Genomic DNA, 144179 nt, shown 5'->3' with positions numbered 1-144179 from the left:
ACCTGTTGAGTCTGCACACCTACCTGCTCCATCCCACACCCCAGTGATGGGAGAAGGTATTGGAGGATCCTTGTGTGTAGGAATCCTAGAGGAAGAAGCTTTGCAGCGTCCTGAGCAGAACCCATCAGTGGCTTCCTTCATCTATATAGTGTCACAACTGCCACGCTCCAGGGGCCTCAAGATGCTATTTGTCCAGTGGTCTTGGGGCCCCAGGAATCTGTCCTGCAATGCCCCTTGTAGAGAGCATAGCTTTCCATTCAGACAGCTTGCATTGCTCTCGTGCCCTCTTGAACCTGTGTGGGAAGCACATGACTAGTGGTGATATGAGCTCACACTTGAAAGAACACATGGAATGTGACCAGTGGTACCTGCTTTGAGCTGTCCATGGAGAAGGGGGAGATCGGGAGGGGTGAGCTGGGCTCTCCACTGGCTCGCCTCTGGGATATTCTTTCAAGGCAGGCCCTGTAGTGAGGCGGTGCTATGGGGCAGGGATGGAGTCCTCTAAGGCTGTGAGCAGGCAGGGAAGCATTTATCAGGGGCAGTGAAGAACAGTACAAGGTCCCGAACTCCCTGTGTCCTCCCAGCTGTAGGATTATGCCACCCTGTCAACTCTGCCTGGGGATTTGTGGTGAACTTGAGCAGCAGAGCAGAGAAGGAAAGAGACCTTGTTTGGAATGATGTCAGTGGAAGTCTGTCTTGGGAAGGGATAGATGGATGTGCTGAATTTGAGATGCCTGAACACGCCTGCTTTGTCTTTCGTGGATTGTCTGAGCTCCAAGCAGATGACAAGCAATTCTTTTCTGACTAGTCTGGTTTTGTGATGTCAACCATCTCCAGAGGGTGTCCAGTTCAAATAGAGTGAGAGTCTGATTGCAGGCTAGCTCTCCTCACCTCTTCTTTAGCACCTCCCATTCCCTGGGTGAAGCTTAGCAACAGCCAGGACATTCATGACAACCCAGGGTGCCTGCTTGAATGAACCCTTAGTCTGTTTGGGGGAGGGGTTTGGTGATGCTTAGGGCTTTCTTCTGGCTCTGCACTTGGAGATTGCTCCAGTTGGTGCTCAGAGGATTGATCAATCAATCATTGTGGTGCCAGCGGATCAAACTGGGTAGGCAGCATGCAAGACAAGTGCCTTAATATTTTTTTTTGAGAGTTTTTGTTTTTGTATCTTTTCTTAGAGAGCTCTAAAACTAGGGAGGTGGTACCTACACCTGGTAGTGAAATGTGAAATCCAGGGGTAGAGAATTAACGTTATTCACCTCAAGTTTTAAGGTGAACTCCAGGGCATCTGTCTCAAGAACACAAAAATATGAATCAGAAAGGACATATGCATACCTGTGTTCCTTGCAGTGCTATTTATGACAGCCAGGATCTGGTTGACTATAATACAGTGACAGTACTGTTTGCAGTAGCCGCCTGCCCAACAGTGGATGAGTGAATAAAGAAACTGTGGTGTATGGATGGGTTGGTATGCTGCTCAGCCCTGAGGCAAGATGAAATCTTCAGTTTGCTTTGACTGGATGGAATCGCAGAGTGTCATACTAAGTGAAGTGAGTTAGGAAGTAAAAACTATCAGATTATCTCACTTATATGTCAAAGCAGGAGATTTCTTCCCAGTGGAAGAAACCTGAGACGTGACCAGTAGAAATTGGAACTGAGGAGACTAAGCGGGTGGGAGGGGAAGGGCTTATGGGACAGTGGTGGAAATTCCTGGACACTGGTGGAGGGGTTGGTGCCCAGCTCTACACAGACTTCACTATGATGTAAAAAATGACACCGCAATAAAAAAAATGATTGAAAAGCTTTAAGATTAAAGTGCTTGGAGTAGGCTGGTTGATCCTCTGGAAACCCGGGCTTCCCGCCTGCTCTGAGCTCGATAGAGAGCAGCAGGAGTGACTGGGAGGGGGAATGAGGCTAACTCCAGTGACCAGTGGGCTAAATGCAGTGTCCAAAATGCATTTTTGAGAGCTGCTTGAGTGGCAGGGACTGGGGCTAAGGCTTCTATTCCCAGGTAGGTGGCTGCATAGTCCATTGACCCACCCCAGCAGTGGGAGAAAGCCGCCAGCCAGGCCCAGACAGTGAGAGGGAGAAAGGACAGGTAGTGGGTGGTGGTGGAGAAGGAAAGGGAGGAGTAACCGGTGGGGCCGGCTTTCCCCAAATAGAAAACAACAGAAATAATCTTCCCAGGAAATGCCACTGTTATGTGGGAATGGGGAGGGAACTGACAGGGATTCTGACTGGAGCAAAAGGGTGTTGCAGAAGCCCCGTGTGGGCTTAGCTTAAGAATCGCCTGAGTAGATGTGTTTACACACACACACACACACACACACACGTACAGACATATGCCCGAGCGTCCTTTTTTTTTTATTATTTGTTTTGGATCACGCCTAGCAGTGCTTGGGGCTTACTCCTGCTGCACTCTGGAATCACTCCTAGTTGATTCTGGGGACCATGTGGGATGTGGGGGGGGGGGCGCAGGGGGGAGGGTTGAATCCGGGCCAGCCACGTGCAAGGCAAGCACCTTACCCACTGTACTACCACTTCAGCCCTCTACCTCCTTTGTATTCTTACTTGCCCTTCCTCCCCACCCCCCCCCACACCCCTTTCTTCCTCAATGGGCAGATGTGTGGGAACGACTCAGATCAAGATGCAAGACCTGAGACTGGCACAGCTGCTCTGCAGGGCACACCAATGCCCATGCTCCCCTGGGTGCATGTCTGTGACACCAGTTTCAGTGGTCTGGGAGGAAGCCTGTGTCCCTGGCTGCTTAGCTCCTGATCCCAGGCCCCATGAGCTGCCTTTTCAACTGAGGCATCACAGGGTTTTTTTTTTTGAGCTCCAGACTTTCGGGGTGAATATCTGAGTGTCTGGTGCAGTCCAGCGGCCATGCTGTGGCTCCCGGCTCCTGTGTACAGGAAGAGTCGGGAAGGCAATATTTCTGTTGGCCCTCAGTTTTCAGCCCTAGCTGCCAGGTTTTCCCCCAGCAGTCACTGAGGACCCTTGATTTTACAATTGAAGTACAACAGGCTTTGTTCCCCTGGCAGCAGGGCCACACAGCATGCGTCCCACACTCACCTCTCACAGCGGTGGGAGGCTCCTGGCTGGTGGCACCCTTCAGTCATTGCCCTTCCAGCTTCTCATTTCATGCTACTTTAGCATGTTGACACCAGCATGTTCTGCCAGTGGCTCACTTGAATGTGGTTTGATCAACACAAATTGCAGTGCTGCTCCAAAAAAAACCCCTATGATGCCTTGCGTCAGCATGTTAAACCAGAAGCTGACATGCACTGCAGCTCTGCACCCTCAGTGTTGCTCCAGGAGCGCCAGGATTGCGTCCCTCTCGTGAAGCTGATGGGCTTGACCGCCAAGCAGGCTTACAGAGTCATTCCAATACCCCCTCCCACGTTCTGGTGGTGAGCCTGTGGGGGTGGGGGGTGTCCTGGGCCACCTGTAGCCTGCGTGTGGTCTCCTGAAGTGGGATGGGATTCCTGTTCCCCCATTAGATGGGGCCCACAGATCTGCGCTGTGGTGCCTTTTCTGCACACTCAGCTTTGAGAAGCATTGGTTTCAGGTTTCAGCCTTGGTGGGTGAGAAACCCTCATGGGATTATCAGATCATTTGTTCTTATTGGACTCCCCACAGGTGTTACCTGGGGAATTGTTAGACAGTCACTTCTCCTTTGGGTGTTGGGGGCCCTTTAAGAGCCCAGAGCAGGGCTGGGCCAGAGGCAGCTTTTTGGCTGCTTCCTGGTGCTTCCCCACTGGCTTTCTGTCCTGCGAGCTGGCACTTAGTGAAAGTATTTGGAGTTTTCTGTGGAATTTGTGCTGTCACAGGATTTGACCCGTGAGCCGCCTGAGTAGATGGATGTGTTAGGAGTGCACGTGATGTAGCCCAGGACTGAGAGAGTGACCAGATAGCAGGGCAGCTGGGGAAAGCGGAGACAGAAGAGGTGCTTCCTGGGTCCGGCCAGACAGGTACCAGGAAGTGGCGATTCTAGACTTGATCTAAACTTCGTGTTCTGAGGATTGACTGGCTTGTGGGAAATCTCGGTGTTCCTCATGGCTAGTCCTCTCACCCTTTTTCCTTTGGTTGGGTGCTCCGGAAGCTATATGGGGTGCTGGGGTTGAACCCTGCCTGGTCTTCTGCAAGGCAAATGCTACCCTGCTGTGCTGTTGCCCTGACACCATGGCATTCCTTTGGACGTGGGTGTCTGGTGGCTGAGTCAGCACACGGCCTTGTGCCTTCGGGCTCACAGTCCACACAGCTTTCACAGCCTCTCCCAGGGCTCTGAGTAGCTCATCAAGTGCAGGACCTGAGATGGATGGAACATTAGGCATGTTTACACAGGAGAAAACTTTCAATACTCTTTAGATCAGTGCTACAGAGCGGGCCTGCATTCTTGTCCTGAGCTTGTACCCTGAACAGCCACTCATGGAAATGTGGGACGTCACTCCGGGGCTTCGGTTTCCTCCTCATCAAATGGGGACAGTCACGCCAGTGGAGTTATGGTGAGGCTTGAATGAGATTTCAAAAGCGTAGTGGAAGAGAGAGTGGGATGACTGACATTGATGGATGGATCCATCTGTGCAAACAAAGCCCTTTCACAGCCACTCCCTGTAGGGCTTGCTTAAAGCAGACTCCCAAGTTGAGTAGCGTACATGCACATCCATGTCTCAGCGTTCACGTGGTCGTAGTATGATGATACTGTGCACTCTCGGGATTAGAGGTGCTAGCAAAGGAGCCCAGGGCATTGGATGTCTCCCTGAAGTTTGAACTTCAGGGCACTTGTCTCGGCAGGGATTGGTAAGGTCCCAGTCTAACCACCAGAAACCTGCCTGCAGTTTTCTTACTAAAATTAGCGGGTTAGGGGCCAAAGAGATAGTACAGAGGGTGGGGCGCTTCCCTTGCAAGCAGCCAAGCTGGATTTGATCCCTGAGTGCAGAGTAACCCCGAAGCACCACTGAGTATGGCCCCCAAGAAACAAAATTAAAAGTGCAATAAAAGTAGCAGGGTGATAGGAGATGTGCACATGGAGTGTCTTCTTCTCCACTGTATGCCTGCCTTCAGATCTGATTGTGATTCTTGGCCCTTGGCTAATAGAGATAACGACATCCACTGTGCTCTGAGCAGTTCCACCACTCGCTCGCTCTTCACTCTTCACTGATGCACGCCTTCGTGATCTGTGTTGCGATCATTATCCCCATTTTATGGAGGAGGAAAAGGTTTTATCCAAGGTCACACGTGTAGTCGAAGCAGAACTTAGATTGGCTGTGTGAGAACTGTGGATGAGGAAGGCTAGTAGCTGAGGGTTAGGAAGGGTTAGGGATGGGCAGCCGGCAGCAGCCTGCAGGATAGGAGACCTGCCTGTCCCAGCCTCTAAAGGATCCCTGGGGAGGGACTATTCAGAGCGGAGTAGAACTCACAGTTTCTACTGATGGTTCCTGCCCATGTTGTGACCTCTGAACTTTGCACAGTAACTGACTCTTATAATTTCATGATTTACCCACAGCCATAAGCTTATGTTTGCTCTGCAAGACCACCCAGGAAGTTCATTGGGTGGAAAATAAAACTGCAACTTGCTTTTCTTAGGAGACCTACTGTCTGTCTGTCTCTCCCTCACTTTCTCACCAACCCTCCTCCCACCATTGTCCCTGCTCCTTTGATCCTTTCTGTGGGGGTATTTGAATTTGACTAGAACCTTTGGGACTGACTTTTAAGGTGTGGATTTGTAGGCCTGGGAAGTAAATGATTCTGTGTTCCTGTTTAGAATTTCCTTCCTTTTCTCCTCCAAAAGTATAGGGTGACAGCACATGTCAGATTTTGGGTGAACAGATCAAAGCTGAAATATTTCACGGTGTTATCCCAGTAAAAACACTCTGGGAAGGAAGGTAAAGAAAATTACCACAGATCTGTAATTTTACAGTATAATAATACTATTGACTAGAGAAATTCTAAAATTCAGTTTCAAACTTAGTAAACATGCAATCCCTGTTGATAAAGGAAGAGTGATTCTGTTTTGGGTGTTGGACCATCAGAAAGAATTGAGTAAATACTACGTAGGGAGGAAAGATCAACTTCCTACATGGGGTGGCAGCAGGCTGGAATTTGTGTGTGTGTGTGTGTGTGTGTGTGTGTGTGTGTGTGTGTGTGTGTGTGTGTGACAGAATTTTCCTAAATTCAGAATGAAATGTATATTCTGATGAAAATACAAGCATATGCTACAGTTATGCTAGCTAGTTTTCTTCTTTTTAGGGAAAGAAATCGAGAGAGGCATAAATCACCCCGGAGTAAGGATGGCAGAGGATCAGAAAAGTCTGTCACCATTCAAGCTCCCACAGGAGAGCCCCTGCTCGCAAATGACTCCAGCAGGACTGAGGAAGTCCAGGTAAAGTTCCAGCCATCTGGAAGCACACTGCCATTGAGCAAGATTCTTTTTGCTAAATGTTTTCCTAAGTCTTGTTGCAGTAGGTTCCCTTGGGTTTTTAATCTTTATTTTGCTAGCATGTTAATTAGTTTATCTACTACTCCCGTGGTTTCTTGCTTGTCTAAAAACAATCTGCCTTGCCATTGGCTGACTTGAAAATTCTTTAGAATGGCATTGAATGAAGCCTGCAAGGTTGAGGGCAGAGGGAGGGAAAAGTTTCAGGCTACAATCTCTCTAGAGAGGTACTAAAGATTCATTCGATAGTGGAACTGTGTAAGAAAGGGAAAGAAACTCCTCCACAAATCTGAAGTTGTGCTGGAAAAAAGATCAAAGAGATTAAGTGCCTCCTGCCCGGATATCTCCACTAAATGATTGAAGTAAGTTAGGGTGGCCTCTGGCGTAGGAAAGTATAGATGGATGCAACAGGTTTGAGGTCACACAAAAAGATAGGGTAAGGATATCTCAGACAAGTTTGGGGATGAATGGCAGTCTGTGTGGCCTGGTGAACTGGAGGTGCTAGGCTGGGGATATATGTTTCCTCTGTGAGGGGCACCATGAGTCCTTGTACAGCCACTATTACCCAGGAATGCAGCGACTTGGTGCTCTGGGTCCTGCAGAATTAAAAAAGCCCTTGGGGGGGTAGAGAGGACTCAGGGCCATGCTTTGCATGTCACAGTGCCACATTTGATCCCCAGCATCTCATCTCTGTGCCCCCAGAGCCAAGAGTCATTCTCTTGCACTATCAGGTTCTGGCTCCAAACCAAACTAAAGCCAAACCAAAAAAAATATTAGAAATTAAGATTTTATATGAAATTATTAGATTCTTAGGTATTGATTAAAAAAAGTGTCTTAAGGGGCCGGAGCAATAGCACAGCGGGTAGGGCGTTTGCCTTGCATGTGGCCGACCCGGGTTCAATCCCGGGCATCCCATATGGTCCCCCAAGCACCGCCAGGAGTAATTCCTGAGTGAAAAGCCAGGAGTAACCCCTGTGCATCGCTGGGTGTGACCCAAAAAGAAAAAAAAAAAGTGTCTTAAAAAGATGTTTGGATTTTTCTGAGTTCTGCCTGCTTGGCAGACCACCTGATTTAAGTAAACATCTGAGCTCTACCCAAAACAAGTTTGCACACCCTGCACCACTCCTGGAATACATGTCTGCCATGGTCCCAAGTAAACCAGTATGTGAACACAAAACCAAATAGCTAAGCATTCATGGGTATGAACCTGTAGGTGAAAATGTGTTTATAATCAGGTAGATGGACTGAAAATGGAATTCCTCGGCACATAAAAGGCTGTCTTGGACCCCAAAGGCAGCTGAGAGCAGAATGTGGGATTTATTCAGTGAGAAGTGAATGTCTCTAAGAGTGACTGTTACATTGCTTTTGCTCTAGGAGGGCCCGAGGGAAGGCGGATGGTTGGATAGGGAATGGGCTGGATGACCCTGAAGTGTGACAGCAGCCAGGTCCCTATAGACAGATGCAGAGGACCCACTCTAAAGACTTGCCTTTCTACAACTCAGAGGGAGCAGCCCTAGGAAGCAGTTGGAGCTTATGTTCATGGAATGGGATGATTTAGTGGGGAAAGCTGTGAAATGGACCCTTGTAGGCGTCAGTGTGACCTGGGTCAGCCACACCCTCAGGGGGTCTTGGTTTGTTCACTAGCCAGACATAGCCTGCATCAGAAACTTAGATCCTCTCTCTCTCTCCTGAGAATGTGAAGCTCGAGAGGACCCTTTGGGCATCTGCATTTTGAAAGCACAGACATACACGCATTTTTCAAAGAGTGGGGAGTTTTCTTTCACTAGTCTTCAGGAAGGAGAGAGTGAGTGCTAAGATCAAAGAAGTGTGGCGCCAATAGAATCCCCACACCTGATGAGTAATGACTATCTCAACATTGATTATTAGCTTAATATTAGGCCAACTACAAAAGCATAGAATCAGTATTTGTTTTTCACTGTTAAACTGTAAACTTTATGTGTTCTATAAATTTCTGTTTTTAATCCTTAAATATTTTTGTTTAATAAGAGCAAAATATTTTAAAAATTTTACTGATTCACCGTGAGATATAGTTACAAGCTTTCATGTCTGAGTTACAATCACACAATGATCAAACACCCATCCCTCCACCAGTGCACATTCCCCACCACCAGTATCCCCAGTATACCCCCCCTTTCCCACCCTCCCACTGCCTCCATGGCAGACAATATTCCCCACTCACTCTCTCTCTACTTTTGGGCATTATGGTCTGCAATGCAGATACTGAGAGGTTATCATGTTTGGTCCTTTATCTACTTTCAGCACACATCTTCCATCCTGACCGATTCCTCTAACCATTATTTTCTTAGTGATCCCTTCTCTATTCCAGCTGCCTTCTCCCTGCCCACTCATGAGGCAGGTTTCCATGGAGCAATCTTCCTGACCTATATATCTACTGTTTTTGGGTGTCGGTATCATGTTATGTTATTTAATACTCCACAAATGAGTGCAGTCCTTCTATATCTGTCCCTCTCTTTCTGACTCATTTCACTTAGCATGATAGTCTCGATGTCTATCCATTTATAAACAAATTTCATGACTTAATCTTTCCTAACAGCTGCATAGTATTCCATTGTGTAGATATACCAGAGTTTCTTTAACCATTCATCTGTTTTCGGGCACTAGGGTTGTTTCCAGATTTTGGCTGTTGTGAACAGTGCTGCAGTGAACATGTAGGTACAGATGTCATTTCTACTGTGCTAGTAGAAGCAAATTTACCCAGAGAGATAAACAGACCTTGAGAGTATGGTTGGATAAGTTTTAAACACTACATAAAACTATATCCCACACTTCTGTCATATGTTTTTAACCACTCTAGAAAATTTTCTTATGTTCTAAGTCAGTCCCTCCAAGGACAAGTCCTGGTTTGATTTTTGTCACCATACATGAGATTAGTCTTTTCTAAATTAATCATAATTCTTTGTTTGCTTTGGTGGGCATACCTAGCAGTGCTTGGGGCTGAGTCCTGGCTCTGCACTCAGGGATCACTTTTGACACTTCTTGGGGGACCATAAGGAGTGGCAGGAATCAAACCCTGGTAGGCTGCATACAAATGCCTTACCCTGTGCTCTCTCTCTGGCCCCAAGATTGGTCTGTTTAGGAATATCATGAAATTGGATTCTTGGTCTTTTATTTGGTGTTTTCACTCACTATGATAACTTTGAGAATTATCCATGATTTGGTGTATTTCAGCAATTGTTCCCCTCTACCCCCCAACACACACACCCCGAACACCCTAAATCAAGCAGGACTTGTATGAGTGCACCACTATTTGCTAGCTATTCTCCAGGTACAGGGATTTGGGATACCCTCTTGGCTGTTTTGAGAAAAGCTATTAAAAGTTTGGTACCAGTCATTTTGTCAACATGTGTTTTAAATTGGATAAAAACCTGAGTGTGGAGTTGCCAGGCCAATGTTAAGTATGTGTTTCATCGTAAAGGAAACTGGCAGTTCAGTTTGTACCTTTTTATACTTCCACTGGCAACCTTTGATGCCTTTGACAGTCCTGGCTGCTTCTAACCGCTCTCTTACATAGTTATTCCAATATCACATTCTATGTGCTAACTTGGAACTTTCCACAGAGAACTATTTACTTACATGTGTTGCCTGTACATGTAATAGCTTACATTTTTAATTGTTATTATATGAGAGGTGATTTGGCAATTAAATTTCTAGCTTGCTGATTGCTTTTTTTTTTAACCCACAAGTAGATTTTTTTTTAAAATTGGTATCTTACACATTTACCTAACTTGACCTTCCATTGACTGTTTTCACAAGTTAAATGACCTATACGTATCTCCAGGGCAAAATATCTTTACTCCATGAGGCTTTTCATTCCTTCTGTCTCTGCTCCTGCTTTGGAATGGAGTCACAGTGACCAGTGAAACAGCAGAGTCACTTTAAGCCCTAACAATTGATCTTATTAAGTAAATGAAATGGTCCAGTGAGAACCTGCCTCCAAGTTTAAGAAAAAGAAAAAGAAGGCAGCAGAGTAAAAGACAACATTATAGAGCCCTTGTTGTTTCTGACCGATGGTTTGTTTCTCCTGAGAACATGTTTTCAGGGGGAACTTGAGCTTTCCTGGCTATGGATGATTAAATGACTTTATTTGTTTAGGGGATATGTTTTCAGAAAGCTTTATAAATTGGCTTTAAAGCACCACAGGGGTATTTTTATTTAAAGATAAAGTGTGGATGCCAGAGAGACAGTAATGGAATACTTGCCTTGCAGGTTGCCGCTTTGGTGAAGACCCAGGTTTGATCCTGGCACCTGGGCATCTGGTCCTCTGAGCACCACCAGGAGGGTTCCCTGAGCATAGATTAAACCCTGAGAACAACTTAATGTGGCAACAAAAACAAAAACTTTAAAGAAATTTTTGTTAAAGTGTATGTTCAATGCAGGCAAGCTTTGATTTGTTCATAACGATATAAACTTTGGTTTTGGTCTTTGCTCTTCCCAGTGCTGGAGGATTTTGTAAGCCCTCCCTTCCAGCCCTCCTGGAGCCTGTTGGATTTTGTCAACCTTTTATCACCCAGTCAGGATTTGAGAAGAAAATGCAGAGCCATTTAGAGCTCTCACTCAGGATTGTTTATTGCAGGCAAATAGCCCCTGGCCCTTTGAGGTTCTCAGGGATTCCAACAGGGTATAGTAAAGAGGCACCCAAATAAACAAACAGGTTAAATCATGTTTTCTCTGTTAGGAAAGACACATAGATGATGCGGTCTGAAAATGACAGTGCAAGTTGTTCATTTAAAAACCTCTGTGTTCCAAGAGTTAAACTTTCCATTTTCCAGAGAGCTGGTGTCTACGCAACCTGAAATCAGGATTGTGTAAGCTTTTCCACCTAGAAATTGCTCTCACGTGACCTGTTTTCACTCTGGCGGGGATTTCTTTTGTGGCTGATCTCGAATGAAGTTTTGGGTTGCTGCATGATCTGTCTCTTTTGTTGATGCCAAAATTCACCTGAGATCAGGAGCCCCAGTTTGGGACCTGGCAGGGCGACAGGAAGGTGGTCCCAGGTAGCACACACCTCACTCTCCTTCTCCCCTTAGGATGACAACTGGGGTGAGACCACGACAGCCATCACAGGCACCTCGGAGCACAGCATCTCGCAGGAGGACATCGCCCGCATCAGCAAAGACTTGGAGGACAGTGTGGGGCTGGATTGCAAGCGCTACCTGGGCCTCATGGTGGCTGCATTTCTGGGCCTCCTAGTTTTCTTCACCCCCATCGCCTTCATCTTGCTGCCCCCCATCCTGTGGCGGGATCAGCTGGAGCCTTGCGGCACAATTTGTGAGGGACTCTTTATTTCCGTGGCGTTCAAGCTCCTCATCCTCCTCATTGGCACCTGGGCCCTGTTTTTCCGCAAGCAGAGAGCAGATGTGCCACGGGTGTTTGTGTTCCGTGCCCTTCTGCTGGTTCTCATCTTCCTCTTCGTGGTTTCCTATTGGCTTTTTTACGGGGTCCGGATTTTAGACTCTCGGGACCGCAATTACCAGGGCATCGTGCAGTATGCTGTGTCCCTGGTGGACGCCCTGCTCTTCATCCATTACCTGGCCATCGTCCTGCTAGAGCTCCGCCAGCTGCAGCCCATGTTCACGCTGCAAGTGGTTCGCTCCACAGATGGCGAGTCCCGCTTCTATAGCCTAGGACACCTGAGGTAAGGGGACCTGGAGGGAAAGGGCCTCTGAGAACTTGCTGGAACATGTGGGGTGTGTGTGTGTGTGTGTGTGTGTGTGTGTGTGTGTGTGTGTGTGTGTGTGTGTGTGTGTGTGTGTGTGTGTGTGTGTGTGTGTGTGTGTGTGTGTGTGTGTGTGTGTGTGTGTGTGTGGCAATGCATACTAATGAATGAAGCTTCTGCCCCCTGAAGTGCAGGGAAAGGACCATTTCTACCTTGGCTGGAAGTTGAGGCTCTGTGTGTGTCTGTGTGTGTGTGTGTGTGTGTGTGTGTGTGTGTGTGTGTGTGTGTGTGTGTGTGTGGCAATGCATACTAATGAATGAAGCTTCTGACCCCTGAAGTACAGGGAAAGGACCATTTCTACCTTGGCTGGAAGTTGAGGGTGTGTGTGTATGTGTGTGTGTGTGTGTGTGTTTGTGTGTGTGTGTGTGTGTGTGATATGCATACAAATGGCTGATGCCCTTGTCCTTGAGTTACGGTGAAACATTCTGGAGGGAAAGATCTTGCTAGAAGATGGTGAAGTGGAGGTATAGGGTGCATGTGTGGTGTGGGGAGGGTGTGTGTCTACTAATGTCTGCTGCCCTGTCCCTGATCTCCACCACCGATCATGCACAGAGTCTCAGGTATTCCATTTGCCCACAGTAGAATTGTCATTGTCCCTTTTCCTTCTGCTCTCAAAGGTATCTTGCTTCAGGCAGTCACTCAGAGTCTCCAAACTTGTAGAAGTTAGTTGAGTATTAAAGGCATGCACGAGAAAATGCTCAAAGTCTTCCTTTCAACCTCGGTATCACATTAGTTATTTTGTGGTGAGCTAGGAGAGTAATGAGCATTGTTTAGTTTATTATCATTTCCCCTTGGAGCAGGCATTTTGTTGAGCTTGTCTTGTTTCATTTTCCTCGAGACTGTGGATGTAGCTAGTAATCTCTGTATTACATAATCTGTAAGATTATGGTTTGGGGTTCTAACTAATTTGTACAATATGATATGGCAAGGCCCACCCCAGATTTCAGCAGCTGTCCCGACGCCAGGCCTGTGTGATACTTGCTGATGGCATCTCTCATGCGGTGTTTATTTTTTAGTGCTCCTCATGAGCCAGCTGGCAAATCAAGGGAAGGGGAAACTCGAATATCCAGATAGAGAAAGAGCAAGGCCCCGTGAGGGAGGAAAGCAGCGTGTCTTCCTCAACTCTGCCAGTCACGTGCCCCCACAAGCAAGCCTTCCCCAGAGCACCCCGAGGTGCGGTGCCCTAGTAAGTTCTGATTCTTGTGGTTTTCAAAGATGGCATTATATAATCAACAGAACTATTTTTGTGAATTGTCAAAAGGTTGACTAGTCTCTCATTCTTTTTTCTAAAAGGCAAATTCGCTTCTTGTTAACTCTCCTAAAAAATACCTAGGAGTACAAGTACAAAGGTACAACAAAGTCCTTGCTTATTGGCAAGAATGGGGTTGGAACTTATTTGAAACGCTAAAAAATAGAGGTTCTGGGGACTGGAGAGATGGCAAAGTGGATAGGGCATTTGCCTACATGTGGCTGACCTGGTTTTGGTCCCTGGTACCCCATATGATCCCCCAAGCCCACCAGGAGAGATCTTTGAGGGCAGAGTCAGTAATACACTTTGAGCACAGCTGGTTATGGCCCAAAAAGAAAAAAACAAAAAAAATGTTTTGTTGTACAAAGTAAGGTGCTCCAAGTAGTTGAAGGAACTTTCTAAACTTAGACTAGATTATCACGAATGTCTTGGACCTTTCACATCATCTTCTGTTCCTGGTGGCCTGTTGCAGTACAGACAGTGTGGGATTGCCCCCTGTACAGGTGTGGGATCTGCTTCAGGAGGCAGGGAACCCTGCAGTGAGCTAGCCCTGCACTGGGGTGTAGCTCTCCCCCCAAACATCATCTCTCACTTTTCTTGGTCCCTGTTTTCACAGTGAGCCACAGGATTTTGGTGGAAAGTGAATTTTGCTCTGAGTATCATTTTAGGGAGAAACCCAGGAGAAAAGAGGAGAGACCAAGTGACCTATAATTGTCCCTATTGATAGTTTTTCAGTTTTGAAATCTTTCTCTTATGATGGCAGGCGAGTAGGAGCCTGAGAACTGACTGAGCTGCAGTTCTGCAGCTCCCGCCTGCACTCCCTAGCCTCCCATGCGGCCTCCAGGCCACACAACCATCCTGGAGGCACGGATCAGTATCCTTACTTGCAGGGGAGGAAGCTGAGGCACAGGAAAGTACAGTAGATTGTCCATAGTCACCCAGCTCATCATGGTGGGAGCCAGGATTTGAACCCAGGCTCTCCGATTCCAGTAAGACCCTAATAACCTCACTTTGAGTAGATGTATTGGCTTTGATTTTTATTTTGTGAGGGTCAGACCACACCCAGAAGTGTTCAGGGTTTACTGCTGCCTGTGCTCAGGGGTCTCTCTGTGGTGCTGGGGGTGTATGGGTTACGGGGGCCACACTGGTTGACTGCATGCAGGGCAAGTGCCGTAGCCACTGTACTCTCTCTGGTCCTGAGTTCTTATTCATGGTGCTGCTTCATTAGAGCTTGAGTGAACTTACAAGAAGCATTTTTTTTTTTTTTGGTGCTCTTCATGAGCCAGTTGGCACACTACCTGTATTTTTTTTACTTTCTTCTATTTCATTCCTCTTGAAGTGTCAGGACCAGAGAGGGAGAAATTTGTCAGAGAGGGTGCGTCTCCCCGTTGTGGCTGTTCCTCGCCTCCAATCATGCTTTTATTCAGTCAACAAAGCCTGCTCCTGAGAACCAGTGCAATTGCCTGGATTCTTTGCCTAGTTAAACCTTTTAAGCCTTTGGTTTATTCTGGGGGTGCCACACCAGGCAGTACACAGGGCTCTCTTCAGACTCTACTCAGAATCACTTCATACCCCTTCTGGTGCTGGGAAAGAACCAGGATTGGCAGCATGCAGAGCAAGCATCTTACCCCTGTACTATCTCTCCAGTTCCCCTTTTAACTTTCTATACAGTGCATGTGCCAAAGAAATGGTTTTATATAGCTGTCAAAGCACCCTGAAACTTAGTAGCATAGAAGAGTAGCTTTTTATGTTGCTATTCATTCCTTGGGCTGGACTCTGCAGGGAGCTTTTTTCTTTGCCTGTGAGATTATTGGTCCCTGTGTGATTGTCCTCATGAGTCAGCTGGGGTGGGGCTTTTTCTTCCATGATACCCATGTTCCCTTTCTCCCCAGGCCTCCCTGCTGGGGGAGTAATAACTTAATTAGGTAGCTGGATTTTTTGCTCGGACTTCCAGTGACTGACTCAAAAGCCAGACGCTCCCACGTGCTGAAAGCTTATGCCTAGAAGACTCATCCCTACTTCTCCTGCATATACTTGCTGAAAGACAAGTCAGAGCCCAGCCCAGATTTAAGGCGAGGGCAGGACCAGATGGGGACTGGGGAAGGGCTGGGTCACTGCGGTCCATGACATGGTCGACTCCCACTGCAGTTTGGTCTCTTGTTATGAGCCTGCTTGTTCTTGTTCTTGCTTTGTATGTAGTTCTCACAAATTTAGTCATTGACCAATTTTATATATATATATATATATATATATATATATATATCAATCTAGTGGGGAAGAGCTGCTCTAACGAGGCATGTGAAACATCAGTGAAAAGTGATAGCTGATGATCATCAAGAGAAACCCTAAAAGAACTCTTGTCTCAGCCCTTCAGGAAAGTTGTACATTCACTATGCCCATTCTTGTGAAGCCCCATTGTACTGGATTCAACCAGCAGCTCTTTAACTTTTTGGGTTTCTATGCATGCTTGATTCATGAAGACTAAGAATATCTTAGAAATCGGTAATAGCTACCTGTGGCTCAAAGGTGGTATAACATTTTGATAAGCAGTTTGGTAAGCAGAAACTCATGATTGTAGTGTTGCATTGAAATGGAACTGTGAGAGACTGAATGTTATTTCCCCCACCACCCTGCCCACCCCACAAATTCATAGACGGAAATAAGGAAATGAAGCTCATGCTTTGGACAGAGGAGAAGAGATGATCCTTTGGTTTGGTTTAGGACTGTTTGCCTTACATGCGGCCAGCCCAGGTTTAATCCCCAGGACCACATATGGCTCCCGGAGTCCCTCCAGGAGTGCTGAGCACAGACCTAGGAGTAGCCCCTAAGCAATACCGGGTGTGGCCCCAAAACCAAAATAAATAGACAATAATTTAATTAAAAGAAATTCTCAAGACAGTTGCTCAAAAAGGAGGCCATACTAAAGGGGTACCTAGGGTGTGGTTAGACAACCATCTGATGGGGGGGTTGGCAACCAGAGATTTATGGGCGATCTCTGTAGAAGCCAAAAATAATGATGGGATTATGCCAGTGGAAACATTGTCTGCTGAGGCCAGAGGAAACAGGTGGAGTGAGGGGAGGATGTGAACAAGAACACATCACTCCAGAAGAGGGGAGGAGGCTGAGACTGACAGTGATGGGGGTCTTTGGGGCTGCTTCCCCAGCAGACCCTGTGCAGCCACTTCCTGCTGGCTCCAGAGAATGCCCTGCTCCGCCTGTTTCGACTGGCCAGCTGGCCACTGCAGAGGGCTTTCTGGACCAAGCCTTCAAAGCTGATACTCGCCACCCTATTGGTTCCATAGACAGAGCATGGAAACAAGGGGATTGTTCTTTATGTTTGTTTGGGGGACAGAGCCAGCAGTGCTCAGGGCTGACTTCTGGTTCTGTACTTAGGGGAATCACTTCTGTCCATATTCTGGGGACCAAATGTGGTGCTAGAATCAAACTGGAGTTGGTCACATGCACGGCAAACATCTTAACCCCTGTTTCATCTCGCCAGACCCCCAAAAAGATTCTTCTTAAGGGTTAATTTCTGATGGAGTCAAGGACTGGGGACTTGCTTCACGTCATCCCTTCCTTCTCTCCAGTGCCCCCTTTGCTATGAGTGTCCCTATCCCGTGCTTGTCCCACCAGGGCCTTGTGAAGGCACCTGGCCCACTTGGGGCACCAGGTCATGCTGAGGAGCTTTGCCTGATGTTGATGGAACTCAATTTGGGGGAGTTACCTGAGTTAGAAGCTACTGAAATGAGGTTTTAGACTTTCAGACATTAGAGTAGATACCACTGTGAGTTAGTACTTCAGGAGCTCTTGGATGAATGGAATAGATTCATGCAAGAAAGGCAGGGATTTGGGGGCAGCAGGACTGGGATGTCATGGGCTAGATAGAGTCACCCACCATCACAGGCTACAGCTCTGCATTCCGATGTGGTTGCAGTTGAGGATGTAGTAATTAAGGTTAAAGGAGATGTGGGGTCTGAGAAGAGACAGCAGAGCTGACCAAGGCTGAGGCAGGGCCGGCATGGAGGAAGGGAAAAGGCTTTTAAGCGGCACAGAACTCTCCCCAGAAACAGCCCAGCAGCCCTTGATCTTGAACTTCTAGATGTACCAGAGCTGTGAGAAAATAAATTTCTTTTGTTTCAGCTACTCTGTCATTTTCGTGATGGTGGCCCAGACAGACCGAGGCAGGAACTTTTCTGAATACTTTTGACTTTTGACCCCAAAGCCCTAGGGGGCCCCAGGGTCAGTGAGCAGAGCTGGGGCTGCTGAAACAGAGCTTTCATTGTCCCTCCCACAGCTCTGCCATGTCCTCTCCACAGGCCTGGGGCCTTGCTGCTCCCCATTGTCTTTCGGCTTTTTAGTTGGCAGTGGAAGTTCTGTGGACATCAGGATCACCGAAGTCATTCCAGGACCTGTCCGGCTCCCCTGGGAGTCTTGCCTGCGGTTCCAGGTCAGTGGCATCCACACCTGTGAGCACACGGCTGCACCCACATCTCATGCTCAGCAGCCTTGGGAGGGTCCAGCAGCACTGACCCTAAGTCAGTGTTTCTGAAGGACGCCCCGAGGCTGGGATAGTACTATTTACCTTTATGTTTTCCTGGACAGTCTCCATTTTAGAAATGGATGGTTTGACTCATGTAACAGCTTTTCAGTCACGATGTTTGTCGGCCCTCATCCCCAGTCCCCACGGCCCAGGATGAAAACAAGGAGGTGCTCAAAGGCTGAGTGTGTCCACCTTGGCCCAGCTGGCATGACGCTGCCATTTGTGGCTAAGCCCTGGTGCCTGTTCAGGGTGGCTGTAACCAGAGAGGAAGGAGCTGGGCACTGGCTGCTGTTTGTCCAGCTGCCTGCTGGAACCACAGCTGACCGGTGCCGCTTCTGCACCTACCCTCAGCTCCATTCTGAGCCACAGCAGTGGCCTCGCAGGAAGCTCAGCTGTGGGGGACAGCAGCAGGGAGGCCCGGGGAACTCAGGAACCTCCGGCTTCTGCCCTGGACAGATGGCACCACAGCGGCCTGTGGGCCCCACTCCCTGCACATCAAAATCACTTTGATGTTGTGAATGACATGCCAGCCGCCTTTGCGATGGCAAGGGGGCCCCTTGCGTGTCTGCACTCCCCAGGCCGGCGCGGGGAAAGGAAGAAAGAAAGGAAGGCCTCTGTGCAGGCCAGGAGGTGCTCTTGCTCCATGTCCCCATCTGCTGCTCAGGGAGCAGGGGAGAGGGGGGGACGCTGTCCTGTTTTCACCTGTGGCTTCACCTCTGAAGAAGCCAGATACCCCTAGAAAGAGCATTTTGTGCCCAGGGCAGGGTGTGGCCTGCAGTCAGCCATGAGACTGTGGCCACAGCCTCGCCTTCTCTGGGGGACCCGCCTGGCTCATAGGTGCCCCCAGAGTGGACATGACTCAATTATGGGGGTCTTGTCAGGGATCACCACAGCCCCACACAGGGCAGATGGTGGGTTCACGGCCAGAAGCAAGGACACAGTGACAGCACTTTGTTAGGCAGCTCCTGGGTCCTGGCTGACCTGGCTGATGGAGTCACTAAAATCCCCAAAGGCCTGGACAGTGCTCTGGCCCCCTCCTGGGCAGGCCCACATGCCTGTCTCCTGGGAGACCACTTCTCAGGGCATCATTTTATTAGGAGAGTGACAGCCGTGGAGAGGTGCTGAGTTTTCCCCAGATGACACTCAGGAGATTCCTTGAGTTTCCCCCCAACCCTGTTAACCTTTCTGCTGCTGTCAGCTACGGGACTCAGCGCCTGTCTGGAGCTGACCCCATCTGGGCTGGGGAGCCCACGATGGTCGGTGTTGTGGGCAAATCAGCTGAGGTGCCAGGCTCTGGATCCAGTCACCAGGACTCCAGAGTCCTTTCCAGCAGGTTGGGTCCCAGAGTGTGTCCCCTCCAGCAAACGCCCCCCAGTCTTGGGACATGAGGAGCCACAGTTGTCTCTATCTTTCAGAACTTCTGTCATCCCCCAGCCTGTCATGCTGGAGCTGGCTTCCAGGGGTCACCTTCTTCTCACTCTTACGTTCCGAGGTGCTCATTGCCTGCCGCTGGTGGGATTTGTGTCAGCTCCCTCCCGAATGCAGCTAGAAGGCAAACATTTTAATTAAGAGGCAGGCACACCAGAGCTCCGGATTCGCCTGTGCCAGCCTCCTAGCGGAGGGGAAGGTGGCTGCATTCAGGGCTAATCATATCCGTGTCCCTGGGACTCTCCTGAATATGGCTGCAAATGAGCCTGACTCTGTCAGACCAAAGCTGGCTCATCCGGGGAGCAGGGATACCCACAAACCAAGGAGTTGCAGCTCTTCCTGCCTCTGCCTCATGGCAGAGACCATTGGCCTGCCCTGCCCTGCTCAGGTTTGGGGTAGAATTCTCTTTCCTTGACAATCCCACAGGGCTAGTTTCAGGGTCCAGACTTGGTGTCTGTGTTGTAGCCTCCAGAGGTGGTTGAACACCTTGAAGTGCAGAACATGGATTGAGGTTGTGTAAAGCCAGGAGTTGAACCCAGGTTGACCGGATGCAAGCAGTTACCCTACATACGGCCCCATGTCCTCTTATCATTACACCACAGACCATGACTAATTATAATTAGTTAAAGGCCCTCAAAGGAAGGTCCCACTCTGAGATCCTGGGTACATTTGGATTTGGGGAATACTGCCCAGCTCCCTGTGGCAGCTGCGCAAAGCTGTTCTATGACTCCACCCACATGGGGTCTACCATCCAGCCACGGCAGAAACTGAGTTGTTCTTCCTCTGTGGGTCTTCACTGCAGCCCCCATGTCCCTGGACTCCCTGCTTCCCTGTTTGGGTGCTGGTGGCACTTGCTCCTCTCGGGAGCCAGAGCACTTGGGAGCTAGTGATGCTTATGTCCCAGAGCTTGGTCGCTGGGTGCTCATGATTCACACAGGACTGTGGATGGAGCGCAGGGTGCTGGTGAGGAGTCTTCTTCAGAACTCCCGCGTCCTTGCTCGGCTTTAGGAAATTGAGGTCTGGGCCTGAAAGATGACCTGTGTCCCCTCACTTCTGTGCTGGTTGCCATACTCATCACTTCTCTCACTTTCCTACCAAGCAGTCAGATTTACTTGAGTCGCTCACATGTAAGAGACACTTCCGTGTTTATAGGGAGGGAGCCATTTCTGTTGACAAAGCTAATAGAACACTTTCACATATGGGAAGAAGAAACTCAGACCTGAATGGGGAGCCCCCTTGTCTCCCCGCCCTTCTCCCCCACTCCCACCCCCCATCCTTCTCCCTCTCCTCCTTTTCTGGAGCACATTGATGGCTACCTGTCTGGACAGGCTGGTGCCACAGCCTCAATGTTTCTGAGCTCAAGGATTTATATACTCGTGGTGGAAACCACTGTAGAATGAATCCAAGGCAAAGTGAATAAATAAGAACTGGTAGCTGTGTGTGCATGTCATGTACACATGGCTCTGTGCATGTGATAGTTCAGGTCTCGGTGCTCTTGTTTACAGAACCAGACTTAAAAGATTCCTTCAGGAATTTGCTGGGCTTTCACAGGAAAGAGAAGCTTGTGTGGGTGGGTGGTACAAAAGGTAGAACTTCAGGAATCCTTCTGTGCCGGGTAAGGCTTGATGCCACCTGTACGGTGTCTGAAAACAGTGAGCAAATGGGGAATTGGACTCCAGAGACTTTGGTTTTGAGTCTTGAGTCTCTACTTTGATCAACATTAGTCTCCACATGTCTAAAATTTCACGAAGTAGTGAAAATAGAGGTTGGGAAACACTTTCATCCACAGGTATTATATGAATATTTCCATTTTCAGCCCACCCGACCTACTGCCAAATGCTTAGGCTCATTAATAACAGGATAATATTTTATACTTGCTTGAGGCTTCATGTACTTTGTCATTGGTAAATGGCTTCCCCTGGCATTATTCCATTTGTTCTTCTCAACAGCTTCATACAGTAGTTGATATTATTGCCCTCACACAGGTGGAGAAACAAGCCAAGAAAGGGGAATGACTTACACAGGACCGCATCATTGTGGCATTGGAAATCCAGGCCCTCTGACTTGAAGGCCAGTGTTTTCTCTCCTTTGTGTACATTGGCTGCCTCAGTAGTGAGACTTGATTTTCAAGAGGTTGAGAGTTGGCAGGTAATAATACATACAAAGAATAGAACGACGTTATGTCTTAAGTCCTCAAGGAGAAAGGCATGAAGGGGCCCTATTCTGGAGCACAGCCTGTAGGAGTACCCTTGATGAGGGGGAGGATGTGCATAGGGGCATACACGGGTACCCAACTTGCTCAAACATGCAAACTCCCATGCCCCATTGTCAGCCTCTCAGACCGGACACTTATCAGTTAATCTCTAGAAGAGATAGAAACCATTATGCCCCTTCCTCTTTGGGAAGCAAGCAGTTGGAAAATGGATTCCTAAGTCGCTAATAATTTTCCTATCCTGAATGCCTGCTGATTTTGAAATCTGGGAAAGTCCAGAAATTTGGAATTGTCCCCGTTGATGTTTAACATATTCACACGGGCACATACCAGAGGTGGCTCATGCTTGATTAATTTATTAATTGATTTAATTAACCTCAAGTTCATTGCAGCACTAATGTTGACATGGTAAGCTCAGAGACATCTGCCACGAGTGGGGTCTGACTTCAGCCGGAACCAGCTTTGTTTGGGTCTCATGACCCGTCACTAGACTTTCTGTCCAGCTACTCACCCCAGGCAGGCCTGCCCAAGTTATTTCATTATGACTCTGGCAGTAATTTGACTATTTTAGAAATTTGGAGCCCACTAACCAGATTACTATCTCAGTGTTTCGTGGGGTTTGTTGTTGTTGTTGTTTGTAGTTTATTCTCATCCTAGAAATGGGTTAATTTGTTCAAGAGCAGATCGAAGAATTAGTGAGAGCCAAAATGCTGTATCATGTATACTTCCTGATACTTTCTGTTGTACCTTGCATACTTTCTGTCATAGCAAATGTACAAAGGGCATGGGGTAGGCAGCATTGGGAGAGAGTAAATAGTACATAAATTTGTTCTCATGTTTTAGAATTAATCTTTCACAACTCTGTCATTTAGATTTTCATGAACTGTAGTTGGAACTGTTTGAAGGTGCTTCTTTCCAGGTTAAAGGTGACACAGAGGTGAACCCTGCTTTTCCGTTCCCATGGCAGTTGCAAAACAGATGTCAGTGACACTGGAAGTGCTTTGGTGGTTGGTGAGACACAAAAGGCCACAGCATTTCACATTCCATTTTCTTTGTCATGAAGTGAAAATAGGCCAGTAAGGCAACATAGTGAGCAGCAAGTTTCAGATTCAAAGGTGGCTGTTGAAATCCCTGGGACAATTGACTTGGTCCTTTGCCACCCTGTTCTTTTCAAGAGTTTAGGTTTGGACCAAGCAGAGTCAAGGAGATTGCTTTTCCACTGATAATAGCATTGGCTGCTTCTGATCCTGCAAATTCCATTATCCTTGCTGTTGTTACATATGCATAGCTGGGATTCCTGTGTTTGTATTTTTATGTGGAGTAGTTGGTACCAGATAAGTTTCTCTTAGAGTGATGTTGATGTTCAGTTTTCCACAAAAAAGATGGGTTTGAAGGTCGTGTACTTCCTTGGATAGTGACTTAGGCGGAGGTGTTGGAATGCTTAATTGGCTCAGGGTTCTTTTTTTTCAGGAGAGGACTGGTCTGGAGTTGGTTGGGCCATGTCCATAATCTGTTCATCAGGCTCTGCCTGCCCATCCTACAAGGTTTGCTGCAGGGGGACTGTCCGTGGGCTGCTGCCTGTGTTTCTGAATAACTTGCTGATAAGAGAGGTGGCAAGTTTCTCCCCAGCTCCAGTTTTCTTATCAGTCTCATCTCCCAGAGATGATCTGGTCTAGAGACTAAACTATTTTGCTTCCGAAATCGCCTGCTTTACGAAGTACACGGTCACCACTGATCTGACCATGGGAATTTAAGGGCTTCCTAAGTGAGCAAGTTGAGCCAACAGAGTGTCTGGAGTCAAAGGAGGTGTCCTGGTTTCTGGGTGCTTGAGGGATTTTCATAGACCAGCTGAAGAGTGAGACCAGCATCAGGATTCCTGGGAGACTACAGACATTCAGGGTAGCTGCCCAGACTACTTGTTAAAGAACAGATCTTTGGGATCAGAGTTGGAAAAGGCTTTCTAAAAGAATCAGTTCACTTTGGCCATGTGAGACACCCTCGTTAGAGGATTCAAAGAATAGGATAGGAAGATTCTAAGAAATGAGCTTGGCCAAGAAAAATGATGTTCCTCTGCCCCTGCCCTGGGGAGTCATGACGGAGGCAGTGCCCAGGGCCTGCGGAGTGTTCCCTCAGCAAATTGTGCTTCCTTCAACAGGAAGCTACTAGAATTTACTAGGATGTTACAGTTCTCTGACAAACTCAGTCCACAAGCAGCCATGAAATGACTGTCAACTTCGGATCAGAAGAATCATCATATATGCACCACCGTGGATATCCCTGGCCGGAGCCAGCAACTTGAGTCTCTCAAAGTCCATTTTCTCTCTTTATATCCAAGTTTTGTGACAGTCAGAAGATGATTGCCAATGGCAGGTGGATTGACAGTGACCAGGGCATCTTCGGTAGTTACATGGAGGGGGAAATGTAGAAGAAACGGGAAAACAGCCATGAGTGCTCAGCCTTTGCAGTGCATAGGGCCTGAGGAGAAGGAGCTTCAGTCCTACTGGCCTTGGTGCCCTCTGCCCCACACTCGAGTGATGCAGCTCAGTAGTGAACACATATGGTGACCCTTTGGTGGGACTGATATAGTTCCTCTACTTGGAAAGGTGGAGAGTTCGAGAACTACAGGGCAGGAGGTAAGCAGTATGCCTGGACACAGCCAAGCATGATTTGATCCCTGGCACCATCTGTGGTCCCCTGAGCACAGAGCCAGCAATAACCCCTGAACAGTGCCATGGCAGTGACCCTACAACAAAGATGATAACAGTCACGAAATCACGAAATCCCGTTAATCACCGATTTCTCGGGCGGGCTCAGTAACATCTCATTTCGTCCTTTCCCTGAGATCTTAGAAATCCATCTCAACTCGGCCCTCCCAATGATGTCACACTGGGGGGCTCTTCAGGGTCAGGGGAATGAGATCCAGCCTGTTACTGGATTTTGCATATGAATACACCATGGGAAGCTTGCAAGGCTGTCCCATGTCGGCAGGAAACTCCCAGAAGACTTTTCTTAGAAACTTTAGCCAGTTTCTCCCAGAGGGAGAAGCAGGCTAAAGATATCGCATGGCTGCAAAGTGGCCTCGCACTTCTGAGAGCTTGCTTTTAAGTCTCTCTCTGGATGTTGGCCGTTGGTGGGATTACACACACCTGGGTTCCTCTGCCGGTACCTTCATGCATGAGGCCTGTCCCAACGTGTGGAGAGGGGCCTCCAGCATGGCTGTAGCTAGGTTCCGGTGGTCTTCAGCCGCCGGGATCTCTGCTCGGGGTGGGGAAGGAAACTGGAGCCCATCCCCTCCGAAGGGCCCCAGGGAAGACAACCAGGCGTGCGGGCAAGAGACTCTCTGCCATGATAACAGTAGTCATAACAATAATAACAAAAGGTGGAGAATGGCATTTTGGATTCTAACTCAACTCTCACAGAATTTTTCCTTTTTAATCAGGGCATTTTAATTTTGTGTGTGTGTGTGTGTGTGTGTGTGTGTGTGTGTGTGTTTAAGTATTTCAAAAGATACATTGTGTGTCTTGAAAATAAGAAACTATTTGCTTTTGTAATTGCTTGAATCATTCATCTTTTACCTTGATTAACAATTTCAACCAACTAAGATGGCATTTCTGAGCATTTTCAATTAAAAAGATGCATATTTCTCAATCTGCATATTTCTCAACCAGGGTGCTCTGTTCAATCTTTAATTTTCTAATCACTTTTGATTTGCTAGAATTGGGTGGTATAACCTATAAAATATTTCTTTCTTTAAAACGCAAACCTGCAGAATGTATAAGTAAAAAAGTATGTTTTCTAGTCTTCTGTACTTTTAAAATTATTTTTATTTGTTGTTCTTTGATTTATCAACTTACTTCCCCTTTTCTCTTATGCTTTTCCACATGAAGATTTGAAAATTCTATTTTGACATCATATGTGCTTAGATTTGCTTTTGTTTGTAAGACACACCCAACAGTGCTCAGAGGTTACTCAGGGTCCCCAGTGTGGGAAGGTCACACTGGGGGGCACTGGAACACTAAATGTCTGAAGCCATTGTATTATGACTAACTTTGTAAATCACAGTGTTTCAATAAAAATAATTTTTAAAAAATCTAAGTACCTGGGGCTGGAGTGATAGTACAAGTGATAGAACATCTGCCTTGCATGCAGCCAACCTGAGTTCATCCTGTAAGGTCCCCTGAGCTCTGCCAGGACTGATCCCTGTGTATGTAATTTTGTTATCAGACATTGCAGGTGCCCTCTTAGCACAGCCTTTTTTTATTTCTGGGGATCGGGTGTGTGTGTGTGGGGGGGGCTGCTCTGTGAATGCACAGAAGGCTTTGTCGTGCTCAGAGGTCTGTGTCATGCTCAGGGGTCTTCATCATGCTCATCCCAAGAGCCTCCAGCCGCCATTTCTCTTGTCAGCTTGGGGTGCTGACCTGGTCCAGTACTGGCTCTGGCACATTCCAGTAGTTGAGCGGCTCGAACTGGAGGGAGAGATGTCTTTGTTTAGTGTTTCTGGGCAAGGGTCTCAAGCTCTGGAGGGTAATGAGGCTCACATAGAGAGCATGAGGGCTTTGTCCTGTTACCTGCCCAACCCCTCGGGGCTGCCCAGCTGGATATGGGGCTCCTAGACGTGTCAGGTCTAGAGAGCACTGGAGAGGGTGTGTTGAAAGGGCAGTCTGTGAGCCTCTGGAGGAGAAGCCTCTTGCTGGTGGGCAAGAGCAGCTGCCCCTCCTCCAGGTAGCCCCGTCCATCTGTTTGGGATGACCAGCTCCATCCAGCCGGCCCTTGCCCACAGTGCAGGCCTGTGTTTGCCCAGGCTGAACAGGAAAACCAAAGGTAGCAGAGCCAGCCACAAGAGGGTAAGCTTTGAAGATGGGCCTGGGAATAACTTCAGAGTAGCCCTTTAATCTTTCCATATTGATTGGGTAGGGGGAAAGGGGGAATCCTGCTGAAATCCAGGTGCCTGGAGTTATTTTCATGTCAGCCTTGAACTAGGGTGTGAAGTAGTTGGCACCTCTTCCTGTGCATGTATCTGAGGGGCTCTGTGGCTCTCTGAAGCCCAGAGGCTCTCTGGAAAGGAGCACAGTGGTGGGTGGTTGAGATTGTTTGTGCTGTGTTGGCATGGAGAAGCAGTGAGAATCTCTAGGTGCAATGGGAGGTGAAAAAATGCTTCCCACCCTCCCCCATAGAAGATACCACAGAGAGGGGACAGGAGGTGATGAATTTGTACTAAACTGGACCCACCAGGCAAGGCTTCAGCAGAAACTGAGAAGGTGACACATAGTCACTTCAGTTGGGAGGCTGGAGGCGGGTAGAGCAGGCAGGTGCTTCCCTGTGTGTGGCTGACCTGAGTTCTATCCCTGACACCCATATGGTCCTCTGAGGCCTTCAGAAGTGACTCTGAGTGCAGAGCCAGGCGCGAGCCCTGACCCCAGTGTGACCCAAAACCAAAACAAACCAAAAATCTCAGACTGGAACCCAGTTCCTATTGCAGGGCCACTACTCTTGCACCCTTTGAGGAGTCAGAAGCTTCCCTCTATGCACGTGCGTGTCCTCTCCCAGAGCTGCCATTCTGTGTGCTCCTGGCTAGGGAGAAGCTCTTCTTCTCAACCTCTGCATTCTCAGAGCTGGGCAGACGTAGAGCTTAGTAGAGTGGAGTGAACAAATGAGCAACTGTATGATGAGGGCTTCCAAGAGGCGAGTTTGCTCTGAGCCTTCATGGGCTGCTTTACACTTATGTGTCTTGCCAGTGCTCTGGCTTTGTGAGAGTGGACACAGATAAGATGCACCAGCTGAAGGCATATCCCCAGATCCCTAAGCGAGGAGCAGTGACAGACATGGAAGAAAGCTTGGTTGTGACTGCACGTCAGAAAGTTTGCTGATGGACTCCAGATGATGTTTGGACTCTGATTTACTCTCCAGAGTTCAAGGGAAGCTGCAGGTGGGATGATAAGGTATGAGCAGACTGGATTGGGGTGTGCAGTGGAGATCCCTACATCCCAGAGAGCTTGGAGTACAGCCTGGGCTTCCCAAACGAATGCCCTGTTCTGGTGCTGGGCAGCTGCCAGTTGCCCTTGTAGGTGCCTGCGCAGATAAGCAGGGAGTTAGGGGGCAAATGACCAAGGATGAGCTACACTGATGGTCAGAGTTAGCACACTGCTGGTGGGGGACGACTCTGTCCCCGAAAGCCGCACCTCACTGGAAACACCCTCTGCATTTGGGGGATGGACAGTGTGGGCTGGGGCACCATCTGCACTGTGGAGCAGCTGTGTGTTGTGGTGAGATGGGATGAGGTCTGAAATGCACATTGCCAGTCTGTTAGCAAGTCCCTCTTCAGCATGGGCGCGGCTGTGTCTGAGATCAAGTATGAGCTCTTTGCTGCCAGGAGCGAGTCTGGGCACCCTCTCTCTACTTGCCCCTGCCTGCTGGAGTTCCCTCTTCTCACTCAGGGGCCATGCCAGTAAGGGATTAAAGTTGAAAGGTCACAAGGCACCAAGGACCTAAAACAGTTGTGTATGACAGCAGAAAATGGGATCTGAGGGGCCACACAGGGCTCAGTGCTTCAGGAAGAGGGACTGCAGCCGAGCACCTGCATCCCCCCAAGGCTGGGGAGGGGAAGAATCTGGTCTGTAGCTGCCGCCTCTCTAGTCGCTCTGCACCCAAGGGGCACGTTCTGCTCCTTGGAAAACAGATCCCAATGTGGATTCCGCTGGGGTCATTGAGGTGGAGCATCTGAGATCAGAGCATTCGTCCACCTCTTGATCTTTATGGGATTCTCTGTTTCCTTTCTTGTAAATGGAGCTTCTTTCTTATAAATAGGCTGGAGAGATAGTGCAGTAGGTAGGGCATTTGCCTTACATGTGGCTGACCTGGGTTTGATCCCCAGCATTCTATATCGTACCTCAAGCTGCCCAGGCATGATCCCTGAGCACAGAGCCAGGAGCAAGCCCTAAATCAATCAATCAAGCAAGCAATCGATTCTCATCCTGGAGACTGAGGTGGGCGCCCTCAGCATCTTCCTCTAGGCACTCGTGCTTGGTGTTCTGTTGTTTGACTTGATCCCACAAGGGCGTTTTGTTCCCCAGAGGCCTCCTTAGTCAATGAAAAATCTTTGCATTAATTTTGCCCTTTTTTCCCTTCAGTATTCAGCGAGCAGCATTGGTGGTTCTAGAGAATTACTATAAAGATTTCACCATCTATAACCCCAACCTCCTAACAGCGTCCAAATTCCGAGCGGCCAAGCACATGGCGGGTCTGAAAGTCTACAATGTTGATGGTATGTGTCTGATGCGGGGTCTGTGGCATGGTCCCCAGGCAGTTAGGCGTTCTTCACTGAAACTTGGTGGCCTGTTTGGTTTTGCCTGCCCAGGAGGGTTCTTTATGGCCCATTCTCCTTTCAGAACAATGTCTTTTTCTGTGTCTTATTTTTTGCACACAGGCATTTTCAGGGGTCACTGATTAACAGTTCACATCTGTGGGAGTTTCCTTCATATGTGGGACTTTGTGATTGAAAACTAGAGGGCTCTGCGTTTCCACCTTCTGCTATGAATATTTCCTACTGAAGCAAATTATGTACAAAGGGATATGCTTTTCAGTATGTGGATAAACCACTCAGAGATGAAAACTCTGGCCCTTAGAAGCTCAGGCATCTAACAAGAGACATGATGTCCCAGTCCTGGCGAGAAGCTGTGCTCCTGTGAGTGAGCAGGAGGCCAGAGGCTGGACTGGGGCATCATCCTGTTTGGGGAGGATCAGATGGTCACACTAAGAAACAGGACACAAGGTCACTCCTTGCAGAGTACTCAGGGTCCGGCCAAGAGCTTTGCAGATCCTCAAGGAAGATCATGTTGTTTGCAAGCCAAGTGATTGATTAACAATCTCAGTGGGTGCTGTTCTGCTCCCCAATCTACCCAGTTGGTTTGTTCATTTTGTTTTCTATTTTGGAGCTAAGTTACTCCTGACTCTGTGCTCAGCAGTTACTCCTGGTGGGGCTTGGGGGACCATATGGGATACCGGGGATCAAATTCGGGTTGGCTGCATGTAAGCCAAGTAGTACCCTACCGCACTATTTTCTCTCCAGCCAGCCGCTCTACCCCCCAGTTTGAGAGCTGGAGTTTGGTAGGATGGATAAATTGCACCCATGCACTGAAAACCTTAAGAAAACTCCCACTAGCAAAATCAAGTCATTGAGCAAATAGGTGATGCCTGAGAAAGCCCGAGGTCTGCCATTTCCTCTGGAGCATTTGGGTGGTCAGTGGCCAGGGAGCGAGAGCAGGACCCCTGAGTGAGTGTTCAGAGACAGGCAGTCGGCTACAGGGTGTCTGTGTGGCACCACGTGGCTTGCTTTCCCACTGTAACTTGTGTCTCCGTGCCCCTTGACTTTGTTTTCTTTGTCCTGTTTCTCCCTGTTCTTCTCATTTTTTCTCAATGTTTGGGGGCTGAAATGCAGTTTTCCAGCTGCCCTCACCACCAAACTGAAGCTTTATGTAACAGACAGCAGGTTCCCCTCTTCAGCGCTCGCTGCCTCTGTCACGTCCTGCCCAAGCCTTCCTGGTGGCCTTCCGAGCTCTGTCTTCATTTCTGCTGGTCAGACTGGGGTCTGCAAAGAGTGGGAGTGACTATGGGGATGTGTGCAGAGACTCACAGGGTGCACAGCTTTGCAGGGCCTGCGGCGAGCTGTCTGTAGGGTCCAGCCTCACGGCACTCACACTGTTCTTTGTCCATTGCCCTTCTTCTCAAGGGCCCAGCAACAACGCCACGGGTCAGTCCCGGGCCATGATCGCTGCGGCTGCTCGGCGCAGAGACTCAAGCCACAATGAGCTCTACTATGAAGAGGCAGAGCACGAGCGGCGGGTGAAGAAGCGGAGAGCGAGGTACGCACCCCCAGCTCCCATCCCAGCACCCTCGGGTGCTGCAAGATGTTCCCAGCCCTCTCAGCCCAGGAAGATCACATGACCTCTCCAGACTCTGCTGCATCTGCTGCCCCACCTTCTTCTCCTTTCTTGGGCATAAATAGCGAGGGGGCCTGTGAAAGCACAGGCACTAGGCTCTGGGCCCCCTGGAAAGGGCGACTGACTTTTCAGCCAGTCTTGGAGTTGGGACCAACAATTTGCATTTCTCACCAGTTCTCAGGCCCTCACATTGCATAGTCCCTGCGTCCCCAGCACTAGCTGGCTTCAGTGAGGTAGACACGGCTACTAACCAGCATGCCGGCCTCTTCGTTCCTTTCCCCCACAGGACTGGGCTGCAGGGGCGTGGTGGCTCTGGTTCTTTGTGGGGTGCTTCTATACCAACAGCCACCCCACTGCATGCAGAGCCTGTCTGTCCGATGTTGGGGGCATTTGGCCTCTTACCCATCTAACCTTAGAGATGAAGACCAAGGTGGGTCTCTGTGGTTTGTGGAGTGCTGGGACGGGGATGAGAGCCAGCTGCTGGACCCGGGCTTGCTCTCTCGTCACCTTCCCTGTCCCTGGGCCACATGTTAGCTTTGCCTTTGCCCAGCTTCCCTCTCGCCCGACTGCCCTCCTACCCAGGATAATGTTAGCTGGCCTGAGCAGGTGCTTGGTGGGGTGAGGGGGGGTCCAGGACCTGGCCCTGCAGCAGGCACAGCCTCACTCCTGCTTCCTTGCTCCCAGGCTGGTTGTTGCAGTGGAGGAGGCTTTCATCCACATCCAGCGTCTGCAGGCCGAGGAGCAGCAGAAAGCCCCTGGGGAAGTGATGGACCCCAGAGAGGCTGCACAGGCCATCTTCCCCTCCATGGCCCGGGCCCTGCAAAAGTACCTGCGCACCACGAGGCAGCAGCACTACCACAGCATGGAGAGCATTCTGCAGCACCTGGCCTTCTGCATCACCAACAGCATGACCCCAAAGGTGCGTGCATCACCAGCCTCACTCTGTAGGAGCGATCACACCAAAGGGGACTCTAGTCACCAAGCCCCTAAAACCGTATGGTTCTTGCTTCTATGATTTGGGTGCATTGGTTTCCATATTTCCCCTCTGAAGGCTTTTGGAGCAAGCAGAGGGAGGAAAGGCATTTCCCGGGGGATAGAGTAGAACATAGTTAGGGATATCGTGTAATTCCTGTGGGACTGGGGCTGGCTCTTCTAACAGGGCATGTGGTTGCAACCTTGAGCAGACAGCTTAGTGGCTCTGTGCCTCAGTTTCCTCACCTGTAAATTAGAAATGATGTTTATACCTATCTTACTGTACTGTATGCATTTCTCTGGGAGCTGAAAGAGAATATTTTAAGTGATGCATAAAATAGTGATAAGGACCAAGTGAATGACCTTTATTAGGGCATTGGGGATAAGGTCATTATCTGGGCTGCCTACTCCACAGTAATCTATAATTAATGTGATGTTAGGAAAGGAATTCGTAACTATTCTTTAAGGAATCATACCAGAAAATCATTCAGTAACATCTGAAACATATATAGATCTATGTATTAGTGTTTTTTGGCAGACATCCTGAAATTAATCCAAACTGGAAATGACTTTAAAATAGAACAGTATTTTTTTTTTTTTCTTTTTGGGTCACACCCAGTGATGCTCAGGGGTTACTCCTGGCTTTGCACTCAGGAATTACTCCTGGCGGTGCTTGGGGGACCATATGGGATGCCCGGGATTGAACCCGGGTCGGCCACATGCAAGGCAAACGCCCTACCCGCTGTGCTATCGCTCCGGCCCCTAGAACAGTAATTTTTAAGATATGAGCCATCCCATGTTAAAACATGGAAGGTTACCCTTGTTACCTTGCAGTGCAGTGCTTGAATATCAGGGTTGCGTATGGAGACATTGGGTCTACATATTTTCATATAGGACACAAGAATTTTACTCTTTTCCTGATATTTGAAAGTTTTTAAGTTACTTTTTTTTTCGTTTATTTATTAATTTATTTTACTTATTTATTTGATTTTTGGACCACACTTGGCTATCCTCAGGGCTTACTCCTGGATCTGCACTCTGGGATCACTCCTGGTGGGCTTAGGGACCATATGGGATGCCACAGACTAAACTTGGGTCAGCCGCATGCAAGGCAAGAACCCTGCCGGCTGTCCTATCTTTCATTTTTTAAAAATGTATACTATACCAAGATCTAGAAGGCATAGGAACCAAGCCAACCAAACAAAAACATCCTCACAACTCTGTGGGGAGGTCGGGGTTGAGGTGGGTATAAAGATTTTTCTGAACTAAGGTCTTTTCTGAACTAAGAATAATAGATTTGGTGGGGAGGGTATAAAAATTCAGTAATTAAAGTAGAATGTGCCTGGTGCAATCTTCATTTCCCTGCAGCCAAATAGGTTGCTGTTTCAGGGAGGGGATGTTTTCAATTCAGGTAAAATACCAGGTGTATTTATGTTTTAGACAGAAAGACAAGTACAGAGATAGGATGATGCACGTCTCATAGTGAAGAAGTTTGTTCGCTGCAAGCTGTCTCTCGCTCTCTTTCCATCTCAGCTCTTCTGGATCTCAGCCAGACTGATCAAACTTCCCCTCTTTAAGCTGCCTCTTACTCCAGCCTCCCCAAACAGCATGATTTGTTGAACTAATCACCTATTGATATGCATTCGGGTATCTTGCATTATTCTCAACCAGGGAGTGGCTGGTTCTGTTAATCATGTGCTACCGGAACACAGCTCTGCCCTTTTATTTATATTTCATCTATGGCTGCCTTCTGTCTACACTGGCAGAGTTGAGTCGTTATGACAGAGTGTGGCTTGCAAAGACAAAAATATTTACATTTAGAGAAAACTTTGCCAACCCCTAGTCTAAATATTGTAGAAGCAAACATTCTAACATATGTCTCTGTGCCTTTGAGCAAGTATTTCTGAAGGATGTTTGTAATAGATGAATAGCTAGATCTAAGGTATAGATCTTGCCCCATCTGCCCTTCTCAGGGGTGCTAATATTTGGAGGCTGTAGAGATAATTCAGCAGCTAACCTTGCATGTGGCTGACCCAGGTTCAGTCCCCATATATTTCTCTGAGCCTGCAAGAAGTGATCCCTGAGTGAAGAGCCAGGAGTAAGCCCTGAGCACAGCCGGTGTGACCCACAAACATAATAATAATAATAAGAAGAAGAAGTGTTAGTATTTTGCACTCTTGCCTCAGGCATATGAGACTTTCCCTCCCACATTTGACAGGTGTTATTCTTCTTAATCATAGCCAGCATAAAAAAAAGAAAATACATTTGTGATTTTAATTTGTGTTTCCTTCATTCCTATTAATCATAAGATACAAGAACTAGAGAAATTAAATATATTTTTTAGAATATGTATTCACAGGAAATTATATATGAAAAGTTGTTCTATACATTAACAATGAAGGAAACACTAATTAAATGTATAGAATAACTTTTCATATGTGATTTACAGTGAATACATATTTTTAAAATTATATTTAATTTCTCTAGTTCTTGTGTCTTATGGTTAAAAGGAATGATGTTTATGTTAGAAGTATATCTTGCACTGGAGACTTGGCTCTACATTTTGCTCATAGGTGAAGGACATAGGCTCTGTTCCTGACTGTCCAGAGTGAGAGGTCCTCGAATTGTCCATCTGTGTCACTGTCCATCCTACTTCTTGGAGCTAAACCAATATATATATTGACTTACCACACATACTGTTGAGTTCCTAGTATGTACCAGATACTCTGGACTTTCACCATTAAAGCAGTATTCCCTGCCCTCGGGAGTCAGTTCTGACTGGGGGCAGGTAGTAAGTCAGCAGTGATCACTGAGAAAGTGAAACACCCCATTGAGTCCTGAGGGGGCAGGGCTGGAGAGGAGGCTGAGTCCCTCCATCTGAGCAGAGCAAGGAGCAGCTTGGGAAGAGAGGATGGCTGGGAGGAAGGGGGGCATCTTGCAGGAGAAATGGGCACTCTGGAGGGATGTGGGGAGTGTGTGAGCACCCCCAGGAACTCAGCACTCCCAGAGAAAAGAGCTCCTGAGTGGGGTGGACATGGGCTCCAGCATTTCTGTGCTCCAGCATCGCTGGTGCTGCTGTTCAGAGTTGGCCTCTCCCTCCAGCCAGCCCTATCAGTGGGTTCCGCTATGGTGTCCACCTACAGGGAGCTGCGTGGTGGCCAGTCTCACAGCCAGGGGGTGACAGAGGGGCATTCTGTGTATAGGACTTCCTTCCTTTTTATTCTGGAGTGTTGTTCTGCAGGGTCTGGGCCAGCTTTGAGCAGATGCAGGTACAGCAGTCACCTGTGAAGGGGCTGGTGGCTGAGCTGTGACTCAGGGCCACCATGGGGACTGGCCCCCACTTCTTCCTTCCCTTAATGCAAGCTCGCCTTAGGTTGGGAGTTGAGAGGAAGGTTGAAGTTCAGGAACCTTCTCTCCAGGCCCACAACTTCCGCAGGAGGGCCTGATGAGAATCCTGTGTCAAATAAGCTGTGGTATCTCCGACTCAGCTTCTTAGGGGAGTCTCTTCTATCATCAGAGGCACAGCACAGAAGAGCATGTTCCTCCCTAATGGCCTTTCTCTTCTGCTCTCAGGCCTTCCTCGAGCGTTACCTCAGCGCAGGCCCCACGCTGCAGTATGACAAGGAGCGCTGGCTTTCCACACAGTGGCGGCTCGTGAGTGATGAGGCTGTTACAAATGGGCTGCGGAACGGCAGCGTGTTTGTCCTCAAGTGCTTGGACTTCAGCCTCGTGGTCAATGTGAAGAAAATCCCTTTCATCGTCCTCTCCGAGGAGTTCATAGACCCCAAGTCTCACAAATTCGTTCTTCGCTTACAGTCGGAGACTTCAGTTTAAGGTTTTATATTTGTGGTTTTATTAAAAAGAAAAGAAAAGAATATATAAAGATATATATGTATACCAGAGAGGCATCTTTTTTTTTTAATTCTTCATTGTTGACTACAACTGGTGGATGCTAGACCAGCACCCTTTGCCCATCTGCACTTTATTTGGAAGGAAGCAGGGGCTCCCCGCCCTGACCAAGAAGGCACTAATGCCATCGGCGTGCACAGACAGGCCGTCTCCGGCAGCCGTTCCCTGGCACGTCTGTGACAGCTGTAAACCAAAGCGGGAGTGCTGCTCCTCCAGAACCTCGCCTTCCACCTGCCTTTGTTCTGCCGTGTCCTCTGCGTCTGGCCCGTCCACTCAAGACTTGTAGGGGACACATCTTTCTTGTGTTTCAGGAAACCAGACATGACATGTCTACATACGTTTCTGTGTCTGTCATTGTCCAGCATAGTGTCCCCCACAGAGCCCTGGGCCATTTGGGAGATGCTTGCCTTCCTCTTTGTTCTTTGTTGCCTTATGTTCTTCAGAGAAAAATTACAGCCAGTGCGCACTGGCCATTTAAGGCTTTTAATGATTCTGTTTTATTTTCTTCCCAAAGAGAAAAACCACCTGCCCTGGTTCTGGCCTGCTTCCCCACTGGCTTGCCTGGATGGTCCCCACCTCAGCCTGTGACTGCCCACCAGTGTCACAGTGTCCCCTTGGCTGGCAGCCTAGCCTGGGAAGCCCAGGCCACAGAGCCACCTGGGACGTGTTCTCCAAGCCACAGTTTGGCTGTGACTCTTCAGCAGGGTCGTGCAGGCCAGCTAGGATGGCCCCTCACAGCTTGCACCACCAGGGAAAGCCTGGCCTTCGCCCCTGGGATTGGTGGGCTCAGGGAGATGCCATCTGCTTTCCCAGAGATAAAGCCACACAGTGCTCACGGCCTGCCACATCAGACCAAACTGCCCAGTGCGATGCAGCTGTTGTCGGGTCCCTGGGTTTTCTGACCACCATCACTGTGCCACTCTTCACATCTGCCACTTAGAAGCAGAGATGGAGCTCGCTGAGCCCTTAGGGTTAAAATTTCTTGTAGTTGTTAAAATGAAGAAACAGAAAAAGGCTGAACTGCAGAATTGGGATACTGGAAGGCAAAGCGCCAGGAGGCTTCATCTGGGGTGAGTTTCTTAAAGGCAAGCTGGTTTGGGTAGGCTTACCCCAGCAGAACCAGCGCTGCACCAAGTGGAGTGGGGAGGAACTGATCTGTCATCGCCCTGCCCAAGTGTGGCAGTTACAGACCCACACCCAGGCACCCGTAGGGGACCATCGTGCCTTTATTTGCCTCTCTGTGTCCACAGCCTTTGGAGTCATCACTCTTGCTTCCTATGAGATTTCAGTTCTCTTGTTTGAGTGAAGGAGGAGAGTATCGAAACACTGCATGTGCTTGTAGGCACCCTATGTGTGCAGTGACCCAGGTCAGAAGCATACTGCAGGGGGTATGGGATTCCTCCTTAATGAAATCTTAACTGACTGTGGACATTGGTATCTGAAGAGTAAATGCCATTCTTGAGTAAAAGGCCTTCAGCTCAAAGAGTGTCGGAAGAGGAGAATGAACTAATAAGTTCCTGTAGAGTGGAGCCAGGATGTTCTTCTACACGGTTCCATTACAAGAAGCACACAGGACGTTACCATGGTGCGACCAGTCTTAGTTTTTGCTGTTAGGTCTCTTCAAACTGGACATTCCTTAGTATGATTTTTTTTTTTTTCCTCAGGAAATTTACTTTGGGAGATATGGCAAGGGATGGTGGTTGTGTATGAAGCTTTGTGTGTGAAGGTTGCAGTGTCCCAGACGAGAGGTGTCAGATATGACTATCCAGCAGCTGGAGGTTCAGACCTGGAGAGTTAGCAGTGTTCTCAGCCACTGCCAGCTCCAGTCCAGACAGGATTGGGTGGGACTTATTGCTTGGGCACGTGCTTTCCCAGCAGGGCTGCAAAAGGTTCAAATTAAGGAATTTGTTCTCTTGCTACCCATTTCTTTCCACTCCCAGTTTTTGCACAGGAGAGTGTCTGACTTTCTGAAATTATTGTCTCTGTTTTAAATTGAATACAATTTCCCCCCCGCCCCACTGACTTGAGTGTTTTTTTTTCTTTAAGGAATAACAAAATAAGATGCAGGGTTTTTGTGGAAAGCCTTTGCACTTTCAGACTCTACTGGCTTGAGTTACTGCTGCAGTGGGAACAATGTAAATGACATTAACAACACCAGGATTTCAGAAAGCTGCATTATGCAGTTGAACACAATGCATTTTTATTTCAGTTCTGGGAGCCAATAGGCTATTCTTTTTAAAGGGGGGTAAACTGCCTATGGCTTGTAGATCATACAGTAAGTTCATAGTAGGCTGAATTCCTTTTGCCTTAAAAGTTTATAGATTTTCTATGACTTTCCATGTTACTAAAATGTGAACATTAAAGGGTTGCAGACCTTATTAGGGAGTGTGAGTCCTGAACTTGTTCTGCTTTGTACTGTTTTAACCAGTGAAAAGCGTTTGTTCTCTTTTAATACCAGAACAAGTTTTAATCTCAGAACTGAATGTTAAGTTCTGCATCCACCAGGCTGCAGTTTAGCTGTAGAGTGCTTGCTCTGCGTGTCTGGGGCCCTGGGTTCAGTCCCCAGCACTGTCCCAGCGCTGTCAAGTCTGCATTCATGAAGTTTGAAGACATTCTAGGCTCATAAAGCCTTTGCCTTATCATAAGTCAAAACACATAACACTTTCGCTGAAGTCTCCCACAAGGCCTGCCCGTTCCCCTGCACTCATCCCTTTTCTTTCCTCTCTTTCTGCACTTTCTCAAGTAAAATTCTGGATTACAAATGGCTAGAGAGAGGTGGCATGAGCTTGGGGACGGGAGCAGGCGGAGCTTTTATGTTGTGTGTGCCAGTCTGTGGCTTGTGGCTGGCGCTTGAGACGCTGAGTGGGAAGGCCCTGTGGGGCGGGGACGGGAGCAGGCGCTCACATCCCATCCCTTCCCCTCCTTGCATTTCCCTCTGGAGATGATACGCTTTGCCTTAGTTGTTGGCTGCGGCCCTGTGGCGAGTCCTTGGAGCTGATAGAAATGGATTATCTGTCTCTCCCTACTCTGGGAGCGTGAGAACTCCAGCCGCCTCCTGAAGCAACACAGTTGAACCCTTGCTTTCATCTCTTCCCTCTGAGCTGCTGTCTAAGGCTTCCTAAGTGGGGCCACAGCTTGTGGGCTGCGCGGCTCCACATCTGTTTGGTTGAATGTATATTACGGGGTGGGTTGAGGAGCATAGTGGCTTTGGTTCCTTGGCCATCTCTTCCCTGTAGCAGAGGTGTCTGTTTCTCTGCAGGTAACTTACGTATGTTTAGGTGGTGAGTGAGTGTGTGTGTGTGTGTGTGTTCCTATGCAGGCCAGTGGAGTGAATGATTTCTTAATTGCACCTGTCTCTTGCGCAGTCCCTTTAATTACATCTCCTCCCCTCATTTATTCCTTTTCCCCTACATTGCACTGGCTTCTCCCTGGGACTAATTGACTTTAGCCTGGAAGTAGCTCGTAGAGGATCTGCTGTCCCGCAGAGAAGCCTATTAGATGCTTTTCTTGCCCCGGGACGGGCCCCTCTAACCCACAAACAACGTGAATGGAAGGGAAGGTCATGCCCTGTACCAACTGCTCCAACTCCACTATCCTGAAGCCTTATTTTGTATTTCCAGACACCTCCTCACCATTGAACTTCATTTTAAAAAATTGATTTAGAAATGTTAACATAATATTTAAATAGTCCTGCAGCAGAGACCCTGCAACTGTAAAGTGATGTAAGTAATTCTGGGTAGTTTTTGTACTTTTTGGATTTTGTTACAAAAAAAAATAAATAGATCACTACTGTGAATTTACTATTCTGTAACCTTGTGGTCATAATCTATTATAAATAAAATATGAGTTCTTAATCCCTTTAGCACAGTTCTTGAGTGGTATTCAGTGCAGTTCTGAATCAGGCTAGCTTTGACACTACTTTGAAATTGCCGTATAGGCATTTATAACCAATTGAATACTCAATATATTGTATCTAGGATCCCTTTCTTAAAAAAAAAAAAAAAAAAGTAGGGCCACACCTGGCAGTGCTCCAAGGGGCCTGAGTGGTGCTGGAGATGGAGCCTCAGGGCACCCTTTTTCACTGTGTGGTGAAAGACGGAAGAGGCCCTGGGACTTGGCTCAGTGGGAGCGGGTGTGCATCCAGGGGCCTGGTGCTGGGTTCCATTTTGGAGGGGGGAGGGGGGAGGTGGTTGGTGCAGAGGGACAAGAGATACTATTCAAGAATGAAAATTCCTTGGAAGTAGGGGCAGTTTTACAGAAGAGAAAGAGGATGAATAGGGAGGCATTAACCCAGGAATCTCCTGACCTGAGTGAAACTTCAACCCCTGTATTTGACTCCAGTCCTGGCCTGTGCCTTGAGGCCCTGCCTGCAGGAGGCGTGGCACAGCTCTGCAGATTCTCCCTGATTGAAGCAGAACCTAGGGAGGGCTGGAGAAACTATACAGTGGTCAGGACCCTTGCCTGGCACACAGTAAACCCAGTTTCAATCCCTGGCATCCCATATAGTCCCTGGAGCACCACCAGGAGCGATCCTTGAGCACAGAGCTGATGTGAGCCCTAAGCACTGCCAGGGCTGGTCCCCAAAGAAAGAATCTCAGGAATAAGGGGAAACTTCTCACTGTACTGATTCCTTCTTGCTTTGAATGAAAAGAACTTGGGAGCCCCTTGTGCCCCCCAGAAAACCAGTTTTGCACTGCTGCACCTGCTTCAAGATCCAGGTACTGATGATCCCAAAACCACCCTCTGCTGCCTCTTGCAGACTTAGGTGAGCCTGGGGCCCAGGGAGGGAATTGTTCCCAGGGCTGACCTAGCCTTTCTGAGCGAAGGAAGGCGCCCCTGGGAAGAGTCGGGATAGTCAGGCCATAGCCTGCCACTGGCCCTGGTAGAGATGGGAGAGGGTGGAGCTGAGTCCAGCCCAGGAGGACCCAGTCTCCTTACATGCACTTTTCCCCCTGCTGTTTCCCCATATTGGTCCTCCGGGGTATCAATACAAGGAGACAAAATAGGACCCTGAAAGTTTTGTCTCTTCCAGTGTCTTGAAGTTTAGGTTGTGTGCAAAGTACCATGTTCTCTTCTGCTTGCTTGCAGTGGAGGTGTGGGAGTGAGGCTGGCTCACTGGGAATTAGGCCCTTTTCAAAGTGCAGCTATGAAATAGGAAACTCCCGAAGGGAATTTTATGTCAGAACTGAGTCCCTTTTACTCGGCTCCATCTCTTCTGTTCCTTGCTAACCCAATTTATTTGCCAATAAAATAAAGTCTCTAGGGACTGAAGTGATAATATATGGACTGTCTTGCACGCGGCCAACCTGGGTTCAATCCCCAGCGCCCCCTATCCTTTCCCAGCCAGGAATAAGTCCAGAGCACTGCCAGATGTGTCCCCCCCACCCCCAAAAGAATTTTATGCAAGGTACCAGATTTCTAGCCCTGCAGTAACACAGTGAATAGTTATTGTTTGATATGGTGCTAAGAGTCTACAAATTAATGTGTCTTAATATCAATGCTTTGTCCTTGTCTTAGTGGAACAAACACATCCAACCTTGAGATAGATGTGGCAACCTCTCAGGATTTTATCTTAAGAGTGTCTGTGGTGCTTCTCTTGGCACTGAAATAATAAAAAGATAAAATTATTTGAAAGTATCATTGTCTGATTTTTGTGTTGCTTGCATTTATCTGAATTTTTCCTGTGGTCATAGCTTTCAGGTTGAAGTTTCTTAGCACTTAGAGCTTTAAAACCTATCTAAAGCTCTCAGTCTCAGAAAGCTTCATCTCTAAGGACCAGAAACTGTTGCAATGGGAACTAGGCTTCTGACCAACAGGTGATATGCCCAGCGCAGCTCATATAGTTGGGAATTTGAACAACAACATGCCATTACCATGCCAGGGCCCTGGTAGAGAAAGAGGTGGTAGCATTGTATTGACCAGTGCTACAAAAGTAATGGATATCCACTTGCATTGATCACAGTTTTTTAAGGACACGAATCCAAACTTTGAGAGTTCCTTAACTTTTTATAATGGGTTCACACAGACTTTTTTAAATAACAAATTCCCCTAGGACTCCTAAATTCTGACTTAATCAAATGTGATTTCCAAGCAGTTTCTGATGACTACAACTACTGTCTGTGGTGGGTAGCAGGCAGGAAGGAGAATGGGATTGACCCGGGCTCCCAGAGGTGGTGAGCTCCCGCCTCACAGATGCCCCTTTGCTCCACAAAGATGGCAGGAGAACTCCACACAAGCCCGGGGCCAAGTTGTCACCAAGAGAAATGTATTTCACAGTGTCTGCTGTGAAAAGAATTGTACGAGTCTGGACTTCAACCCAGCATTGACACAGGAACTTCAGTGACCAAACTGTCTCCAAGTGACGGAGAATCCCTTTAGTACAAGTTTGTGGAATCTTTGTGTGCTCTCTCCTGAGTCCCTACTTTGGACACTATGTAACCAGGAATGACAGCTTTAAGGGAATTGTATTTGCAATAAATGGACGTGTATGGTCAAGAGTGAGTATGATTTCCTGCATAAACGGGCAGGAACAGGGGAGACTCAAGATTTTCACACTTGGAAAAGGATAGATCACACTACCAGCAGTCATCTGCTCAAGCAAATTCACTACACCATAAAGGGTATGCTGGAACCTCACTGTCAACAGAAATAGACATCACATATCTGGCACCCAGTTATTTTGTTCTCTCTAAGGTTCCCCACCCTAATTAACTACAAAACATTTGATAAGTTCATTACTTTTTTTTTTAGACTATACAACTTGAAAAATAAACTGAAATTCCATGTTGTCATTTGGTTTGGTATGTGATCATTTTATTCTAAATTGTTTACATTTGGAGGAACGTTTTTATTCTTGCATAACTTTAATGCCCTCTTAAAGACATCCAATCAAGTTTTAATGAAGTTCAAGACTATAAAATGAGATTAAATGGGAAAGCAGAATGGCCAATAGAAAAACTATCATTTAATGGTCAAGAGAATGTCTTTCATGAATATATTACTGAAAAGTAAAATCTTAGACTCAAACTTGAAGAGGAATTAGATCTTTTGGGTATATAATAAATTGTGTTTTAAGAAATAATATCTTTGAATCAAATAGGAAGAAAGATGGCAGACTTATGAGCAGAGTGAATATTGTTTGTGTGTGTGTGTGTGCGTGCGTGCGTGCAAGTGACTTGATCATTCAATTTAAATTAGCGCGTTATTTTAGGTGGGTTCCTTTTTAATTTTTGTTGTTTTGGTTTGGTTTGGGCCACACCAGCAGTGCACAAGGCTTACTCCTAGCTCTGTGTTCAGGGATCACACCTGGCAGGCTTAGAGAACCATATGGGGTGCCAAGAATTGAACCCAGGTCGGCCGCATGCAGAGAAAATGCCCTACCTGCTGTACTAACACTCTGTCCCCATAAATAGGTCCCTTTAAAGAAAACTTAATTCTTGAGAAATGCTGGAATCTACTCTCTGCTGATCTCTTTTCTTCCCATGCCACATGCTGGTAGCACACAGCCAAATGCTTACTGGTTGAGTGGATGGGAACCAGAGGAAACAATTGGAGATATTCATTGTATAAAGTATGATCAAATTGTTCTTTATAAAGTATGATCAACTTGCTCATTTCTATCAGCCAAGAAATGCACAATTTGTATCTGCACAAGAAAACCCTTCTAGAGACAAAATCTCTGAAGACTTAGAGCCTCTTTTATTCATTATCATAATATAGCTATAGAACTTTGAAAGAGATTTTTGAGAATAACAAATGATAAAATGTCAAATTATGGAATAATAATAAGGAATATTAGTTAAGGATGCCACCCGACAAAACCATTGACTTACGCAGTGCCAAAGACAAGTCCCACAGCAGTAACAAGGGAGCAGGCAGTATCTCCACTTTGAGAGATTTGCTCATTTTCTTTTAATGTCAACATGCCATGCCAGCATATTCTAATTACACTAGAAGGCTGATGTTGGCATTTATAATTCAAAACTGCTTTTGGCTTTTGGGTGTGTCTTTTATTTATAGTGGAATATGTTTCTGCATGCCTGAGATTCCACAGTATCTCAAATAAAATGATAAAGAACTTAAGTGATACAAGGAACTTTAAACCCTTTTTCCTCTCCTAGATTTCTCAGTTCTCTGTGCTTGCCCAGTTTCACCTTTTGCGGTCTGCATGCAGAAACAAAAGGTTCACTGATGGAATATCTAGATGAATGAGAAAATCATTGCACACTCAATGCTCAAACAACTGACTGTAATCTAAATATATATGATCACTTTAGGTCCTAGGTTTATTATTAAGAATTGCAGGTCTTTAATCCATTTTGATCAGACCAGAATCCATAAGGTACATTGAAGACAAGGTTGGCAAAACCCTCCACAACATTGAAGTTAACGGTATATTCAAAGATGACATGCCACTAACCAAGCGGAAACAGAGATAAACAAATGGGACTATATTAAACTAAGAAGCTTCTGCGCTGCAAAAGATACAGTGACCAAAATACAAAGACAATCTACGAATGGGAAAGAATATTCACCCAATACCCTCAAATAAGGGGTTGATATCAAGAATATACAAGGCACTGGTTGGAATCTGCAAGAAGAAAACATCCAACCCCATCAAAAAATGGGGCAATGAAATTAACAAAAACTTTCTCAAGGAAGAAATACGAATGACAAAAGGCACACAAAGAAATTCTCTTCATCACATCTGCATCAGGGAGATGCAGATCAAAACAACTTTGAGATACCACCTCATACCACAGAGACTGGCACACATCCAAAAGAACAAAAGCAACCGCTGTTGGCATGGATGTGGGGAGAAAGGGACCCTCCTACACTGCTGGTGGGAATGCTGACTGGTTCAGCCCTTTTGGAAAACAGTATGGACGCTTCTCAAAAAAATTAGAAATTGAGCTCCCATTTGACCCAGCAATACCACTCCTGGGAATATATCCCGGAGAGGCAAAAAAGTATAGTTGAAATGACATCTGTACTTGAATGTTCATTACAGCACTGTTTACAATAGCCAGAATTAGAAAAAAAAAAAAAAACCGAGTGCCCGAGAATAGATGACTGGTTAAAGAAACTTGGTACATCTACACAATGGAATATTATGCTGCTGTTAGAAAAGATGGAGTCATGATCTTTGCATATAAGTGGATCAACATGGAAAGTATAATGCTAGGTGAAATGAGTCAAAAAGAGAGAGACATAGAAAGATTGCACTCATCTGTGGAATATAAAATAACAGGATGGGAGACTGGCGCCCAAGAATAGTAGAGACAAGTACCAGGAGGTTGGATCCACGGCTTGGAAGCTGGCCTCATGCTGGAGGAAGGGGCAGCTCAGATAGAGAAGGGAACACCAGGTAAAGTGGTTCGAGGACCCACTGGGCATGGGAGATGTGCACTTAGTGTAGACTATAGACCAAACACGATGGTCACTCAGTGCCTCTATTGCAAACCACAATGCCCCAAAGGAGAGAGAAAAACAAAAGGCAATGCTCTGCCACAAAGGTGGGGTGGGGTGGGGGGGATGGGATGGTGGGTGGGAGGTATACTGGGATCATTGGTGGTGGAGAATGGGCACTGGTGGAGGGATGGGCACTCGAGCATTGTATGACTGAAACACAAGCATGAAAAGTTGTAAGTCTGTAAAAATTTTTTTTTGAATTAAAAAAAGAATTATAGGTGTCATTATTTTAAAGAATTCATATTGACAATGTACCAGAGTAATTCAAAATAAGTCCTTAGTTTACCTTGGAAGCATATGGTCTTGTAGATGCACTACAAGAAGTGAACTGAGGGAGCAGGAGAGATAGCATAATGTGTAGCGTGCTTGCCTTTATTAATGTGGCTGATCGGGTTCAATTCCTGGAATCCAATACAGGCCCTTGAGCCTCCCCAGGAGCTCAGAGTCAGGAGTAAGCCCCAAGCACTGCTGATTTTGATACAACAACTGCCCCCCACAGATATAATAGAGAAAGTGAATTGATAGTAAGATGGCTGTAGTCACCTAATTCCATCATGATGACTATATTTCTGGGGGATTTTTGTAACTCAGGGAAAGAGATTATTGTACATGGAGACTTTCACTAGGCCAAGGAGATTCTGTGTTCCTATAACTAATTGGTAATCCTTAGCAAATCTGAGCAAATGATACTCTGTTGTCAAAAGTTTCCTGGGATAAGATTGACCACAAAGCAGTTCTTTGTGGCACTAATAGCTCTTTAGTCAAACAAGATTTGCATAGGGTTTAGAGAATATTTAGTCAAACAAGATTGATTAAATATCTATCAGAATATAGGCACTGAGTATAGACAGTAATTGACCTGAGACTTTTCCCTGATGTTATTTTCTGACTAAAGGAGAAGATGACATAATCCTAATGGCACAGTCAACTACAGGATCTGTAGGAAAAGAACTTTACCTGGGTGCAGTGAGAGCTCAGCAGAGAAAGCGGCCAACTTGCATGGACTAGAAAAACTTGACTACAAAATCTTCAAGAGACTACTTCACCTTAGATTCTAGGTAACATAGCAAAAAGTGTTGGGGGCCAACACTCAAGGAACAGGCATTGCAGTAAGTGGACTAGCACAAGTCAAGGATGGAAAGTGTGAAACCCAGCAGCTTCTGCTAAGTGCAAGTTCTCACAGTAACAGAGCAGGTGCTGAGAAACATCACAGGAGAGGCTGGTCAGGCAGATGAGAAGCAGCTAATTGAGGCCTCCAGTCCTGCACAGGAAGTTGGTCTTTGTACCATGGCAAAGCTAGACTAGACCCTCCAGTCACTGCCAGTACTGCAGATCCAACTTCTACAATATTTATAGGGAGATGCAGACCCGAACGGGGTGTTTGAACACCAAGCTGATGCCCATGTGTGGGGTAGGAATCATTCCAGATATTTTTTAGCTTTTCTGATCCTTGAGCCCCAAAACCTCTAGCCTCAGCCCTCCTCAAATTCCCCCTGTGGAGTGCACGCCTACCCAAATTCTACCCAGATCCTCCTTCCCAAACTCCTGTTCCCCCAACCCAGACTCTACTTTGGACAACCAGAACCCCCATTCCATTCATTGCTTGCTCTTTTGTCTCAGTATTTGAGATCAAACATTTTTTAAACACTTATGGGGGCTAGAGAGTCACTGGAGAGTGTCCCTGGTGACATGGCTAATTTCTCATCAAAGAAAGATCACGTGATTGCAGTGTGCAGGCTGGATTGGACCTGGGAGAGATGTCAGATCCAGGTGAGAGCATGTAAAAGCCTCATTGCATGCTGAGAGGGAGGGGAAAGAGGAAGACGGGCTTAGCTATTTATTGGATATGGGAAGGAGAGAAATAGTTCTGGGGCTTTTAACCTTAGACATCTTCAGAGGAGAATGTCTCTGCTCCACTTCTCAGTTTTTATGAAAGAGGACCATTCTCTAAAAATTATTCTCTTTCTTCCTTCCTTCCTTTCCTGAAAGAATCAAGTTACCTGTTTCACAGATAGCAGCAAGCATCTGTTTATGTTTCTTAGACTGAAGTTAGTACATGCGTGCATGTGTGTTCATGTGTATGTGTGTGTGTGTGTGTGTGTGTGTTGGGCAGGTGTGAAGAGTCTAGATTCTTTCTCCTCATTCCATTCCTGACTATTCAGAAGGTTGCCTTGGGCCCTCTCTCCTCCATGGACTTGCTTGGGGGGCCTGTACTGAAAGTGAGACATCTGTGATGCTCATTCTCCTCCTCTTGAAATCACTGCTTCTTAGAGTAATATTTTCGTAGTATTTATGTATTTCTTTAGGCTTTTTGGGTCACCGCTGGCAATGATGCTAAAGGGTTACTCCTGACTGTACTCAGGAATTACTGCTGGTGGAATAATTCCATATGCGATCCCATATGGAATACCAAGAATCAAACCCAAGTCAGCTGTGTGCAAGGTAAACACCCTACCTGCTGTACTATCACTCTGGCCCCTTTAGTAGTACTTTAAACTTCTGTCATTGGGACCTAATTTCTCTGGTGGCTAGGATTCTCAGGAAAAGAGACTACTTTGAAAGGCACCCTTGACATACCTAGGCTGCAATCTCTACAGTATATGTGGAACATTCAGATGAAGCTATCTGGGGAGGCATAGCAGCAGGGAGCATGGAGCCATGAGGCCTGACTGGAGATGGGGGCATTGGAATCCTCCAGCTAAATAAGATAGCCTGGATGCAGGATGGGCGGGATTCCAGCCTGGCTTGCTCCATCCCCAGAGACTCTAAGGTGAATCATCAGGCCCCCATGCCCAAGATGATGTATCATCTGGGTTGCTGTTGATTTATTTGAGGGTCCTCCCAAATAGTGCTTAGAGGCTGACTCCTACAAATTCTTGGCTAACTGGGTTGGGCTGATCAGCACTAAGGATCTATGGAGCTAGAACCACCAGGCCCATCCTGACAGTGCTCAGAGGGCCATAAGGAGCCGGGAATAAAACCCACCTGGCATGCACCCTAACTCTTATGCCATGCTCTGGATGCTGGACTGGTGTTTTGTAAATAAGATGTGATTTAGACACTCCAAGAGCAGCCTGGTGAGAGAGAGAAGTGGCGGGCAGAGTCATCAGTACTTACAGAAGGATCAGGGATCCTTGGTCAAAGTGGTCTGTTAGTATGCTGTCTCCAGATGATGCTCACAGTACATTTTAACAGATATATAGTCTACACCTGCACAACCTAGTTACACAAATGCAAGCTTATTTGAACTCATGAGATGGTATTTAAAGGAGTACATAAAAAATGTTTGTACATTCAAGAGAGTCTCTTGCCCGCATGTGTGGCTGTCTTCCCTGGGGTCCCTCGGAGGGAATGGGCTCCAGCTTCCCTCCCCACCCCAAGCAGGGCTCCCAGCGGCCGAAGACCACTGGAACCTAGCCACAGCCATGCTCGAGGTCCCTCTCCACATGTTCGGACAGGCCTCACACATGAAGGTACTGGCAGAGGAACCCAGGTGTGTGTAATCCCATCAACGGCCAACATCCAGAGACTTAAAAGCAAGCTCCCAGAAGAAAGCGATGCTTTGCGGCCACGTGATATCTTGTAGCCTACTTCTCCCTCTGGGAGATACTAGCAAGCTTCTGAGAGTTTTATGCCCACATGGGACAGCCTTGCAAGCTTCCCATGGTGTATTCATATGCTAAAGCCAGTAACAAGCTGTATCTCATTCCCCTGACTCTGAAAGAGCATCCAGTGCGACATCATTGGGAGGGCTGAGTCGAGAGAGACTTCTAAAATCTGAGGGAAAGGATGAATGGAGAGGTTACTAAGCCTGCTTGAGAAATGGACAATTAACAGGATTTCGTGATTCGTGATTTGTGACATTCTTGTTAACATGATAGCTTCAGAGATCACTTTTTGAAAAGTGCCTTCCAAAGCATTTATTTGAAAAGTGGCTGAATCTGCCTGGTTGGTGGACTAACAAGGCTTGATAAGTATCTGCTTTGTTTTATGAGGCTGAGAAATAAAAATAAGGAAGACCTGTGAGCATTGTCATTCAGTAGTGCTGGGAAATGATAAGAATTCTGGTTAATCTATAGTTCATTCACTGTTCAAGAAATAACTGTCTACTTTGTAGTGGACAAAGTAGTAGTTCTTGGAGATAGAAAGACAAATAAATGCTTTTCTTTCAGAAGCCTACAATTCAGTGAGAAAAAAAAGAAATACATGCAAATAACTGAGCAGAATTAAATGATAAGGACCACGAATTAGGGGTCTTCACAAAACCTGAAGCAGAAGGGAAGAAGATGCCTTCAGATCTTCCCCCCCTTCATTTCATAGGTTGTCTTTTGACTTGATGATGATCATCTTTTCTTCTTCTTCTTCTTCTTCTTCTTCTTCTTCTTCTTCTTCTTCTTCTTCTTCTTCTTCTTCTTCTTCTTCTTCTTCTTCTTCTTCTTCTTCTCCTTCTCCTTCTCCTCCTCCTCCTCCTCCTCCTCCTCCTCCTCCTCCTTCTTCTTCTTCTTCTTCTTCTTCTTCTTCTTCTTCTTCTTCTTCTTCTTCTTTCTTCTTCTTCTTCTTCTTCTTCTTCTTCTTCTTCTTCTTCTTCTTCTTCTTCTCCTCCTCCTCCTCCTCCTCCTCCTCCTCCTCCTCCTCCTCCTTCTTCTTCTTCTTCTTCTTCTTCTTCTTCTTCTTCTTCTTCTTCTTCTTCTTCTTCTTCTTCTTCTTCTTCTTCTTCTTCTCCTCCTCCTCCTTCTTCTCATTCATCTTCTCCTTCACCTTCTCCTTCTCCACCTCCTCCTCCTCCTCCTCCTTCTTCTTCTCCTTCATCTTCTCCTTCACCTTCTCCTTCTCCACCTCCTCCTCCTCCTCCTCCTCCTCCTCCTCCTCCTTCTTCTCCTTCATCTTCTCCTTCACCTTCTCCTTCTCCTTCTTCTCCTCCTCCACCTCCAGTATTGAACCTGGCCGGCCACTTGCAAGACAAACACCCTGCCTACTCTACTGTTGCTCTGTCCTCCAAGTTGATGTTTTTTTATGTAGGTTTTGGTTATCACACATCAAAATTAACACTTCATGAAGAAAATCCGAGTTAAGACAAGAACGTAATGAGTTCAAATTTTGTTCCGTTGGTTTAAAGTGTTCATTAAACATTCAAACCAAGATGCACAGAAGCAGTTAAACCAGTAACTCTAAAACTCAGGAGAAGTCAAGGTGAGAGACTCAGAAGTCATTAGCATTTACCTGGGTGTTGACAGGTATGCATGAAACTACATGTTGGAACAGAGGACAGGAAGGCCAGATAACTTTTAAAAACCTTCTAATCAGTTCCTTATTTATATATGCCTATGCCTTCTGACTGGTCAGTCCCACAAAGCATCATTTACATACACCCATCAGACAGCAGAAATGGCTAAGGAAGTTAGGGAGATAGTGATGCATATGAACTCAGGCCACTGTCTACAGGGTTTCTTGTGGTTGGGGCTGTTGTTATTGATATTAGGATCACTACAACAAAACCGCACTATGGCTACTAGTGTCAGCCTGTAGAGGTGCCTTGATGCACCGTATAAAGAGCTTTAATGCTGAAGACATCCCATGGCCAGTGTGTTACTTTCACTCACCATCTACAAAAACCTGAGCTCATCAGATCTGCTGCAACACTACCTTGGAAGAACACAGATTTTTTTCTTGACTTGTGGTGAGGTTACATCCCAATATACCTAGCATAAGTTGAAAATTCTTAAGTTAAAATCGCATTTAAGGGCCAGAGAGATAGCACAAAATGCTGAATGCATACTTTGCATGCAAGAGGACTAGATTTAATATCCAGCACCACATGATTCCCTGAGTACCCACAAGATGTGACCCCTGATCCTGTGCCAGGAATAGCGCCTGAGCATTCAGTGTAGCCACACCCCCCCCACACACACACAAAATAAGAGATGCATTTAATATACCTAACTTACCAAACGTCATAATATAGCCCCACCTACCTTAAATGTAAATTAGTCTATAATTGAAGGCAAAACAACTAACATAAAACTATTTTCTAAGAAAGTGTTGTCTCCTTTGTGAGATTTACCCTCTGGAGAGGACCAGTGTCCCTCTGACTGCATCCCTGACAGGGGCACAGTGCAGTGCTTATTGCCAGTAACACAGGCAATGTCAGCCTGTGTTGCATGTCAGCATCCCTGGGGAAAGATTAAAAATTGAATTTTGAAAGATGGTTTTTACTGAATGTATTGCTTGTGTAACATCATAAAAAATTTTAAAAATCGTTAATTTGGCTATTTAGTTCAAGATTGTCTGTGTAGAAACTGCCTGTGAAACATTAACATTTAAAAGGCAGGAAGAGGAAACAGGGAAGGGACAGAAAGAACACGGTCGAGAGGAGGACAGAATCAGAAAAATCAAGAGGGAGTTTTTAAGGTTGTCTTGATATTTCAAAATATGAGTTTAATCAGAAGTAGTTAATATTCCATAGCAGGGTGATTCAATACTCAAAGAACTTACAATGTTTAATATGCATGTTTAAAGACTGAGAAAATAAATTAGAACTCCATAATTCACACTTAACGCTAAAGCTTTCAGGTGCTAGAAAGTTGAAAAGGCAATTGGGATTTTTTTCCAGTACCTCAAGTTATTATTATGAACTCTATTGTTGTCCTGGTCAGTTGTAAAATTGCTGATAAATGGAAATTTAATTAATCTCTGACTAAACTAAGCTTTACTCCAAATGGGAGATGGGCTTATTAGCAGATGCAAGGAAGAGATATCTAGGTTCCAGATCAGGCTAAGAAGCCAACTGGTCCAAAGACACAAACCCATAAGAAAAAGTCAGAAACTCTTTTAAATTATGTTTCTAGTGGTTCCTCATTGACCCTTTCTTTCCATGATTTGCCTATTATTTGCTACACTTTCTCCTACTTCTGTGTGTGTTTGTGAGCCTTGCTTGTCACCTAGAGGAAAGTTTTGAGAAGAAATCAATATCGCAGTCCAGTATCCTAATACACAAAGAATGGCAATGCTATCAACATGCACATGTTTCAAGGGCTTTCAATAACTATCTAAAAACTTGGATATGAATTCTTAATGTTCTAACTCACACTTGAAATAGAAAAATATAATAAATACCAAAGAGGTGGGTTTATAAACTTGTTTTAGTTGTTGTTTAGTTTAGTTGTTTAGTAAGCCCCTTTTGACTTCAGGGGCTTACTAAATGATGCTCTAGGCATAAGACTGAATGGATTGTGTACCATCTTTGGGTTCTGACTAAGGCAGTTCTAAGCTTTAAAGTTGGCAGACTCTCAGTTCTGTTACTATAATAGTTAAATATAAGGAACAGACTTATGTAGAAGTGTTAATTACAGAATTGTTTTCCTTAGATGGCCATGTTCTGGCACTGCTATGACCACCAATGGTCCGGCAAAAGACCAAGTGCTTTTCTCTGACGTTCAGGACAGTCAATATAGAATAACTCCCCACAAGTGTTTGCTGGGTGAGGTTTCTGGATCTAAGAAGCATATGCTGAATGATACAGCTCCTGGTGAGAAGGGAAAGGGAAAGGGGTTATCTGAATTAGGGGGTCAGAACTACTTATTGCCCACTTGCACTTTCTGTAGGGTAGTGGGTAGTTGTGACTTTTTTTCTTCATAAAAATCATTTTGAGTTTGGACTATTCATCCTCCTCTTCATCATCATCACTGTCATCATTGTTTTCTTCATCATCATCACCATCATCATCACCATCATCATCACCTTCATCATCATTATCATCCTCTTCATCCTCTTCATCATCATTGTCATCATCTTCTGTATTTATTTTTCCTGAAAGCACATCCTCAATCCAGTCTTCGAGCTCCTCAGCAGTGGGCAGGTCATCATCGTCTGAAATCTCCATCCAGACACTGTCAGCCTGCAGTGAGTGCCAGAACAGAGAGCCAGGTGGGTGATGAGAGTAGAGGAGTGACTAACACATGAAAGATGAACCACACCACAAGTAACCATGCTAAGTGGGCTCCCACTGGCTTATACTTATCAGGAAAGTGTGCACATTGTTAATTGGTGGCACCATGTTTCAGAATATCTGTCTGTGCAATAGAGCAGGCTAATATGTGTGTATAGCACAGCAGGTAGGGCTTTGCCTTGCATGCAGCCAACCCGGGTTTGATTCCTCCATCCCTCTCAGAGAGCCCGGCAAGCTAGCAAGAGTATCCCGCTGGTATGACAAAGCCTGGCAAGCTACCCGTGGTGTATTCCATACACCAAAAACATTAACAATAAATTTCACAATGGAGATATTACTGGTGCCCGCTTGAGCAAATTGATGAACAACAGGACGACAGTGCTATATATGAATATACACACATATACACACATATCTATATATGAAATTGCTGAGAAGATATAAGTGAAATAATTATCAGTAATTCCTTCTGGAGGTCAGGAATTGGAAAATACTTGTGATTTTTAACTTTTATACTATTACTTGGCTCTTAAAATATATTAATCAGCAAATATTTAAAGTTATTATTAATACTGACTTAAATATAAAAATTAATAAATACTTCCCCAGGTGATTGAGTATCAACAAACAGGGTAAATGGATATGTCTATCTGGTCCCTACTTATGAGATATTCCACATATTAATTATGGTTCTCTTTGATCCTCTCTTTTTGTCCATGATTTGCCCATTATTTGTTGTGTTTCCACCTTCCCATGTGTGTATGGGTGGAAATGATATGGGGAGTAGGGGTCATCCTATGTTTGGACTTAGGCCTCAGGTTCTGCCAATTCATCTAATTGTCCTTCCTCATGTCAGTTCCATCATGATGAGAACCCCTGCACCCACCTAATTGTATCCCTTCCTTTCTCTCTGGCTGTGAGGAAATTGCCCTCACAGGGTAAGTCCCTGCCTCCTCACCTGCCATGGAATGTGAGCTTCAGCTGTGGGCTTCCTTGAGTAATTAGGCCCTGTTGTTTGTTTTAGTGGGAAAACACAGGGGTTTTAGTTGGGTAGAAAGTTCTTGATAGGCACAGAAACCAGATGAACTGGCCTCATAAGGAAGAAAATATGCTGATGACATATGATAGAGATTAGGTTGGACCACACAGGCAAGCTTCTGAGTTTGGATAGGGCCAAAGGTCCTGTAAATTTGATAGGAGGTCAGACTCCTATATAAGATCTGAGGGTTTAGGCTCAGAAAGCAGCAGACTGAGGACAGGTGAGCAAGCTTTCCTGGGGGATACTCACGTCTGTCACATTCACCACCCCAATCTGCGGCTTGAAGAGGTCAATCTTAAAAGTCTGTTCCCAATAGGCAATAAGCTAGAGCAATGATAAAAAGTCAGATTAGAGAGCAGGCAGAGGCATCCCTTGTTCAGTCACTTCTTTGTAGCTGGACCCACCTGCCAGCCCATCAGAGAAACTAGATCCCCATTTATCAGAAGTCTACAAAACAACGATAGACACTTGGGAAATTGAGGACTTGGTCCCAGAACTCAAACCCATTAAATAAGCACAGAAGCAAAAACCATCATAGCACAAACTATAAAACCATTTACAAATGAAAGCTTCCACAGCTCTAAGGAAGACTATTACTGAGATGGTTCAAAGTTGATTCCCTTAATTACTTGTGACTCTTTGGTAGTTTACATGTCATGAAAGAGCCATTTTCCTCCACTTTTCCTTCAATGTTCCATTGGAACTTCACTTACCTTGGACTGTCTGCTATATAAGATGTCAGGGATATACCACAGCTGGCATGCAAGTAAGGAGAGGGCTTCTTCATTCAGCCAGGTTTGGATTCCATGTGGACTATTCTCTTACTGGGGCAGAACTGAAGGGGTAAGGGGCTAAGGTATTGGGTAACATTAGTCTAGTCCTTTCTCCTCCACCAAAAGGATCTTAGGTTTACTGAGTAACACCCATCACAGTGCTCCCAAGGCACTCTAATTTCCTCAGTCTTCATCTTTAACTTCTCCTTTGTGTTCTGCTTTCCCTACCTGTTAATCAATCATTTCCCCTAATCAGAACCTGTGATTTGTAAAGTCAGATTATACAGAGATCTCTAGATTTTGTATCTGTAAGTAAAATAATGCTTTTCTCTCCTTTATGTCCTTTGCAGTTTACTTTAGAGCAATGTCCTTTTTGTATGAACACAGGAAGACAGTTAATGTTGTGCTTTTGTAACTTGGGAGTTAATTGAGTCCAAATAATATTTACCCTTGGGCATCTGTCATATTTACTCAATTTAAGCCACAGTTGTCCTTAGTTCCTAGCACCCCAAAAGGAGGGTCCTGAAAAAGGGATTGGATGGACCCAGAGCAAGTTGTAAGCTACCCTGGCATCAGAAAGAGACAGGCTAAGTGCCATAAAACTTATAAGTTAAGAGCATGGTCATGGACAAATTCTGTCATGACTCAAAGAGAAGTGACTCGGCAAAGAACTTGCTGGGGTTAGGAAGGACAAATCTGGCCTGAGTATATATATCTGGGATATATAGAGAGATGTCCCCAGGAGACCCACCCTATAAGCTTAATATATCTCTTACTGTTTTTATACAAAATGACTAGAAAGATTATTAAGAAGTAGATTTAAGATGATTGTTTAAATGGATATGGACTAAGGAAAGGAGAAATACTCCCTTAGATGAAACTCTTCCCTTAAGCAATTTCCTAGCAGGATAGAACTTTGTCTTAGAAAAAGCTTCCCAAGAAAAAAGGGCTTTACATATGTTGACTGTGCTATCTCATCTCTGTGTATTTGCTACCCTCCAACCCTTGGTTTTCTATAACTAAGGCTGTGAGACTGGGCATGGGGAGACTAGCATAGGGGAAATTAGAAGACTGGAATGAGTCTGGAATGGAGATGGAGATTGGAATAAACAGCAACTGGCCACCAATGAGCTTGGTGGCCCTGTTCCCTCCTTCATGTGTCCATTGGCAGTGGCTGCCAGCCAGAGGCGACTCCTGACCACTGAAAATGTGCCCCCACACTTGAACACACATTAAAGAACTAAGGAAATGTAGCTTCTCAATGGTAGAAAGTCTCCCAGGCAAAGATAAGATCTGATGGGAGCTAAGGAACCAGAAACTTGGAAATCAAAACATGTAAAGATTTGTCCTTGGGGCTGGAGCAATAGCACAGCGGGTAGGGCGTTTGCCTTGCACGCAGCCGACCAGGGTTCGATTCCCAGCATCCCATATGGTCCCCTGAGCACCGCCAGGGGTGATTCCTGAGTGCAGAGCCAGGAGTAACCCCTGTGCATCACCAGGTGTGACCCAAAAAGCAAAAAAAAAGAAAAAAAGATTTTTCCTTTGCCAGGAAAATAAGGCAAGCATATAGAACAGATCAGAACTGAAAAACCATTTGCAAATTTGCACAACAAAAGGATCCAGATAAACAAGAAACACAACCAAGTAGAGCCTATAGCTCTATGAAACTATAGCTATACTATATACAAAAGTACCATGTAGGATCTAATACAGCCATGCCTTTGTTAAAATGGCTTTGAAGAAAGACATTGATGTAATGAAAACTTCTGCTTTGAGTCACCCATCCTCTGTGTTGGACTGAATTTCAGGACCTTGGCTCACTAAAGCCTCTCAATTTTGTTCGTTTATTCAGTGTATTGATTGTGACCTATGCAACTGATGATGATTTCTAAACTGATGATGATGATATAAAAGCTGGAGTCAGTATTCACAATCTATTGATAACTAAATTTGTCTTAATTATGGGCAGTTAGCTTTTACTTAAAGTCTACAGATGAATAAACCAAGATTGAGTGTCACATAGACCTGGGTTGAAATATAACTTCTGCTACTCACTACCTTTAACCTCTCCTCTGCCCTTCATCTTTACCTGTGTATGGTGGGGATCTAGTAGCCTCGACTCCACGAGCGGGAGTGATGAGATGATTCAGACAGAGCAATTACTGTGGTTCCAGGTACATGTTAGAGCACATTAGCTATATTCATTCTTATTGCCATTGGGCTTGTGCATGGGGCAATATCTGTTTGTTCTTTTTAAAAACTAAGCTCAGAACTGGAGAGATAGTACAGCGTATAAGGTGTTCACCTTACACAGGGCCAACCAGGGTTCTATCCCCAACACTCCCATCTGGTCCCCTGAGCTCCACCAGGAATATCCCTGAGTGCAGAGCCAGGAGTTAAGTCCTGAGCACAGCTGGGTGTGGTTCAACAAAGAAAACAAACAAACAAACAATATCCCCAAACTAAATACAGTGAAGACTTCTTGGCCTTGGCACTTCTAGCAAGGCTTTAGAGCTTAAGGTATCTGAAATTTCTAAAATTTGGATTTTGGGCTATAGCTGGCAGTGCTCAGGGTTTACTCCTGGCTGTGCACTCAGGGATCACTCCTGGCAATGTTCAGGGACCATATGGTACAGGGAATAGAACCCAAGTTGGCTGTGCCCTACCCATTATACTATGTCTCTGGCTCCTAAGGTTCTTGAACTTGAAATAAGGGCGAGACTGCAAAGTGCAAAGACCAGGAAGGACATGATAATCAGCACTGACCAGTCCTCTGCTCCTTCTCCCTAGAAAGTTCTCAGCTCTGTGCAAAATGTCCATGTCTGGGTTTTATCACTTAGCAACTCTGGTTGCCTCAGAATGATATTCTTTTCTCAGAAAATGCAAGCGATCTGGGCAAGAGTGAGCAATGGGACAAGGGAAGATTGGAGCTACTAGCAGAGAATTTCACCCAGTCCCCTTGAGGGGGCACTGTTCCCTCCTGTTCTCAACTGAGTGACATTAAGTTCAACACCAGCTCCAGATTCAGCATTGGCTCAGTGGCCAGTCCAACTACTTCCACAGTAGTTGGAAGCAGCCACTGGGTGGCTAATTCACTCCCTCCTTCAGGCGTCAGAGGCCCATGCCGAACACAAATATGGGCTGTACAGGTACCCAATGACCCCACTGAAGCAGCTCACCAGAGGGAAGTCGTCTGGGTCAATCCACACGATGCTCAGGTCGGGGTTGTCAGTATTATCCCTGGCCACCTGTTTCAGGATCTCCAGGAACTCGTAGCCATCTACAGCAGGATTCAAGAAGGCAGAGTGAGCCCTGCCAATATCTGGCTTCCCTCATGGAGAGAAGCAGTGTGCTTTCTCCACCAGAGTGTCTTAGGTCCCTCAGAGCATAGATTATTCTATGAAATGAGTCAGCTAAGAACTGCAGTCACAAAGCAGTTTACTCAAAGGCAACAATGTAAGTTTTGAATAAAGAGGCCTACAGCTCAGAGGGGAAGCATTGTCTGCTAATATGCATGCGAAACCGAGCAGTGATGAGAGGAGCCTCCCTGGTGCTCACAGCTCAATGCCAGACTCCTAAGACTGACCATCAGTTCACCCTTGGAGCTGGCTGTCTCCTTTGCTATACCTGTCCAGCACATTTAGCTTGACCCTATGGTTCATGCTAACCTGGACTTTCTAAAACCTTCAAACACAGTGAACCTCTGTTTTGGTTTGGGAGCAACAGCCAGCAGTGTGCAGGTACTGCTCCCAGCACAGCTCTTCAGGCTGGAGTACGGACTTTGCATGCAGGAACCCTGGGTCCAGCCCCAAAGCGAGCTTCTGACTTGAATTTGGTTTCTGAGCTTTGGGACAGTGGAACTTCCCTCCTCCTTGTAAGCCTTCATTGCCCCAGGCAGAGGTGACTCAGAGTAAAAGAAGAGACACATCCTCTCGTGAGCTTCAAGAACACAGAAACTTTTTAAACTTAAAATGTCTAAATTATGGACGAGAGTGGGGCAAGAGAGATAGTACAACAGGTATAGCATTTGCCTTGCACACGGCTGAGTTGGGTTCACTTCCTGTTGACCCATATGGTGGTTCTCTGAGCTCACCAGAAGTTATTACTGAGCGCAGAGCCAAGAGTAACCCCTGAGGATTGCTGGGTGTGCGCCCACTCCACCCCCCACCTAAAAAAACCCACAAAATCAATCATAGACCAGAGTGATTGAAGCTGGCCAGACGTCAGTCTGACTATCCCTGGCACCATGGATAGTCCCCAGAGCACTTCTAGCCAGGAGCAAACCCTGAGCGGAGCTGGGTGTAACCAAAAATAAAAGAGCCCAAATCAAAACAAAACAAAAAGTCTAAATCTTAGAGGAGGAGTGGGAAATGTATGGCATAAATGAAGATTCTGGAGAGCCGTTAAAGAGAAGCCAGTTGAAAATGTCTAGGGCCACTTCTAGACAGCAAAGCTCTGTGCCCTGTCTAGCTGGTGCAATGTGAAGTTTACACCTCTGTAGGTCACTCATGAACTGCCCATGAGTCCATCATAGCAACTGTCCTTTTATGGGAAAGGTTTTCTTTGAATGGGGTGTGGGGGGATCCTCAGCCAACCTGGACCCCTCTCTGGGCCTTGCCTCTCTTGGCTGACCTATCTGTTCAGCTCTGATGGCCTCAGTACAGACTTTCTTCAACACTCCCTCTTCTCCAACAGATTCCCAGAAAAACACACATTATTCTTCCCAGTTCTGTTTGGAGTAGGTGCAGCTAATTTCCACTGAATCAGTACCCTGACAGACACAGGAGACAGACAGGTAAGGTGCTTTCAACTTCATTATCACTGTGGGACTCTGAGTGGAGGTGGAGTGGGGCGGGGGTGTGTAGGTGTGACTAAGAAGATCGAATTCCTCCAGCGTATCTTGGATGCTGCCATCTGGACAAGATAAATGTCCCTCACTGGACATGCCACTGTTTCATAGGAAGGGAGAGAGAACCCTCTGGCATCTTGGATTATGGGGGCCATAAACAGGCCACCGAGGCAGTAGCTTTTCCCCTCTCCCGCACCCCACAGACAATTTCAGCCACTACTTTCTGCAGCAGAGACAAAAGGGCTGGTAACAGATAAGGGGGCTGGTGTGAATTGATAGTACAGGGGATAGGGCACTTGCTCTGCAGATAGCTGACCAGACTCAATCCCGGGGACTTATATGGTCCCCTGAACTCCACCATGAATGACCCCTGTGCACAAAGTGAAAGAAAGCCCTGAGCACTACAGGATCTAGCCCCCCAAACAAAAACAAAAACAAAAAAGAGATGAGGTTTGAAGTTGCTAGTACTTGGGAGAGACCTGGACAGATCAGAAATTCCCAAAACAGGAAATGCCACAACACAGACCCAAATTCAAATGCAGAGCAAACAAGCTGTAACTAGGCACCAGGGAAGCGCCAGGCTGTCCCAGGACAAGTGCCAAGAAAGGGAAGAGTGTCAACGGAACTAAAGCAGAGTGCCCAGGGAAAGAACATCATCTTTGGATTAAAATGCATAATGCTCGGGTTGACGCAAAGGAATGCTATAGAAACTTTTCACAGCACATTCCAGAGTGGACTCAGAAATTAAGACCAAAGGGAAAAGGGTTCTACAAAAAAATAGCACACAGATTGTACTTTTTAATTCATTAAAAAGAGAGTCAGCATTGTCACTGAATGCCTATTTCTTTAAATATAATTTTATTGGAGGGGGTATAGTTGGACGATGCTCTCGGCTGACTCCTGGCCTCTGTGCTCAAGGGTCACTCCTGACAGGACTCAGGGGACCATATGTGTTCCCAGTCACTGAACCAGGGACCAGGCATATGCCAGGCAAGTACCTTAATCCCTGTTCAATCTCTCTGGCCCTTAGTGCCTATTTCTTCCTTACCAGGAACCAGGAGAGAATATAGTACAGCAGTTAGGACTCAGGCTAGGCATGCACCTGGCCTGCACTTTACCCCTGCCACTGCATGGCCTCCTGAGCACCACAGGGCCTGGGCGATCCCCAACAACACAGGCCAAAACAAAGCCCTGAGGCTAGTTGGCCAGCACTGCTGGCAGTGACCCTGAGATCCATTGGGCTCCTTGGAGGTTCCCTCACTCCCCAGGAAAGAATTCTAACAGTTCCTGTGTCTATGGGAGGGCAAGGAAAATGAAAAAACATACATGCACAGAATAAATTAATAAATGAAGGTTGATATTAAAGCTGTAAAATTTGCATCCAACCCTAAGGACAACTTTCAGCCTTCAGGGATGATGATTTCAATCATAAGCACAATCCCTGGATCTTTGCAAGAACAGAATGTGTCGGTTTTCCAGCAAAGCAGTGTGGCATGATGCTCCAACACAGCCCCTTGGACAAAACCAGCTAGGTCCAAATGCTGGTTCTTTACTCTCTCAATTTCTTATCTGGTAATTATAACACCTAAATCATGAGGTGGATGGAATGTAAGTATGAGGTTTCTCTCCAAAGCACCAGGACTGTCCTGGAGAGAGAGACTCCCCTATTTTCCCTATCATCTGATAATCTTCTATCTGGATGCAATGGCCATTCATCTGCTCACACACATATGTTTGTTAGGAGCATTGACCAAGGTGGGGTAATGGCAGTCTTGGTCCCATGTAGTAGAGAAGAAATGCAAGCAGGAAGTGATCATCCCGTTGCTCATCGATTTGCTCGAGCGGGCACCAGTAATGTCTCCATCTTGAGACGTGTTGTTACTGTTTTTTGGCATATCGAATACGCCACGGGTAGCTTGCCAGGCTCTCTGAGAGGGGTGGAGGAATCGAACCCGGGTCTGCTGCATGCAAGGCAAACACCCTACAGCTGTGCTATCACTCCAGCCCAGCAGGAAGTGAGAATATCTGAGCGTTTTCTTCCTGGCTTTGTTCCTGATTTTGTGATCCAAATCTGTGCACTCATGAGACCATGAGACCATCCCCAGGGAGGGAGAAGCAAGGCTTAACTCTATTCATTAAAGTCATCAAGCTAACTGTACTACTTCTGATTCAAAATTCACAATTGCCCTACATTCTCCTCCCTTTATTGCTCTGCCTCGAGGGTTTACCCGCTAGAACATATTTCTGTTCTGAGAAAGCTGAGTTGAGCCAACTAAACAGGTCTCACATATATCCAGTTGCTGAAGTTATAAGCAATTTTCTCTGAGGGAAAGCTTTCATTGCTCTGTAAAACTGGCATATATTCTGGAAAAGAGATCCATCCTTCCTTCTCACCAAGAAGACAGGTATAGAAACTGTATTTTCATTTAATTTTTGTTTTAGTGCCATACCTTGACGTGTTCAGGCTCTACACTCATGAATCACTCATGACAGTGCTTGGGGGACCATATGGGATGCCAGAGATCGAACCCAGGTCTGTTGCATGCAAAAGCACCCTGTCTGCTATACTATAGCTCTGGCCTGAGGGGCTATATTTTATTTTTACAATTCCGTGTTAAGCAAAAGGCAAGTCCACAAATGGAATTCCACAAATGCATGAGAATGAATAAATGGACATATCATTTTTCAGTGAGAAACTGAACTTAGAAAGTGTGATTCAGAAGGAGCTCTCAGAAAGAATCCTCCGTGAGGCTGGGGACAGAGCTCCTAGAGGTACCCCAGGCTTGGACCCAGCAGTGAATGCAGGATGCAGTGGGATGGGAGAGCAGTTGCCTTGCAGGTGTGTTCCACAGCACAGAAAACAAGACAGGTATTTATGGGGTTGAAATTATCTAATCATGGAAACTAAAGGTCTACTCTCTGAGAAGCACCATTCCCCCTATCAGAAGGGATTCCCAGATGCCTCCCAAATGCTGGAGAGGGAATTCCCTACCAGTGTATCTCTTATCTGCACCATCTCCTTTCTTTTCCAGTCCTTCTCTCCTCCCCTTCTCCTGACAGCTCTCCCTTTCCCCGGGCAACCCTACTTTTCTGATTTGTGCCTGCTGGTTAGCCTTTCCATCTTGTTCCATCTGTGCCTCCCTCTCAATAGCATCAGACGCCACCCCATTCCTTTAGACACCTCCTCACTGCATAGGCTTCTTCTAGCCCTTGCACTGTGCTGTGGATGTGAAATTTCATCCCTTTTTACATAGTCCAATAATGCTGCACCGTGTGAGTACAGCCCATTCTGTCTTTTCTCTTGGCAATTCCAGGGCTAAGATACTTTGATCTCACCCACGGCTGCTCCAAACAGCTCATGTTGATGGCAGGCATCTCCCTACAGCCAATGAAACCTGCTGCTGCATCATCTCCCAGCTGCTTCTGTTCCAGACACAGGCCCCGGATACTCTCACAGGACATCTGGACATTTGTCTCCACGCTGCCCAGACCATCCTTGTGGATATTCACTGAGCACTTTCTGGCTACAGAGGACATATGCCTTGAATTTGTCACATGTAGTCCTGAGAGTCAGGAGGAAGATTTTGTTATGTCCACTTAATTTGGATGTATTTATTTACTTGGGGGTTTGTTTGAGGGCCACACACAGCCGTGATCAGGGGCTTGTCTGGCTCTGTGCTGGGATGGAAAGGAATCTATCCTGGCAGTGCTGGGATTGGAACCAGGCTCCTCCTTATACAAAGCCTGCACCCCTGCGTGCTATCCCCATTCTGGATCTGAGAATAAAACAACACTAGCCTGGTGGGCCAGTGGGTAGCAGATTCCCACTGCGGCTCGTCTCTTTCTCAGTGCCATCTCCTTTCTTTTCTGGTCCTTCTCTCCTCCCCTTTGCACCATACATTTCCCCACCGGTGGTTTCAGCTCTGTTCTTCTCAGGTTTAGACTTGGCAGCACTAAACTTGGTGTGAGATGGTCAACATGGGGAAACCAGAGCTGGGGTACCCACAACGGGGACCGGGGCACCCTGGACCTCTCTGGAGCACTGGCTGCCTCTGGCCCTATGCCTCATCTCTCCTGCTCCTCAGCCTCAGCCTTCTGAGCCAAGCAAAGAGTGCTGGCACTAGGAGAGCTGAGACACCTTCCCTGCCAGGCTGGGAGCCCTGAGGGGCCATGACCTGGGTCTGAGGCCTCATCGTGCATCATTGAGCCAACCAGGCTTCCCAGGGCCAGCGAGAGCTCCTGGGAATAGTATCCCTGTGGGAGGGGAAGCCTATGATCACACACCCTCCCTCCCCAGCTCGCTGGAGGGAGAAGGCTCGCGCTGCAGAGCTCTCTGCTGCATGGGGAGGAGACGCGCCATGCTCTGGGGACACAGCCATGGCAGTGGCCCAGACCCTGTTCTGAGAAGCACAGGTCCAGGAGTAAGAGGTCCCGATTCTGCTGACCCCCCAGGACCCATTCCTGGAGGACTGGAAGGCTCTGCCCCACGGCCCCGCCCCACAGAAGCCTCGAGTGGGGAAGCTGGGAGCATTGAGAGCTGTTTCCGAGAGAGTGGAGACTCACACGGTCACTCAGCCTCTGGGGGCTTTCGTTTCCTCCTCAGAAAATAAAAGAAGCAAGAAGTATAGTAGCCTCCTCATCTCGGGACTGTACGTGACTAGGATCCGAGTGAGCAGAGCCACAGGAAAGGGTTCTCCATCTTCTTCTCTTGCCCTCCTGCTCGTCAACCTTCCACAATTTCTGTCTCTGCCTCATCCTTCCTGATGGGGAGGAGCCCTGCTCGCAGGGGGCAGGTAGGTCCTGAGTGCCAATGGCTTGAGGGCCAGGACACAGCAGTGTGTGGGCAGGGGTTGCCCCTGTCCCTTGATTAGGGCTTCATCCCTGTGGTCAAACCTCAGGGACTCCAAGTGTAGAATTGCCAAGAAAGACACCAAGGCCTGAGAACCTGACCAGGCAGGGCTGCTTGGTCACCCCCGGTCAGAACAGAGGCGCAGAGTGCGAAACTGGGCCCTAAAAGGGCACTTGAGACCTGGGAACGCACTGTCCCTCCTCTGCGGCTCTGTCATCTCCTTGTCTGGGGTCGCAGAACTGATGAACACGTGGCCTGATTTTGTGAGGGAGAGCAGGAGGTGGTAGCTATGGGTCTTGACTGCCAGGGTTGGCGACCCCAGTCTGCCATCGATTAGCTCTGTGACTTCGCATGTGACTGAACATCTCTGAACTTTCATTTCCTCATCAGAGAAGAAGGTAATGAGAGAAAGAGTCTCTCAAACAGAGAGGGTGGGGCCCAGAAACACATTGACATCTGCTAGGTGTTTGGAACGAGGTTTAGTGTTTGGTACATAGCAAAGGTCCCGTCTGAAAAGTCAGACTTAACTGCCAAGCTCCCATGAGCAGTGCTGGTGTTGGAGACACTCATTGGCTGAGCTGGTTCTCGGGAGGCTGGGTCAGCACAGAGCTTGATGAGGACCTTCTCAGAGGCACTCCTGCATGGGCCCACAGAAACACAGCCTTTCTGAGCAATCATGGCTTTCTGGGCAAGCCCCTGCTGGAGACCATCACCCAGCAGACACTGGTGCGCACACGCCAGTTTGCAAGCCTCTACCAAGTGTTCTAAAGAAGACGCAGTGGCAGCTGTGGGCGGCAGGGGACAGCCATTCATTTTCAGACCTGTCGGGCAGCTGCTCTTGAGGCATTCATAGCACCGGTGCTGAGAGGAGGTGCTGGGGAGAAGCTAGAATCAGGTAGGGACAGGGACCAGCACACAAGGCGAAGGCAGGGCCTGTGTGCTGCAGGGGTGTGAGCACTGCAGGGGTGTATGAGTTGGAGGGGTGTATGAGCTTCAGGGGTGTGTGAGCTACAGGGGTGTGGGCACTACAGGGGTGTATGAGTTGCAGGGGTGTGAGCACTGCAGGGGTGTGAGCACTGCAGGGGTGAAATGTGAGGATGCAGAGACCTGCTTCACATTTCCTCCCAGAGGGTAGATGGCTTCTACCCCTTCCTCCCCAGGAATGCGCCCGGAGTGAGGGAACCACTAGGATGACAGTCCTGGGGGGGCGTTGGTGGGCAGGTCTCTGCAGAAGACTGAAGAAATGCAGGGTCTCCATCTGCGTCTATGTGTGTCAAGGGGAGATGGGGACTTTTCCTGCTGAAGGTTCACAGGTGCTGGTGACACTGCTGGCATCTCCTCCCATCTCCTTTCTCCAGCCCTGTTGCCCTCCGGCCCTGCTCAAAGCTCAGCCTGCCAGAGGCTGTGTGGTCCACTGAGGTGCTTAGAGAAACCACCAACCGTCTCAGTTTGTGCCTCAGGCTCCCTCCACTTTCTCTGGGTCTTCCTGATATCAGGGGATGAGGTGAAGGGCGGCTGGGACCCACAGCCCTTCCACTCGATTCCAGCAGACAGCTCGGCCCTATTGAGTCCAGCAGACAGCTCGGCCCTATCCTCTGATGAAGTGGGATAACCCAGGCCCTCCTTCAGGGCTGTTAGCTCACCTGGTACACAGGAAACCATCGGCATCAGCATGAATAGGAAGTCTGCTAGGATCTGAATCATGGTTTCCGTACAATCAGTGGTTTGAGTAGAGCTGTTTTTTGTTGTTTTTGGTTTTTGTTTTGACCTCCAAGATCTGCTCTTTCTCCTCCTATCCAGTGGATGATGGTCATGCCACCATGGCAGAAGCCTCGGGCCCGTGAGCGTTTCCACACAGCTCCAGCACAGTTCTCCAGGCTCCAAGAGGGCTTTCCTGGATGTGGGGAGTACCCCGCTGGGTTGTGCTTGGAGGAGGAGCCCAGGACAGCAAGCAACAAGCAAGACCAAAAGCACCCTGGAACTGCTGTCTAGGTTGGAATGGAATTCCTCTCAGCCCTGTAAGACATCACTAATCCTCGTAATGACTGACCAGATGAACCTCGGGGGCATTGCCCTGAATAGCTTTCTCTCTTCCTGGCCAGGAGCCGCCCTGGCCCTCCCTCCCTCCTGGAGGGAGGAAAAAAAAAAAAGATGCATGCAACTCCTCCCCCCATTCCCCAAACCTTGAACCTGGGAGAGCATTTCTCCCAGCTTCACCACAACAAGCCCCAGCTTGGGGCTCCTCTGGGGGAGGCAGAGCTTTGGGCCCACGGATATTTGTGCAGGGAGGAGGTGGAAGGAGTTTCAGGGACTTGATTCATTAAGCAACAATCTAACAATCTCGGTCAAACTGGTTCCTGCAACTTCTTGGAGGCCTCTTTGTTCCATTGTTTCGGAGAGACAGACAGGCCTCCTCAAAATCTTGGAAGGGGCAGGTTAGTGGGGTGGGAAATGAAGCCCCGTGGAGCCTGGCCAGCTTGCCTCTGAAGATGGCAATTTCATCTCTGTCCACGCAACACCTGGGATCTGATTCTGTTTGATTGCAGCTTGTAATGGCTTGGGAAACTGGCTTGCTTTGCTTCTTGCTTCTCTTGGGGGTGCAGAAGGGTCACCTTGGAAATCTAAGTACACTGGAAGTACGCTATTTCCTTACTCATTTAGTTTTTGTTTTATTTTTAATTTTTTTCTTTTTGGGTCTCACCTGGCGATGCACAGGGGTTACTCCTGGCTTTGCATTCAGGAGTTACTCCTGGTGGTGCTCAGGGGACCATATGGGATGTTGGGGATCGAACCCAGGTCGGCTGCGTGCAAGGCAAACACCCTACCCACTGTGCTATCGCTCCAGCCCCTCGTTTTGTTTTTGGACAAGGACTATTACCCTGAATTGTTCTCGCCGATTAACTTTGCTAGTCAATGATAGGAAAATGGCAATTTCCACAAGCATTCAAAGATTGAACTGAAAAGAATGGGGAATGCTCAGATACTTTAGAACTTACACTTGGCTGTGATGCAATGAAATATTATTTGACCCTTAAAAGGGAATAACAGATTCGTGCTAAAAGTTCAGACCAAACTTGAAAACATTCAAGATGAAAAAACCTGATGCAAAAGGTCACACGGTACATGATTCCATTTACCTAAAGTCACACTAGGGGAATTTATAAATCCAGAAAGTAGATTTGTTGTGGCTAGGGTGTGGGGAGACAGGGCTGGGTATGACTACTGGCTGATTCAGGTTTCCTATTTTCAGATGTGTAAATATTTTGGATACTGGCGATGTTTGCACACCTCTTTGAATGTACTAAAATCCATGAAAATCCACACTGAAAAACAAATACTAGAATTTGTGGATTATAGCTTATTAAAAAATGTATTTAAGGGGCTGGAGCCATAGCACAGCGGGTAAGGCATTTGCCTTGCATGCGGCCGACCAGGGTTCGATTTCCAGCATCCCATATGGTCCCCTGAGCACCGTCAGGGGTAATTCCTGAGTTAAGAGCCAGGAGTGACCCCTGTGCATTGCCGGGTGTGACCCCAAAAGCAAATATATATATGTATATATATTTAAAATATTGGATTTCAGAGGAGCCAGAGAAATAGCACAAAGGATAAGCCTTGCATGCAGCTGATAGGGTTCAATCCCTGATATCATATATGGATCCATAGAACTTCCAAGAGTATCACTGGGTGTGGCCAAAAGAACAAAAAACAAAAGAAAAGAAACTATGGATGCTGAAAATATAATAATTTATAAAAATTTGTTAACTGATGTGACAGTAAGTAACTGTGTTTTTGTCTTGGCCAGCCATCAGCCCATCTACTCTCCCTAGTTGGCATTTACTGAAGACCGACTGTGTGTCAAGCCCATGCACGAATCAGGTGGACAAAAGATCTGTGCTTCCTTCCACGCTTGCTGTGCTCTCTCAGACAGTCGTACTTCTCAGAATCTGTTTTCTCATCTGTTTCCATACATGGAAAGTGGTTGAAGTCCCCAGAAAATATCACCTTCTTCTCCATTACCTGGCACTACATTCCTCAAATCCAAAGGCACATCTCAACTTGCCTCAGAGCTCTGAGAGTTTGAAGTTCCTGAAAGTCCTGTTCTGGTCAGCTCGGTGGGGGTGCTGGCAGGGATAACTTCCCCTACCACCAGATTTGGGAACCCCTGCTGGCCCCACCTCACAGTCTAAGGTCTTACTTTACCCAACTTACAGGAAATTCCCTGACTCTAGTCGCATCTGAATTATTCCATATATCCTGCTGACACAGCTCTGCACAATGTCCACTTGCACGCTCCTTTTGATGACCCTCTATTTCACAAAACCTTGCCAAAGGTAGCAGAATTCTATCAGCTAGTCAGCTAGGAACACATATTTTTCCTGCATTCCTCTCCAGGAATGTTAATGGCAGCAAAATCAGGGAAAAAAAAAGTTGTGCAGGTTCCAATATAAGATATTTATAGAGTCATTTTGCACTTTAGAAACAAACTGCTTGTTTTGCTCAGTTCTATTTGGGGGAGGCTTTCTATTAGGCTTTCTCAATACAGACAATATTTTACAAGCCAAAGACGGCATTGTTGTTTTAAGGTATGATTGGGAGTTATATAGATTGAATCACAGCTTATTAGTAAATAAGCTAATATAAACAAAAGTTCACACACACACACATACACAGACACACCATGTCTTGTAAAACTAGGATGTTTTTATGCCCTCCCCGGTCTTCCGTGCTTTTTCTTAGTTAGGTCAGTGGGGTATCTCGCTTTGGCATCTTTCAGAGCCTAAACAATGGATCCTGACTAGCAGGTGACCACAAGGGGGCGTGGGATGTCTTGCAGTTGCTGCCAAGGTAACTGCAAAGGGTGAAGTCTGACAAAGGTGAGGAGTCATTTCTTGCTTCAGAGATTCAAAAGCAGATTGGGAATGTCCTACCTGGGTCACTTCTTTCAGCAAAGGCCACTATGTGGATCCCGTTCAAATCGTCTTCCTGTGAAAGGAAAAAATCAGAGGTTACACTCCCAGCTGCAAGGGAATGCAGCCAGGCCAGAATGGACACAGGAGGAAGAGGATGGTGGGCAGGAGCCACACAGAGCAGCACTCACAGGAGAAAAGGGAATTCTGGCAAGCAGCCAGAAGGAAAGCGTGGTATTTGATAAATGAGTCCGCGAGATAGGAAAACAGCAAGAACACACCAGACATTAAGGTTGGTCCAGGAGAGCCGCAGTGAAAGGCAATGAAGAAGCTCATCATGAGCTCTGGGGACCCTGAAAGTAGCCCCGCTAATTCCAAGTATCTACTGCCCACGAATATCAGTGATGCGCCCAATTACTTTAAAGGAGCCCTCCAGTGCTGATGGAGCGGGTATGGAGGCAGAGCAATTCTCCTGCTGTTCTTGCTGACCTGAAGGTTTAGTGCTTGATCCTGGGCACACAGGTCAGGGGTTGATTCAGTCCCCCAGGCCACACCCTGTGGTGTAGAAAGGCTTTACACTAACCCAGGCAGAATGCTGTCAATCCACTAGCATTCTAGGTTGTTCTGTGTCTCCCAGAACAGTCTGTGCTCTATCTCTTGGAGCTCTCTCCCAAGCCCAGGGATGCACCCAGTGATGGGAACTTCTGAATCTCGCTCACAAATCAGGAAATGTCCCCAATCTAGAAGGGAGGAGGTAAACTAGGACATGGGTGCATTGTGCTATCACACAAACAAGGTGCTCTATGCCAACCCTTCCCCTTGAAAACTGGAACCCAATAAGGCTCTGAAAGCGTATATCTGGGTCCAGAGTGATAGTAAAGCAGGTAGGGTGCTTGCCTTGCACATCTGACCCAGGGCACTTGCCTTGCACACAACTGACCCAAGTTCAATCCCCAGCTCCCCATATGTTCGATCCCGAGCACTGCCAGAAATAATTCCTGAGTATAGGGTCAGGAGTAGCCCCTGTGACCCCAAACAAACAAAAAACATGTGTCTGGGAGTCTGTAAGGAAGGGTTCCAGGGGCTCAGGAAAGTTGCAGGCAAGGAGTATCCCAAGTTTCTGTGTCCTAGGCTCCATGGAGCACTTGCCCACATCTTCTTTGCTTTGAATTTTCCTGAGGAAGGAGGATTGAGAATTTGGAGGGGCTTCTGCTAGTAGAAACATGGTCCTTAGGAGACTTGGAGAGGCTAAGATGTAAGAACAAAACGCCCAGGACAAAGCTTGGCTATTGCTGAGAGGAAGGCTTTGAGTCTCCTGAATGTCAGAGCAGAATCATTCTATGGGAAAGAAAACTGCAGGCAGCTCAACTGCTCTTGATCCCTGTTTCCATTTCAATTGATTTTAATGCTGGTGCAATCCTATCTAAATGCTAATTTCTTCCCCCTTTTGAGTTTGGAAGGGACAAAACCCCCTCAAAATTCTAGCAGAGATTAAATGGAAAATATTATTATTTTAGAAAAAAAACAAGAGTGGGCATTGCCTCCATCCAATTCACTGAGGAATTGAATTTTGTGTGTGTGTGCGCGTGCGCGTGTGCGTGCATATGCACACACATATGTGAGCAGGTTCATTACACAAACCCGACAATCAGCATAAGGGCAGTCTGTGGTCTGACTGTTGGACTTTCGCTGTTATCGCCAAGCAGACTCTGGGCGTCAGTTCTCATTAGATGGCCCAGGCCACTGTCTCCTGCCATCAGCAGGAAGTGTACGGCATCAACTCTGAAATGGGCTTCATTTCTGGGTGCCCTTCCAGAACGCACTTGGGAATTGGTTTTAGAATTAAGAATCCATATTCATTTTCTGAAAGGCAGCTCCTCACTCTGGCTGTCACTCTATGGAGCTGAGACGGTCCCTGGATTGGGTGCCCTGACCAGGGAAGAGTCCTCTTGTTTGGGGGGGTCTCAAAGATTAGCTCACATGCCTTGATGCCTGATTATTTTTCAGGAATAAACACACAGACAAAGTTCCTATCTCCAGTCTATAAACCAGAGTCTCCAGAGCTGAGCCCACTACGTTTATTGCCACATCACCTAATTATTCTTTACATCTTTGTCGCCTTGGAAATAATCTTGTTAATTGCAGAATCTTCCTTCTTCAGCCGGTGGAAGAGACTTTTGCCTTATCTGAACAAGGACTACAATGAAAACAATCATCGCAGCTACTTGTCCTTTTTGTACCAGTACTCTGTTGTCGGATATCATTGGTTTGTCCTGCTCCTCTTGCCACAAGGAGCTTAGGTTTATCAGTCACGCCCATCAAAGTGCTCCTGAGTCACTCCCATTCCTTTGTTTATCTGTAACCATTTCTACCAGTTTATCTGCTCTTCCTCTAATCAAACTCTGTTAATTTGTAAGGTCAGACCTTGCTAGGACAAGTGTACTTGTATTGTAAGTTAATATTGTCTTTCTCCTCTCTTATGTCTTTTGAATAGTTTACTTTAAAACAATATCCTTTTTGTATGGACAAAGAAAGACATTTATTAATATGCTTTGGTAACATGGGATTTAATTGGCTTCAAATATTATTCATTCCTGGGCATCTGCTTTCTCGACTTAAGCCTCAGCTGCCTTTGCTTCCTAGCACCCCCAAAAGCAGGGTCCCGACGAGGGACGGGATGGACCCAGGGCAAGCGGTGAGTTATGTGCTACCCTGGCATCGAGATTGGCCTGGCCAAAGTGCCTAATGCTTAACTATATGTTAAGAGCTTGGTCATGGGCATGCCATGTCATGATCCAAAAGCAACGACGAGACTAGGGCCCTGCTAGGGCTAGGAAAGACTAATCTGGCCTGAGCGCTGTAGTCTGAGATTGAGGTGACCCCCGGAGAGCAATTCTATAAGCTTAATGCGTCTCTTGCTATGTCCATACAAAATGATTTATAATATGAATACCTATGGGGCCGGAGCGATAGCACAGCAGGTAGGGCATTTGCCTTGCACGCGGCCGACCCGGGTTCGATCCCCGGCATCCCATAGCACTGCCAGGAGTAATTCCTGAGTGCAAAACCAGGAGTAACCCCTGAGCATCGCTGGGTGTGACCCAAAAAGCAAAAAAAAAAAATATGAATACCTATATGTTAGTTGGACAAAGAGAGGAGAAGCACACCCATGGGATTCTGCTCTTGGGTGGATGTCCTGCTGAAAGAGATTCTGTCCTAGTGAAAGCACCCCCTGAGGGATAGAACTTTACCCCCTATTGACTGTAACCACACCTATTGTGTAAGCCCCGCCCCGGAGGTGGAGGGATTTAACGAGGCTGTATGAGGGGGCTGGGGGCGAGTTCCAGGGGAAGCAGAGAGAGAGAATGTAATAGGATGGGGGAGGAAGAAGCAGGAGGAGAATCAGGAGAATGGAGAGAGGAGATTGGGATAAACTGCGATTGAGACCAACCATCTTGCCTCCGTTCCTTCCTTCACCTGCCTCTTCATCGCCATCAACCTCCCCGGGGTGGGGAAGTGGCTGGAGACTACCGAACGCGGGTGGCGGGAGAGATAGCGCCATTGCCCTGTGCCCTGTACCTGGCTCCGTGCGGTGAGGCGCTCCCCGCGCCCTTCGTTTTTATTTTTGTGTTTTTTTACACACTCTGTAAGTGAAATATTTCTAAATCTAAAATGACAGTTTTGAGTTTTTTCTTTTTTTTTTCTTATCTTTTTTTTTTTCTGCTGCTGGGCCACACCAGCAATGCTCAGGGGTTACTCCTGGCTCAGCAATTACCCCTTGTGGTACATGGGAAACCACACTGGATGCTCAGGATCAAACCTGGGTTGACCACATGCAAGGCAAGTGTCCTACATGCTATACTATCTCTCCAGCCCCAAGCAAACGACTGTTATTTCTATTTCCTACTTAACAACTGGAAGTGATGAGTTAAGGGCGCAAAGCTAGGGCAGGTCGGATTTGAGTCTATTCTGCCAGACTCCAAAACCGAAGCCCACTTTCTCACCAAAGAGGAGTCAGGGTCGACCATGGAGGGCTAGGTGGTGCTGAGGAGAGTTACTATCCCAAAGTCCCTTAACTGTCTAAAAGCTGCCTCTCCCTAGAAAAGTCAATTATAAATTCCCTCTACTGGAGCAAACTAATTGCCTCTTCACAGACATTGTCCCAAAATGATCATAGCTCCCATCTATTCTCTGAAGGGTCCATTTATCTTTTCCAATAGGGACGCTTCTTCACTGTTGGTGGGAATGCCAACTGGTCCAGCCTTTCTGAAAAGCAATATGAACAGTCCTTCAAAAACTAAAAACTGAGCTTCCATATGACCCCGCAATACCACTTCTGGAAATATATCCTGAAAATGCAAAAAAGCACAGTAGAAATGACATCTGTACCTATATATTAATTGCAGCACTGTTCACAATAGCCAAAATATGACAACAACCTGAGTGCCCTAAAACAGATGACTGGTTAAAGAAACTTTGGTACATCTACACAATGGAATACTATGCGGCTGTTAGGAAAGATGAAGTCATGAAATTTGTTTATAAATGGATAGACATGGAAACTATCATGCTAAGTGAAATGAGTCAGAAAGAGAGGGACAGATATAGAAGGACTGCACTCATTTGTGGAGTATAGAATAACATCACGTGAGATACCCAAGGGCCAGGAGGATTGCCCCATAGCTGGAAGACTGCTTCATGAAGGAAGGGGAGAAGGCAGATGGAATAGGGAAGGGATCACTATGAAAATGATGGCTGGAGAAACCAGTTGGGATGGGAGATGCATGCCGAAAGTAGATAATGGACCAAACATGATGACCTCTCAGTGTCTGTGTTGCAAGCCATAATGCCCAAAAGTAGAGAGAGAGTATGGGGAATATTATCTGCCATAGAGGCAGGGGGAGGGTGGGAAAGGGGGGGACATACCCGGGATATTGGTGGTGGGGAATGTGCACTGGTGGAGGGATGGGTATTTGATCATTGTAAGATTGTAAGCCAAGGCTTGTAACTATCTCATGGTGATTTGATAAAATTAAAAAAGATAAATAAAAGTCACTTGTTTCTTGTTTCCCTCAGTGCTTCACCCCAGTAAGAGTCCTCATTTTTGTCCCTATTTTGGTCCTGAGTCCCTATTTTGGTTTGTGAATCCCCAGGCATTAACGGGTCATGGGGACTTTTTTTCATGCTAATCTGTTTGACATGAAATTCAGGCTTTCGGTCCTACATATCAGAGGGCAGAGGAAACTTTTCGCCTTGACATCACTGACAGTGGCAGAATCCGTTACCGGATTCATCTGCAGAGCCTGGTCCCTGGCTTTTAAGAGGAAATAAACTAGAAGGATTCTTCCTATTAAATGACTGGGCAGCAGAACTGTGGACATTGCTGACTAATGTATTGCCTGTCCTGAGTACCACGTGTGTTCCTCTGCCCTGAGCAGTGTGCACAGGGGCTGAGGTTCTGCACTGTGAGATTTTCCCAGCTCCCTGGTCCGGAACGCCCAAGGACAGGACATCACCGTACATTTTTATAATCTCCATGCATAGCACAATGTGACAGTTCTTTTTTACTTCTTAAGACTTTTTTTTATAAAAAAGGGAATTATAGTGGTAACAAAATCTTACACTTAAGAAAATTGCAAGATGTTTTCAATAGCAGAAGAAACAACCAGTCAGAGTAACACTGGTCACAGTGACATAGTGTGATATGCTTCCTTCAGTCTCTCTTGAATGTTTGCTCTCTGGTAGATTGAGAAGTGCAAAGGGAAAACGGTGTTAAAACTATCAAAGTCCCTGGTGCAAAGCAAAAGATGCACAGAAAATAAAATGTTGTTAAAGCTAACCAAACTCCTAAGGGCTCAGCTGGATGTTTCTTGCCACCGTTTGGAGTTACCAGGCAAGAGAGAAAAGATTCTTTTAGAATCCCAGACTTCTGTCTATACTTCAGGCTGATCACTTGTCAGACTGGGTCACTGGCTGCCCCTCTTCAACCTCACCATGTTTGGATATTCTAAATTCTGAAAATGCACAGCTACCTGATTTATGGGCAGCAGTTCATTACTGTGTGCATTCAGGGGAGAAGGGCTGGGCCACACCTGGGGTGCTCAGGGCTTACTCCTGGCTCTGTGCTCAGAATCACTCCTGGCAGTGCTTGGGAAGGCATATAGGGCAACAGGATCAACCCTGGCTAGCTGTGTACAAGGCGAGCACCCTACCCACTTTACTCTCTCTCTCTCTCAGGCTTCCTATGTACCAATTTTAGTAATCACACTATTTACTTCCTATGATTTCCTGCCTTGAAAACCTGCACAGTTGGGGAATTACCTTAGATGAAACTAGCCTTCCTATCTTAATAAAATATTTTGCAATGCCTAGGAATGTGGGTGTTAAAGACATCTAAATCATTAACTGGTCACTTAGCCCAATATTTGTGGTTTGATTAGCTGTGACCTAGTGGCCCAGGAGACTTTTGGTACTGGTTATGCTTGAATGAGGAGGGAATAAGGGAAGTGATTCCCCAGAAATCTTTCTGAAATACTGATATCTTCTGCTATTTGTTAGTTTTAGGGTCACACCTGGGATGCCTTGGGGATACTCCCGCCTCTGTGTTCAGGAGCTGCTCCTGGTTCTGCTCTGGGGATCAATGCAGTGGCAGAATCAAACCTGAGAGAGTATTGAGTCATCTCCTTAGCCTTTCTCTATTTTTTCAAGGATGCAAAAAAAAAAAAATCCTGGAAAGCTTGTCCTAGCTCCTTCTGTTAGCAAGAGACAAGTTTGGCCAGACTTGATGAGGATTTCCAGGGCTGTCCTATGGTAATTTCATGGTGGGGGACTGGAAAGGAATAAACCAGTCTAGTTGTTCTATTTTCTACCTGGTGAGATTCAATACATAGTCCTGTCCCTATAAGAAAACAAAATATAATTTGTAATGTTGTGGAAAATATGAGTCCTCACTATTAATTTATATTATAGCAAAGGGTTGTAACTTATACATTATGTGAAAAGAAAGCAAAAAATGAATTCTGACGAAGCCAGAGAGCAAACTTTCTTTCTGAACCTCTGCTTTGGATCTGGTGGAGAAAGCCTTCCCGCAGGGCAGAGTTCAGGGGACAGGACATAGGCTGGTTGACTCTGGGAACTGATGGTCCTGGCTGTGGTCCTGCTGGGCTGCTGAGACAAGCCCTGAAAAACAGGTTCCACATTTGCATAGCCTCTCCCTTTCTGAAGCCAAATAACTAAGTCTTAGCTCTTGGTATAAAGAAAAGAAAAGAACTGGGGATGAAGGCATAACAGATCAGAACTGTAATAATCACTCTCAACTTTAAAAAGTATTTTGTCTCATGAAAGGCAAAGAAAGACCAAAAACATATTGCTGTTTCAAGGCTAATAAAGAAATATAACCAAATGGGAGTTACAGTGATAGTACAGGGGTTAAGGTGCTGACTGGCATGCTGCCGACCCCGTTCCATTCACAGAACCACATGGTCCCCTGAGCATTGTCTGGTGGCCTGGGTAATGTCCAGCATCACAGTGGACCAAGCAGAACAGCTTCCTCTGGGCCCTTGTATTGACCAGCTGGACTGGACTGGTTGGCTGAGAGTCTCTGGTGGGGCTCCTGGGACTGTTGAGAATGGCCCCACATCCCAAGAAGACATCACTTTTCAACTGCTATCATATTTTTTTTCTTTTTTGGTCACACCCGGCAATGCACAGGGGTCACTCCTGGCTCTGCACTCAGAAATTACCCCTGGCAGTGCTCAGGGGACCATATGGGATGCTGGGAATCAAACCTGGGTTGACCGCGTGTAAGGCAAACGCCCTAACCGCTATGCTACTGCTCCAGCCCCTGTCACATGTTTTTATTACTTTTAATAATAATAATAATATCTTTAAAAGTTAAGGTTATTTGTTGGCTTTATTTGTTCATTTTTTTATGTAGGGGGTCACACCCAGCGGTGCTCAGGGGTTCCTCCTGCCTCTGCACTCAAGAATCACTTCTGGTAGTGTCCAGGGGGAACATATGGGTTGCCTGGGACTGAATCTGGGAAGGCCATGTGCAAGGCAAACACCCTGCCCACCACACTATTGCTCCGGATATGTTTTATTGTACTGGTTATTCCCAAATATTCCAGCCCTCCATACAGGATTATTTTACCTGAAGTGTCTTATGAAATATTTATTCTTTTCCACACACCCAAATAAGCACATGCCAGTAAAAATATGGTTTTGTTCATCTGCTACTTTAGTCTGAAGTGAGGGATGAAAAATTAAACAGATGCTTCCATGTTAATTACTTTCTTTCCCTCCCCACAGTGCCAACACTGTGTGGCCATGTCATATGGTGTCAAAAGTAAGAGGACATGGACACTTCAAAAATAGAGGGAATATGAGTGAGTACTGGAGAAGATATGAAATTTAACTGTAGATAATTTAAATCCAATATCTATTAATTATGTTTAGATCTAGTGGCTTATTAAGTTTCCTTGAATAATTAGCTTAATCCACATCACCATCAGTTTCCCCAAGTAAAATGGTTCTAAAATATCATTTGTTCTACATCACTTCTAGAACTGTTAAAAGATCCAAGTAAAAGGATAATTAACTTTTTGGAGAAACTCCACAGACTTTTATTATATTTCCTAAAATATGAAGGTAGAGTTCAGTTGCAACTCTAAGGCCCTTTTTCTATAGGATTTGACCCATTTAACATATTATCTATGACTCAGATAGATAGACGAGGGCACAATGTAATGCAATACTTTCTAGTATTTTGTTTTGATAATCATGACCCCAAAGAGTTGTTAACTAACTATCTGCTATGTTTTGGACTCATTACACTATTCATCCTAACAATGCACCTTTCCCTCCCATTTTAATATTGAAACTAAAGTATACAGTAACCACAAGAACTTGAAGTAGGATGCAAAGCTACTAGGTGATAAGTAGTTCCTGGGTTTAAAACCAAGTCTCTATAAAGCCATAGCCTAAGCGATTCCCGCTTCATCACCTTTAGTCTCTGGTGATCAATGAATGAAAACCAGTAGTGATCTTAAGGATATGAGCTTAGAGATAGAGTAATGTTTCCTGGTGGGTAGTACCTTAAATTAGATTCATGGAGGACTGGTTGGAATTGAGTGTGTCACCATTGTTTTAAATACTCTACCATACACATGACCACTTTAGTCAAATGAGACTTTGTCTGAGTTTTGGAATTCAAAGGATACTCCTCTTGGAAGTCTATATCTTGCGTCTATAAAGCAGATATCATATGAAACTATCTTACCCATGTTTCAAACATATCTTCTGGGCGCAGACGGCGTAAAGTGGGCCTGTTGGGGGGAAGGGGAAAGAGTTTGCTCGAGTAAAAATGACAGACATTCATCATCAGCACAGTGAATATAAAATGACAAATTGGTTCATCTTAAGAGCATGACAAGCTCTAGAAACCTTCTTTTCTCTTTAAGATCATGGGGTAGATCTACCTTGTTCTGTCATGCAGGGAACTGGGCTAAAAGCTCCCAGACTTCATGCACCCATTCCATCTAAGGATTATGAAATATAAAATAAACAATGGCTCGGAGAATACATGTTAGGGTAAACTAATTCCCAGACAGGGAGCCTTGGCATCCCCTGGACACCACTCCTGAAAACTCAGACAGGCTCACCCAGAAGGAGGGGACCTGAAAGGAAAAACAGTAAGCTCAGAGAAAGTGCTCAGGAGGCAGAAGGCTTGCCTTGTATGCTGGAGGCCTGGGGTTCGATCCCTGAGCACCTCTTAAGAATGACCATGAGCAGAAAACCAAGAGTAGCTCTGAGTATTGCCCCCAAACCAAATCAAGCTAACAAAAGAAGAAAATCTGAACTCAGATTTACCAGCCTAGAACTGAAGTTGTTTTGTCATCAAGGTGATCCATCCAAAGCCCTTCAGGGATGTTTGGAGGAGTAGGTGGGATGTTTGCTCCTGGATTCCTTTCTTTCTGGATGTTGGCCAGCTAGGCATGTTGCTACTCAGCTCGAGCTACTGTTGGGAATATTACATCTTCCTCTCCAAGGAGTTCTGTGTATGGAACGCTGACTTGCAGTTCAAGTATTTAACTACTGAGCTCAAGTCCTTAGTATGTAAGATTAGGAGAGTAGCAGTTACCCAACAATGTTCATCGGAGCAAATCATGTTCATAGTAAGTACCAACATGGCTCTTGAGGAGTCACTGCTAAATCACGATCCTGTCTGTGTCTTTCTTAGTGCTCCCTGTGGCTTTGGGCAGAAGTGCTGGCCAGAAGGTGGTGGTTTCACTTTGTGGGAATCTGCAGAGACTCTTGTTCAGAACATGAAGCCACAGCCCTGCCCAAGTAATCACCACCACTCTCATGTTTTCCTCTAGTTTTTTGTTTGTTTTTGTTTTGGGGCCAAACCCAGCAATGCTCAGTGGTTGCTCTGGGTGCTGCACTCAGGAATCACTGCTGGCGGGCTTGAAGGGGGTCATATAAATTGTTGGGAATTGAAACTGGGTCAGCCTTGCGAAAGGCAAATGCCCTACCTGCTATACTCTGGCCCCATCCTCCAGTTCTGTTTGATGAGTCATTCTTAGGGCCTGTTCTTGGGGGTCTGCAATGTCAGAACCATGAGGCCTATCTCCAACCACCCCTACCCCATAGTGCCCCAATCCATGCATGCCATCCAAGGTACCTTTGGTGCTCCTTCACAAACTCCACTAGTTCCTCTTCTGTGTGAGGTTTGTCAGGTATGGCAATGGGTTCGTCCATGAATGGCTCATAGAAATCCACCTCATTCATCTTCAAGGACAATTTCTTTGCAACCTGAAACGTTGGAAATATGATGATTGTTCCCTTAAGTGTTGTTCTAGATTAGGGCTTCTCAAATATTTTCCACTCAGAGATACCTTTGCACCCAAGAAATACAAGCTGGGGATCATTGCCAAAACACCTCGAATTCATTGGTTGACTTTGAATTCATTTCTGGTACTGCATGCTCAGAAACATTTACTACTGCCAATTTTCTGTGACCTTCCACATTCAGATACACAATCCCTTATGGAGTCTTGACCCTCATTTAAGAAACTAAGGTCTAGAGTAGCTCAGGTCTAGAGTGACAGTGGATTGGCCATTTACAAGGGAGTGCGCTCTCTGGAGAAGACAAGAAATTATATATACAGCATTAAAGGCTGCAGTGATGTGGATTGATCACATAAGGTGGCTTGAGAAGCCTTTAGTCTGTCAAGGGCTATTCGCATATTTATAAGATCATTCTCAGGCCATACAATATAGGCCGACAAGGCTGCATTAGTATCTGCCCTGTCATGAACTAAGGCCAGTCCACCTGGTTTCTCAGACCTTATACACCCACGGTTTATACACCAGACATTCCCCAATTTTGATAAAATGTGAGTGTACTGATCATTTTTTGCATTAAAGAACAGAAAGAGAGAGAGAAAAAAACCTCTCCTTGGCAAATGAAAGCCTGAGCAGCAGGCGGGAGCAGTCAGAGTGAGAAGCAGGCCATGGAATCTAACAGTCTCTGTCATCCCCCTGCATTTGCCAAGGCTGGAGGAGGAAGCAAATATCAACAGAGCAACAGAGCGTGTTCGGCATCCTGAAATGTATGGATTTAATTGTACTAATTGTGACAGAACAGGCACCTGGGAAAACCACTTAAAGCAAGGGGGGGCGGTGCACAGGGACTCAAAACGAGAAGCCAAGCCATTTATCTACCCCTGATCAGCCCATAACCCTAATTGCCTCTTAGGTTGAAACACTATGATCAGTGCTGTGGTGTCAGACGGGGGCATTCCCTGTTCTGTCCCTCGTTGGTGCTGAGCCCAGCAGCCATCCTGGTGGAGAGATGGGTGGGGCTGTACATGGACTTTGAGCGCTGAAGCTGGCCCCCTCCCCCAGCTCTGGAGTCTGCCCTGGGCAGGAAGAAACCTCTCTGGCTTTATGTGGCCCCCTGCAGCGGCAGAAGGACTGCTGTGGCTGCCTGCACCCAGGGCCTCCCTTTGTAAAATGATTGGAAGGGCCTGGAATGTGCGTGCTGTGAAGAAAACCAAACACCATTCTTCTCTCACGGGGAGCTGTGGGCCAAGACAACCCAGGGATGAACAGTGGTTGCCTTGCAGTGAAAGAGGAGTCGCCCAAAGCTGAGACCTGCGGTGGCGACCAGCTTGACTAACTGCGCCGGGGGCGGGGCTGGGTGTTACATAAGCAGCTGCACTAGGAGGTCCTGTCTGCGGAGACACCCTCTCCGGGTGATGCCAATCCAGGGCGCTCTACTCCCAAGGGCGGTCCTGGTAGGACTTACGGGAACAAAAATCTAAATCTCTAGCACCCTTCTCAGACAATAGTCAATCAAAGGAGATTTTAGAGTCCTTCTGACTTAGTTTTAAGGCTCAGGGAGTGTGACTTTTTTTGATCCCCCCTTTCTCCCTCCCCCCCCCTCTCTCTTTCTCTCTCTCTCTCCCTCTCTCTCTCTCTGTGTGTTTTCTGTTTGCATTTTATTACTCAATTTTCTAATTTTCTAAGAACCAGGAAACTGGACTATCCTATGAAGAAGCGGCCAGATGAACAGATGAATAAAGCAGGAAAAATAGGAAGCCCAGGAGGTTTACTGGGCTTGCTATTGTTTATACTTACAACATGCAAAGTGTTTTGGGTTAATTGCTTCAGAAATCCTTGCTTCGGTTGTATGAGGAGAGAACATGCTTATTTTACAAGCAATGAACTTAAGGCCACGTTAAAGTATATGGTATGCCAAGATCATGTTCTGAGATGGGACAACCTGAATTCACACTTGGGCAATGAGACGTTTTAAACAACCTATTCATCTCCATTACAATGTTACTTTCATTTGAAAAAATATCATCCCTTTACACTGTTAAGAAAGAAATATATGTCCCTATAAATATTATACTGGTACTTCACATATTTCCTGGTTCCTCTGTGATAGAACAGCCAACTAAAACAGACTTCCTGGGGTTGAGCTCAGAGATCATTCCTGGTGGGCTCATATATGGTGCTAGGAATTGAACCTGGGTCAGTGGCATGTAGGACAAGCACCTAGTCCTGCTCTCTCTCTCTCTCTCTCTCTCTCTCTCTCTCTCTCTCTCTCTCTCTCTCTTTCTCTCCAGGTGTATAATACTAAGACTATGAACATCAGGTTGGACTGTGACAGCCTGAGGTATTGGTCACGCTAAATAAAATTCCCCAGAGGTCTCTGTTCTGTCCTCCTACAAGCACAGTGAAGTGCTCCCATCTTGCCTCTTAGAAAATCACATCTTCTTTCTTTTTATTGTATCTTGGGTTGTAAGGGGTTTGATTGAGTGAAGGATTGATCATCCATTTATTCAATAATTACTTAATAAATGCAGTAGTGTAACTTTATCCAAGATACTGTTCTGGAACTAGACCAGGTTGATGGGTGTAGGAAAAGATTTTACTAGCAAAAACTGAACAAGTCCAGGCAATGAGTTACTTCATGCCTTACAAAAGAACAATTAAAATAGGTTTTGCCAAGGACTTTTCATGTCAAGACAAAAGAACTACAGACTACACAGCCTGTTTTCTCTCCCATTTGCATATGTACGAATTTTGATACAAGTGTTCTACAAGTTAGCAAGTCATTTCTATCTTGTCAAATGAAATAGCTTCAGTGGTTTTAGGCCTTCTCAATGCTTCTCCTTTCCATCAAGTGCTAGTCAGAGAACAGTAGAGGGGTTATTTGAATCCACGTTTCTGCAGCTAATTTCCCTCTCTTTTCCCTAGTTATTCCAGAGTATTGGCCTCCCTGAGGACCACTCGATGGTATTAGTGCCAAGCCTATGCCAAGAAGAATCTTTCCAGAAAGCCCACTGAATATGCAAGATCTTGGGTCCTAACAGAATTCTAAAATATTCCAAAAACCTCCTGATCGGACACCAATATGAACAATGGCTCAAAATACAGATGTCTAAGTCTATATCAGCAGCCCTATTGTTTCTTTCTCTTTATCATCATCCAACTCACACATTGATCTGTTTGCTTCCCTGTTTTCTTCGTCTCTTCTCATATTTTCACCCCTTCTCCCCCATTAAATTAAATTATACAAGGGCAGGGACCTGCACTGTCTTGATAGTTTGTCCCTGGTATGGGGAAGAAGGGCTAGAATGAGTGAAATTCTCGGTAAGTGTCTTTCCAATTTTCAGAAGTACAGCTCTTCCCTGCATCTTCTGCTGGATAGCTTCTTCCTGGATACCCTAATATTTTCAGTAGAATCCAATCTATGCTGTTTTAGATGGCCTGAAACTTGCATTCTGTTATTCCTGAGCCTTCTCTCATCCTTCTCACCTTTCTGCTCCTCAGTGACTGAACCCCCTTGTCATCTCAATCCCTGCTGTGGATGTTTTCCCATTTGGGGGCTTTCTCAGCTCCTGACAATCCCCATTTCAAACCTCTTCAAAACACCTCCCCTTCTCCAGGCTACTCTGGGACTCTCTGGGGTGTCATGCCTCCCACCTCTTTTACTCTAGCCCCCTCTGCTGGACACCATTAGGTGTCTTCTGCATGCCATCCTTCCTGTTGGGCCCAATCATCTCCAGAGGGCACAACCCTTTCTCCAACTGATGGCTGCAAGTTCTTAAGTTCTAAGTGAGTTTTCTTGGTGGGACTGCTCTTGATCCACACAGAGATAGTGTCTTTGTCTCTTTAAATGCCCTGAATTCCTACAGTAAGCAGAACCACCCATGGCTCAGTGTAAGCTTATAACCCAACCTCATCTTCTTCATGTGACACTGGTACGGTTGGTCTGGGAGGCATGTCTGTGGACAGACATTACAGTTAACTCGGCATTAGACCATCATACCAAGAACTAATGCTTTACTGCATCACCCGGCTTGTCTGCCTGACTCATGAATCCCTACCCAAGAGCCACCTGAGCCACCTCTGTCCATCATTATCAAACATCAGTTTCAGGTTCACTGTATCTCCTTTCCTGTGTCTACTCTTCCCTGCTGACACGCGCCACGCCTGCCCCCTTCCATGCTTAAAGGGTTGTTTGTTAACAGAGTTGTGGTTTATTCACATTCATTCAATGCTCCTAGTGTGCTTGATGCAGGCTAAGTCTTTTACATATATTGATTTAGAGCCCTGACTTTGAAGTCAGGTTGACCTGAGATTATATCAGGCTTCATTGGTCACTAAGTATATAACCATGAGTTGTCACCTAGTCTTTTGGTACCTGGGTTTCACTTTTTGTAGACTGAGAATATTAATTCATTCTTTATGGGGTATTGAAAAGATTAATTAAAAAATATGCACTTATCTTTGCACAGGTACCCTGGAGATGCTCAGTGACTAAAGACTCAAAAGACCCCGAGTTTGGTTCTTAGTGCTTTCCACATGTGTCTGCTTTGCAGCTGAGACTCCTTGCTCACAGGGAAGTCCAGCCAGGTGGACTGGACAAGTGCAGCAACGGGGGTGTGTGAACTCTGGAGAACTCTGCAGTTACAGAATATGTCAGCTTGGAGGTCTGGAGTGTCACCCCTTGTGAGCATGTGTGTGAGTGCCACAATGACCCCTGGTGACAAGACAAATAGACTAGTATGAGTGAGCACACAGTGAATGAGTGTGACCGCCCTTCATCCCCCCAGCACCACATGACCCTGCAATGAACCCGACCCTGCAATGAACCCTGCAATGAATGAATATGCGCCTCTGGGTCAGAGCCATAGGACAGCAGAGAAGGCACTTGCCTCGCACACTGCTGACCCGAGTTCTACCCCTAGCATCCCATATGGTTCCCCAAGGATCTCCAGGAGTTAGCCCTATGTGCAGAGCCAGGAATAAGCCCTGCACACCAGTTGGGGTGTGGCCCCCCAAACAAAAGCAAAGTAGAATATTCCCCCTTGAGAATGGAGTGTGAGCACCACAACTAGATGTGCCACCTCTGGCAAACAGCACCATCAGCTGTATCAGACTTCCAGTAATGGACACAATATCAACAACAGAAGGAAGCAAAGTAGAAAATCTCAGTACAATGTCTGTGCACCAAATGTTTATTATAAGTAACAGTTTCTATTCTTTTGGGAATCCTTCTTTGAAGGGTCCACACCTAGAGGTGCCCAGGGGCTACCTGCAGATGGTTCAATGCTCAAGGATCTCTCCAGCAGTGCTCAGGGGCCATCTGACAGTGAGGACCGATACTGGGCTTCCTACATGCAGTCCAGCCCACAGACTGAGCTATCACATCAGACCTCTTTTTGGTATTCTGGCTTTGTACTTTAAAAAAAACACACCAAAAAACTGATTGAGGCTCTATGTTCGTCATTGCACTTAGTACAATAGCCAAGATATGGAAACAACCCAAATGTTCAACTATGAATGAATGGATCTTTTTGGTATTCTTGCTCAAGATCCTTTCCTATTTTAATCCAACTAATTAAGGAAAACCTCCTTTAGTATATAGATAACTCTTCTATTAGAGTCTTCTATTGGGTCCAAGGGAAGGTTCACATCCATGGAAGTGTTTCAGATATCCACGGAGTGATGCAATCTCATTTCATCATACTCCTTCCTACTGCAGAATCACAGACATCCTGTTTGTTTGTTTTCCCAAAAAATATTGGACTCATGATACAGATGCCATGGGTGCCCATCACACCTCTCTTTTCTCTCCTAGGCCTCTCTTCAGTTTTTACTTAAATTTGTTCAAGACTCAGTGTTTCCTAAACTTATTTGTTCTAGCAAATAAGGTGATTTGGGACTTTTTAATTGCTATATTGGAGGTGCTATATGTATGTTGGTGGGAGGATATGCAAGGAACTGCATGTATGATATTTATATATAGTGTGAAATTGGTGTGTCATGCAAGTCTAATTTTTAGCTGACCATGCAACCATACCCTCTGAATTTTAAAGGCAGGTCCAGAGTCTCTACTTAACTGTGTGTCACAGAGGAAAGGGCATGATTTGGGGCACAGGTTGTCCTATTTGGGATCTCAGTACTATGATGAACAAGCTGGAGACCTTGAATGTTTCTTACCCTTTGCAAATATTTTTGTTTTATCTATGAATTCAGAGCCTGGCAAGCTACTCGTGATGTATTTGATATGCCAAAAACAGTAACAACAACGTACTCTTTGTGTTCCTGGAGCGAGCAGACACCATTGGGCTACACTAGCACGCAACAGGGACAAATGAAGATGTTGCTGGCGTCTGCTTGAGCAAATGGATAAACAACTAAAGAACGGGAAATCAGTGATACAGTGATCTATTAATTGGGAGTTGTTTAAAGGATTAAAGATAGAATAAATGCGGTCTGTCAAATAATACCTATCACACATTGGCCATTGATAACTATTTTAATAGTATCAGAGTGGAGTGCACTGACCACAAAGACTCCATATCAACCAAACATTGATTCAAGGTCCCCATATGGCTACTTCTTTTTGGAGTATAGTTGTGCATGCCACATCCTGCAAATGGAGAGCAATTGAATATAAATAAGAAAATACTGATGGTTCCTAAATATGTAATTAACTTTTGGATACATCTGAGGCTTCCCAAGATCAGCGCTACTCACATCCCATATCTCTAATCCTAACCTACTAGCAAAAGAAGTGTGCAAGCAAGAGAGGGGGAGGATGGCTTTCTAAAGAAAACGGCATGGCCACTGAGACAGTGTCCCAGCATACCAGGTGCTCACACTCTGCTCTTGTCTCAGGTGACTGAGTGGGCTTTGACTCTAAGAGTAACAGAAAAACTTTGTTACCCTCTAGATTTTCCTTTCATTGAAAATTGATGCACTTTGTCCAAGGAAGAGATACGACAAATGGCCAAAAGGCACATGAAAAAATGCTCTGCATCACTAATCATCAGGGAGATGCAGATCAAAACAACCATGAGATACCATCTCACACTGCAGAGAATGGCACACATCCAAAAGAACAAAAACAACTGCTGTTGGAGAGGATGTGGGGAGAAAGGGACCCTTCTACACTGCTGGTGGGAATGCAGTCTGGTTCAGCCCCTTTGGAAAACAATATCGACGCTCCTCAAAAAATTAGAAATTGAGATCCAGCAATACCACTTCCAGGAATATATCCCGGAGAAGCAAAAAAGTATAATCGAAATGACATCTGCACTTATTTGTTCATCGCAGCACTGTTTATAATAGCCAGAATCTGGAAAAAACCCGAGTGCCCGAGGACAGACGACTGGTTAAAGAAACTTTGGTACATTTATACAATGGGATACTATGCAGCTGTTAGAAAAAATGAAGTCATGAACTTTGCATACAAATAGGTCAACATGGAAAGTATCATGGTAAGTGAAATGAGTCAGAAAGAGAGAGATAGACATAGAAAGATTGCACTCATCTGTGGAATATAAAATAACAGAGTAGGAGACTAATACCCAAGAATAGTAGTATATAATATCAGGAGGTTGACTCCATAGCTTGGAAGTTGTCCTCACATGCTGGGGGAAAGTCATACCAAATGGAGAAGAAAACACCAAGTAAATTGATTGGAGATCCCGCGTGGTAAGGGAAATGCACGCTGAAAGTGGACTAGTGACCGAACATGATGGCCACTCAACACCCCTATTGCAGACCACAACACCCAAAAGGAGAGAAAGAGAACAAATTGGAATGCCCTGCCACAGAGGTGGGGTGGGGAGGGGTGGGGGGGATGGGATTGGGGGGTGGGAGGGATACTGGGTTCATTGGTGGTGGAGAACGGACACTGGTGGAGGGATGGGCTCCCGAACACTGCATGAGGGAAAAAAAAAAAGCACGAAATGTAACTGTACCCTCACTGTGACTCACTAATTAAAAAATAAAAAAAAATTGCACTCCTCTGTGGAATATAAAATAACAGAGTAGGAGACTAATACCCAAGAATATTAGTATATAGTACCAGGAGGTTGGCTCCATGGCTTGGAAGCAGGCCTCACATGCTGTGGGAAAGGCAGCCCAGATAGAGAAGGTAAAGTAAAATGTGATTGGAGAGCCCGCGTGGGAAGGGAGATACATGCTGACAGTAGACTAGAGACCAAACATGATGGACACTCAATACCCCTATTGCAAACCACAACACCGAAAAGGTGTTCATTGGTGGTGGAGAATGGACACTGGTGGAGGGATGGGCTGCTGAACACTGTATGAGGAAAACACAAGCATGAAAATGTGTAAATCTATAACTATACCCTCACGGTGACTCACTTAATTAAAAAACAAAAATTAAAAAAAAAAAGAAAAGTGATGCACTACCATATGTTTTGGCTTTGGGGAAAAGTGGTAATGGTTGAGGATGACTAATACTTGTTGCTAAAGGAAAATAAAAAATAGTAGTACATTCAAACTTTAATCTGTAATACCTAGAAAAGTGGTCAAATTGAGAGAAAAGTATCAAAGCCAAAATGTCATTAAGAACTTACCCCTTTGTCAAATGTAGCAAAAAATTTGATGTAAGGTTGGAAATGTTCAGCTGCTTCTTCAAAAGCCTTGTAATCTAAGAGGAAAGATGAAAAGACATTTTTAAGGTGGACAATGCAGACAACTCTATTTTTAGATGATGCAGACAAAGTAGGATGTAAATTTACCATGACTAGATTATTTATTTAGTAATTTATTTATTTGCATCATGTAATACTAGGTAAATTAGTGGTTTTCTCTGAGAAGTTTGAATTGATGGCATTCATTCATTCAAAGGAATTATTAATACATTTTTTACATTATTTGGAATTGGTATATCAAAGGGTGGAAAAGTAAAGAAAATTTGAATTTGAACCATATTCGAACCAATTCAACTCACTGCTAGTTCTAAATGGGTCCTCCATAGATGATGCAGCTGTGGTGTAGGTGAGTGCCAAGGCCGAAGGCAGTCCACCTTCCCCAACACTGGTTTCCAAAATCACAGACATATTTTAAGCTACTCAGCCATGGACTTCTCTTGAGAAGTCAGTTTTTCTTGAGATTTTATTCTGGTGTTTGAAAAGAATTAAACCTTTGCTTGATCCTGTCCCCAGCATGTGTCCAAACCTGCTAGGCTCATGAGATTACAGGGGTATGCTATTGTTGTGCCTTTCTACACCTAGATGGCAACTCAGTAAAGAAATTGTTATTAAAGCTTAACTGTGACCATGGCACTGGTTATTCTCCAGATATTCCCTTAAAGAATCACATATACAGGTGAGAATCTATGATCAGTGGTGGAGGTCTTGTCTTTCATTTCCCACATTTTGAAAAGACTCAGCATGGAATGTTATGTTTTCTTTGATAGAGATTACACAAGTGAGAGAGGACATAAAAATATATGAGACTCTGTGCACACTAATATGCATTCACATGAACCCAGTCTCATAAAAGCAAGAGGGGTGTCACATAATAGTTAATATATCTTGAGAGTTGGGTTAGAAAATGGGTGGGGGTGAAGATAATGACTGAGATTTGGAGAATGAATACAAGAAGGAGGGAGAGAATAAAATGTGGGATGGTTATAGCAATGCCTAAGCTATTTACATTTATCAAAATCAGGGATAGGAAACTTTGATCTGTCAAGAACATTTTTGGAGCTGGAGAGATTAGTAAGCAGGCAGGGTGCTTGCCTTACATGTGGCCAACCAGTGTTCAGTCCACAGTACCTCCTGTGGTCCCTCAAGCCTCACCAGGAGTGATCCCTGAACTCAGACCAGAAGCAAGCCCTATTGGCTGTGGCCCAAAATAAAATAAACAAAGAGAGAAACATATGGGTATTAATATAATCATATAGGCAGATGGGCCACAGGAAGCTGATGAGAAACATACATGCCTGTCCAGTCATGTGCCAGGGCCAGACCACCCTTGGCAATACTGATCTAACCCAAGACCAGAATCTTCTGTTCCACAATTCCCTCACCCATCTTGTTCCTGATGATTTTTTCACACCTTCCTGAACTTCCACCTTGACGGAAAAACTTTTTGAGGGCTTTGTTAGGAGAACTTTGTTCTTCAGAGAAACAGCAATTGATTCTCTTAAGATGGGAGTGAAGCAAGCTCTCCCCCTAGGCTGAATCATTAAAATGTGCTGCCAAAAGCCTTGTCTTGACCAAAGAGCTTTGATTGCTTGCATACTTGATTTGGTCTTCTGCACCATCTAATGTCCTTTTGTGCTTTAAGTCCTATTTTGATACGGACCAGCTCCTTCTTAGATCCTTCCAGTTTGAATCTAGTTACTTGATTCTGAAAAACAGACTTCCACAAAATGTTCAAAAAGGTCTCACAAGCTATCAAGAAAAGACTTTTCCTGGACACGACACTTTGGCATATTTCAAGCTAAGGTTAGTTGAGGCCCTGTGGGCTTCAAAAGAAACTGTTGCTGTTATCTTAACAACCTAAAAGAATGAAGATTACCTAGACTCAGGGTCAATTCCAGAAATAACTTGCTATTGGAGAAATCCAGTTCTGTGTGGCAGACCAAATATGTACCGAGAGAGCACCTGAATTTTCTGAGTCATCTCTCCACCCTATTATTGATATTCTAGACCCCTATTCTATTAGCTTAAGGATCAAATCTGTGATATGTCCTATTAACTCTAGAACTTATAGTCAACAAATTATCTGTATATACATGATTTGTTCTTTTTTTTCACCCACTAACTTGTCTGATAATAATTTGTTTGCTGGACCAGTCTGGGAAAACTTAGAGGGGTAAGGGGAATTTCCCTCTCTGCCTATATGGAGTTTCTTTTCCTACCTGTAACAAATTCTTCAATAGACAGACTTCCTTCTCCAGATAACAGCAGACTTATTTTGTATTCTCTCCACTTTCTTCTCCATCTCTCAAGGTTTTCAAATTGGATAATGGCCCCTTAGTTCCACATTATTCCCAATTAATATTCCTCATGCTAGCTGTGCTCTGTCAGGTGGTTGTAATCACTATCTTGACATTAGTGTCTATAGCTACATGCTCGAGTTGGATATGAATCTTTGCCTGCAATCTTCTTGGAAGCTTCTAGGTTTTTCCAGGTCTTTAGTTTGGTATCAAATCTTGGGGTCCTTCTCTCCCTATCTTTATTCTAGTGTTTCTGTGCTTTAAATACTTCCCATTCCCCCCTGACTTTGTTCTTACTCTATGGAAAAGTGTGGTCTCATTTGCAAAGCCAACGCCTTCTATGCCATTAAACCTTCTTGATCAATCTTCAACTTCAATAAAACCAGGATTCTCAACAACCACTTTTCTGGATTCCCTACCTTCTGCTAAATCCCCTCATTCACCAATTGGTCCTTTGTTCTAAGGTACAAAGAAATATACAACCAGTTATGGATACTTTGCCACAAACTATGGTGGCTTCTAAACACACAATTCCTATCTTAAGGGGAAAATAGGTTTAAATGTTTCATAGCTTAGATGAATACAAATAAATAAAATAAGATAAAAATACAACAAACAACTGATCAAACCAATAAACCATCAAGTGTTTTGCTTTTGTTTCTTAAAAAACCTCCATACAGAATGTGATCACATCAAAACCATCTTAAAGATTAGTGAGTCTTCAAATTTGGGAACAAATGTAGCCAATTGTACTATTTAAAAACAAAACAAAAGAAAACTGGAGAGAATGTTCTTGGAATCACAATTTGCCTTACAAAGAAGCAATTCAAACTGTTGGAGATGAAAGAAAGAAGTGCTTGCACATTGCAGACTAGATTTTAGAGTCAGTACCACACTGAGTTCTTTGTGAAAAAATGTCAAAGTCAAGTAATAATGATTCATTTAAAAATCAATTCTATGAACTTTTCTGCAGGTATGAATTTCACAAAAAAATTACTATAAAAAAAGATGATGCCCTTCACCCTTCCCCTTTAAGCTTTAGATTAAAAAACGGTGTTCCAAAGAACAGTCTCTGCTATTTCCCACGAAGGTAGGCTAACTGTCCAAGGAGAAACTTACTGGCACTCTATGAAGTCAGAGCAGAATTGGAAAAAATCACAAGTTATACCCACTTTGAAAACATTTGTGAAGGATAATTACTGACTTCAAAATATGTCAGATTCTGCTTAGCACCTGAAAGAAATTAATTGAAACTTGCCACAACCACATAAAAAATTCATTTAAAAACAGCAATTCAACTTTAAAAAGTAAACTGAAATGGCTCACAAGTAATTTGCTTTCTTTAGTTATTTTTGCTGTGTTGCTTTATTGAAAGTTATTTAAACTCTTAGGGAACATTTGCATGATGAGTAGAGTAATACTTCCTGCAGAAATGATTATACTCTTATAATGTGTAATGTTAGAATTTTCAATTGGATTTGTATTCTGTTCAACTTACTATAAGAATATTAACAGTACATTTTCAATGAAAAGGAAGCAAATGCTATTATATTGAAAAACTGGTCACATTTTAAATGACAATTGCAAGATTAGATGACCTGTATTCTGTTCAATGGCATGAAAAGTCTGATCATCAATCAACGTATAAGCTTTGAACATTGGAATTGCAGAGCCAGTTCACAAGACTTCAATCCTGGGTCAGAGATAGCTCAATGGGCTGAGTGCATGCTTTTCAAATGGGAAGCCCAGATTTGATCTCTGGCACTGCATACTCCCTTGATTCACCCCTGAACACAGCCTGGAGTAGCCTCTAAACACCGCAGGCACAACCTCTCTAGAAGCCCCCAAAATGAATTGCTTGTTTTCCTGTTATTTACTACAGTTCACAAATGGAAGCAAAGCCTCTCATCATCATTGATTTTCAAAAGTTTAAAGAGGAGCTGGAGCAGATGCTTTGTATGCAAGAGACCTAGGTTTGGCCCTGGCGCCACACTGGACACAGAGCTGGGAGTAACCTACTAGAATTTCTGGGTGTGATTCCCTAAAAGTATTTAGAGAGATTATTTAAAACCTTGGTCAGGAATTTCATGTTGCTCTTTCTTTTTTGTGTGTTGGAGGTTGGGTTGGGTCAGACATGGAGGTTCTCAGGGGTTATTCCTGGCTCTGTGTTCAGGGCTCATCCCTGGCAGGGCTTAGGGCACCATATTTAGTTACAGGGATTGAACTGAGGATGGCTTCATGAAGGGAAAGTGCCTTAACCCCTTTACTGTCACCCTACACATTACTTTTATAAACATAAAAGCAAATATCAAAAGCTATAATCTTAGAAACAAGCACGGTATTCTTATCTCAAATCTCAAGATATTAGAGATTCATAAATAAATCTCAAAAGAGATTCACAAGCTGCAGACATGCCCCCAGACCCTGGTCCAGGCTGAGTCTCATACCCAGGTCACCATGGAGGGGGGTGGTGAGCCTACCACCCACCCAAACAGAGGCCAGTTCCAAAAACTTTCATAATCCAATCACGACCAAGCTCATGGCTGGATTCCACAGGCTCAGAACGAGCCTCATCCAGGAATAAATCTGTTGAAAAACAGATATGTGGGCTTTGTGATGGAAATTTCCAGGCTCTCACAGAGTTGGAGATGGGTGACCTCCCTCCATCTCCCTGTTCCTCCAGAGCCTGGCAGTCATGCTCATGAACTGTGTCTAGCACCATATAAGCTTATTAACCAGTCACTATCCAGAGACTCATAAATAAATCTTGAAAAAAGATCGACAGGTTGCAGAGATGCTTCCGGACCCAAAGTCACCATCCAGTTAAAAAATAACCTCCAGCTTATCACCCCATTCAAAACTTTAGAATTCCTGGAGTGCACAGCTCTCATACGCTACACCACTGATATACTAGGACTAGCACACCACATTAGGATGGATGTAAAAGGCAACCAGTCTCAATTAAGAAGATATTAACACACAAGGCTTATGCTGTAACATGTTAGTAATTTCTTAAACAAGAGCTTAGTGGCTCCAGGGTGAGATACAACCTTCACACACTTCCTTCTAAGGAAATATTTTCTGATTATTTTTAGTGAACTATTCATAACAAACAATACAAAATAAATTATTTAGGGCAGGCTTTGGTGGTGGCTGGGAAAATGGGAAATAATGGTGGTGGAAAGGTGTAATGGTGGTGGCATTGGAATTGGAATATTGAATGTAATGAATCATCGTGAACAACTTTATAATAAATAAAATTTAATCATCATTATCATCATCATCATCATCATCATCATCATCCCGTTGATCATCAAATTTCTCTAGCGGTTTCAGTAACGTCTCCTAAGATTCTAGAAGCTTCTCTCTACTTTAAAAATTTGAAAACAATAAAAATACAAAAATAAAAATCTGAAGATATTTTAAAGGAAGTTCCTCCATGCAATAATTGACATCTTCCCTAATACCTAGTTTATTATAATTATATAGATAAAACATATAGATTATAATTATATAGATAAAACAAAACGTGGTTTGCTCTTATTGGTTTGCTAAACCCAAAAACCTTTCCATTTACTCCAAGCACCTCCAAGCAGGATCACATTTTCTGTGTGTGTGTCTTGTCCTGACAAAGTCTGTGAAGCTCTGAAAGTATAGTCCAACAGCTTACATATATGAGCTCAAGGTCAGGCTCCTGGGATTTAAATCTTTGTTGTACATTTATTTACCAGTTAGGTGATACTGAGTCGGGAGATACAGCCTTTCTGTTCTTCATTCCCTTGCAATTGAATGCTACTATCAACAGTAATTGCCTGAGGAGAAAATGAAATACAGACATCTACCAAAACTCCCAGTAGCAATGCACAGGTTGCTACTGAAAGGAACTAGAATTGTTAGTAGTTTAGGAAGGGAAGGCAGGAATTGGAAGATTTTCTTTTCTCTCTCTCTCATGGCCTGGCCTATGACCTTCTCAGATACTCTATGCTGAACAAGAGGAGAGAGATACAGAAGTAAGTGGTAACTAACTTAAGAGCAGGAGCAGAAAAGGTTAAAGGGAAATAAAAATATAAATATCTCTTCTTACTGATCCCCATGGTTCCTTCTCTTTTCAGCCTTCAATAAAGAAAAGGGTTCTGAAACTCCCTCTGTTGTTTTCCACAAAGAAAGGCTAACTGTCCGAGAAGAATTTTTATTAAGTTTATTAAGAGTAGAAGTGAGGGAAGGTAGTTCAAACAGTGTGCATGCTTTGTGCTGGAAGCCTGAGTTCAATTTCTGGCAGCACATGATCCCTGAGCACTGAGCTGGGAGTAGCCTCTGAGCATGGCTTAAAACAAAACAAAGCAAACAACAAAAAAGTAGTAGTAAATCCTTTAGAGTAGTCAGTTTCTGTATAGAAATGTGAAAACTAAAATAAAGTCTCCTTAAGAAGAACTGGCACAAATCTCCACAGTAACCACCCTCCCTCAGCATACGCTTTAGGAGATGAATAGAGACTTTTATGTAGCATAAAGGAGACGGTTCAGATAGGAAGACAGAATGTTTGTGAGTGATGAGGTGACTAAAGATGCCGGTTGGTAGGAGGAGTAAAAAAATAGCTTCATAACTATTTTTAAAATATGTTAGAATCTCCAGAAATATTCATAAACTGCTTCCCCTTTCCCAGCTAAATATGAATTTTAATCAGTAGAACTAGGAAGAAAATACATTTTCATATGTATACTCTGTTTATAAATATAGAGATGTGTCACATTTGCATCTTTAGCTTCAATATTTCATGAAAATGAAACTCTGAGCTAATGTACGAGGTCTCTGAGACATCCATATTCTGTCACTCGATACTTGTTCAGTGAACTGAGCAAAATTAAACATACCCTTGCTCAGATCCCATTTTTTCTTTTCTTCAAGCAGCCCTTATATGAACCTCCACATGTATGAATGTTGCTAGATTCTCATTTGTAGTTATGCACACTCCCTCTCTTGCCCTCACTCCAAGGCTGACACTAGAGGAAAAGCTCAACTCATTAACTCTCACTGCTGAAGCAGTTTCTTTCTTTATTTTTTTTTTATTTTATTGAATCACCATGTGGAAAGTTACAAAGTTCTAAGGCTTATGTCTCAGTTATACAATATTCAAACACCCATCCCTTCACCAGTTCCCATATTCCACCACCAAAAACCCAAGTCTACCTCCCGCCCCCGCCCCCCCACCCCCAACTGCATAACTGATGAATTTCACTTCATTTTCTCTTTACCTTGATTACATTCCGTATTTCAACACAAAACTCACTAGTGTTGTTGGAGTTTTCCCCCAAGAAAGACAGCCCTACTGCCAAGGAAGCATTTGATAATTAGTTTTCCATTGCTTAGAATGAAGAGATATGTAGTCCCACTAAACATGTACTCAAGGCACTAGAGAGAGTATAGGGCTTAAAGCATATGCCATGCATGCAGCTGAGCCTGACCAAATCCTCATCATCACAAGGTCCCCTGAGCATCACTACATGCAACCCTGGAGGCCTAGTGATAGAGTGACCTGGGTAATTCCTGGCACCACAGGGCCTGAGCAGCCCTGCACCCCCAGGTCCCTACATTTGAACCTCTGGCTGGTGATTGAGACTCATCTGGAGGGACCCCTAGACCTTCTGAGCACTAATTGGGAGACCGAAACAAGACAAGGCAAAACAAAAGCTACTCAAGTAGTTGACCCTTCTGTTTTCTTCTCTCTTTCTAACTCTTCCAGATCCCCACTCACCAACTTTCGTCCCTAATTGGGTTATGATGATGCTTTTATGTATTCTCGTGTCCACCCCAGAATGCTGACCACAAAGCATTCAAAAGGAACACACAGCCCGTGATGTGGTTGTGCTATCACTGCAGGCAGCCTTAGAGGTCAGTAATTGCCATATTATGCCAATGCCACTGCTGCTGAGCCTGTCCCTCCCAAAATTTTCCTCTACTGCTATCTAAGTGACCAGGAGGATGTCCGAATTGTGACTGTGGGAGCTACCAAAAGTGGGGCACCTGTCCATGTGAGGGGAGAATCCAACTGGAAGGTGAGGAGGGGAAAGAGTGAAGGAAGGGATTTCCCTCCCCCATAAGACACTTGCCCTCTGCAAGGCAAGAGGATTTGGTCCAACCTTCACAGCTTTTCAGCTCTCCTGTTTCGTATGATTTCTGGACAGGGTAGAGAGAAGACAATCCCTTTACTGAACCCATGGCAGGTTGTGCTATTAACTTTAGAGATAAATTAATTCTACTGTTGGTAGTCTAGCTTTTAGAAGGGCTGACTGACAGAGTCTATGAACAACTTACATTCAGAGTCTTCACTCTTGAAAAAGCCGATGAGTTTGATCCGATCCTCAATACGTTCAAAGGCTTGGACTTCCAGTTTGTTGTTGATGACCTCCACGGGATCTTCAATTAGCTAGAATGTTACACACACACACACACACACACACACACACACACACACATATGCACACACACATCAACAAAACATTGTTTCAAATAAGGAAATCAGGCCCCAAGGAAGAGAGCCTGGGAGGAAAGTTGAGGACTTTGCCCTGAGCCTCAGCATCGTCCCACCCAGGGGGGGGGGCAGTCTTTAGAAAAACTGACCCTAATTCCAGAAGATGGCTGATTGCTTGAGGGAAGTGAGGGGTGTAATTCTATTTCTCTTGAAAATATTGTTTTAGCAATAATTCAAGTTAACTATGGCCAGTGAATTTCCAGGACAGTTTAGCTAAAGATTTTGGGAACAGTGTCTCCTTTGAAGAGCGCAATGGGAGATCTCCTTTTTATTAGATAAGGAACTATATGGTATCAACTCGTTTTGATGGTTGTCTTATAATTAACGGAAAAAGACAAAGTCAGTCAAACAAACTCATGTGATTTACAGAGAAAAATGGAGGGTAGAGCCGTTATTTGATTAAGTCCCCAATCTGTCTTTACTCTGATCTCCCATTTATGTGGGTCAGTCACATCACTCACTGCTTAGCATGGAGTCTGGTTTGTTTCTTTTACTGAAAGACATTGTGGAACTATTGAAGCTGGGAAGGGCCTGCTGGTCTGGTGTTGATTTCAATTGTTTTAAGGTGCACATTCAGACAGGTCATGAGTACCAAACACTCATGGGTACTTTTTGTAGGAGGTGACCTGACTCTTCCAGATTTAGAAGCTGTTGGGAAGCCTTGGCAACTGGGGACTTGCTAGCAGATAAGCAATCATAAGCATTGCTGTTCTTTTATCTATTCAGGAATCTGTGTTCAAAAACACTAGTCTTCACAGCTGCTATTTTATACTGTTGTCTGGCATTTGTTCCTGTCTTTGCCTGAACATATGGATCTGAGGCTATGATTCTTCACTGCCAAAAGAAAGTGTGATACTGGGGGCTCATTAATCTTGCTTCTCCTTTATTCTGCTCTGAGGGGGATATCTCTCCCTACTCAACATCAGGCAATCATCCATGTCTCTCTCACTCTCCACAGTTCTTCTTCAGCAGCATGGAAATGAAACCAGGAAATTTTTAAAAAACATTGATGTAAACTTAATGAATGAACTACAGGGCCCTAATGTGTGACCCTCTGGTCCAAAGTGATCTAAGGGTCAATTTTCTAGTAGGAAGAGATTATTTTTTGCTTTTTGTAAAGTCCAAGAAATGAATCTTAGAGCAGATCAGTTTACAGTGTATTTTGACTTCCCTCTGTATTTGATCCCCGAGAGCTCTGTGCAGGGTCAACTGTGCATAGATGCTTACGTCCAAGAGAAACTCCACCAAGACATCAGCTGCAAATTCACCATCAAACTCAATTGTGCGATCACCCTTCAGAACATACAGGCTTCCTTCTTCATCAAAACCTGTAGAAACAAAGTATTACTGGATAAAGTCATCTTCATGGAGGGTCAACCAATGTGTTGACTAACATCAGACTTAGGGTGAGTGTGGGGTTGGGATCAACAGAACAAGCATATTAACCTTAGGATGAGTTCTCTTGAAAATGCTCACCTGAAAAGTCTCCCCAAAAGGAAGCATCAAGGTTCAACTATTCTACATGAACGTTAACCTAAAATAAAAACATATTCACTATCTAATCATGACTTTAGTTTGTTTGTTAGACTAAAGGAGCAATATGCCAGGAGGGCTTGAAGCCAGAAATATCTGATGACAATGGAACACTGGGGCATAGCAGCCAGCACCCTTGCTGTTGGATTTGGCTCTGAGAAAAGTCAGTTGGGAAGTTATTGCAATAGTTTAGGCAAAATCTGATGGAGACCAGACTTGAGTCATTGGAAGAGAGAGTGAAGATTGTTCCCAAGAGACAACTGCACTGTGGACTCCAGGGGCACTGCCAGAAAGAAGCCCCAATCCTTCAGGCTGAGATTGAGGAAAGGCTTATTACTGAGCAAGCCCATCCAAACCTCCAAACCTCCAAGTGAAGAATATACATGGGTCTATTCTTTTGAAGATATGCCTAGTGTGAACTACCTAAATTTTCAGATTGCTAGAACACTGGAATTTTCCTTAAACTAAATTTACTATGAATTTTCTCATTATGGTTAAAGGAAGATCAGGGAGATAGCTCTGGGGTCAGAGGTGCATGCAAGACATGGTCAAGGCCTGAGCTGTATCACCAGTAACCTACAGTCCCCCCCCCTGAGAACCAGTGAGTATGGTTCTGGTATGTATTGAACTGACCAGCACAGGTGCTTAAGTGTTGCTGGGGGAGACTCTGGGCACCATGAGTATTGTTTTGAAGGACCCAAAAATAAATTAAATAAGTCATTATATAAAATAAACCATGGGAAATGAGAAGACTAGAAAATCAGTTTCTAGGGAGATGACAGCTCTTTAGTTGCTTTTGATTAGGGAAGACTTGAATATACTTTGCTATCCTACTGAATGGGCAAAATTGTCTTAATTTGTCTCTAAGGAAAGTTGTACCTCCAAACATTCTTAACAATTCATTATCAGTTTATAGTCATGAATTCTTCCATGTGTCCAACCTAAATATTTTCTGTCATTTAAATACTAAAAAATAATAAAACCAGCTAAAACTAAATAGACTGGTCATCCTGAAAATGAAAAACAAAAGCCAAAAAGCCTAGCTGTTTGTAATTTCCTAGGATAATGAAATGTAGTTGGGTGTGAAGGTTCTACCACCACTAATCTTTGTTCCTTCTCTGTGCATACTACTCCAAATCCAATTAACCTTTCATAAAAAGTCCTGTCATAACCTTCTTCTCTTTTTCAGTAGCCATTCTTCACTGACATGCTGAAAATGCAGAGTTGGCAGTACATGTGTATGGGTGTTGAAAAACTAGGGGAGTTATCTATAGTCTCTCTCCTTAGGATACATGTCACTGTCATCACCGTCATCCCGTTGATCATCGATTTGCTCAAATGGACACCAGTAACGTCTCCATTCGTCCTAGCCCTGAGATTTTAGCAGCTCTCTCTTTTTTAAAAAATTTTTATTTTTTTTTATTAATGAGTCACCGTGAGGGTGCAGTTACAGAGTTTTGTGCCTGTGTTACAATCATACAATACTCGAATACCCATCCCTCCACCAGTGCCCATTCTCCTCCATCGATGGCCCCAGGGTCCCTCCTTCCCCCCGCCCATGATATCCACCACCTCCCCGGCATCCGCCCCCCGTGACAGGGAATTCCTTAGTGTTCTCTCTCTCCTTTTGGGTGTTATGTTTTGAATGGAGATACTGGGTAGCTATCATGTTCAATCTATAGTCTAGCAGCCTCTCTTTACTCGTTCTTCCCAATAGTGCCGCATTGGAGTCTCTTTCAGGGTAAGGGGAATGGGCCTATCATTGTTACTGTATTTGGCATATAGAATATGCCACGGAGAGCTTGCCAGGCTCTGCGGTGCAGGCAGGATGCTCTCGGTACCTTGCCAGGTTCTCTGAGAGGGAGAACTAGGCTATAAGAGGTTGCACAACTGTGAATATTAGAGGTATAAATTCTTAAAGTGCACATGCATTTAAGCATAGCATATTAATGAAAGAGACTATACCTTGTTTCTGTAATTACTTAAATAATATACTTCTAAATTGCTTCTGTCCAGCTAGACCTGAGTCTTAGATTTTTTAAGCCCCCAGAATCCCTACATAGTTACCTCTAGTGCTATCTTTATTTAGCATAAGTAACTGACTTATTTAGTCAAAAGATAAGGGAGTGATGATAGGTGATGGAAGAAGAGATTTGTTCTCTTTCAAAGATCAATATGGCAGAGAGATTGAGATGTTGACCTTTTCAGCCTGAGATCTGAAAATAAAGGTTTGACTTTTCAGAATTAGTTTCTTGAGGAAGGAATACACTTCTTTGTACTGGTACAGATATACTTGATGATTAATGTGAAATCATTCGTTAATGTGAAATATTCAAACCAATATTTATTTGTGTGAGACCCTTCCTTAATCCAAGACTTAGGTCATCAAAATCATTTTATATTTATTTAAAAACAAGCAACTAAGATGCCAAAACCATCAAAACATTTTTCCCAAAAATAATTTATATTTTACTGTTATATCTCAGAAATTCACACTCACCCAGTTTTTTGGCGAGCTTGGCCTCCTTCTTGGCATCCACCATCACAAAGCCTATGTCTTTATGTTCCAGAACCTGAGCCACAAGCTAAAGGAATAGACACGTAGAGAGTAAGTGAGCTGAGGGCAGAAAATTGGCAGAAAATATCAGCACACAACATTCAGATGGACCAGTCTTCTATTACTCTGAACCAATGAAAGCAGCTGGATGGAGAATCCATGTTTAACATCTCATAACAGGGATTATTCAGCAGGATGTTTAGAACCAAGGGGAGAATTGTAAGAAGATTGAACTTCAGATATAAAATTTGAAAGTATATACCCACTGTCAAGTATATGACTACTGTCATATATTATCCTATGCCTTCAGGGTTTGCTTTCATGTGAAAGATGGCGTTAGTTTGCTTTCATGTGAAGGATAAACTCTCAAAAGTGCAAGAAAAAAACCTCTCAAAAGTGCAATTTTTAGTTCGTACAGTGACTGCATTTTCGTTTTTAAGAAGAGCACAAATTATTTTTTAGAGTAACTGTACCACTTTACATTCTTACCAGCGATGTGCTGATGAGTAATCCAGTTCTTTAGCATTTTTGCCAATTTTGGGTTGTTGTCTTTATTTTGCACTGTATTCATTCTAATAAATTTATAGTGATATCTTATTATGGTTTTAATTTGCAATTTCCAAATACAAATTCTGATTTTCATGTACTTATTTGCTATCTGCATTTTCTCTTCCATGAACTATCTAGCCCTGACTTTTTTTTAAATTTTTTAAATTTTATTGAATCACCATGAGATAGTTGCAACCTTTCATGTTTGGGTTACAATCTCACAATGATCAAACACCCATCCCTCTACCAGTGCACATTCCCCACCACCAATAGGTATACCCCCTCTTTCCTACCCTCCCCCTGCCTCTATGGCAGACAATATTCCCCATACTCTCTCTCTACTTTTGTAGCCCTGACTTCTGACTAGTGTCTAAATGTATTTTTTTCTGTTGGATTCTGACATTATTTGATACCCTTCCTTGGTTAGAGATGTACAATGAACACTTTCACAAAACACTTTCTCCTACTCTAAGGCTTATCTTTTCATTATCTTAATAGTGATGATAAATGTTTTCATTGTATTATTTCATAGGACAAAAGTTTTGAATTTTAAGTTCAATTTATCAATTAAAAAAATTATGCATTAGGGGCTGTAGTGATAGTACAGCTGGTAGTCAGACCTGAGTTCTATTCCCAGCATCCTATATGATCCCCTAGGCACCGCCAGGAGCAATTCCTGAGTGCAGAGCTAGGAGTAACCCCTATGCATCACCAGATATGACCCAAGAAGCAAAAAAAAATTATTCATTGTATTTTTGATGTTGAATCAAAGACATTTGCTAGCCCTAAATACTAGAATTTTTCTCAATTTTTAATAAAAATTTTACTTTTTGCATTTAAGTCTATATCCACTTTGAGTTAAATTTTGTAAAAGATGTGAAATATATATTGCAATTCCTTCCCACCCCACAATCTAATTATTTCATATCATTTATTAGAAAGACCAACTTTTCCCTTGGAATTGCTTTTGTGTCTGTCAAAAGTCAGTTGACATAATTGTGATGTCTTATTTCTAGTTTCATTATTTTGGCCCACCTGTGTCTGTCCCTCCAGTAGTGAAAGTGGTTTGACTGGCAGTGAATCCTTCTTTCCCAAAATTGCTTTAGCCAATTTTTGTTTATATTTCCTTAACAGCCAGGTTAATCTTGTCTATATTTATCCAAAAGATTGCTAGGATTTTGATAGGATTTGCATATAATCTTTAAAACTGTATAGAAACTTGAAGAAATTGACATATTTACCAGGTTCTATCTCTCAATTCATGGAAATGGTATGTCTCTGGACTGGAGCAATAGCACAGCAGGTAGGGCGTTTGCCTTGCATGTGGCCTACCTGGGTTTGATTACTCTGTCCCTCTTGGAGAGCCCGGCAAGCTACCGAGAATATCCCGCCCACACGGCAGATCCTGGCAAGTTACCCGTGGCATATTTGATATGCCAAAAACAGTAACAACAAGTCTCACAATGGAGATGTTACTGGTGTCCACTCGAGCAAATCGATGAACAATGGGATGACAGTGATACAGTGCTACAGTGCTCTTCTCACTGACCAGTGTTTTATCCCCCTTCCAATCTGTTTTTGTTGTTATTGTCCTCAATGCAGTGTGCTAGGAGGGGCAAACGTTGCTTCAGTACTCTAGTACTGGTTCACATATTAGGTTTTGGTGCTTTTAAACTTGGTTCTGGTCCAACTGAGCTGTTACATAGCTGGTTCCAGTGCTCACACATTGGGCTGCACCTCCATGATGGTAACTCACTTGCTGGTGTTGTTGCGGATCACATGGGCCAAGTGGAGATTGGACTAGGTGAAGGAGGTTAGTCCTGGAAACCAAGTTTGCAGCCTCGTGCATGAAGAAAGATGCTCTCCCACTGATCTACATCTCTAGGCCCAGTAATTGTGGTTCTTAGAATATGGATTTCATCCTTGTTTTGTTAGACTTAAATTTAATGTAAGATTAAAATGTAAGTACTTAACTAAGCATTTATTTTAAATAATATGTGACGCCAGAGATTGAGCCAAGGTCAGTCACATGCAAAGCAAGCACCTTAACTGCTGTACTATCTCTCCAGTCTGTTCTTAGAGGGTTTGATGTATAAAAAACATGTCATATGCAAATAGTAACTCTTTATTATTTCTTTTCTAGTAATTACGCTATTTATTTCCTTGGTTTTCTTATTGTATTGGCAAGACTTAACAATACCACTTTTACCTAAAGGAGGTAAAAGTGTATATGTCTTCTTGATCATTACACATCTTCTTCTTGATCATCTAGCATTTTTCCTTCTCAAATCTATCACATAGTTATGTCACATGTTTTAGGATTTCTGTTTTCTTGTGATTAAACCTGAGTTTATTTGACTGTTCCACTTACACAATGAATTCCCCTAATTACTCCTATAAATTGTTTTTTTTTGCTTCTTTTTGTTTCTATCTCTTCCTTTATTTGCTCCCCTTATATTTCTTCATCTGTTCTAATCTGTCTGGAACTGTCTGCCTGTTCACTCTTCCTTCCCTGATCTTGTATTCTTTCCTATTTCTTTCTCTCTAAGTCTTAACCTTTCATCTAACACTAAGGATATTGCAAAAGAACAAAAGCAACCGCTGTTGGAGAGGATGTGGGGAGAAAGGGACCCTTCTACACTGCTGGTGGGAATGCTGACTGGTTCAGCCCTTTTGGAAAACAATATGGACGATTCTCAAAAAATTAGATATTGAGTTCCCATTTGACCCAGCAATACCACTGCTGGGAATATATCCCAGAGAAGCAAAAAAGTATAGTCGAAATGACATCGGCACTTATATGTTCACTGCAGCACTGTTTACAATAGCCAGAATCTGGAAAAAACCTGAGTGTCCTAGAACAGATGACTGGTTGAAGAAACTTTGGTACATCTATACAATGGAATACTATGCAGCTGTTAGAAAAAAGGAGGTCATGAATTTTGCATATAAGTGCATCGGCATGGAAAGTATCATGCTAAGTGAAATGAGTCAGAAAGAGAAAGACAGACATAGAAAGATTGCACTCATCTGTGGACTATAGAATAACGGAGTAGGAGACTAACACCCAAGAATAGAAGAATAGTAGAAATAAGTACCAGGAGGTTGACTCCATGGCTTGGAAGCTGGCCTCACATTCTGGGGAGAGGGCAACTCAGAGAAGGGATCACCAAGTATAATGTGGTCGGAGGCCATGTGGGGGAAGGGTGATGTGGGCTGAATGTAGACTAGAGACTGAACACAGTGGCCACTCAACACCTCTATTTCGAACCACAACACCTAATCAGAGAGAGAGAACAAAAGGAAATGCCCTGCCACAGTGGCGGAGTGGGGTGAGGGGAGATGGGATTGGGGAGGGTAGGAGGGATGCTGGGTTTACCGGTGGTGGAGAATGGGCACTGGTGAAGGGATGGGTCCTCAAACTTTGTATGGGGGAAACATGAGCACAAAAATGTATAAATCTGTAACTGTACCCTCACGGTGATTCACTAATTAAAAATAAATAAATTAAAAATAATAATAAATAAATAAATAAATAACTTTCTTTTGTCAAAAATAAAAAAGACTAAGGATATTGGGCAGAAGTGCTGCTATGTAGTCACTTAAATGATTAGGGATTGAAAGACAGGTAGCATATGACACTCCCTATCCCTTATGTGTTAATTTTTTTATTCTTGAATTTTGGATGGGACTAGATAAGCTGTAGGATGAAAAATATCATCATTAATATTTATGTCATGGCTTATTGAGTTCTCCTACAGTGCTTAAACAAGCCAGTCCCTCTGCAAAGTCACTTGACTCTAGTTTATTGCATTAAAATATTAAACAGTTCACTTTTTGTGTGAGTTTTTGGTTTTAATTACAAGCTATTATGTCCTACTATCAAAACATTAACTTAAATATTCCCTTGTTTATTATTCAAAATTAATGAATATGTGATCTAATGGCTTCACGGTGTTAGTAGCTTCTCTTATTTCTAGAGCATGAACCCTGAACATTGAGTAGTCCTCAAAGCTCTCTGTGCACAAGAATAATCCCAGATGCTGGTTAAAATGGAGCTTCCTGTGCCTCAAATTTGCTGGGAAAGTAGAAAATAGAACTGAGGCAGGACTCAGAGAGCTATCTTTTTTGTAGACCGTACCACTTCACCCCCATGATGTTGCAGATTTCACACCCAAAGTGATCTGGTATAATAACTATATGTATACATATATAAAACTGTGTGTGTAACTGTCCCCCATGGTGTTGACCATGTTGGTTTCTCTTCATTAGTATCAACTGAAAAATGTTAATAATAGGAAGTATTTATGAAATTAGTTCAGAATTACACAGGAAATTTGACATCTCTGCTACATAAACCACAAAGTTTGGTTAGTTTTCAAGGAGATGCAAATGTGTGATTCTCTTAGGTACATTGAGAAAGTCTTTAATTTATATATTTCATTTATGCTGTTTAGGATCACTTTGAAAATTATTAGTGGTTCTATCACAGAAACAGTTCTGTTTACCTCGTTTCCTGTTTAAGAAAGTATGGAGACCACTGTCCTGGGAGTGATGGTTAGAGAGAGTCAGATCATGGATGGACCAGGATTCCTACTAGCTAGAAATGCCCATCGCCTCCATGGCACTTATATGTACATTCCCTGCACACAACGCTTCTGCCTCTCACTGAGATTAGCCTGCCCACTTGAGCTCTGTCATCCCTGTCATCAGCCTAGCAAGGCACCTTCATGGACCTACCCCAAGGGTGGCCAGGACTGGCTGCACCCAAGACACACACACTCAGCCTGGGGAGGAGGTGGGCGAGGATAGCTATGGTGAAAGCCTGGACTTTCTGGACGGACTCTTGATGTGACATGCTCATTCCCCAGCCCTGCTCAGCAGTCTGACACCGTTTGCCTCTTACAGTTGGCTTCGTCTTGCCTGAGTCTCTGAGGCCTTAAATCTCCAACTCATATGTTCCTTTCTCCAATCCTCTGTAACCCAGTCTCACCACGCTCTCCCTGATTGCTGCATGCCTTGGCCATTTTCGACTGCAAAGCTCCGTTCCAAACTCATCCTTCACCCCAGCCTCCAGTCTGTGAATTCAAAACACCCATCACAGGGACAGCTTGTTTTGCAATTGCAAAAGTTGTAATTCTCTTCTGTGCTATAAATCTTTCCAAAGTGGGAAGATCTCCATTTTGTCCTTCTTTTGAATCATGGATATTTCTTTAGAGAACCCAAGCATACTTTGGATGATTGATAGACTTGTTCCTAAACTGCATATTCAAGGTACTTTTGTTGAGCTAAAAGCTAATTGTCACCATTATAGTGAGTGAAAGCTATCAGAATGAGAAAGAAAAGAGATAGCATCAACATTTCTCTTAAATTTCCAGAAAACTGAAGTAACTCTTCCCAGATATCACTGCAATTTTCTCCTGCTGACTTATAATCTTTCTCCTACTTTTTTGTTTTGTTTTGTTGTTGGTTGGTTGGTTGATTATCTGGCTATTTCTTAGATGATCTTGCCTACTGCTCATACTAGAGAATAGGGCTCCCATTTACTAGATGGGACTTAGAATTTGCTCATTCTTTTAACTACAAAAAATAACTTTAAAAAACGTTATTAAATAATATAAATATTCCAGTGGTTCTGGGATTGAAGCCAGAAACCTGAAGTCTTGATTTGGTCACAAGTGCTATGACTGTTGCACAATTGCATCAGTTATTTAATGATGCTGCCTTGAAAAGGGAATGAGACAATGCATTTGAGACTAGGCTGCAGGAGTTCTTGGCATACAGTAAGTGCTTAATAACAGATTAAAAAAGATGTTTACACCTGCTGGGAGCCAGAAAGATAGTGCAGCAGATATGGTGTTTGCCTTGCATGTGACCAATTCGGGTTTGATACATGGCATCCCATATGGTCCCTTAAACCTTGCCAGGAGTGGTCCCTGAGTGCAGAGCCAGGAGTAAGCCCTGAGCATTGCTGGGTGTGTTCTAATTGCCAAATAAAAAGAAAACCTGGATTAGGTTCTGGACCTTGAAACAATAAAAAACACAAAAACTTGCTCAAAACAACAAAAATTATTAGACTCATCAAAAGAATGGTGGTTCCCAAGGTGGTCGGGGATGACTGAGAAAGATGGCACTGGAACTTGAGTGGTGTGGGTGCTGACAATAACACACAAGCAGTGTAAAACTCAACCTCTTGGCTCCCACATTATAAAACAAATGACAAAATAACTTCAGAAGGAATTGTGAGAAAGCATCCAGCCAATAGAAGGGCAAACCCTAATGCTCTGGAGTGGTAAACAATAGCTTCTCACTGATGAAGTGAATGAGGAAATTGGCTCATAGGTGCTAAGGGACCAGCCCAGAGCATCAGGATATGGACATACACAGGGGAGAGAAAACAGACAGTGAGGGCAGGCCCAAAGAGCCATGTGAGGAGCAGCATGGGTTTGATTTCATACATTCAGGATAAAGTCTAAAATCCCTAGACTCCATCAGAGCCGTGCAATGTGTGTGCCCCACCCCCCACCAATGCAGCTGTGGCTCTGACTCTTCAGTTCCTGCTTAATGCTCCCCCAGGTGTGCAGAATGGCAGCTGCTTTCAGGGATACCCTGTTATATTTACACAAACTCACTGAAGATGTTCTGCTCCTCAGTATGCTTTTCCTTCTATGTAAAAGGCATTTCCCCTCCGTCCTTGGCCAACTCCTCTGGACCTTGAAGTCTACATTCAGATGGCAGGCCCCCCAAATGCAATCCCTGGCTCTAATAAGAATTGGTGCCTTTTCTCCATTTGCCCATAGCAACCCTTATTTTCTCTTCATACTTCTCCCCTGCCTCTTTTTACAGTTTGTAAATACATATTAACTTATACCATCTCTTTTCTAGCTACAGTCTATTTGGTTGCAAGCTTCATGTCTGAGTCATCTACTTTGCCCCTCATGCTATCTCTGGCACCTTGACAGTAGATTTTTTTCAGTAGATCTGAAAAAAAAATATAAAACAACAGTTTAACTTATATGTGGAATCTTAAAAACAAACAAATGGAAATAGCTCACAGAATCAGAGAATACATTGGTGATCTTCAGGGAAGGGTGCAGGTCAGCTTTAGGACAGTGGATTAGGTGGTAAAAAGGGTATGTTTTTGAAATTATGAATGCATGGAATCATTATTAACAGTACCTCAGTAAAAATTTAAGCATTGGATGGATGAATGAAAGAGGAGGGAGGACACTGCATGGAAACCATAGGTCAACTAGACCCTGAGAGAAGAGCAGGTGTCTAGGCAGAGGGTGGAGAGTACTAGGGACATCTCAGCAAGAACTGTGGGTTTGTGGGTGCAGGAGGCAGGTAGGCAGGCTGGACTACATTAGCTGAGGAATTACTTTGGAGAGCTGAAATGAGAAGTGGGTTTAAGGCATCTGAGACAGAGTGTGTGTAGGTCTTTAATATTAAGATGGGGCTTCTAAATCAGAATCAGTGGAGGCGATAAAAACTGTGGCTTAAACAGAGTTTGGGGAGGCCTTCTCTGAAGGCACAGGCTCAGACCAAAGCAGTGGCCAAGCATGGAGCAGTGACTTGTGAGCTGATGTTTACCCATGGAGTCAGCCCTGGCTTCAGAGAGAGAAGGAAAGGCTATGCCAGGGTCTGCAGCCAGGGAACATGGTGAAGGACAAAACGGTGACATCAGCAGGGCATGCCAGAACCAGAGGCGTGGAGCTCAGCATGGATTTAGATGCAATGAGTTCATACAATGGAAGCCCAGCCAAGAGCTGGAGGTGCCATGCAGAACCCAGTAGAGGTCCTGGATGGAGCTGCAGCCACGTGGGTGGGTGGCCTCACAGGAAGGAGGGGCAGGAGAGTCAGAGGCTGGATCTCTCCTGGGAGACAGGGGCAAAAAGGGGAGCCTGCCTGGAGGCAGAGGGGAACAGCAGAGACACAGGAGGAGAGAGGCTCACAGGGCTGTGGAAGTTGGCTGGGGGGTGATGGGAGTCACAGAAAGGGGGATCTCTGGGAGGTCTCTTTTTCTAGAGCTGGAAGTCCCCAGTGATCTATGGAGAAGGCTGGGACAGGCACCAAAGCACTGAGCATTCAGCATTGGAATGGGTGGCAAGGACGTGCCAGAGCAGGAGGGCTGCCTTGTTGGGGCAGTTTGCTTGTGAAAGAAGAGGTGCTCCCCCAGCAGCCAGGAACTCAGAGGGCAGCATGTGCAATGCACTAGCCCTCTGTGTAGGTATGTGTGCTTCACATCCAGCCCCCTGAGATCACGGCCCCAGGCCAAGGACAGTACAGTAAATCTCCATGGGCACTTCTTTCCCCAGCGTCTTTATGGAGACTCATTTCCTCCACAGTAAGATTGATGGGTGTCAGCTGGAGGAGAAAAGAAGGTGGCTACTTCTCAAAGCCAAGAATCTGATCATCTAATTAATAATGGAATCATACTCAACTGTAAGAACAGACAAGAGCATGCAATTTGCTACTCCATGGAGAACTTCATGCTGAGTAAAGTCAGTCAGAGGAAAGAAACAGTCACAGAACGAGCTCTTTCATATGTGGGATAGAAAGAAACACAGGGGCTGGAGTGATAGTACAGTGGGTAGGGTGGTTGCCTTGCTCATGGAAAACCCGGGTTTGATCCTTCACATCCCATGTGATCCTCCAAGCCTGCCAGGGGTAATTCCTGAGTGCAGAGCTTGGAGTATGCCCTGACAACAGTTGGATGTGCCCCCCCGAAAAAAAAAGGAAAAAGAAGAGATACATACTAGGGAAATAACAAAGACTACAGAGCCTGAGAACTGTGAGAACAGATCTGCAGAATTGAACTTACCCTTTTTGATGTTGGAGGTTGGAAGGACATTCTGTATGCTGTTGGAATGTTGTATGCTTGAAAGCCTATTGTGAACAGCATTTAAGCACCACTGTACTTAAAATGAAACAGTAGATTTTTTTTAAAGATTATAACCCAGGTCATTTTCCAGGCACCTCTATGTACTAGACCTTCACTCCAAGTGTGCCTCCCCAATCAGTCGTTTAAAATGCCTGGGCTGCCAGCTGGCTTTTTTCGGGCATGCTGGAGCCGTTGACTGTTTCCATCCACTGTCCCTCCTGACACCAGGCACCGGCTGATCACCCATGGGTGCCCTCCCCTGGAACTGGAGCTCTGACATTTCTCCCCAGCAGTTGCCTGCACTTCCTGGTGCTCAAGGAGGCCTGGGTCCTGGATGGGGGTGGACACATGAAGAGTCCTGCAGAAGCAGGCCAGGGGTGGAACAACAATTCATGAGCTTCTGTGGTTCCTTGGCCCTCTTGGGGCAAGAGTGAGGATCCCTGAGAGGAAAGGAAGGTTGCTGAGAGTTTTTCGGGTACTTTGGGCTCTTGATCAGTGCTGCGAAAGAGCTTTGAGGAACAGTGCTTAGTGCTCCAGCCACTTCACCACGTTGAGAAGTAGTAGAACAACTGCAACTAGTCAAATAGTATTTATTGGGTGTTGACTACAGGCCAGAAGAACTTCAATACTTTACATGAATTCTCTTTTATTTTTCTGACCTTCATGCCAAGTGATTGAGCTCAGGGCCTTCTGCTGCCCTGGGTGCTTTCTAACCACTGTGCCATCTTCCAGGCCCTTCCGCACTGGGGATCCCAAACAGCATGATTGTCAGTGTTGCCTCAGCCCAGGGTTCTGAACTTGCCGCCTGCCAGCACTTGGCCAGGCAGGCTACTAAGACACTGAACCATTTCTGGGACCTATGTGAATGATCTTACTGAATCTTCACAAAATTCACATTCTGTAGAAGTCTGCAGAAGAAGAAATGGAGGCACAGAGATGTTCATCCCCTCACTCAAGGCCACAGAGTTGCTGAAGGGCCTGGCTGGTCCCAGGACCCTAGTTCTCGGCCCTTGATTGCTGTTCTCCTCTTCTGGGCTGGGTGGCCCAGGCCCTACTCGTGGCTCACTGCTTATCAGCTGGAAGATTCTGAGAGGGCCCCAGCTTCACTGCACTTCATTTTCTTATCTAAAATAATGAGATTTAATTCTTGAAGGAGAAATATGTTTCCAAGCTCCTGAGGACTGTGTGCCCCTCTGTAATAACTATCAGGCAGAGTCAATTTGGGTGGGGTAACTGGGGCATGCACAGTAGTGCTCAGGGCTTCCTGGCTCTGTGCTCAGGAATCACTCCTGGTGGCATGGGAGACCATATATATGGGATGCTACGGATTGAGCCTGGGTCAGCCTCATGCAGGGCAAATACCCTACTCACTGTACTACAGCTCTGGCTTCTTAGTTTTAATTATTTTTTTTTGTTTTGGAATATGGAAGTATTTTCTCTCTTTATATTAAAAATATTGCTGTGATAAACTTTTAAAATTAATCTTTAAAAAATTGTTTGGTTTGGAGGGTTTAAGGGCTAAACGTAGAGAAGCTCAGGGGCTACTTCCTAGTTCGGTGCTCAGGATCACATCTGGAAGTACTCAGGGGTCTATCAGTGTCACATGGTATTCAAACTGGAGTCAGCAAAATGTAAGACCAGGACCTTATCCCCATATTGATGGACATTTACAAAATTGGGATTGAAGACATAGGCCTGAATTATTTTCTGTTTTCTCTGTGGTGCTGTGCTTATGACACTGTGAGAGTGGAGCTGTGGATCAGCCCGAAGCCCAGCCTCCTTGCAAGAGTCTCACTGATTAGTTGTGGAGCTAGGCAGTACCACTGTGGAGCCAGGCAGTACCACCCTTGGCTAAATCTACCTTCAGTTGGTTCAGTTGGTTGAAGAAAAAGGTGCAGGGGGTCTTCCACTGCTGGGAGCCTCCAACATGCACTGTAGCTACTCCACGGTGAGATCTTTGACTTGTTCCTCAACCCCCCTGCCTCCGGTACACTTAAGAAGTAGAAAGGTGGTACGGAGTGATAGTATAGAGGGTGAGGTGCTTGCCTTGAGTGAGGCCACCCCAGTTTCATACTTAACACCCCATATAGTTTCCTGAGCATAGAGTCAGGAATTAGCCCTGAGCATTGCTAGGTGTAGTCCTAAAAACTAATAAAATAAAATAACATCAGAAGGTAATTCAGTTACTGTTTGAACTTTGTCATAGGAAATGACTGGGTCCTACTTGTATTTATAATTTCCACTAGTGACAACATATGCTGGAAAACTAACTTGTGTGGACAACTAGGGATTCTCTTCCTTCCTTCCTTCCTTCCTTCCTTCCTTCCTTCCTTCCTTCCTTCCTTCCTTCCTTCCTTCCTTCCTTCCTTCCTTCCTTCCTTCCTTCCTTCCTTCCTTCCTTCCTTCTTTCTTTCTTTCTTTCTTTCTTTCTTTCTTTCTTTCTTTCTTTCTTTCTTTCTTTCTTTCTTTCTTTCTCTCTCTTAGTTTGGGCAACCATAAGTCCATATGGTTTCAGGGGCACTGGTTCTGAGTTCAGAGCCATACAGTGCCCCAAATGATCTCCACTTTCTCCTACTAAGAGCTTCTTTGTTTGCTGGTTTGGTTGGGGGCCACATCTGGCTATGTTCAGAACTTACTCGTAGCTCTGGGCTCAGAGATCACTCCTGGCAGTGCTTGGGAGACCATATGAGATTCCAGGGACCAATCTGGGTTGGCCATGTGCAAGACAAGCTTCTTAACTCCTGGACTCTCTCTTCTACTATCTCTCCCCACTGGGGGTTTTAACATGCTTTCAGGGACACAAATATTGCAAGGACAGCAATGTCTTGAGCCCCGGGCTCACGTTAGACTCATGACTCAACATTTTCTTTTTGTAAGACCCTGTAACAAAGGTTGATGGTTTTTATTGTACAGAGGCAGGCACCCAGTCTGGGAAGGTCAGTGACTTGCCTGCTGTCATGCTAGTGTCCTTAAATCCAGGGTGGTCTTCACATCTGACACGTCAGATGTCAGACCAGGTGGAATTTGGAGCTGCCATTTCTGTGAGATCTTTCCTTTTCTCTTTGAGTCTGAGGGATGACCTCATTTCCTTCATAATAAATGAGGGTGGGCTGAGGTCAGGCTTATGAATGCACTGGGTTAGGGGCACTCTGGAGCTGTGGAAGGCTGAGAAGAGGCATTCCCCCACCTGGGCACCTCCCTGCTTAGCACTCAGCAGATGGTGAGGAGAGACCTGCCTGGCACAGGGTGTGGGCAGCAGGCAGGAGCTCCTGGAACAGGCTCCCCGGGCACAGGGAAGCGGCTCTGGCCCGCCCAGCAATCACTCTGCAAGATGGCTCACTGGCCTTTTTCCTGCAGGACTGTCCAAATGGACACCACTTCTCTGCTTGAAGCCACATCAGGTCTATGTGAAAGGAAGATGCAGGCTTTTTGGTACCTCAAAGACACATTCTGGTACTTCAAACACTGCTGGGGGAAGAGGAAACGTTGGTTTTCTTGATGCAGTAAGTCATTTAGATTCTCAGGTGAAGCTGATAATTTCATAAAATTACTCTGCATCAATCTCACAGATTGGTGTAATTGAAACTACAAGAGAATGTGCCCATAGCAATAGTACAGAGAATAGGGTGCTTGTCTTGCATACTGCTGACCTGAGTTTGATCTGTAGCACCCTGTATGGTTCTCTAAGCCCTGATAGAAACGATTCCTGAGTGCAGAGTCAGTAGGATTCCCTGAGCATTGACACCTGTGGCCCCCAAACAGAAATCAAACAACAAAAAGCATAAAAACCTACATGACAATAAATCTGTTAGCTTTAATTTTTTTTAAAAAAGCAATGTTGGGAATCAAATGCAGATTTAGTTCTTGCTTAGCATGTTCTTTACTACTGGGCCTCATCCCCAGTCCTAAAACTATTTGGGCTGGGGACCACTCTTGGTAGTGCTGGAGGCCTGGATTCATACCCAGTAGTTCTGGGGATCAAAAGTATCTCCTTGCTTGGGCCAGGCATACAGTCCACTACCACCTGAGATACATGCCTAGTCCCAGAGACGCTGCTTTAACAGACTGGCACATGAGTTTGAAATCTATTATACTCCTGGCCTTTTGTTTTACTTCTTTATCAGTTTTTAGAATAGTTTTCTTAATTGTTTTTGAGGGGAGTTGATTTGGACCACACTGGGCAATGCTCAGGGATTACTCCTGGCTCTGCATTCAGGAATTATTACTGGTGGAACTCAGGGGACCATATGAAATGCCTGTGATCAAATCCTGGTTAGTCTGCATGCATGGCAAGCATCCTACCTACAGTATTATCTCTCTGGTCCTAGTTTTCTAATTCTTGCTTTCATAATATCCTATGTCTCCTCTTAAAAATTTATAGTTTGGAACCATGGAGCTGTCTCAAAGGGCTGGAGTACAGACTTTGCATGCAGGAGGGCTGGGTTCAATCCTCACAGTCCAGCACCTCACAGTCCCATGAGCAGTATTATAAGCAACTCTGGTACCAAGTCAGGGGTTTCCTCCAGCACCACTGGGTAAAGTTCTCCCCCAAGTTCGTGGCTTTTAGGAAGACGTCTTCTTTAGGGCTACAATAACAACACATACAACTTGGACTTGAAAATTTCTGAGGGTTTAGAAGACAAGAACAGGAAGAGAAGGTTCTAAGGGTCTGCAAACTTCTAAATCAACAGTGTATTTTCCAGTCTGTGAAATTTCTATTTCCCTATTAATTCTGGAAGAAAGAATTTAATGATAATCAGCTCCATCCATTATCTTACAATAGTAGCTTTTGTTCATAGCACTGCACTCCTTACTGAGAAAGGGTTATTTGGCCAAGCAGAGGCTTACCAAATAGCTTGGCAGCACTTGAACTCCACAGAGGACTGCAGTGGAAGAGTGAGCCTGGGTGGATGTCAACTGCGAGAGAACTGGCTCCAAGTGAGGGATTCATTTTCAAAGCCAAACCTGAGCCAGCCTGACTTCAGCTGAGGTTTCAGACCAAAGCAGGTGCGAGTGTGGAGAATGCCATCTTTGGGCAGCGAGCAGTTGGAAGAAATACCTGGGCCCTGTGTCTGCTGCTATTCTCTGCCCATCTTCCCCCAACTCCATCTGCAGATTTACTCGATTCCAGCAGCTTCATTTTGCTTCCTCTCTCAGGGTTTAGAAATGCAGCCACTGGGGCATTTGCCAGTGCTAAATAGGTTTGAAGGCTGCGTCAACCTTGTTGAGCTCAGTGATTTCTGAACTCTGTGTGTGTGTGTGTGTAATTTCATGGTTTTAAAATATCAGTTTTATCCACATTTCAGCAAGGATTAAGCAAGGGTGACAAACTGTTCTCTGAATTTGCCAGATTTAGCCTCAAGTTTTTGCCAATTTCACTCAGTTCTTAAATTTTTAATTTTATTTTAAGAAAAGAAATCAAGTAGAAAGGTGTTATCACACTTATAACATACTTATGATTCCTTGGCTATCCTTTTTCTTTCAAAAATCCATACATTTATCCTGTCATCCATCCATCCATCTGATGCACCAGGCAGTATTTATATCAAATACAAAATAAAAGCTATGCATTAGTTCCTTTATCCCATGGCATGGATCATTTTGATTTAACACATACTACAACCTAAAGTGAAATGCTGCTTGGGTGAAAATTGCAAGATACAAAGACACTTTTCCGTTTGTGACTTGGCCTTATTTATAAATACAAATCATTGCTTGGTCTCGTGGAAAGGAATTGGACCTTGGAACCAATGGAGGTGAGTTCAACTCCCACTTACTGCTTTGCTCTTTTAAATTTTGTGACCCTCTACATAGCATTTTAGGCTATTTTATTCACATGTAAAATTATTTTGTAAGAATTCAGTAAAATAGCACCTGTAAAGCACTAGTTCTGAATATGGCAAATGGTAGGCTCATAGTAAGTACCACTATTTCTTTTGTTAATTCAATAGTGCTTTAACAAATACTATTGAATGCCAGTGACAGACACTATCTATCCAGGAGAGAAGATACAGCAGTAACGAAAGCAAACTCTTTGCCTGTGTATGACTTTACATTCTGTAGGGAGTTGGACAACATTTACCATTCTCAGCCAAGTGTGTTGGAGAAAATTAAAGTAGGCTAAAGGGAATGAAACGAATGCCTGTATGACTTATATATGTGCATAGAAAGATAACTTCTTTGATAGATACCATATAGGTCAGCCTAAAACGATGTTACCAAGTCCAGAGAGAGTACAAATGAACAGTGCTTGCCTTGCCCTGGTTTGAATCCCCAGCACTGTCTATGTACGACCAACCACTGCCAGAAGTAATCCCTGAGCACAGAAGCAAGAGTAAACCATGAACCCTTCCAGGTGTGGCCTACCCTTCCCCCACACACGCTAAAGAAAATTGTTCAAATATCTCTTAGATATCAAGGACCATGCCACCCATTTTCATTTTGTACTTGAGCAGAGCATGAATATCTGATGTATACATGAAAGAATGAATATTTCTACTTGGGTGTTTACAAGACTTAATTGTACACCAAACAGCACTCACCAACTTGCTCTAAGACAATTTCCCATAGTTTCCCAATAAGTATATTCCCATCTGGGGATACCCCTCCCCACCATATCCATTTACCTCCACAAATTTCAGATTTGTCATTTCTTATGGAGAAGGGTCATGTGATACAGCCACTGAATGAAGGGTCCTTCTCTTTATAAAGGCAAAACCTGGATTCCAACCAAAGATAACGTCCACCTTTGATGTTATTTTTGATAACATCCACCTTTGACCCACCCAAACTTAGGTGGCCTTAGAACCACCTTCCCCACCTCCCATTGAAGACCTAAGACCTTTCATCCACTCAGGTAGTCGTGTAGGTCTTTCCACAGACTCACATCATCTACCTCCTAAGGATATCTAAATGATAAACCACTCACTGTGTGATGAAGTGTCAGTGGGGGAATGCAGAGAAAAATAGCGAAGACTCAAAGCCAACCCATACCCAAAGAACCAATATAATATTCCAAGGGAGGGCCCTTTATCTCTAGTTCAGCAGCATGCAGAACAAGCTACTGTCATTCAGGACAGTCAACAAACCACAGGGCATGGAGACGTAACAACATTCTAATCATCTGGAAAAGCTCTCCAGCCCCAGAAACCAGAACAGTGCTCTGGAGGCTTTAATTTGCCTCTGAGTTACCTGGGAGGCCTGTATAAACAGAAAAAATGGGTGCCATTGCTGCTTTGGGGTCCAAATTTTTGTTGTGATACACAAATCTTGCCTACATATTGCAATCACCCAGGAAGGGCTTTTATTTGTGGACTCCAGCTCTGTGGGCAGGGAATGAGACCAGGCATCATGTATTTTGGAAAAAAATACCTTAGGTGACTCTAACATGCTGCCACAGCTGGCCAAGAACATGTGCTTGAGTTCAGTGGCAGATGAAAGAAATTAGCATTGGCCAAGGACTGGCTGTGTTTCAGGCTCTCCATCAGACCTTCTGCAGTCTCCTCAAGATAACCAACCACGACACATGCACACATTGGTATAATGTTAAAAGCTGTTTTTATTTGGATGTTTTCTTTGAGTTTTCTAATTCACAGAGGTATAACCCACCCTCTTGATTTGATAGATGAGTAAAATGAAGTGCCTGTTTTTTGACTTCCCATGTGAAATAGAGTGTAAATAGACGTCCAGGCTGCTGAGGTCCAGGTGTGGACTGGCAACTTCCTTTATATAACTGGTGTTGCCACTGTAATGGAAAAGTGAGGGGAAAGCATAGGAAAACAGTTCATGGGATTACAAAAATGTAAATGGAAAATGATTACGTGAAAAATTTCATGAATTGCTAGAAGTCAGAGCATGTTCTTTGAAACAACCATGAAACTCTAAATAAACAAAGATTTTTCAATACTCTGAAAATAGCATTAGCATCCAAAAATAGTAAAATGATTTTTAAAATATGTGTGGTCATACCATGAGAAATTATGTTGGTATTAATACAATGTTTATGAAGGATTTAATTTCTTTTTGTTTTTTGGCCACACTTGGGAATGCTTAAGGATTACTCCTGGCTCTGTGCTCAGGAATTTCTTCTAAAGGTGCTTAGGGGACTACATGGTGTGCCAGGGATCAAACTTGGGTTGACCTTATGCAAGAGAAGTACTCTACCCACTGTACTATCGCTCCTGTCCCCACAGATTTGAAATTATTTACTGACAAAGACACACTGAAGGAGGACAGCAGGAACCCAAACTGTATGAAAGGGATATCCCAACTGCAAAATATATGTTTATACAAAGAGAAACTAAGAAAGTCTGTCTGAACTAGAACCAGGTTTATTTCTGGTGGTTGTTTTATTGCCTCCCTTCTCCCTTACCAGAGAGTCTAATACTTCTGAATGAGTACATAATCCTTGGTGGGTGAAGAGCTCTGGGTGAGTAACACAAACACATATGTATTAAATAAGAAAACAAGAACAATCCCAGTGGTTTTTACCCTTTTTAAAACCTTGGATGTGAGAAGACAGGAGAAATCTTTCTCAAACTGCTAGGGCAGATGTGAAGACCGTGATTTATAACATGATTTTGTGGATTTATTTTAAAATAAACTGCTTCAAAATGAAATATTTAAGCACACTATGTGTTAACTGGTGGTCACTTTCTTAGACAAGCAGGAACTGCAGGCAGATCAATACAGGTACAGAGGATCACCAGTTGGAAACCACTGGCCTAGATTGTTCTCATGGTTCTTGTGAGCAAGGAGATGTCATTCACCTATTTCATAAACTTTATAGGACATGTGCATGGAGCTATGTTCCCTCTACCTGGCCTAAGACCCTCCAGACCTACTAGACTCAGACTGTTATTGGGAAGCCACAGCCGGTTGTGATCCTCCTGCTGTCATTTTACTTGTTTCCATGTTCATTTTTTATCTCACCTTTCCCCTCTTGCCCATATTAAACCCCATTCCCATATACAATACACATTGGGTCACATAAAGTGTCAATGAACAGCATCTTCCAGGACTACCTCTCTCAGAAAGTCTAAACTAAGTAGAAATAAAATTAAGACCCTAAAGTTGCTGAGACCCCTAATGGTTCGATTTTAGGGAAAGTCTAGTGGGATGGGAAAATATTTGAGTTATCAGAACCTTTGCCCCCGTGGTTCCCTTTCCCAATCTTGCTTATGTGTCTGGTAAATTAGACTCACTTTCTCAAACCTGGACATGCTTTTTACCTCTCCCCCACTGAATAAGTCTCTTCCTTTTTCCTTTGTATATCTTATCATCTGCTCTGTGGCCTTCTGCTTACGGGGACACAATGTTCTGTGGCTGGTTACATGGCTTCTTCCACATGTGCCACTGCAGGTTTTATTTCCCCAGTATCTACAGCATCCTGTTTGATGACAGCTATAGGCCTGATTTATGGGTAGTTTAGGCACCTGCCTCCCCAATCAGACAATGGTATTCTCCCCCTGTAGATGGGCCTACTTCTGGGTATTTTCACTGTCCTCCCTTAAGGCAGCAGGAAAATATGTGCAATAGACCACAGAATCCTTGAAGCTTTTTTTTTTTTTTAAAAAAAAAGCAGAACAAAGCTGAGACTTATGTGATGAATTATGGACTCCAAATACCTGGTCCTTCTATCATGTAAAAATTACGACCTAAAATAAAATGGAAATGTATTTTACAACCTGGGCATGGAAACTCTACTGGAGAGGGGAATTGATTAATTTTCTTTCTGTTGGGATTCCAGACAGTGCTTGGGAGATTTGGGGCATATCCAAGGTGTTTTGGCTAAGAAGCCACACAGTAGTTCATCTTCAGAACCTGAGAATGTGGTGACACTCAAACACTGCTGTGCTAGGGACTCCCTGGGTCATCCTGGTCATGCTCCAGCTCTCAGGGCCACACTCGCGATGCTCAGGAAACTATATGGTACTGAGACTCTAACCAGGGTTCACTGAATGCAAAGCAATCACTCTAACCACTTTAGGAAAATCAAGTTACTTGAGTTCCCCAGCTCCAAGAAACTATGAAGTAGGCTGGGGTCTATATCTTTTTTAATGCAACAGAACAGGATAAGATAGAACAGAACAAAAGAAAAGAGAAAACGAGAGAATGATTTTAATCCCCTGTATTCCCTGAGCAGTGTTTGTTATCCTGGGAGAGTTCTGCTTCACTCCTGTGTCTGTGTGTGCCTGCGAACTAGATCACAACAGGTTGTGACAAAGCACTTGGCCAATCACCTTCCCAGCCTCAAGAAAGAAGCCCCTCTGTCTGTGCCCCCATGCCAAGGCTGAGACTCCACTGCAGTGCGGATGTTCAGTGGAAATTGCCCTTTTTCATGCACCCCCTAAAGTCCCAACTCCAGAATGACAAGATTGTTTTCAGTGCTTCTCTGGAATCCAGGGAATGAGGAGGGCAAACAAGTGGTTTTGATGAGGAAGAAAATGTGGAGCTCGTATCCCAGCTTTTGTTACTGTGAGTTTCCTGGAGTTACTTTTGTGCTCTATTCAGAAAACTGCTCCCCACCTTATAGAAGCACCCCCTCCCTATCTGAGGGGAGGCCAGTGCCCCCTCCCTGGAGCTGGGCTTATGGGGCTTTGAGCTTCTCTGGCCCATTGCTGCTGACATTATCCAAGACTATTTAAGGCAGACTCTGGAAATATCCAACAGCAGCTGGCTGAGTGTGGTCTCATTTGATTCCATGAAGCAGTACAGTATGGGGTCTAAGATTGCCTACACAAATAGAGTAACTTTAGACAGCTTATCCTCCGTGGGACTGAGTTTCCCAAATTATAAAATGGAACGAGTCATGCTACCAACATCATGGAAACATAGTCTGGCTTAATCAAGCTAGCAGCTACAAAGTGCTCAGATTAGGATGTGGACACAAAGAGCACTCAGCAGTGTCCATCATTGTTATTTCATTATCTCACAAACCAGTATAGAAGCAGTAGTTCCACCTTTATAGATGAGAAAATGAGGCTCAGAGAAGTGAACCACCTGCCCTGTATCCTGTGGTTCATATAGGCAAAGCCAGAAAGTGAATCCAGACCTCTGATTCTAAATTTTCTGTGTTTCCATGTTTTATCTTCCTTAATGGTGCCAAGATTTAGGGGGGGGAGCTGTGGGGCTCTGGACTTCTTCTTGTACAGACCTTCTACTTCATGGAGAACTCTAGATCGGATGGATGGAATGTCCCCAGGAAAAAAATCTGCTCCCATGATTTTGCTTAGGAGTCCAGAATTAGATACTAGGAGATATTCCTGGGTGAGTTTATAGGTAGGTGTGTGTTTGTGTGTGTGTGTGTGTGAACACAACAGGGAATCAGAAATACATCAGAAATACAGAAGTGCAGTCATTCCTTGTACTGGCATTCTTGTCAAATTCAAAGCCAACTTGAGCATATTGGGTAGAATTCTTACACCTATTTCCATCTAATTAAAATCTCTCAAGAGTAAAGGTGATATTACAATGGGTAAGACACTTGTTTTGCATGTGACAGACCTGGGTTCTATCCCTGGTATCCCTTAAAGTGCCTGGAACCCCACTATAAATGACTCCTGAGCACAAAATCAGGAAATTTGCATCTCTAAGCCTCATTTTCTTATCACAGAGACCCCCTATGTTCCCCCCAGCACTGCCAGAGTAAGCCCTGAGCAAAGCTGAGTGTGGTCCCCCAAACCCACCAATAAATACATAACAAAAATAGTCCTTCAATAACTGGGCAGTGGGGTTTGGGCTGGAGATGAGAGAATATGTATGAGGACATCACAGTTTGTTCCAAGAGTAGCTGCACTGTTTGTCCTGCTTTTTAAAAAATATATATATAATTAGCCTGTGATTTTCCCATTTATGGAATGTAAGGATCAAAAACTCTCCTTGTTTTCTCTTCACTTGCAACCCCAGAGGGAACTGAACTTGGACATCTAATCCCCCGGGGAGAGCCTAAGAAAGAACATAATGGTAGTGGTGAGGTGTTTGCTTTGTTTCCTAGTGTGATTTGTTTATTTTACAGTTTTAAAAAATCATAGTTTAGGTAACATAGTTATAATGGTGTGTGTTTATGGTATTGATGTAAAAAGTTACCAAAGTGCAACCACCAAAGACCCCAGAACTGCCCCTGCACTGTCTCTCTGTCTCTCTAATTAGTGATGAAATTTTTAAAAAAATTTAATTGAATCACTGTGAGATACACAGTTATAAAGTTATTCATGATTTGGTTTCAGTCACACAATGTCCCTTTACCAGTGTACATTTCCCACCACCAATGTTCTTACACCCTCCCCCTCGACCCCCAGTCTTCTTCTATGGTAGACACTTTTCTTCTCTCTCTCTCTCTTTCTCTCTCTCTCTCTCCCCCCCCTCAATGAGATTTAAAACACACAAAGTAGTTTGGCCAACAAGAGCTCTCTGAGACGATTACCCACCATTTACAAATCATGCAAAACTAAGTGTTTGTATGTTGATTAACAGACAGGATCCTGAAGTGCCTTTTTTTAAAAAAAGCTTATTATTACTATTTTTATTATATTGCCTTGAGGGCCACAGCTAGTTGTGCTCAGGGCTTACTCCTAGCAATGTTTAAGGACCAGATGCGGTGCCTGGGGTTGAACCTGAGTTGGTTGCATACAAGGTAAGCACTTTGCCAGCTATCCTATCTCTCCTGCCCCTGAAGAGCTTCTTAAATCATCAAAGATGTTCCAATGTCTCTGGGATGGTTTTCCTGGCCTTTATGGTTGTTTATTTTTTTTAAACCCAGAGCAATGTGACTTTTAGATGGCAATTCTATTCCTTAAAGAATCTGGTTTAGTTGAGCTTTTGATTGTGCTGCCTAACAAACTGCATCGTTCTTAAATAGCCCTTGGACCTGACCCATGTTGGCCTCACCAGGGTGGGTCTGAGACAGGACGTGGTGCTCCCCAAAGCCCCACTCTCCAGGGGCCCTGCAGTGGGACGTGTCCACAACTGTCCGGGAGTTGCTATGGGAACAATTCCTGGGCACAGGGACTGGGTCCCTGTGCCAGGTGTACAAACAGGTCACAGATGTAGCTAAAAAAAGAACTGACTTCAGTTCACACCAAGAAATTTCTGAGAGGAACATAAGAGCCCATTCCTGAGCATGCAGCAAAGATCTTCACGGATCTACACCTGTTGGGTTGGCTGACACCAAATAACAGTCCCTGTGTGCTCCTTCCTGCCCAACCCACAAGGAGGTAAGGTCAAAGGACTTTTGATACTCCAGTAGAGTGGGGACTCTAGAGAGAGCCCAGAGAGGACACTTCCCAGTAAGGAACATCCACGAATGATCACTTTATTTCCATCCAGTCATTGTAAAGTTTCAACCTTCACTCAGAAAAATTAATGACTAGAAACACAATGTCCTTGTGGGGAGAGAGGAAAAAATAAGAATTGGGACTAGAGTAATGGCACAGAGGTTAAGGCATTTGCATTGCATGTAGCTGACCCTTGCTTTGATCCTTGTACTGCATGTGGTTTCCTGAGCACCAGTAGGCTTGATCCTTGAGCACAGAGCCAGGAGTAAGCCCTGAGCACTGCTGGAAAGAAAGAAAGAAAGAAAGAAAGAAAGAAAGAAAGAAAGAAAGAAAGAAAGAAAGAAAGAAAGAAAGAAAGAAAGGAAGGAAGGAAGGAAGGAAGGAAGGAAGGAAGGAAGGAAGGAAGGAAGGAAGGGAGAAAGAAAGAAAGAAAGAAAGAAAGAAAGAAAGAAAGAAAGAAAGAAAGAAAGAAAGAAAGAAAGAAAGAAAGAAAGAAAGAAAAAGAAAAAAAGAAAGAGAGAGAACGAGAGAAAGGAAGAAAGCAAGCAAGCACCAGCACATGGCAGATTTTCAGTCACACCTATGCATTGCACATTGTATTTGAGTATCCCTGTTTGCAGAATCAAGACCCACAACCTTGTTCACCTTAGATTTTGCAATCAGAATAGCTTCGGATTTACCCACCCCCATTAAAACACAGCAAGTCTCCAGGGCATAGTCTCTGCCTCCTTCTTCCCTTCCCAGTGACCGATTCCCCAGCCCCTATCCTGCGCCCAGAGTCAGGGACCCAGACTCACCTCCAGCACAATTTCCTTCATCTGGAACTGTTTCTGAGCAACTTTGTCAGAAGACACGGACTCGTGGTAGTAGAGGCAGAGCAAGTCATATTTTTTCAAAATCTGCTTGAAGTTCTTCTCAGTCAGACCGATCACTCGGTCCTTGCCATCATATGTGGGGAAGTTCAGACCTTCCTCTGCCCTGCAGGAGGACAGCAAGTAGAGTCCCAAGACAAACAGATGAATGCTCTTCATTTGTGGAAACGTTTGTGTTTCTCAGAAACGTTTCAGGCCTGAGAGAGGGTGAATGCTTCTCACAGGCTGTGCAGAGCTGAGAGTCAGCAGGCGGGTAACCCGGCTTCTATCTTGAGCTCTTCTCTGCACTGAAGGTTCACCTCCTGGGCTCAGGCTAACTGTAAAGTGGGCTCTGTATGGAGAGTGCGCAGCTCAGAGGGCAGCCTGGGAGCCAAGCCGGGAGGCCAAGCCCCAGATACCTTGCATAGCTCTGCCCGGCCCCTAGCTCATCATGAGCTCCATTTTTAGGATGCAGTTGTTTCAGGCTAAAAATAAATCCTGTGATGAATAAAACAAAGTTAGATAGGGCAGACACTGTTGAGGGATTCGCTGATACAGACGCTAAAGGTAGAGAAGGCAGTAGGAAAGGAGCAAAGTGTATGCCCCTGGAATAAGGAGACCAAAAACGGAGAGAAACACAGGAGGAGGAGGAGGGACCGGGCCTGGCAGAGGGGGCTTGCAGCAGGCAGCATCACTAGGCACTGTGGAATTGGCCAGTTTCTCTTGTTCCTTCCTGGAAGGTAGCTCGGCTCATCCTCCTAACCTCTCCCTTCGGGTCTTGGGGCCCTGAGATAGGCTTCACCGGCACCTGCCTTCCCACTCTCCTGCATTCTCTCCATAGTAAGCCAGTCCTGGAGACACATGGCACTGCCAGGTCTTGGGTGAGGACACAGGTACCATGTCTCCTGCCAGCCTCCAGAAGCCACAGCCCCCGTGACCACCTTTTCTTTCCCATCCACCTGTCCACAGCTGAGTTTGGCTGATCTCAGGAGAATCTGTTCTCACTTAAAAATTAATTGTAAGTTACAGGCTGGAGCGACAGCACAGCGGGTAGGGCATTTACCTTACACGTGGCTGACCTGGGTTTGATCCCTCCATCCCTCCCGGAGAGTCCGGCAAGCTACCAAGAGTATCTCGCCCGCACAGCAGAGCCTAGCAAGCTACCCGTGGCATATTCGATATGCCAGAAATAGTAACAAGTCTCACAATGGAGATGTTACTGGTGCCCGCTTGAGCAAATCGGTGAGCAATGAGATGACAGTGACAGTGACAAGTTCAACACCAGGGTCTCAGAGGGAGCTCAAAGGACTGGAACAAAGATTCAGCTTCAACCTCTGCCACTGCATACCCCCCTTGAGCACTAGAGAGGGATTAGTTCCCCAACACCTGTGGGAATGTCTCCCAACCTAAAATAAAACCAAAAGTCCAACACACACAAAACACACAACAAACCTCAATTTTACAATAATCAATTCTTAATTGCATATTTAACTACAAAAGCAAAAACCCTAACACCTAATCATTACACAAACATAATCCTAGTCCTAGCCCTAACCATAATCCTATAGCTAACTCAGAACTTAAACTCACCATAAAACAAGACTGATTCTAAATTTACCAATAAGTCAAAAATGTGACAATCATCTGATATTTTACTTGAATTTTTAACTTTGAACATAGCAAAACTTAACATCTAATTCCACAATCTCTATTACTAGTTCTAATCTAGTCCTAACTGGAACCTAAACTAAACCTGATCTGAAACAATGCCAAAAGTAGCAATTAGCCTCAATTAAACAATTGACCTATTCGTAAAGTGCATATTTAACAATAAACACAGAAACAAAATATTTAACCCAAATCTAACCCTAACTCTAATCCTAACATTAAACACAACATTATGCATTTTATGACTAGAAACCAAGGACTAAATCCCTGTACAATCTCAAATCCTAACCCTAATCCTAATTCTAACCTAAACTATGCCAGATCTTGGCCTATGCAAAAAACTACCAATTTGCCTTAATTTAGCAATTGCCCTATGCTTAACTTGCATTTTTATCTATCCACACTTATCACAAACCCTCCAATTCCGTCTAAGTTGCAGCAAACTGAAAGATTTTTTTGTGTCTCATTAATGAATAGTAACACATTGTCATATTGTTTATGTACCAGTTTCTTCATTCACTCACCTGTCGGGCATTTGTTTGTTTCCAGATCTCAGCTATTTAAATAATAATGCAAGGAACATAGTTATGTGTATGTCTTTTCAATTGGATGCTCTTTTGTTCTTGGGATAGATGCACAGAAATGGAACTGTCAAAAGCATAATATCTAAGATATAGAAAGCATTCTTAAAGCTAAAAACAAACAAACAAAATAAACAAACAATACCATCAAAAACAGGATGGGAAGATAAGCCAATGCTTCTTCAAATATGACATAAAGATGGTCAACAGGCACATTTATTTCACTGATTATGGGGAAAGTGTAAATCAAAATGACAATGAGGTACCATCTCACATCAGTGAGAATGGCCTATAGCAGAGTGTGGGAACAATTAGTGTTGGGGAGTGACAAAAAGGACCCCTTATTTACTGCTGAAACTATTGATTATTTCAGTCTCTTTGGAAAAAATGGTCTGGACTTCTCAAAAAATTATGAACAGACCTTTCATGTTTCTTTACTGCATTAATTGTTTGATCTGTCACTTTTGTCCCTGTCCCCTTCTTGAGAGACATGTAGGGATTAGATGTCGGTATGTAGGGACTAGAACTCAAATCTCCTTATACCATCTTGGATTCTCAGTTTCTCAATCTCAAACACAGATCATGATGACCACATTGTAAGGGCATCAAAGGACAGAAGTGGACTCACTGGTGGTGGACTCAAGGGTGGTAAGGACAGAAGTAGACTCTCGGTGGTGCACTGAATATAGTACAGAAATGCACAAGCTGATCCTTAGTGACACTCCCTGAAAACTGGTAGACTGTTCTAATTCTACTTGGATTTCAAAAAGTAAACCAAAAAAAAAGGTAAGATAAAATAATAGCTATACTGTAAGGTTTGGATCACAAGCCAGGAAAAAAGCATGGGACAAAGCAGGTGTCCACCCACAAGGCTACCTTTGATGATAACTTGCCAGTTTGGGAGAGTAATAGTTTGGAAACCTTTCCTGCCCATTTCCTCTTGAGTTCAATAAACAGGAGGGATCTGGGCTCACCTGACAGCTGAGATACCTGAAGAGAAATTAACAACCTGGATTGCATTGATGACTCAGTCTGAGAATTCAGTTCAGTCTCAAGGGGAACTTGAGCTTTGGGAAAACCCACTGCTAATCCCCCTTTTCTGGAGTGGCTCCTTGATCATCCCTTCCACTCCAACCATAGTCCAGTATGTTTATCCACTTTGTTTTGGTCTCTGGCGCTAATGATCTGGGTCAACTATATCCCACTCCTAACCCCCCCACCACCTCCTTTTAGCATAAAAGGCAGCCTGGGTATAGTGAGAGGTCCAAACAAGAGGGCTAAAGTGCAGAGAAGAGGTCAGTGATCTGCATGTTGAGGCCAGGTGCTGGCCTGCAGAGAGAGTTCTCCCAGGGTAAGAGGCAGCTGCTGTGCAATTATTGGGGACATTCACAGCCATGAAGCCAAGATCTTGGAGAATCTGTTGCTGAAACCCTTTCTCATCAGTGCTCACTGGACCATGTGTGCTGGGTATGGAACTCAGGTCTTCTGCATGCCACACATGTGCTCACCTTGCTGTATTCTCTCTTGAGCCCAGTGCAACTCTGCTTCCTTTCAAAAAGTTTCTATGGAGGAGACTCCGAGTAAACATATATTGTCTTTGGAGGTCTGCTTTCCCCGACTCTTCCCAGTTCTCACAACCTCACTGTGTTACCTTTTTCAGAATCTGCCCTGCTTTTTATAATATATCAGTTTTCAATGTCACTGCAAACCCTTTTAAAACCTGAGAGATATCTAAAATCAGCTGATAATTTCCAACTGACTTGATGAAAGGCGCAGGGCAGAGGAATCACTTGATTATTTTTAGTTTAGTTCCTAGTTTTGGCTTAAAACCAACTGACCATGAACAGTCCAGCTCCAGACTCTAGACTCCAGGGGAGTTGGGAGGGCCTAAACAGAAGGCCCTGCCTTAAGAAGAACTAGGTTTTCCTAGTTTGAAGTGCCTGCCTTTCTCTGTCTGCCCTTTCTTTTCCTGCTATTGTTTTTTTTATTGTCCTACAGTGCACCAATGCTCATGAATATATTTAAAAACTGGGATCGTCTCTGACATTGCAGTTTCAGCACTGCTTTCCACATCTGTTCTTTCATTCCAGTGCACCTGTGGGTCAGTCAGCGTGCCCTGGGCTCTGGCACGGTGCTCATGTTGGCATGCGCATTCTCTATGTGCTGAGAATGTGGGTGGGAATAAGCTAACTCAAATACTGTGTCAAGCACTACTGCTGGAGTCAAGCCCTTTGTGTTCACTCTTTCTGGTCCTTCTCTAACCCGTCCCTTTCACTAGCTTACCCTTGGGAAGTTGGCAGGATGACTGCAAACATTTGTTAGTTTGATTTGCACAACAACACACTTAAGTTCTTAATGAATTGGGAGAGGATTTCTTACAGTGGTGCTGGGGGCCAGCGGCCACTCCCAATAGTACAGTGATACAGTGGCACAGGCCATATGTTTCAATATTTTAATTCAGTGATGCTGGACCTCCAGGGTTACCTGGGCAGTGTTCAAATGGGGGAGGGAGAGAACCCGGGCCTCAATCAAAGCAAGTGTTTCAGAGCTTACCCCAAATACTCATTCTGCAGAAGAATCAGGAGCCACTCACTCAGTTACCAATCACATACCTTTCCTTCTTAAGATTGCCTGCCTACTGCCACCTCAGCATATACTGTGGGGACATTCATATACTGTGAAGGAAAAGTGGACACCTCTGGAAGAGAGACAGACACGGGAACCTCGCGAAGCCGAGGAGCAGGACTGTGTCCGAGAATGGGTGCGAGGGGCAGGGGGAGCAGTGGGGAGGGGCGGCCTTGGGGCGGCGGGGGGGGGGCACACGGGAACAGAAGGGACTGGTGGACAGCTCCCTCCGGCCGCGCGGCCAGAGAGAGTGGACGCGGCCAGGGAGAGCCACGGCACCGAGCGCGGGGGGCGCTGTCCCCCTTCCCCAGCACCGCTCAGCTGGGCAGCGAGGGTCGCTGCCAGCTGTCGCCCGAGGCGGGTCTGGGTCTCCTCCCTAGCCCTGCGACCCGACCCGGCGGCTCCTGTGGGCTCCCTCTGCTCGTGGCCTGGGGACTGACCCGGCCTGCTCCTGCGCAGAAGAAGGAGCTGGCCAGTCCAGCCGCAGCCCCCCACTGCGCCCCCGCAGAGGCCTCGCCCGCCCCAGGCATCTTTGGCCACGCCCCAGGCCTTTCTCATTCCAGGGCTGGCGTGGCCAGCGGGGCCTCGTGATTAGACTGGCCCAGACGCGCCCGGGGCGGGGTCCAGGACGCTGCTCCACAGAACCAGGCGAGCTCCTCCCTGTACCTCCGGAGGCCGGGCTTCGGGCGACACCTCCTGGGGAGGCCTCGGAGGGCGCAGCCCCACTTCTAGGAACCGCTTTCCCCGGCCCTGCGACCCCTACCGAATGGCAGCCGCGCCTCCTGGCTCATAGGAGCTCCCATAAGTATTTTTTTTAATTTTATTTTTTTTTATTGAGTCACCATGTGGAAAGTTACAAAGTTTTCAGGTTTAAATCTCAGTTATACAATGCTCGATTACCCATCCCTTCACCAGTGCACATATTCCACCACCAAGAATCCCAGTATAGCTCCACCCCGCACCCCCACACCCCTAACCCCCCACGCCCTAGCCCCCCCTCAGCCCCCCCCAACTAATAAATTTCACTTTACTTTCACTTTGATTGCATACAATACTTCAACAAAACTCACTATTATTGTTTGGAGAGTCTCTCCCCTAAAGTCAGACCTGCTGAAAAGGAAGCATTAGATAATTTGTTTTCCATTGCTGAGGATGAAGAGGTATGAGGTCGAGTGACCACACTTAACGACCTCTCAGTTTTGGGTTTCTGTATTTTAGTATTTTAGTAACTAAGTCCAGAGAGATATCTGCCAGAAGTTGCATCGTTGCCAACTTGTACTTCTCAGTTACATTATATCCCACATATGAGTGCAATCTTTCTATGTCTGTCTCTTTCTTTCTGACTCATTTCACTCAACATGATACTTTCCATGTTGATCCATTTATATGCAAATTTCATGACTTCATGTTTTCTGACGGCTACATAGTATTCCATTGTGTAGATGTACCAGAGTTTCTTTAACCAGTCATCTGTTTTGGGGCACTCTGGTTTTATCCAGATTCTGGCTATTGTAAACAGTGCTGCAATGAACATAGAAATACATATGCCATCTCTACTATACCTTTTTGCCTCTCCGGGATATATTCCCAGGAGTGGTATTGCTGGGTCAAATGGAAGCTCAATTTCTAATTTTTTGAGAATCGTCCATATTGTTTTCCAAAAGGGCTGAACCAGTTGGCATCCCCACCAGCAGTGAAGAAGAGTCCCTTTCTCCCCGCATCCATGCCAACACCGGTTTCTTTTGTTTTTTGGGATGTGGGCCAGTCTCTGTGGTGTGAGATGATATCTCATGGTTGTTTTGATCTGCATTTCCCTGATGATTAGTGATGTGGAACATTTTCTCATGTGCCTCTGAGCCATTCGGATTTCTTCTTTAGGAAAGCTTCTGTTCATTTCATCACCCCATTTTTTGATCGGGTTGGCAGTTTTCTTCTTGTGGAGTTCAACCAGTGCATTGTATATCCTTGTTGTCAATCCTTTATCGGATGGGTACTGCGTAAATATCCTTTCCCATTCTGTAGATTGTCTTTGTACTTTGTTCACTGTTTCTCTTGAGGTGCAGAAGCTTCTTAGTAAAGTTGCAGGCTATAAAATCAATACCCAAAAGTCCATGGCTTTCTTATATACAAATAGTGAGAGAGAAGAAAGCGACATGATAAAAGCTATCCCATTCACAATTGTGCCTCAAAAAATCAAATACCTCGGAATCAGCTTAACTAAAGAGGTAAAGGACTTGTATAATGAAAACTACAAAATGCTACTTCAGGAAATAAAAGAAGACATGAGGAAATGGAAAGACATCCCCTGCTCATGGATTGGAAGAATTAATATTGTCAAGATGGCAATTCTCCCCAAAGCATTGTACAAATTCAATGCGATCCCCTTGTCATTCTTCAAAGAAATGGAGCAAGCGCTCCTGAAATTCATATGGAACAATAAGCCCCCACGAATAGCTAAAGCAATTCTTGGGAAAAAGAAAATGGGAGGAATCAACCTCCCCAACTTCCAACTCTACTACAAAGTGGTAGTCATTAAAACAGCTTGGTACTGGAACAAAGGCAGAGCCGCAGACCAATGGAACAGGGTTGAATACTCTGACACATCCCCCCAAATATATGACCATCTAATCTTTGATAAGGGAGCAAAAAAGGCGAAGTGGAGCAAGGAAAGCATGTTTAACAAATTGTGCTGGCAAAACTGGACAGCTACATGCAAAAAAAATGGGCTTAGACCTCCACCTATCACCATGTACAAAAGTCAGATCAAAATGGATTAAGGACCTCAACATCAGACCAGAATCCCTAAGGTACATTGAAGACAAGGTCGGCAAAACCCTCCACGACATTGAAGCCAAAGGTATCTTCAAAGCTGACACGCCACTGGCCAAGCAAGTGAAAACAGAGATAAATAAATGGGACTATCTCAAACTAAGAAGATCCCATAAGTATTTTTTAAATACATCTTAACCACTTGCTTTGTGTTACATCTACCTAACAAATTTTGCTCGCTCCTTTTTTTTTTTTGTAATTTAATCACCGTGAGTTAAAATTACAAAGATTTTCTGTTTGAGTTTTAATCATACAATGATCGAACACCCATCCCTCCACCAGTGCACATTCTCCACCACCAATGTCCCCAGTATACCCCCCCTCCTTTCTATAGCAGACCATTTTCCCCATATTCTCACTCTCTTTTTGGTCATTATGGTTTGCAATACAGATACTGAGAGGCCATCACGTTTGGTCCTTTATCTACTTTCAGCACACATCTCCCATCCCGAACGATTCCTCCAACTATCATTGACTTAGTGATCCCTTCTGTATTCCAGCTGCCTTCTCCCCTAGCTCATGGGGCAGGCTTCCAACTATGGGGTAATATTCCTGGCTCTTGTCTCTACTGTCCTTGGGTGTCAGTCTCATATTATGCTATTCTATTCTCCATAAATGAGTGCAGTCCTTTTATGTCTGTCCCTCTCTTTCTGACTCATTTCACTTAGCATGATAGTCTCCATGACCATCCACTTATAAGCAAATTTCATGATTTCATCTTTCCTAACAGCTGCATAGTATTCCATTGTGTAGATGTCCCAAAGTTTCTTTAACCAGTCGTTAGTTCTCAGGCACTCGGGTTATTTCCAGATTCTGGCTATTGTGACTAGTGCTGCAATGAACATACAAGTACAGATGTCATTTCTACTGTGCTTTTTTGCACCCTCGGGATATATTCCCAGAAGTGGTATTGCGGGGTCATATGAAAGCTCAATTTCTAGTTTTTGAAGGTCATTCATTCTTCTTAACCCCATGAAACTTCTGGCACATTTCTTTTTCCCAGTTAGAGTAAATGGAGAACCAGAGAAAGTGTTTCCTTGCTTTATTTAAGATCTTTACCTCCCGACCCAGGCTAATAAATGGTAGTGCTGGGATTTGAAGGTGAATGTGGCTTCTGTTTTTACAAATAGTAACCAGAAGCCCACCACCAGCCAGAAGTGGGTGTCTGCTTCTTTAAAGAGAGGGTGTGACCTCTGCACCCTTCACCTCCTAGGTGTTCACAGAGTTCATAGAAAATAGAAGAACTGATGTGTTCAGTGCAGCCAAGAGTCAGTCTCAGAGACTGATATAGAAGCTATGATGAAGCTCAGTATAGTTAAGGAGGAAGTGAGGAGGAAGGAGCCAGCTAACCAAGAGCTCAGATTGGATCCTCATTTACATATGCAGTCTGATTGGTCAGTCCCACGGATCTTACCTGTGTTCTAGGGTGTAGCCAATCAGAAAGCACTGATGCTTAAGGCCTGGGTATAGTTACACCAAAACTCAAGTCACCAGGTAGAAGGGGACTATTGCAGCTCTGGTTGGTGCAATTGAGGAACTGCTGCTGCTGCTGTTACTGGTTGTCACCATGATGTCATGCGCTAAGAATGCTTTGTTGTTGTTGTTAAATGTTTTTCTTTTTTAGTTTTTGGGCCACACCCAGCAGATCTCAGAGCTTACTCTTGGCTCAAAGATCACCCTTGGCAGGACACAGGGACCATATGAAACGCTGGGATTGAACTCGGGTTGGCCACATGCAAGGCAAGTGCCCTACCTACTGTACTATTGCTCTGCCCCTCTCCCATGCATGCTTTAAATCATGAGCTGTTTACACTGAAGACACCCCAGCAGAACCTGAAGTTAGTTGGATCCACTGCCACAAGGGGTCAAAGAGTTAATAACCAGCCCAGGTCACACAACTGGTCAGCAGTAGAGACCAGATTTGGATCCAATTCTATCTGCCTTGCCATGATCCCAAGTGACTTTTGCTGAAGAAAAAAAATAGGAATTTCCATGACAGACAAAAACGGAAAGTCAGATACTTCAATAAAAGAGAACAAGAGGAATAACATGGAGATGATTGGCAAAGGAAAGAAAATGAGGAATTCAGTTCAGGAGAAAATGTGTGAGAGAGCAGAGAGTGGAAGGTTTAAGGTCAATTTGGGTTGGACTTAGAGAAATAGAGATTTCTCAGGGACTCTGAACTAAGAGGGAAAAACAAACAAAACAAACAAAAAACCCCTTCGGGATGTGTATGGAAGTGACCAAATGAAGATCCATGCACCTACTCTTTGAAGATGTCCAGATCCGAATCCCCAAACCTGAGACTGTGCTACCTCCCATATGAAGGGATTTTGTAAATCTGATTAATTGGGGATGAAGAGCTGGGCAGGAGGAATCTACTGTGGGTTATTCTGGTGGGCCCAATAAGGTCACAGGGTTTTTCGAAAATAGTGGCAAGAATGTCAGAGTGAGCTGTGAGACAAATGGAACCTGGAAAGTTGCAGGGCCAGAAGCCAAAGGAAGCAGGCGCTGGTTTGGAAGTGGATGCAGGTAGAAAACAGGTTCCCCAGTACTCTAGAAAAATAGTTGCCAGATCACTATTCAGACTTTCACTCTCTCAAACTAAGACAATAAATTTGTGTCATTTGCAATATGAAGTTTCTGCTAGTTTGTCACAGCAGCATCAGGGAACTAACAGGGAAATCAGTGGAAATGGCTCAGATGACAACCTGCTGCTTGTGCACAGGTCTCACTGTCAGCCTGTGACTCACTGCCACTCTTCTAGCCTGTGGCCTGCCAGCCAGGAAGGAAAGACACCAGCACCACACAGCTCATCAGGCTCCTGTCCACTCCTGTCTCCTCGGTTCTCTCCCACTGGAGATTGGGGACATGTATTGGAGTGACATGTGGGTCACTCCCTCCACCTGTCAGGACCTCAAAAATCAGGGCCAGGAGCCAGTTTCTGGACCCCTCTACCCTTTCCACTCACCATCTTTTAGTTCTCTAGAGAGGTTTGTTATTCCTGTACACAGACTGGATGAGAAAAGATTTTCAAACTTTTCTAGATCTATAAATCATGCAGACTCTAATATACAGGTCATTTTACTGCCATTCCTTAATAATAACCATTTCAGATTCAATAAAAACAAATTTTGGGGGTCGGAGCAATAGCACAGCGGGTAGGGCGTTTGCCTTGCACGCGGCCGACCCGGGTTCGATCCCCGGCATCCCATATGGTCCCCCAAGCACTGCCAGGAGCAATTCCTGAGTGCAAAGCCAGGAGTAACCCCTGAGCATCGCTGGGTGTGACCCAAAAAGCAAAAAAAAAAATTTGATGGGTCAATTTAGAAATTCACTCTGTACAATTTAATTGGCATAGTCATACAAAGGAAATCTTTTGTTTCGTTTTGCTTTGTTTTGTTTTTGTGCTACACCTGGTGATACTTGGGCATTACTCTGGCTCTGCACTCAGGAATCACTCCTGGTTGTTATCAGGAGGCCATATAGGATGCTGGAGATAAAAGCTCAGTCAGCTGCATGTTAAGACAAGTACCCTACCTACTGTGCTATCACTTTGGCCCCACCAAACAAGGGAAATCTTGACTCGCCCACAAATGTTTAAGTTGTGTATTGGTTTAGAAAACAAAAATATATAGGAAATATAATAGACATTTTTCATTTTAAAATTAATTCTTTTAATTGAGGCATAATTGACATACAATAAATTGCATGTATTTATTTAATTTTTAAAATTTTTTTAAAATTTTATTGAATCATCGTGAGATAGTTACAAGCTTTCATGTTTGGGTTACAATCTCACAATAACCAAACACCCATCCTTCCACCAGTGCACATTCCCCACCACCAATATCCCAGGTATACCCTCCTTTCCCACCCTTCCCCTGCCTCTATGGCAGACAATATTCCCCATACTCTCTCTCTACTTTTGGGCATTATGGCTAAATTGCATGTATTTAAAGTGTAAAATTTTATAAGCTTTTAGTTATGCAACAATTAAGAAGCCCTTTACACAATCAGTGATATACCTACCCACTGCCCACAAGTTTTCTCACCTTTTAAAAAATTTTTATTTTCATAAGGTTCTTCACATTAATTGATTACGTTCAATATTTCAACACCAATACCACTGCCATTACACCTTCCCACTGTCATTATTTCGAACTTTCCCACCACCATTCAAGCCTGCCTGCCAGGGGCAGATGCTAGATAACTTATTTTCTATTGCTTATTATGAATATCATGAGAGTTCGTGTTTTCTCACCTTTTGTAAGCCCCACTTTGTCCTGAAATCCCCCCAACACACAGTCAACATGACCCACCCTTATTTCCTTCCTTCCTTCTTTCCTTCCTTCCTTCCTTCCTTCCTTCCTTCCTTCCTTCCTTCCTTCCTTCCTTCCTTCCTTCCTTCCTTCCTTCCTTCCTTCCTTCCTTCCTTTTCAAAAATGGTTATCAAATTTATTTTGGGAGAATAGCACTGAAATCAGACAGGAGTGATAGCACAGCAGGTAGAGCATTTGCCTTGCACACCGCCAACCGGGGTTCGATTCTTCCGTCCCTCTCAGGGAGCCTGGCAAGCTACCGAGAGTATTCCACCCGCCCGCAAGGCAGAACCTGGCAAGCTACCCATGGCGTATTTGATATGCCAAAAACAGTAACAAGTCTCACAATGGAGACATTACAGGTGCCCGCTTGAGCAAATCGATGAACAACGGAACGACAGTGCTACAGTGCTACAGCACTGATATTATACATCTATTGAAATGGCTGTGTGTGGCTTTATTTTTAGTGCTTTGCTGATGTGGAAAATTGCCAAAATTTTTCACTGATTTATTTAAATCTAAATCAACTTTGAATTCCTAGGAGAAATCCCATTTGGTTATGATGAATTGAATTTTTAAATAAATTTTGTGTCAAATTTGGTTAAAAGTCTTGCACCTTTCTTCATGAGGGCTATTGGTCTATAGGGCTTTATTTCAATCCCAGTTGCATTTGTATATTCTGTCTACCTAAAGGACTTTCTTGCAGATCATAATTCTCTTAGCTTTTATTGGTCCAAAATGTTTCCATTTTGCTTTTATTTGTTGTTGTTGTTTGAGGGTAGGGTATGAGCTCAGGACTTACTCCTGACTTTGTGCATAGGGCTCACTTTTGGCAATGCTCAGGCACCTTATCTGATGTTTGGGATCAAACTGAGGTCTGCTACTTGTGAGGAAAGCACCTTAACCTCTGTACTATCTCTCAGACCCCATTGTTTTGTTTGTAAAGCACATTTTCACTGACACTGATGGTGGAAACAGTGCTGGAACATTGTATGTATGTTTAAAATTCAACTGTGAATAACTGTAAATCATGATGTTTTAATAAAATTTTAAAAAATTTAAAAAGATATCTTCACTGGATAAAATTCTAGGCTTATTTAACTAGATTTATTTTCTTTTACTGCCTTAACAGCTGTTCTGCTGTCATCTTGCTTTAGTTCTTCCTGATTGCTGCCATTCTTTTCCTACATTAGCACTGTCTGTAGCACTGTCCTCCTGTTGTTCATAGATTTGCTCAAGCAGGCACCAGTAACATCTCCATTGTGAGACTTGTAGTTACTGTTTTTGGCATATCGAATACGCCACAGGTAGCTTGCCAGGCTCTCCCGTGTGGGCAGGATACTCTTGGTAGCTTGCCAGGCTCTGCGGGAGGGACAGAAGAATCGAACCCGGGTTGGCCACTGCAAGGCAAATGCCCTACCCACTGTGCTATCGCTCTAGCTTTTCCTACATTGTATATAATTTCCCTTTCCCCACATGCAATGTTTTTAAGATAATATTTTTAAAAATAGCTTTGAGTAATCTGGGCTGGAGCGATAGCACAGCGGGTAGGGCCATCTGCCTTGCACACAGCCAACCTAGATTTGATTCCTCTGTCCCTCTTGGAGAGCCCGGCAAGCTACCGAGAGTATCCTGCCTGCATGCCGGAGCCTGGCAAGTTACCCGTGGTGTATTCAATACGCTAAAAACAGTAACAACAAGTCTCACAACAGAGACATTACTGGTGCCCGATAGAGCAAATCAATGAGCAACGGGATGACAGTGACAGTGACAGAGTAATCTGATCCTGATGTTGTTTGGTTTAGTTTTTTCATGTTTCTTGTGCTTGGAGCTTCTTTACCTTTTCTTTAGCTTTAGCTATGAGTAGATCATGTCCATCAAATTTACTCAGTGCCTTGTCACTATTTCCTTTTTTTCCTTCATTTTTTTATTAGTGAATTACCATGAGTTACAGTTACAAACTAAAGAGCCTTCATGTTTGCATTTTATTATTATTATTATTTTTATTATTTTATTTTTTATATATATATTTTATTTTTTAATTGTTTAATTAATGAGTCACCATGAAGGTACAGATACAGATTCACACATTTTTGAGCTTTGTTTTTCCCTCATACAATGTCCACAAACCTATCCCTCCACCAGTGCCCATTCTCCACCACCAATAAACCCAGTATCTCTCCCACCCCCAATCCCATATCCCCCCAACCCCACCCTGCCTCTGTGGCAGGGTATTCCCTTTTGATCTCTCTCTCCAATTGGGTGTTGTGGTTTGCAATAGGGGTATTGAGTGGCCATTGTGTTCAGTTTCTAGTCTACTTTCAGGATGCATCTCCCTTCCCACGTAGTCTCCCCACCCACATTTTACTTGGTGTTCCCTTCTCTATCTGAGCTGCCTTTTTCCCCAGCATGTGAGACCAGCTTCCAAGTCATGGAGCCAACCTCCTGGTACTTATTTTTACTATTCTTGGATATTAGTCTCCTACTCTGTTATTTTATATTCCACAGATGAGTGCAATCTTTCTATGTCTGTCTCTCTCTTTCTGACTCATTTCACTTAGCATGATACTTTCCATGTTGATCCACTTGTATGCAAAGTTCATGACTTCATTTTTTCTAACAGCTGCATAGCATTCCATTGTATAGATATACCAGAGTTTCTTTAACCAGTCATCTGTTCTCGGGCACTCGGGTTTTTTCCAGATTCTGGCTATTGTAAACAGTGCTGCGATGAACATATAAGTGCAGATGTCATTTTGAGTATGCTTTTTTGTTTCTCTGGGGTATATTTCCAGAAGTGGTATTGCTGGGTCAAATGGGAGCTCAATTTTCTAATTTTTTTTTTAATTTTTATTTTGTCACCATGTGGAAAGTTACAAAGTTCTCAGGTTTATGTCTCAGTTATACAATATTCAAACACCATCCCTTCACCAGTGCCCATATTCCACCACCAAAATCCCCAGTATACCCCCCCACCCCGTCCCCCACCCCCAACTGTATAACTGATGAATTTCACTTCATTTTCTCTTTAGCTTGATTACGTTCCATATTTCAACATAAAACTCACTATTGTTGTGGGAGTTTTACCCCCAAACAAGACAGCCCTACTAAGGAAGCATTTGATAATTAGTTTTCTGTTAAAAGATTGTATGTTTTCAGTTTTTATAAAAGGTCGTACAACCGCGTTAGCAGCCGCGTGGTTCGGATGTGTCCCAGTCCCGCATCCCGGAGCCGTATTAGTTGCTGCTCAGTGTTGCCAGGGCTTCATCTGGAGAAGGTGTGGTGGCTGCACCTCCACCGTCCGGATCCCCGGTGTTGCTGGCCCCGATTCGGGTCCGAGCATTCTCTGGGCCGCGTTGCTCACCAGAATGCCTGGCTGCTTCTCTGTTGAATGTGGCAAGATGGCGCCGAGGGTGGGTCGAGGGCGTGACTTCCGGCGGCCGGGACCACTTGGAGCCTGGGCTGGAGCCGCCCCACTCCAGTGCCCCCCTTCCTCGGCTCGGATGTGTCCCAGTCCCCCATCCTGGAACAGTGTTAGTTGCTGTTCAGTGTCCCCAGGGCTCCATCTGGAGAAGGTGTATCAATTTCTAATTTTTTGAGGAGCATCCATATTGTTTTCCAAAAGGGCTGAACCAGTCAGCATTCCCACCAGCAGTGTAGAAGGGTCCCTTTCTTCCCACATCCTCTCCAACAGCAGTTGCTTTTGTTCTTTTGGATGTGTGCTAGTCTCTGTGGTGTGAGGTGGTATCTCATGGTTGTTTTGATCTGCATCTGAACGACCACATGCAAAAGAATGGGCTTAGATCTCAACCTGACACTATGCACAAAAGTCAGATCAAAATGGATTAAAGACCTAAATATCAGATCACAAACCATAAGGTACATTGAAGACAAGGTTTGCAAAACCCTCCATGATATTGAAGCTAATGGTATCTTCGAAGATGACACGCAACTGACCAACCAAGAGGAAACAGAGATAAACAAATGGGACTACATTAAACTAAGAAGTTTCTGCACTGCAAAAGATACAGTGACCAGAATACAAAGACAATCTACAGAATGGGAAAGGATATTCACCCAATACCCATCAGATAAGGGGTTGACATCCAGGGTATATAAGGCACTGGTTGAACTCTACAAGAAGAAAACATCCAACCCCATCAGAAAATGGGCCGAAGAAATGAACAGAAACTTTTCCAAGGAAGAGATACGAAAGGCCAAAAGGCACATGAGAAAGTGCTCTACATCACTAATCATGTTTGCATTTTGTTTACATCCCTCCACCAGTGCCCAGTCCCCTCCACCAGTGTTCCCAGTATCCCTCCCACCCTCCCACCCCATCCTTCCAACCCCACCCTACCTCTGTGGCAGGGCATTCCCTTTTGAGCTCTCTCTTTTTGGGTGCTGTGGTTTGCAACAGAGGCACTGCGTGGCCATTGTATTTGTTCTATATTCTATTTTCAGTGCACATCTCCCATCCCGTGTGGGTCCTCAAAGCCTTGTCACTATTTCTTATTTTCTGTCACTCCTCCCTCTTAAAGATTTTAATCAATTATACATATAGCAGGGTTATCTTACATGTCATTGATGCTTTTTTCATTTTCTAAAATTTCTTTTTCCTCTCAGCATTTCATTTTGGGTAGTTTCTATTGCTGCTTCAAATTCACCAGTCTATTTCCTTTCAATATACAATCTTTGGCTCATTCCAGTCAGTGTTTTTATGGTTTTATCAATAGATGTCTGATTTAGGTCTTTCTTTATATCCTGCTTGAATTTTGAGCATATGGAATACATATGGAATTTTGAGCATATGGAACACAATTTTCTTCATGCTTTTGTCTGCTAATTCTAATCTGTGTCAATTCTGGATCAGTTTCAATTATTACTCTCCTCTCTATGGATGATACTTTCCTGCTTCTTTGAATAGTTGATGTTTGATTGGTTCTCAGACTTAGTGAATTGTAACTCATTTAAAAAATTTAATATAAATCTTCTTGAATTTTGTTCTATAATATAGTTAAATTATTTTAAAACCATTTAATCTCTTTTGTTCTTAGTATGGGAGGACAGGAGTTTAGATCATAGCAGTGCTTGGGCTTCTCCCAGCCTGGTACTCAGTGTTCTGTGTCCCCCATCCAAAGCATGTGCTCTTGCCCCTGTCTTCCCAGACCCTGGTCTTAATTTTTAAAGAGGTTTTGGCTGTACCAGAATAGCAGTTAGCCTAATTTTTCTCCACTACTGAGACTAGACTCTTCTGAATAGTTTGTCAAGTAGAATTCTTACCTGCTCTGTGTTATCACTGACTTCTCTCCAACCCTTTCAATTGCTTTGTTTTGTTAGCACTCCATTTATCCAGTTTCCTTTAGAACAAGCTTATCACTGTTCTGTCCTCTCTCCAAGGAGCTCCCCATACCCATCTTTAAGGCAATCTGTCAGTGCACTTTCTCTCTGGTTTAGCCTTCTGGGTCTCCTGGGACCATCTGACCCTTCCTTTCTGGTTACCAGCCTTTGCTTCGACCTAGAACTCACCCCAAATAATATCCTGGGGTAAATGTGGTCTGATATTTTCTCTCTTTCTGGGAGAATACTTTGGCCACCTCTGGAATAAGCTCAGAAACTAATTTCAAAAGTTTCTTTGGTTTTGAGGTTGTTTTAAATGGGAGGAAAATAAGTCACTGTTACTCCATTTTGCCTGAAAGCAGAAGTTTTATAAAGTTGAAATTTATCTAATAAATTAAAAGCCAACCTCACTGAACTGATTTCAGTGGGAAGCTTAGCACAAGATGTGGGGTGGAATAGGGGTCAAGAGGGAGAGGGTGGTGGAGGCACGGGAGGTGGCAGGAGGTGGGGAAAGGTACAGGGACAATGGTGGAGGGAGAGGACACTCTGGTAGTGGGTGTGGTGCTGGAATGTTGAATCACAAAACCCTACCACTAACAATATTGTAAATCACACTGTCTAAAGATTTTTTTAAAAGAAGAATATCATCCTGATGTCATACCAATATTTTAGGTGGACTCTGACTCAGAAATATTGACTCCATCGAATGTATAAATTAAAAGTGGGTCAGATAATTCAGACTTTCTAGGAAGATTACTTCCTGGTATATTTGCAGACTTAATATTCATGCTTCCTCCTGCATTTTTCTACCAATGTTCTTTGTAGAGCTTGTCTTTGAATAGCAATGTGCTTTAGGCACAGTTCAGTCAACATGATCACTGTATCACCGTCACTGTCATCCCATTGTTCGTCCATTTACTCAAGCGGGCACCAGTAATGTCTCTATTACACTCAGCCCTGAGACTTTACCAGCCTCTCCTTGCTCATCTTTCACAACGATTGGAGGCTCTTTCAGGGTCAGGGGAATGAGACCTATTGTTACTGTTAACATGATAAGTAAAAATAAAGAGAGCAAAAGTCTTTTAGAAATAATCCCACCACCCTGACAGTTGAGTGGATATCTGAGTTTGAGTCTAACCAATCTCAATGATCTACTAAGAACCATGTAGACTAGTATTTAATTGAAAGCCTTTAATAGCAGTTTATTTTAACTGATCTTGAAGTGTTTTAGATTTTTCTTTAAAAAGCAACATTTCAAGAGCTTCCCGAGAGTCATGATCATCACAAATGCTTGAAACACCAGTCCTCATGTGGATATTTGCTGGGATAGAGCAAGTATTCTGATACCCAAGCATCAAGTGCCTAGCCCAATGTGAAGTGTTGCACTTGCAACAGGAAATAGACGTCCACACAGAAACCCTGTGGGGTAATTACTGTCATCAACCACTGTGGTTTTCTTTATTTGTTTTGTGGGGTGGTGGGGAGGGGTGCAAGGGAGAGTTATTCACACCTGGCTCTGATTAGAACTTACCCCTGACTTTGTGCCCCTGGAGGTGTTTGGG

At 44.7% G+C, this 144179-nt stretch overlaps 2 protein-coding genes across 3 annotated transcripts in view; one reads left to right on the top strand and one right to left on the bottom strand.

Moving 5' to 3' along the window:
* VANGL1 (VANGL planar cell polarity protein 1) overlaps nucleotides 1–39305 on the top strand; it is a 50721-nt gene extending 11416 nt beyond the window's left edge. For both annotated transcript variants that reach the window (XM_055140608.1, XM_055140609.1), the window contains exons 3-8: nucleotides 6253–6385; nucleotides 11509–12116; nucleotides 28754–28887; nucleotides 30352–30484; nucleotides 31247–31481; nucleotides 35108–39305. In XM_055140608.1, the coding sequence (XP_054996583.1) occupies nucleotides 6253–6385; nucleotides 11509–12116; nucleotides 28754–28887; nucleotides 30352–30484; nucleotides 31247–31481; nucleotides 35108–35368 (1504 nt within the window). In that variant the 3' untranslated portion in view covers nucleotides 35369–39305. The remainder of the gene's footprint in view (nucleotides 1–6252; nucleotides 6386–11508; nucleotides 12117–28753; nucleotides 28888–30351; nucleotides 30485–31246; nucleotides 31482–35107) is intronic.
* An 11845-nt stretch (nucleotides 39306–51150) lies between these two features.
* Nucleotides 51151–125672, bottom strand: CASQ2 (calsequestrin 2). Its single transcript, XM_004616231.2, has 11 exons — nucleotides 125199–125672; nucleotides 101638–101722; nucleotides 98832–98932; nucleotides 97388–97499; nucleotides 88701–88774; nucleotides 79964–80094; nucleotides 78560–78605; nucleotides 69301–69355; nucleotides 57851–57951; nucleotides 54148–54222; nucleotides 51151–52808 (listed from the first exon to the last, which is right to left on the bottom strand). The coding sequence occupies exons 1-11, from the start codon at nucleotides 125430–125432 to the stop codon at nucleotides 52569–52571; spliced, it is 1254 nt and encodes a 417-aa protein (XP_004616288.2). The 5' UTR covers nucleotides 125433–125672; the 3' UTR covers nucleotides 51151–52568.
* Nucleotides 125673–144179: the final 18507 nt, after the last annotated feature.

This window comes from Sorex araneus, chromosome 5, assembly GCF_027595985.1.
Source record: "Sorex araneus isolate mSorAra2 chromosome 5, mSorAra2.pri, whole genome shotgun sequence".
NCBI lineage: Eukaryota > Metazoa > Chordata > Mammalia > Eulipotyphla > Soricidae > Sorex > Sorex araneus.
Note: the sequence above shows the minus strand (reverse complement) of the source record. Positions and strands in the feature narration are given on the sequence as shown.

Coding starts and splice junctions, on each gene's coding strand:
- CASQ2 (XM_004616231.2), bottom strand. CDS start 125,432: ATGAAGAGCATTCATCTGTTTGTCTTGGGACTCTACTTGCTGTCCTCC. Junction 78,606..79,963: donor TTTGTGAAGGAGCACCAAAG/GTACCTTGGATG, acceptor TCCCCCCAACAG/GCCCACTTTACGCCGTCTGC. Junction 69,356..78,559: donor AAGATATGTTTGAAACATGG/GTAAGATAGTTT, acceptor TTCCTTTCACAG/GAAGACGATTTGAACGGGAT.